The sequence below is a fragment of the Crinia signifera genome, chromosome 5 (assembly GCF_055691185.1).
Source record: "Crinia signifera chromosome 5, ASM5569118v1, whole genome shotgun sequence".
NCBI lineage: Eukaryota > Metazoa > Chordata > Amphibia > Anura > Myobatrachidae > Crinia > Crinia signifera.
Window position 1 is genome coordinate 260,691,320 of NC_139221.1, and position 144,179 is coordinate 260,835,498.

The following is a 144,179-nucleotide window of genomic DNA, read 5'->3' on the forward strand; positions in this document are numbered from 1 at the left end:
TTAAAATAATCCTACCCTATTCTATTGATGGTTACTGTATCAAATTGAGGTATGGTAGAGGTGTCAATAATTTGAGGCAATTCTTTTACCAGATGACTGGTCAGGCTTAGTGGGTCTCTGTCAAAAGGTTTGTCTTTTCCTGGCAACAGCCTTACTGTAGCACTTGTACTGGGTTGATGCTCCTGCTCTTCTATCAACTGATCCATATTGACTAACAGCACTTCTAGTAAGTAACAGTGGAACCTACATTACCAGTGCCTGAACCTGTCCTGTTATGAACACACATGTCAAGAGTTTGATGTAGAAAAGTTCACCACATGCAAAGGCTGACATGAGTTTTTCATGTTTTTTTTGTATCAATGTTGAGAGCTGAGCATGTGGACCCCTAGTAATAAAACACGCACAATTTAGTTTTCACATTTGGAGTCAACATGGATGGTAAAGCAAAAAATAGTACAAAAAAATTGGGAAAAACTTGTTGACTTTTTCAAGTGTCAACATTTTTAATGTCAAACCTTTGCATGTGTCGCTCTTTTGTCAATGTCAAACTATTGGCTGTAGAACAATTGGTATTGACCTATTGACTGGCATTGTCCGTGAGTCATTCAGATCCATCACACTGTAGCCCACAAAGCCCTTCACTAATGACACTTATGGGCCCCACACACAGCAGGGTAGTTAATGCTTTGGCCACGGGACCCCATCAAGCGTGTCCCCTGGCTATGGCATTACACCCCCTGCTAGTGGAGCCTGGTGCTGGTCCCCAAAATCTGGGGGACCCCACTCACTTTGTTCTCCAAATTTTGGGAACCAGGACCACTCAAAAAGCCTGGGGCTGGTCATGCCTGGGGGGGGGACCCCATGCCATTTATTTATTTTTATTATAGAAAATTATTGTCTGTATGACTGAGAGGACGAGACACTGGAACCCGGACTTGGTAAGTATTTTTTTTATGTCAGTTCCCACTGTACCAGCAACGTTTAAAAGTGCATATGGGGGTGGGGGTTTCTGGGGGAACCACTAGCCACCATGATTTAATTTTTTTTTTTGTTTTTTTGGGGGGGGGGGGGGGGGGGGGGGGGCACTAGCCACAATGATTAAACTTGTTTTTTTTTTTGGGGGGGGGGGGGGGGGGAGGGGGGTACTAGGGGGAGGTGAAAGAACACTTATTAAAGAAGACATTATTTATGTGGTAGATGTCTATACCATATAACATTATTTTTGTGATGAATTGCAGTGTTTTACTTCACTTTCTGTGACAGTTGTGACAGATTTCAAATCTGTATGTGGCTCATTATCTGAAAGAGTGAAATCTCTTGTGCTGAATCTCCCGTTATGAATCTCTGACACAAATATCTGCGTATGTAGGGCCCTTTACAGTCTGACATAGTCACAGACTGGTTCTGCAGGTCCAAACGAAACAGGGTTTATGCCAGTCACACAGGGAGGTACAGTATCAATTAAGTTTCGGTGGACCCTTATATTTTTGGTTATTGTGTGGGATTCACATTAGGCCAGTAAGGGTGTGCTACCATAAGACATTAGATCTAGAACAAAAAGGAGAGAGAAAGCACAGAATGTCTGGGTTGGTGCAAATAGAAAATGAATGTTCAAGAATGTCTAAAAAGTTTGCGAAAATAAAAACACACAAACATACATAAACACATGACTGGTGATTTAAAAAAAGGATATAATCCTTAAGCAGTGTGCCCGTTCTGCAGGTCACAGCCTAAGTTCTCTGAGGAGGAAGATGATGATGACACTGACAAAGTAGCCCACAGCTCTTAATCTTCAAAAAGCTCTACAGTAGTTCACTGATGATGATCTTGACACTGAGTCTGACACTGTAGCTCACAGCCCTTAGTCATAGTCACTGCAGGCCATCCTGTGAAATGGTGTCTGAATCACAATTGAGGTACTTTTATGTAATCCAAAACATTTAAGATCCAACACTGAGAGGATAATGTTTTGCCTCATTTACTCGGAATCAGGAAGTTTGGGTATGTTCAGTTTTCCAAAAAACAAAGCCACAAATCTGTAACTAAATTGCCTCAGAAGCATAGATGGGCAATAGACATGGGCAACAAATGACACTTTGGGGGTGTGAAATTGAGGGTTTGCAGGTGATACCACATGCCAAATGCACTAAGGGCCTTATTCAGATTTCATCTGTACTGCGCGCATTCGCACGCAGTACCATGTTGTCGCCGGGTGCAAGCACCCATGGCAGCGAGGGGGGGGTGGGCGGAGATGGGCTGGAAGCGCCGGGCTGCTCCATTACCATATGGGAACGCCCAGCGTTCCATGGGCGTTTCCATGAGAACGCTGGGCGTTCTCATGGTAATGAGGCAGTGACGCGGGTGTGTGGGCCGGGTAGCTGACATCACCGGATGTCAGCTGCCCACCTATATCACGCCAGCGTGCACGCTAAACTAAGTAACTCAAAAGTCACTTATATAAGCGTGCACGCTAAACATCATTCGATGGTCACCGACCATCGAATGATGTGGGCGGACACCCCAGCAAAGCGAATGGATGTTTATGCAAAACATCCATTCGCTGCTGTGCGGGAGAAGCCGCACTTTGCTGGGGCGGCGGAGGGGCATGCGTTCGCCGGGCGGGGTTTGGTGGACTCGCAAGGCTGCGAATTCGCAGCCTTGCAAATCAACCTGAATAACTCCCTAAGCTTCAAAAACTGATAAAATGGAGAGTGATAAACAGCCAGGCAATCAGCTCCTACCTGCCATGTCACAGGCTGTGTTTGAAAATGTCAGACAGAAGCTGATTGGCTGTCTGTTTATCACTCTCCATTTTATCACTTTTTAAGCTTAGTGCATCTGGCCCCACATCTGCTATCATCTCACCATCCTAATTAATTTGGTGATTGCATTGAACAGGGTATAAAGCTGGGTACACATATGTACAATCGTCGGGCCGTTCTTCCGATCTGCGGACGAACGGCCGTTCGATTGTATATATGTGTACGCTGTCCCGATCCCTTCGTTGCGATCGATAAACGGCCAAAAACGCTCTTGGCCGTCCACGGTCGGTCGGTCGCAGGTTCTTTGCTGCTTAATATTCTTCCAACAGGACGGCTCCATATCGAAAGAAAAGTGACATGTGTACGCACGTTCGATCGATATGCAGCCCGTTCCTGCGATCATTCCTCCCAAAAGCAGCACGCCCATGTGGGTGTTGACTAGCTGCGTCATCCCTCCATCAGCGCAGCATGTAAACAACAGGAAGTCTTCTCCCCCGTACTTTCCGCGCCATGCTGTTAAAGAATATTCGTTGTATGTGCATTCCTTTTGAAATAAATAATCGTTGTGTGTGCATTCCTGACAGATATAGTTATAGAAGATAGATAGATAGATAGATAGATAGATAGATAGATAGATAGATAGATATGTGATGTTCATTGTTCTGCATAAACACTTAACATTTATTAAGAAATACTGACAAAAAATACTGTGAACACTTTGTTTATTTGGGTGGTCGGACCTGAACAGAGTATCACATACAGGTGCTTGCGTTAAGGTGTAGCAGGAACGCCCACCCACCCAAAAAACATAAAAACACATTTGAACATGGTGGTGTATGTAGTGGAAAGCGGGCCCACGGCAGCAACGCATCACATGGGAACATCCCGGCCTGCTCACATGTGATGCATTGCTGCCGTGGGACTGCTTGCCATGACATAAGTGCCACGTGTGAAGGTTTAGCAGGAAAGCCCACCCACCCAAAAAACATAAAAACACATTTGAACATGGTGGTGTATGTAGTGGAAAGCGGTCCCACGGCAGCAACGCATCACATGGGAACATCCCGGCCTGCTCACATGTGATGCATTGCTGCCGTGGGACTGCTTGCCATGACATAAGTGCCACGTGTGAAGGTTTAGCAGGAAAGCCCACCCACCCAAAAAACATAAAAACACATTTGAACATGGTGGTGTATGTAGTGGAAAGCGGTCCCACGGCAGCAACGCATCACATGGGAACATCCCGGCCTGCTCACATGTGATGCATTGCTGCCGTGGGACTGCTTGCCATGACATAAGTGCCACGTGTGAAGGTTTAGCAGGAAAGCCCACCCACCCAAAAAACATAAAAACACATTTGAACATGGTGGTGTATGTAGTGGAAAGCGGTCCCACGGCAGCAACGCATCACATGGGAACATCCCGGCCTGCTCACATGTGATGCATTGCTGCCGTGGGACTGCTTGCCATGACATAAGTGCCACGTGTGAAGGTTTAGCAGGAAAGCCCACCCACCCAAAAAACATAAAAACACATTTGAACATGGTGGTGTATGTAGTGGAAAGCGGTCCCACGGCAGCAACGCATCACATGGGAACATCCCGGCCTGCTCACATGGGATGCGTTGCTGCCGTGAGACTGCTTGCCACGACATGCACCATGCTTCTGGCCTCCAAATAAACAAGAAGGAGAAAAAAAGTTAAATAAAGTACACAAACTATTTTTTGACTTTACAATGCAAACCGTTGTAAATTTTCTCATATAAAGAGTGTACTACTGCTACGCCTTTTTGGATTTTTGAAATTTTTTGGGCTACGGTATGGACTTTTCCGCTCAGTTCTTGTAGACATTTATGGACTTGTGTCATGTTTTCTTGCATTGTGCTTTCGTCGCTGGACGTGTCAGGTGATGGTGTGTTCTTCTCCCCCTCTGCACTGACATCTGAAATCTCGATGATATCTATAATAAGTACAGATAAAGAAAGGTTTACCTTTCCACAAATGATACGTCACTATCCCATAAAGATGATTTGCAGTATACACTCACCATCTACACTGCTGGTGATCGCAATCACTTGGTGGCCCTCTGCGGTCCCTTCCATCGGCTGCGCAGCCTGGATATCATCTATAGTGACAAGGTAAAGTGACATATTACTACCCCTTGTTGTGTGTATAAAACATGTGTTGTTCTGTTGGTGTGCTGGTACAAAACCTTACCTGTTGTACTCTCCTTCTTTATTTTTAGGTTGGAGGCCCTGTCTCTGCCTTCCTCATGTCTTCTCCTGGGATGGATTTCCTCTGAGTAAAAACAAGCAACATGTCAGCAAAACACACAAAATGTAATGGATCATGACAGTATATTAATAAAGCTACCTAGGGCATTGGACTCACTTCTTTTAATAATTCCACGAATTTTCTTTAGCTTGGCCTGCTCTTTGTGCTTCTGGTCCGACCACCGTTTTTGGAGCTGGTATTTGGACCTTCTTTTCCCAAACTTCTCCTTTATATCCTTGCATACACGCTGCATAATAATTTCTTTTCTATAATTTGTCTTGGGGTATGTTTTTCTCGAACAATCGTAGTCCCTTCTATCCAGCATTTTGACCATCAGTTCCACCTCTGCAGATGACATGGCGGATGCGCGCGTCACTTTTTTCTCCTTGTTGTCAGCGATTTCTTTATCTGTTGTTATCAGTGCTGAATTGGAAAACAAAGGTTCTGTAGGTTCTGTACTGGCCTCCCCCATATGCGGTGGCGCCAGACCCTCCGACATGGCTCCTCGATGTCCCGTGTCTGTGTGACGCGAAGCACGTGAGTGGGGCGGAGATTCGTGTGCTCATCCAATCACTGTGTTTCAAGCCACGTTCAGCACGAAAGAATATTCCGTCGTTGCTGTTGGATTGATCGGAGCAGCGCAGCGAATTTTCCGGACTGTATCGACATTTATTTCGGTGAGTATTAAAACAAAATGTGTAGTTTTCTATGACAGGGACTTCAATCTGTGGGCCATGGGTATGCTGGGGCTTGTAGTGACCGTGTATCCTATGTCCCACAGAGTTTCAACTCCTGTACTATAGCTACAGTATATCTAGTGGCCCACAGACTGAACACCTGTACATTAAATGGTTTATGGTGTGCTTTGTGTATCAAGAAAATAATATGCCTTTTTATTTTATTTTTTGGAACAGAAATTCAACCATGGCAGAAAAAAATGTCGAGTTCATGAAGGACTTCATTGAGGCCTACAGGGATCAAAATTGTCTCTGGAACACAAAATCCAGAGACCATTCCAATCGGCAGAAGAGGCTATCTGCTCTGGAGGAGCTGGTGAGGGAGAGCCAGACCTACTACCCCACAGCCAATGTAGAGTGGGTCCGGACTCGGATTGCCAATATGAGGACCGTCTTTAAAAAAGAACTGAATAAGGTTGAGTCCTCAAAGCGGTCTGGGGCAGGGGCAGACCAAGTCTATGTGCCCAGGCTGTGGTACTACGACCTGCTGGCCTTCACGGTGGACCAGGAGCTGCCCAGGGATTCGGTGGGCAACACTTCAAGGAACCAGCCTGCCCCCTCCACCTCCGCGTGCAACCAAGAGGTTTCTGATGAAACCATTTGCGGCACAGTAAGTAGACGGATTTTTTTTAAAAAAAATTTTTCAAACCAGATAAATATAACAGCAAGTACAGTATAAAAATTGTGAACATGTAAAATTAAAAGGGGGGGTATCGCCCCCTGCAGCTGACCTCTCTGTTGGGCACAACAGAGAGGTCAGTTGCAGGGGGCGATACCCCACCCTTTTGGTTATACATCGTCAATTTGACCTTCTCTGTGGCCCTAATTCTGGTTCTTCTCAGTGGTGGAGCTATACTCTTATCCGCCTGAGAACACAGTGATCAATATTCAGTATTTGGAATATTTTTGTATTTGGAACTTTTGGTTGCCATTGGTAATCCCTGGTATCTACACTGTTGTAGTCTTTCTGGCGCGGATTATTGTAATATTTTTTTGTTGTCTAAAATTAACGAAATAATATCATTCTGCCAATCCACAGCGCCAACACCAATAAAATACTGCATGTATTCATCCCTGTTAATTTAGCTCGCATAGATGCATTTCTGGTGTTTAAATTAGTATTTGGTATGTCTGGTATCTAAATAATTAGTTTCCAGAGATGCCAGTCATAACGCCTCTTCAACTAGCTCACTTTCATCCATGGCAGCAACATGGTGGTGTGTGGGCTGCGTTCTTCTGCGTAGATATAAAAATATATGGAAGTGTTAAAAATCGATAGTGATACATCATCTTGTTTTGTTACAGCCATCGCTATTTGAGGAGGAATCTTCGGCATCGCTGGAGGTGGCATCACAGCTGCCTTCACCGACCCTCTGCTCCACCCCCACACCAACCGCCACGACCAGCGCTGCTGAACCTCAAACAAGCGCTCAACCTCCAGCAGAAGCGCCATCACGAAGAGGGCGCAAAAGGCCAAGGCAGACTCCAGATGCTGCGGACGTGGCAACCACCAAGATCCTGGAGTCTGCCAACAGATTGATGAGCATGGATGAGGATGATGCGGACCGGGTGGGGAGTGTATTAGCTGACAATTTGCGAAAGTTGGACCCGGCTACAAGGGTGGAGGTAGAGCGCATATTTTATGAGACGCTGTACCGGGCCCGTGTGGGGACTCTGTCCCGGCACACACGTCTCACCGATGAGACCCCTCTGCCTAGGGTTGAATTTCAACCCATCAGCCCAGCTCCTATACCCCAACAAGCGGTATTTCACCCGGTGCAATATCCCCAGTATCAACATTTACAGCCACCAACTGGGCAAAGGCAGCACCAACCGGCAACGTTGGCTAATACGCTCCCACCAGGTCCACCTGGTGGCCCCTTCCAGAGTTTATTGGAAAGTCCATCTCCCTCCCAACCACCGATGGATACAGGGGATTATGGGGTGGGACAAGTTTACCACCATATGTAAATATTTTATATAGTTTATTTAAGTGCATTATTGTTTTAAATATTTTTATGTTTAAGTATTTCTTTATTATTTATTTACTTGTTATTTATGTTATATTTTTTATAAGTTTATAAGTTAATAATTTATATAAAAATTAAAAATTCTGTAATCTAGTTGGTGTCCGTGTGAAAATATCATTTACCATGCAGGGTGACTATAGGGCACAGATATACATATGGGGTACATGCATGTTGTTTCAATATTTACCTTCATGTATTGCTCCTGGAGACTGTACAAAAGTACCAGGAGAAATTGGCATAGAAATAGGTGTGGTGGAGCAACTACTTGCTAGTACATAAACACCAGTACTGGGTAGAGTCTGCACTCCAGGTGCCGCGGCATTGTGCCCTCCAGGAATGCCTGGCACCTGAGTACTACCACTCACTTGCCGTGATTCGGCCTCCACCTCCCCCTCCTTGCTGCAATAAGACGCAGAGGACAACTTGTGCGGAACTGTGAGTATACAAATTTTATTGGCAAAATATTGATTAGTACACACCAAAAAACAATATATTTACAATGACAAAAACGTACATTTTTAAGCAATCATGTCATTCTGCCACTCCACAGCCCCAACACCATTGAAATAATCCAAGTACTCGTCTCTTGACAACTTTGCTTGCGTTGATGCATTTCTGGTGTTTAAATTATTTGCCAAAGCTGTCAGACCAATAGGCTCGTCAACAACTTGGCTGTCGTCCACTGTAGCCCCCAGTTGTTGTGTGTGCACCGCTTTTCTGCGCATGTAGTTGTGCAGCACACAGCAGGCCAGCACCACTTTGTCAATCTTATCTAGGCGCAGATTGATGGCACTGTGAAAAATTCTGAATTTATTACTCAGAATCCCAAACGCATTTTCAACCACTCGCCTGGCACGTGACAGGCGATAGTTAAAAATGCGCCGTTCCCTGTTCAGTGCCCTTTGTGGGTAGGGTTTAAGGACATTAGGGTGCAATGCAAAGGCCTCATCCGCCACAAAAACAAAGTTCAAACCGTGCTCATTTTCAGTCCGCTCTGGCAGATTCAGTTCATTTTTTTTCAGTTGGTCGTGGAAAAAGGTATACTCCAGGGCTCCTCCATCTGAAACTCTACCATTTTTCCCAATGTCCACAAATACAAACTCGTATCGAGCATTAGCGATGGCCATTAGAACAATGCTGAAGAACCCCTTATAGTTATAATAAAAAGAGCCACTCTTTGCAGGGGGCATGATTCTGACGTGTTTGCCATCGATAGCTCCACCACAATTAGGGAAATTCCAAAGATCACGGAAATCACGTGCAATATTTTGCCACTCCTCCTTGGTCGATGGAAACTGCAATATAAAAGTATATGCGTATTAATAATCTGTTGGGTTGATTTTAGACCCATCAGCCCTCCCCCATTGCAGCCTCAAAGCTATTACCCGCCTTATCAAAATGACCCCCCACCCACTGGTGTAAAAGATTACATTAACAGGCATTGTAAAGATATACATATAGGGTACAGGTATGTGCACAGCTATACATATGGGGGACATGTATGTAATTTCCATATTTACCTTCATGTATTTGTCCTGTAGAACTTGGACGATGGCATCACAGGTGTCTGGTATTATCAACCCCAGCGCTTGAGATGATATTGCGGTGGTGAATCTCAGGTCGGCAAGGGTCCTGCCTGTTGCCAGGTAACGCAGCGTTGCCACCAGTCTCTGCTCTGCAGAAATAGGCCTCCTGAAATAGGTGTCCTCTCTCTCTATTAAAGGGGTAACCAGTGTCAGCAGCTCCATGAAGGTAGCGTCATCCATACGGAGATAATTCCTGAAATCATCAGGATTGTTCTCCCGTATCTCCTGTAGCAATGGCATGTGGGAGAAGGTGTCTCTCCTCAGAAGCCAGTCTCTGGTCCAGCAGCTCCGATTCTTGGTCCTTTTTCTTTTTTTAATAGCCCGCAATCTAATGGCCATAGCAGCCAAAATGCACGCACGAGCCTTCCTTCTCCTCAAGCTCATAATTAAAAAGGCCCAAATGCACCGATAGACGAACGAACGTACGTACGTATATCCAGTACAGCTAGCAATGATCTGAATAGTCACGGCTCTATTCACTGTACTACACGAACGATTCTTTGTTCCGTGATCACGCCTCGTTTTGGTATGCTCTTTTAATCCAGCCCATTATGATAATGTTGTGTACATTTTTATCGTGCGAATAGCCAGAACGGGAGAGTGTGTACGGTGGTACAATCTTTTTCTTGCGATTGTTTGGACGGGAGTACATCGGACGTCGCCAGTAAAATTGTACATATGTGTACGCGCAGATCGGTCGTATGTTTCGGACGGCCGAACGTGTATTCGGTCGATCGAACGGTCGCAAGAAAAATGAAATTGTACATATGTGTACCCAGCTTTACTGAACTTCAGATTCCACATTACTACTGTTGAAGATAGTATTACTTTGGGTTGGGTTTGTTTTACGACATCCATAGTAAGAATGTTGAGACGGCCGTAATGTAGTAATGGGGCATTAGTTTCATTTTCCTGGTAGTAATCCCTTTTTTTTTTCATTTTCATGTACAGTACAATACTTTTATATTAGCTGACAAAACAAAAACTTTTCCAGTTTAAGTGTATAGTTTCACTTGCTGTCGATAAATCACACAGTGCTTTGCACAATAAAACATCTTTGAAGTAGAATTTAATCTCTGTTACAATCTTGGTTAAAGTTTCTTTTAGAGAAACTCCTGTCACTATTTGACTTGACTTCTATTCTCCCCAAGGATTTATTTTCACAGTAGCATCCACATTAACAAAATTAATGTGACTAAGCATGGCCCACAGGCGGGTTGCTAAATATTAATGTAAATATGACAATTTATTACCTTCCTAGACGTGTGTGGGCAGAGCCTATTATTTAGTGACCTGCATTGCCCTCCCATAAAGATCAGAATAAATCAAATATAATTACTATATGAGGAAGTTTGGACAAGGAGATGTTCTAGTAATTAATGACAAATAACATAATGCACAATTACTATTTTATGCTTATTTTTTCCGCCTTACAAATCTAGATTTGCCTTGGGATAAGACTGAAGAACTTGGCGCAGAACAACAGTAACTTGTACTGTACTGTAATAATAATTGCTTTGATTGTGACAGACTACATTCATTATGATTTCTCATCATATTGATTCAAAGTGGAACAGTATATATATATATATATATATATATATATATATATATATATATATATATATAAAGAATGACTAGCAGGACAAGACCCCACCCCATGCTGAAATCATAACACAGTGACGAAATGCGTTGGGGCGTGGCCAAGCAGTGATGTGAATTGCTGTACGGTATCCAGTGTCCTGACCTCAAAGTGCTAAGGCTGTGCGACTTGAGATCGCTGACGGAGGGATATGGGTTCCTGCTGACTACCAATGCTGGCAAGCTGTTTATCCTATGCTTATATGTATGTGAGCTTTTTTCGCTATATAAATATATTTTAATATTACTGCTCATTGTGCGCTTTTTTTCATACTTTCTTTGCACATACATTTGAAAGCCGTTGGAATGGCTCAAGAGAAAGTGCTGCACCATATTTGATGACTATCTTTGGGTCTATTTATGGATTAGGGCGGCCAGACCCTGTCTTTATATATATATATATATATATATATATATATATATATATATATATATATATATATGTATACAGTATATAGCGTGGGGGTGACGGTGGCACTCTGGACAAATGAAACTCAGCAGACAGATATCTGATGTTTTTAGGCCCAGCGGCCTCTTTATCAAGGTGCTTGAGAGTAAGCACCTTTATAAAGAGGCCACTGAGCCTAGAAACATCGGATATCTGTCTGCTGAGTTTCATTTATTCAAAGTGCCGCCGTCACCCACACACTCTATACAGGCAGCTGTAAGGCTGCACACTACGGAGGGCACCGACTTATTCAAGTTCCTTGCAGCAGTTTTGGAGTGCCGCCCCAAGATAGATATATATATATATATATATATATATATATATATATATATATATATATATATATATATACTAGCTGACCCGCCCGGCGTTGCCCGGGAAACCCTTGGGGTTTCTTTATTTCCAAAATTGCTGAAAAATGTCATCTTACAATATGCTGTGCCAAAGACCTAAGATTGTAATTTGTTATAGATTCCACCATAATGTTAGAATGTGTTTGCATTGATACTCAATGACGCCAATGAAATCAGGTGTGGTGTTGTTGTTTGAAACACAACGCTCCTGAGTTGATAACTTGTATGTGTTGATGAATTCCACATCCACTCCTGAGATTTAGCACCTACTGTATGACATATCCTCCAACATCTGAGGGTCAGAAATCGGTACAAAATCAGAAAGGGACATGTCCAAAACCTCAATTTCTATACTTTCAAATTTTACAGTTTCTAGGGTGTGTAATTACAGGCGCTGAGTGCGAAGGGACCGGGGTGGGCGTTACTTACCCCGCCATAATTAATTAAAAATTCACTGCTCCCTGCCACTGCCACTCCCCTCACCGAACCTGCAGCAGTCTCTGAGGTCTGGGGATCTGTAAAGCACATGCACCGGGCATCTCTACCAAACAGTGGGGCAGCCCCTGAGTGTGGGAGCAGGTCCACGGGCCTGGCCACATGATGTCATGACGCAACGCACGCTACCCGCACCACTGTAATGTCCCACTGGGAATGAGTGCAACTGGCCAAATTCTTCCCTACACCCGCCGAGCCAATCCACTGATCCAGCCATCACAATCATCAATGGGTGCATTGATAAGGTTTGAGTGTAAGAAGTTGAAGAATAAGACTGAGAAAAAGAATTGCCATGTTACAAAGTGTACAATTTACTCAATAAATCGTGAAAAAAATGTAAGTGTACATAGAAGTACAATCAAGAAATGAAAGTAGGATTAAAAAATAAGTTCTGATTCAAACTGATAATTGTTTGGATGGGGTGGGTTGTGAAACAAATCTATAGGTGGGGGTATGGATATCGTGGGCATAATTGGTGTTTGTTACACCTACATGGGGCCCTCAATTGATGGGATTTTCACTACAGTGTCACGGTCACATTGTCACCATAGGGGGATTCCCAATTGGGGTCCAGGTGGTCTTTTAGGGACCCTTTACAATCCTGTAGGTCTCTTCTCCTTGAGCTTACGGTCTCCCTTAATGATAGTCAATCACTGAGGGAGACCATAGGCTCCAGGAGAAGAGACCAACGGAATTGTAAAGGGGTCCCTAAAAGACCACCTGAACCCCAATTGGAAATCCCCCTACGGTGACACTGTAGTGAAAATTTCTCATCATCTGGGTACCCCCTGTAGGTGTACCAAACACCAATTATGCCCAAAATATCCATACCCCCTCCACCTATAGATTTGTTTCGCAACCCACCGCCATCCAAACAATTATCAGTTTGAATCATAATTTATTTTTTAATCCTACTTTCATTTCTTGATTGTACTTCTATGTACACATATTGTTTTCATGAATTGTACACTATAACATGACAAATCTTCATCTCAGTCTTATTCTTCAACTTCTTACACTCATAACATTCAAACAAATGCATGCAGCGCTCATGCCCATCGACCAAACATTATCTATGAACCAAAAGAGTCTGGGAAACCCTTAAGGAAGAGCAGTGCCTGATATCCAACTGACTAACAGGGTGAGTGCAGTGTACCCACTTTGTATTGATCAATGGGTGCATTGGCCGGGACAAAGATTTCTCAGTGCAACTGGAGGACTGGAGAGACGGATATGGGGAACAAAGTAGAAATGGGACATTAGGTACAGTTTTTATTTGCCGGTACAGACTGTTAAATAAACGGCAAATTATTTTTTATGTGTTCTGTGTGTTTGTGTGTGTTGTACTGTTTTTGTTTGTGTGATGTAATGTATGTGGTTTTGTGTGTTATATTGTATGTATCTGTATGTATCTGTCCAATGCGTAAGTGTGTGAGGTGTGCTATGTATATACAGTATGTGTGTGTTGTGTCTTTGTGTATCTGTGCAAAGTTTAAATGTGTGTTTTGTACTGTTTTTTGGGTGTGTGTTGTAGTGAATGTGGGTGTGTGTTGTGCTGTTAGAGGTATGTTATGTGTGTGTATCTGTGCAATGTTTAAGTGTGTGTTCTGTGTATTGTACTGTTTTGGGGTGTGTGTTGTAGTGAATGTTGGTGTGTGTTGTACTGTGAGTTGTGTGTTATGTGTGTGTGTTGTGTGTATATCTGCCGAATGTGTAAGTTTGTGAGGTGCGCTACGTATATATGTGTGTGTAGTGTGCTGTGCATATCCTGGCAATGTTTAAGTGTGTGTGTTCTCAGTGGCGTAGCTTGGTTTGGGGCGCCCCCCCCGCCGTTAATGGGGGGGCGCCTCCCCCCTCCCGGCCGGCCTCCCCACCCCCGCCGTTAATGAAGGGGCGCCTCCCCCCCTCCCCACCCCGGCCGCCGGTGCCACCCCCCCCCCCCCATCACCACAAACAGTTTCAGAGAACTGTCTGCTTTATGGGGCGGCCATAGAATTGATTGAAGCCAGGAGTTGTGTGTTTGTTGTACTGTTTTTGGATGTGTGTTGTAGTGTGTATGGATTTGTATTGTACTGCATGCGGTGTGTTTCCAGCGATTTCAGCCCCTATCTCCCCCGTGTGTACACAGCTTAAGTGTGTGAGGTGCTCTACGTATAAATGTGTGTGTTGTGTGCTATGTGTGCGTATGTGGTGTACTGTGTGTGTGCGTGTACAATGTGTACGTGTGTGTGTGTTATGTGTGGTCTATGTATATCCTCAATTATTTCCTAATTGTTTAAAGCCTTCACCATAATGTTAGAATGTGTCTGTCATACTCAATGACAGCAATGAAATCATGTGTGGAGTTGTTCCTTCGTCCACGGTTTCCCAGATCGATCGTCGATCTTTTCCCCCAGATCATCAATGAAGGAAAATTAAAACTTGGTGTTTTTTAAAATTCTAAGTGAAATTTCCCAAAAACGGCTTCGAGCTGCACACCACCGGGTCCAGAGGTATCTTGTTGCAAAATTTGGTGTCTCTGAGTGCCACGGTGTGTCCGCAATGCGACGGACACGCACACACACACGCACACAGACTCTTCAATTTATTATATAGAAGATATAGGCTGTGTTACAAGGACAAGCAGATGCACTCCAGCGGACTTTGAAAAAATTATTTTACTCAAGTGGAACACAACTTTTCGGGGTTACAAACACCCCTTCTTCAAGGTGTACAATACATATATACTGTATATCCATGTATTCCCCGGAGCTCTGGGCCTTATTCTAGTTCACAAAAAAGAAATTTGGAATCAGACTTATCCGGCGCTTGAAATCTTGATTGCACCTGGATCTCTCCGGTGATCATTTACATAAAAATGAGAAAAGATGTGCAATAGTGAAGTACGTTTTTTAAAGTACCTTCAATTTAATATATTTCTCATTAAAACATGATTAAAAAACACATAAAATCTCAATACACAAAACAATTCAATTAGCACCGTTTTAAAGTGCATAAGTGGAGTCCAATTTGAGAAAGTACTGAGAATTACCGGGTATGTGGGAACTGATACACGGAACAGTCCCAAAACAGCTTAATAGTGCAGTCCTGTGGAGTGAATCTGCTAGGCTCCAGGTCCTGTCACGATCTCCCGAATGTCAGCCTCTCTCTTCAGTCCATATGCATATAACACCAACGCGTTTCTTCCTCTTAGCGGAGGACTTTTTCAAGGTGTGCTTGTCATGGGCATACAGTCTGTTTAAATACCTAATCCTTCCCGCGCCCCAGCCGGACTCTAATTAATTCAGCAGGTGACTACAAGTCCCATAGTCCTTTGCTGGGACGCGGGCTTCCTGTCGCCGCCTGATGACGGCATCCAGGGTAACCGTGGCAACCACTGACTCACAGACACAGCAGAGGTCCGGTGCCGATACGTCATTTCCGCTTTGTCACTTCCGCGTCAAACGCAACTCATAGAATGGAGGAAAAAGACTTCATATACCAGCAGCCTCTGCGTACGCTGCCGTCCTCCATCTTTATTATGTATGGTTGCTAGGCACTGTTATGTTGTGTGCCACACGTGATAGCCTTACGGATTTCCTCTGTTTAGGATCTGTATATAAATAGATGCAGATTAATACAGTGTCTAAAATCGGCATAAATAATCAACATATATAAAAACAACCTATAAAATTAACATGTGGTGCATTTTATAAACACCACATAGAAATCCTTACATATACATAATAAAAGATATACCCCTATTAAAAAGATTAGAGAAACCATTTAAAATCAGAGTTTAGACCTCCGGGCATTAATGTATTGAGGTCATAAATCATCTGCATTTCTGCACGTGCTAACTGTTTTGCTAACCCCTTTTGTCGCCAATTTTCTTTAATATGTTTGAGTCCACAAAAAGTTAAAATGTCCTTCGTGCTGCAGTTATGGTGCACCCTAAAGTGCTCTGATAGCGCATGAGTTTTAAAACCATTTCTTATATTTCTGAGGTGTTCCCCAATTCGCACCTTCAGTGGCCTTGATGTTCTGCCTATATACCACAGATTGCACTTACATTGTATTGCATAAACCACACTGCTGCTATTGCACGTAACAAAATTGTCTATCTTTACAGTTTTTTCATTGATAGTTATTTCAGTGGTTTTGGACATTTTTCCGGGTATCCCCCTACATCCCAGACAGAGTCCACATCTAAAAAACCCTTTAGACTTTATAGTGGTCATGGACTTGCCTGGAGGAACTGCACTTTTTACCAGTTGTGTTCTGATAGTTGGGGCTCTTTTATATATACATTTAGGCCGTTCCGGTATAAGTTTCCCTATTACCGGATCCTTTTGTAGTATAGTCCAATGTTTTTGGAGTGTCCATTCTAGGGACTTATACTGACTATTAAAAGTTGTAATAAAAGCCCATTGAAATGCAGATGTATTATCCTCTTTTGCCTTTTCGGATGGTTTGAGGAGTACTGATCTGTCCAGCTCGGCAACTTTACTGCTGACACAGTGAATTTTGTCTCCAACATATCCAGAGGATTTAAACTTACTGCTCATCACTGCTGCTTGGTTTGTATAGACACTTTTTTCCGTGTAGTTTCTTCTTAAGCGCCTAAATTGGCCCTCTGGTATAGAACCAAGCCAATTTGGGTGATGGCAGCTGGTGGCCTGGATGTACGCGCTCGAATCAGTTGGTTTACTGTAGTTTCGAGTGTGTATTGTATTGTTTTCTATATATATGGAGATGTCGAGAAAGTTGACTTCCTCACAGCTTTTTTCATAAGAAAATTCTATGTTCCACATATTAGTATTGAGATATGTAAAAAAAGAATTTAAAAGCTCTTCTCCCCCCTTCCAAATAAAAAAGACATCGTCGATGTAGCGTTTCCATAGCACCAGGTTCGCCCCCAGGGGACAATGGTTCCAAATATTTTCTTCCTCCCATTGCCCCATAAATATATTGGCGTAACTGGGGGCGAACCTGGTGCCCATCGCGGTGCCCACATTTTGTAAGTCTGGGATGTAGGGGGATACCCGGAAAAATGTCCAAAACCACTGAAATAACTATCAATGAAAAAACTGTAAAGATAGACAATTTTGTTACGTGCAATAGCAGCAGTGTGGTTTATGCAATACAATGTAAGTGCAATCTGTGGTATATAGGCAGAACATCAAGGCCACTGAAGGTGCGAATTGGGGAACACCTCAGAAATATAAGAAATGGTTTTAAAACTCATGCGCTATCAGAGCACTTTAGAGTGCACCATAACTGCAGCACGAAGGACATTTTAACTTTTTGTGGACTCAAACATATTAAAGAAAATTGGCGACAAAAGGGGTTAGCAAAACAGTTAGCACGTGCAGAAATGTAGATGATTTATGACCTCAATACATTAATGCCCGGAGGTCTAAACTCTGATTTTGAAATTAAATGGTTTCTCTAATCTTTTTAATAGGGGTATATCTTTTATTATGTATACGTAAGGATTTTTATGTGGTGTTTATAAAATGCACCACATGTTAATTTTATAGGTTGTTTTTATATATGTTGATTATTTATGCCGATTTTAGACACTGTATTAATCTGCATCTATTTATATACAGATCCTAAACAGAGGAAATCCGTAAGGCTATCACGTGTGGCACACAACATAACAGTGCCTAGCAACCATACATAATAAAGATGGAGGACGGCAGCATACGCAGAGGCTGCTGGTATATGAAGTCTTTTTCCTCCATTCTATGAGTTGCGTTTGACGCGGAAGTGACAAAGCGGAAATGACGTATCTGCACCGGACCTCTGCTGTGTCTGTGAGTCAGTGGTTGCCACGGTTACCCTGGATGCCGTCATCAGGCGGCGACAGGAAGCCCGCGTCCCAGCAAAGGACTATGGGACTTGTAGTCACCTGCTGAATTAATTAGAGTCCGGCTGGATCGCGGGAAGGATTAGGTATTTAAACAGACTGTATGCCCATGACAAGCACACCTTGAAAAAGTCCTCCGCTAAGAGGAAGAAACGCGTTGGTGTTATATGCATATGGACTGAAGAGAGAGGCTGACATTCGGGAGATCGTGACAGGACCTGGAGCCTAGCAGATTCACTCCACAGGACTGCACTATTAAGCTGTTTTGGGACTGTTCCGTGTATCAGTTCCCACATACCCGGTAATTCTCAGTACTTTCTCAAATTGGACTCCACTTATGCACTTTAAAACGGTGCTAATTGAATTGTTTTGTGTATTGAGATTTTATGTGTTTTTTAATCATGTTTTAATGAGAAATATATTAAATTGAAGGTACTTTAACCCCTTCCCGACAATTGACGTACATTTACGTCATGGTCGGGAAGTACTTCCCGACACATGGCGTAAATGTACGTCATGGCATTTAACTGTCACCGCGTCTATAGACGCGGTGACAGTTTCAACATGTCTGCTGTCCCTGACAGCAGACATGTCCGTGCATGCCCAGGGGGGGCTGCGATGCCGCCCCCCCGTCGGCGATCGCTGTGATTGGCTGTTCAGTGTGAACAGCCAATTACAGCGTTTTCTGTGTCACCGGCAAATAACATTCGCCGGTGACACGCGATCGGAGGTGATTGGTGCTGTAAAGTACAGCACCAATCACCGCGGGGTGTAAGGGTGACACTGGTGTCACCCCACCTCACCCCGCCCGCCCCCAAAGGCCGTGATTGGTCCGTCGGACCGACGGACCAATCACAGCCATGGAGGGGGGTTTAAACTAACGGTGACTGCACTGCAGACGCCATTCCGGTCTGGAATTGCGTGCAGTGCGGTCACCGTGCCAATCTGCCGCGATATACTGACCAGAACCTTGCAAAATACTTACCTGATCCTTGCAAATATCTTGGCTGCTTCATCTGTGCTTGTAGTGTGCTGGATGCTTCCTGGATCCTGTTACTTGTGACTTCCTGTGAACTTGTGCTGCTGCAGTGTAATAGCGTTAGTTAGATAGAGAGAGATAGAGAGAGATAGTGTCAGAGAGTGCTGTATTTTGTGCTGCTGCAGTGTGATATAGTTATAGAGAGAGAGATAGAGAGAGATAGAGAGAGATAGAGAGAGATAGAGAGAGATAGAGAGAGATAGAGAGAGAGAGAGAGAGAGAGAGATAGAGAGGCCTAGTGACAGAGAGTGCTATATTTTGTGCTGCTGCAGTGTGATAGTTATAGATAGAGAGAGAGAGATAGAGAGAGATAGAGAGAGAGAGATAGAGATAGTGACAGATTGTGCTATATATTTTTTATATAACTGACTGCTGCCCCCCCTTTTGTGCTGATCAGTATAAATTAACTGATCAGCAACTTTTTGGGGGCGCAGGGTATTTTTATATATATATATATACCTGTCACTGCTGCTGCTGCAGTGTCATAGAGTGTTAGATAGTGAGAGATAGAGAGATAGAGAGAGATAGTGACAGAGAGTGATAGAGAGTGCTAAATTTTGTGTCTGCTGCCCCCGCCTTTTGTGCTGATCACTATATCTGAGGTGATCAGCAACTTTTTAGGGGTGCAGAGGTTTTTTGTTTTTTTTATATATATACCTGCCAGTTGCACTGTCAGTTGCACCTGCTGCCCCTCACTGGTAATCAGTGTCGCATCACTGATCACCTTTTTTTTTTTTTGTGTGTGCTGTGGGGTCTTTTTTTAATTTTTTTTTTTACACACACTGTGATTTTGTGGGTGTCCTGTGGCCGCTGTGCGCGGATCAGTGACGTACATCACTGATCATCTTTTTCGGGACAGGGTTAATCTATTTTTTTTTTTTTTTGATCAAATTCCTGTTGCATTTCAGCGCTGTTCAGTGACGGACGTTACTGACCAACATCTGTGCTCAATTTTTGGCGCAGGACCTTTTTTTTTTTTTTTTTAACCCCTTCAATTTTTTTTTTTTAACCCCTTCAATTTTTTTTTTAACCCCTCCATTTTTTTTTTTTGTATAAAGTATTTTTTTTTTCTGCACACTACATACACACTACACACTACATACCCCCCGGGTTGAAATAAAGTTTGTACCCCCCCCCCCCTACACTATACACGTGTTGAAACATTTCACTACCAGTAACACAAAAATAAAAATGGCATCCCAAATGTCATCCCAAATGTCATCCCAGTCATCCAGAAGAATGTATTCAGCGGAGGAGGCATATGCCCTGCTTGCTTCTGACTCTGACACAGCCAGTGATGCAAGCGGGGAATTTGAAGGATTCGCCTTAAGCTCCTCTTCCTCCTCTGGTGATGAGGGACCCCCTCAAAGACGCCCCCGTAGAGCAGCTGAGACCCCCCCCCCCAATAATTGATCTCGTATGGACCCCACCACCAGACAATTTTGAGCCCCAGGTTCCTGAGTTTTTGGCCATGCCAGGAATCCAATTTGATTCCACAGGTCTCAGAGAAATTGACTTTTTCAAATTATTTTTCTCTGATGATTTTATAAATTTAATGGTGGACCAAACTAATTTATATGCCCAGCAGTTTATTGCTCAAAACCCCACGTCATCATTTGCTAGGTGGACCCCTGTAGATGCAGTAGAGATGATGACGTTTTGGGGTCTGGTGTTTCATATGGGCATAGTAAAAAAGCCAGAAATTAGGCAATATTGGAGTACAGATGTTCTGTACAGCACCCCATTTTACCGTATGGCCATGCCCCGGGCTCGATTTGAGACGATCCTTAAATTTTTGCATTACAACGATAATGCACAGTGCCCACCCAGAGATGATCCCACCTTTGACCGGCTATTCAAAGTCAGGCCGGTCATTGATCATTTCAGTGCCAAATTTGAAGACATGTACATCCCAGATAAATTCATTTGCATAGACGAGTCCCTTATACATTTTAAAGGAAGGGTTAAATTCCGCCAGTACCTTCCCAGTAAGAGGGCAAGGTATGGCATAAAAATGTATAAGTTGTGTGAAAGCACCTCAGGGTACACCCACAGGTTTAGGGTATATGAAGGGAAGGATTCAAGAATTGAACCGCCAGAATGCCCCCCCTCCCTCGTAGGTGTTAGTGGAAAAATTGTCTGGGATTTAGTGCACCCCTTCCTGGATAAAGGTTATCACCTCTATGTGGATAACTTTTACACCAGCATCCCCCTGTTTAAGGCCCTTGGTTCAAGAGGTACAGCAGCTTGCGGTACTGTGCGCAAGAACCAAAGAGGCCTCCCAAAAACGCACATTGCCCAAGTAATGAGAAGGGGTGAAAGCAGGGGAATATGCACCGAAAATATGTTGTTGGTCAAATATAAGGACAAGAGGGATGTCCTTATACTGACAACAATTCACGGAGACAGTACCACCTCCGTCCCTGTACGAGGTACCAGTACCCACACCTCCAAACCTAATTGTATCCTGGATTACAATAGGTACATGGGCGGAGTGGATCTTTCAGATCAGGTACTGAAGCCGTACAGTGCCCTGCGGAAAACAAAAATCTGGTACAAGAAGCTGGCCGTGTATATCATCCAGATGGCACTGTATAACGCTTACGTGCTATTCCGTTCTACCGGCCAGAGGGGGACATTTATGCACTTTCAAGAGGAAGTCATTAAGGGCCTAATATTTGGGAACCAGCAGGCTGAGGGCCCCAGTACTTCTAGTACTGGCCCCCGTATTGTACCAGGGCAGCATTTTCCTGATGAAATCCCCTCCACTGGAAAAAAGGGCAGGACACAAAAAAGGTGCAAAGTTTGCTATAAAAAGGGAATAAGAAAGCAAACTATTTTCCAGTGTGACACTTGCCCCGACAAACCCGGCCTATGTATAAAGGAGTGTTTTAAAATATACCACACATCCATGGATTATTAGGTTCATAATTTCACCGTGCTTCGGGGGTCTTGCTAATGCCACATACCACCCACCATTCATTCCACCATAATCTGAGCCGCAAAATCCAAAAATCACTCCTTCCCTTCTGAGTCCTGCCATGCACCCAACTGGTATTTTTTGGTCACATGTGAGGCATTGCCGTACTCGGGAGAAATTGGGGCACAGATTTTGGGGTGCTTTTTCTCCTTCATACCTTCTGAAAATGAAAAATTTTGAGCCAGAACTGCATTTTTGTGTAAAAAAATGTAATTTTTCATTTTCACTGCCCACTTGTATCAAAATTGGTGAAACCCCTGGGGGTTTGAAATGTACACTATACCCCTAGATGAATTCCCTGAGGGGTGTAGTTTGCAAAATGGGGTCACTTGTGGGGGGGTTCCACTGTATTGGTGCTTTGGGGGTCTTGCTAATGCAACATAGCACCCACCATCATTCCACCAGAATTTGTGCTGCAAAATCCAAATATCACTCCTTCCCTTCTGAGTCCTGCAACTTTTTGGTCACACATGAGGCATTGCCGTACTCGGGAGAAATTGGGGCACAGATTTTGGGGTGCTTTGTCTCCTTCATTCCTTCTGAAATTGAAAAATTTTGAGCCAGAACTGCATTTTTGTGTAAAAAAATGTAATTTTTCATTTTCACTGCCCACTTGTATCAAAATTGGTGAAACCCCTGGGGGTTTGAAATGTACACTATACCCCTAGATGAATTCCCTGAGGGGTGTACTTTGCAAAATGGGGTGACTTGTGGGGGGGTTCCACTGTATTGGTGCAACATAGCACCCACCATTCATTCCACCAGAATCTGTGCTGCAAAATCCCAAAATCACTCCTTCCCTTCTGAGTCCTGCCATGCACCCAACTGGTATTTTTTGGTCACATGTGAGGCATTGCCGTACTCGGGAGAAATTGGGGCACATATTTTGGGGTGCTTTTTCTCCTTCATACCTTCTGAAAATGAAAAATTTTGAGCCAGAACTGCATTTTTGTGTCAAAAAATGTAATTTTTCATTTTCACTGCCCACTTGTATCAAAATTGGTGAAACCCCTGGGGGTTTGAAATGTACACTATACCCCTAGATGAATTCCCTGAGGGGTGTACTTTGCAAAATGGGGTGACTTGTGGGGGGGTTCCACTGTATTGGTGCAACATAGCACCCACCATTCATTCCACCAGAATCTGTGCTGCAAAATCCAAAAATCACTCCTTCCCTTCTGAGTCCTGCCATGCACCCAACTGGTATTTTTTGGTCACATGTGAGGCATTGCCGTACTCGGGAGAAATTGGGGCACAGATTTTGGGGTGCTTTTTCTCCTTCATACCTTCTGAAAATGAAAAATTTTGAGCCAGAACTGCATTTTTGTGTAAAAAAATGTAATTTTTCATTTTCACTGCCCACTTGTATCAAAATTGGTGAAACCCCTGGGGGTTTGAAATGTACACTATACCCCTAGATGAATTCCCTGAGGGGTGTAGTTTGCAAAATGGGGTCACTTGTGGGGGGGTTCCACTGTATTGGTGCTTGGGGGGTCTTGCTAATGCGACATAGCACCCACCAAAATTCCACCAGAATCTGAGCCGCAAAATCCAAAAATCACTCCTTCCGTTCTGAGTCCTGCCATGCACCCAACTGGTATTTTTTGGTCACATGTGAGGCATTGCCGTACTCGGGAGAAATTGGGGCACATATTTTGGGGTGCTTTTTCTCCTTCATACCTTCTGAAAATGAAAAATTTTGAGCCAGAACTGCATTTTTGTGTCAAAAAATGTAATTTTTCATTTTCACTGCCCACTTGTATCAAAATTGGTGAAACCCCTGGGGGTTTGAAATGTACACTATACCCCTAGATGAATTCCCTGAGGGGTGTACTTTGCAAAATGGGGTGACTTGTGGGGGGGTTCCACTGTATTGGTGCAACATAGCACCCACCATTCATTCCACCAGAATCTGTGCTGCAAAATCCCAAAATCACTCCTTCCCTTCTGAGTCCTGCCATGCACCCAACTGGTATTTTTTGGTCACATGTGAGGCATTGCCGTACTCGGGAGAAATTGGGGCACATATTTTGGGGTGCTTTTTCTCCTTCATACCTTCTGAAAATGAAAAATTTTGAGCCAGAACTGCATTTTTGTGTCAAAAAATGTAATTTTTCATTTTCACTGCCCACTTGTATCAAAATTGGTGAAACCCCTGGGGGTTTGAAATGTACACTATACCCCTAGATGAATTCCCTGAGGGGTGTACTTTGCAAAATGGGGTGACTTGTGGGGGGGTTCCACTGTATTGGTGCAACATAGCACCCACCATTCATTCCACCAGAATCTGTGCTGCAAAATCCAAAAATCACTCCTTCCCTTCTGAGTCCTGCCATGCACCCAACTGGTATTTTTTGGTCACATGTGAGGCATTGCCGTACTCGGGAGAAATTGGGGCACAGATTTTGGGGTGCTTTTTCTCCTTCATACCTTCTGAAAATGAAAAATTTTGAGCCAGAACTGCATTTTTGTGTAAAAAAATGTAATTTTTCATTTTCACTGCCCACTTGTATCAAAATTGGTGAAACCCCTGGGGGTTTGAAATGTACACTATACCCCTAGATGAATTCCCTGAGGGGTGTAGTTTGCAAAATGGGGTCACTTGTGGGGGGGTTCCACTGTATTGGTGCTTGGGGGGTCTTGCTAATGCGACATAGCACCCACCAAAATTCCACCAGAATCTGAGCCGCAAAATCCAAAAATCACTCCTTCCGTTCTGAGTCCTGCCATGCACCCAACTGGTATTTTTTGGTCACATGTGAGGCATTGCCGTACTCGGGAGAAATTGGGGCACATATTTTGGGGTGCTTTTTCTCCTTCATACCTTCTGAAAATGAAAAATTTTGAGCCAGAACTGCATTTTTGTGTCAAAAAATGTAATTTTTCATTTTCACTGCCCACTTGTATCAAAATTGGTGAAACCCCTGGGGGTTTGAAATGTACACTATACCCCTAGATGAATTCCCTGAGGGGTGTACTTTGCAAAATGGGGTGACTTGTGGGGGGGTTCCACTGTATTGGTGCAACATAGCACCCACCATTCATTCCACCAGAATCTGTGCTGCAAAATCCAAAAATCACTCCTTCCCTTCTGAGTCCTGCCATGCACCCAACTGGTATTTTTTGGTCACATGTGAGGCATTGCCGTACTCGGGAGAAATTGGGGCACAGATTTTGGGGTGCTTTTTCTCCTTCATACCTTCTGAAAATGAAAAATTTTGAGCCAGAACTGCATTTTTGTGTAAAAAAATGTAATTTTTCATTTTCACTGCCCACTTGTATCAAAATTGGTGAAACCCCTGGGGGTTTGAAATGTACACTATACCCCTAGATGAATTCCCTGAGGGGTGTAGTTTGCAAAATGGGGTCACTTGTGGGGGGGTTCCACTGTATTGGTGCTTTGGGGGTCTTGCTAATGCGACATAGCACCCACCAAAATTCCACCAGAATCTGAGCTGCAAAATCCAAAAATCACTCCTTCCCTTCTGAGTCCTGCCATGCACCCAAATGGTATTTTTTGGTCACATGTGAGGCATTGCCGTACTCGGGAGAAATTGGGGCACAGATTTTGGGGTGCTTTGTCTCCTTCATACCTTCTGAAAATGACAAATTTGGAGCCAGAACTGCATTTTTGTGTAAAAAAAATAATTTTTCATTTTCACTGCCCAGTTGTACCACAATTGGTGAAACCCCTGGGGGTTTGAAATGTACACTATACCCCTAGATGAATTCCCTGAGGGGTGTAGTTTGCAAAATGGGGTCACTTGTGGGGGGGTTCCTAACTTTTAGCATCTTATGGTGCCTAGAAACCTACATGGTGCCTAAAAAATAATCTCATAAAAAGGAGGCTCCAAAATCAAGTAGGTGCTCCTTCTATTATGAAGCCTGTGGTTTGGTCACCGTGCACACTAGGGCCACATATAGGATATTTATGAAAACAAAAGAATTGGGGGAATCAATTTTCAGTCACATTTCTCTAGTAAAATGTACTGTGTTCCTTAGAAAAATGTATTAAAATTGCAAATCTGCAAAAAAAAAGAAATTTTGAAATTTCACCTACACCTTGTTTTAATTCCTGTGAAACACCTAAAGGGTTAACAAACTTCCAAAATGCTGTTTTGAATACTGTGAGGGGTGCAGTTTTTGAAATGGCATCATTTATGGGGGTGTCTCACATACAAGTCCCTCAAAGTCACATCAGAACTGAACTGGTCCCTAAAAAAATCAGTGTTTGAAATTTTCTTGAAAATTTGAGAATTTGCTATTCATATTGTAAGCCTCCTAGTGTCCCAAAAAATTAAAAGGAAGTTGAAATAATGATGTCAACATAAAGTAGACATATGGTCTATGTTAGTTATTAACTATTTTGAGTGGTATGATTATTTGTCTCACAAGCAGAAAATTTAACATTTTGCAAATTGCTAAATTTTCCATTTTTTTACGACATTTTGGTATTTTTCACAAAAAAACACAGACTGCATCGACCCAAATTTACCACTAACTTGAAGTACAATGTGTCACGAAAAAACAATCTCAAAATCACTGGGATAAGTAAAAGCAAAAAAAAGTTATCCCCACTTAAGTGAGACATGTCAGATTTAAAAAAAAAGGGCTCTGTCAGGAACGCAAAAACTGGCTCTGTCAGGAAGGGGTTAAAAAACGTACTTCACTATTGCACATCTTTTCTCATTTTTATGTAAATGATCACCGGAGAGATCCAGGTGCAATCAAGATTTCAAGCGCCGGATAAGTCTGATTCCAAATTTCTTTTTTGTGGTGTTGGTGAAGGTTTAGAGGGACCTTATTGTGGAGTATTAGGCCAGCTGGCTGCTTGATGCGCGATATATCAATCTATTAACCCATCCAAGTACCTTATTCTAGTTCACTCTTTAAAGCAAATTCCTTCTTAGCTGGACAAAACCATGTGCACTGCAGGGGGGCAGATGTAACATGTGCAGAGAGATAAGTAATATTTATCAAGTGGATTCTACCAAATATATGTATCAGCGGATTGGTTGCCATGGGTAACTTCTCCACTCTTTCACTGCTCCATGAATAGAACCCTTGTAGCTCTTAGCAACCATTTCTACCTATCAGTTCTTTTGTAGCAAGACAAAAAATAACATTTGCGGCAGGGGTATATTGGATACTTGCCAAATACCACAACTTTCTTAACCCTATTAGGTTCCTTCCAATACTGCCAAATATAGTGTGTTGTCAGAGACACTTTAAAAGAGGAAGGGGCATGTGTGTAGGTTCTGATTGGACCCCCTCCTCTCTAGTTGTGCAGTATACTCTGCCATTTTGCCAGAGTCTACAAGAGCAAGGGCAGGTAGATGCCCATACATTCCTTACCGTAGACACCTCTATGCGCATGAACAAATCACTGAAAAATGTGTGCATGATATAGCTGTGTGCATAATATTTGAAGGGCATAATTTTAAAGGACGGCTTCATTTAAACATAACTGCAGCATTATACCAGAGTTCTACCGAAGTGAATCAGAAGGAGAAAATAATAACCACAACTCTGAAAACCAAAGGACTACTTTGAGTGAGTTTACTTTATCCTCACACCATACAACACCTGCCTGCTTAATCTGGATATTCTTCCATAATAACATCACCTTTTTGACATCAGCAAGAACATTCACTGTAACCATTAATGCTTGTATTTGCGCTGTCGGTCTTGAAAATGCACAGCTGTACCTTTAATGCCTCCACCTGTCCTGCACTTCCACTGTCAGTAGATGTCTCCCAAGGTTCTGTTCTTGGTCCTCTTCTTCTCTTCTCTCTGGGTAAGCTCACTGTTATGCTGATGATTCTCCACTCTACCTCTCCTTTCCTGATCTCGCTCCCTCGTTCCTCACATATTTCCAATTATCTCTCTGCTATCTATTCTTGGATGATCCTGTGCTTTCTTAGACTTAAAACGTCTAGGACTGAACTGATCATCTTCCCACCGTCCCCCATAAAATCCAACCATCTTTCATCCTAGCTGTCTATTTATGCTCACTGCTACCCCTTCTGTGTCACTCCTGTCTGTCTTATCCTTCCCTTTAGAATGTAAGATCTCACGAGCGGGGCCCTCTCACCTCGTGTACTTTTATTTAGAATATATACATCTCTGCCACCCTGATTATTTCTTCAGTGTCCTGTCCCCTTATGTAACTATCCTTATATACCATGTACTTGTTCTAAATTGTCTTGTACTGTCATTCGTTATTTGTTTTTTGCTCATTTATGTATTGTTAGGCGCTGCGAAAACCTTGTGGCGCCATATAAATAAACGATAATAATAATATTAATAATTAAATGGGTGCAGGGTGTGAGGGATATGGGGTCCCCCTGGAATATATGCACCTCACACTTTGTACCCATTATAGATATGCCAGTGTGTGTTGTAGGTTTAATTATCTCAGTGTATATGCATCTAAGATATAATATTAGTCCTAAACTGCGTATAAATAATTGAATTTTGAGTCAATATCTCATACACATCATCTAGTGGCATCTCTACAAATGTCTCTTTCCCAATCTAAGACCTTTACCATAACTAAAAGATTCCGAGCAGTAAATTAAAATTGTTTTTTTGGGGGGGAAAATATTGCAACCATTTTAAATAATCATACATTTAAATAATAATAAATAAAATGTCCTAGAGAAACAAAAAACATTTTTTATAAATGCCTACATACAGTATTAATCATATACAAATAAACCATTTTCTCCATAACCCGTTCCTACTTTTCTTTACTCCCCTCGTCCCTTTATCCTCCTCTGGGCCCTTTATTTACATGCTTTAATCACTCACCCATTCTTTTGCCCTTCACCACCATGTAACCCCTCCATTCATCCGCATTCTCTCACCAATTCATCCCCAAACAGCCTCCTTTTCTTCAAGGACCAACCAACATTAATAGAGAAATGAAAAGAGCATACGTATTGCCCAAAGGACATATGCAAACCATTTCCAACAAAACCTAAATATCAGAATGAAAGATGAAAAGATAGTTGGTCCCTTAACCTGGAGAAGGGGACGTTACCCACCACCCACTTGTATATGGTTGATAGATATACAGTTTACATAGACAGTCAGTAGATTGACAACAAAATGTAATAGGTTGACAGTGTCAACATATGATGGTCTCTGAGAAAATGGTTTGATGGTTATTTTCCTGGTGAATTTTCTACTGTGTTCCTGGTGATTTCTACAATGCTTCCACTGCCAACGATGGACAAGTGAGTATAAAGATCATGGGTGCAGTGTGTGTATGTGTGGGGCCCTCTGGACTAGTAGTAGACCATAGTAGATATGCCACAGAAAATAACCTATTTCATCTTGGGCTTCTCTTGTATAGGTATTGGAGAGAATCCAGGTAGTGTACTGTAATAAGTAAATAATACCATACTACCACTTCCGCAGACAGAAGCAGCTTCCAAGCACAATAAAAACAATTGTAATTTTTCTGAAGATGCACAGATGCATGTATGCAATAATAAATCAAACCACAACCAGAGATTTAGTCGCTAAAACAGATACACACCAAAACTATTTTTTTTGTTAGGTCGGGTCTGTTGTATTTTTAATATTTTAGCTACAGCTGTTCTGATTTAATTAAGATAATTCATAGAGATACATTGAATTGTGTACAATCTTGAACATGAATAAAAAAAATAGAACATACAGTATAGAGAGTACTGTAAATAAATAACTAGATATAGTATCAGTATCTTTAAGTCTGATACTTTTGTCAATAAAAGTAAAAGGGGGTAAATTTACTAAAGCTTCTAAAAATGAAAAGATGTTGCCCATAGCAACCGATTCTGTCTGTCATGCTATAGACATGCTTTGGGCAACATGCCCACTTTTCATTTTTAGAAGCTTTAGTAAAGGGGTACAGGTGTCAACATTTTTACAAAAATGTGTAAAATTGAAGGCAACCTTTTCATGTGTTGACCTTTTCTGTGTCAACATTTTGCTTGTGTCATCCTTTTGTCCATGTCAACCTTGGACATGTTGACCTTTCGAAAATGTGCATGTTGAACTTTTGGTGTCGACCTAGACACTGTAGACCTTTCAATCCCTGCCTCCTCCTTCCCTAGTGTCTCCTGTTAAATGTAGTCCATAGTCTCTATTAGAAGGTGTAATGTCCAGCAGGCTTATAATAGTAGCATCAATACCCAATAAGGCGCCGATGTAGCAGAAATAACCAAGAGAATGCCCGCTTGTAAGGTCCATTAGGATGCCCAATAGAAGTAATGACTAGTGTAATGTAAAGCAGTAATCCAACTAGTCCGCAACCTCCACTACTTTGTAGTAAAGTAATGAGTAGTAAGAATGCCTAGTGATCGTCATTGTACATAAGTCACCACTTTCTGCTATCACATCTCCCTCTGGTATCTTCCATGTCAGATTAATGCAGTGCTCCTCCAGAGCTCCCTAGTAGATACAAGCACTTAGGCACACATACACACATGTATAGTTGGACGTAATTTGCACCAAAAACATGGGCACAATTTGCTCATAAAAATAATTGACATTTTGTGCATATTGCAGAACTGGACAGATCTCAAGATGCATCTGCAATAGACCTTATCAATGGATTGCCACTTTCCTGTATTCCCAAAAGAACACCAGAGTCTGGAACACGACAATTATCAGCATCTATGATTGAGGTAATAGATTCGTACTAAATGGACCATCTGGAAGGAGTGTGTAGAAACCTGGACTATAATAAGTACTGTATGTTCTGGACATTTGAAGCCAGAAAATGATCAAGGATCATGGTCGAATTTGAAGCCAAAAGTTCTGCTCACTTGAGAGCTAGAAGATTATCAGAGAATGAGGTCATTTTGAAAGGTGCAGTAGATTGGTTGTCAATAGGAGGCATAACAGGAAGAGCTAGACACTGGTTTAGGGACAAACAAATCTGCCAAGGATTATGAATATAAAATCAATAAGGTAACTAGATACAACAGCCGCACTACTAATAGTAATAGTTCCAGAGGGAAGAATCAGGACACACTGAGCCATACAAAATTATTGTCTGCCGCGGCTGTTTTAACATCACTGTTTACCTCGATTTCTCAACAAGTTTCCAAAAATTAAAATAGGATCAGAGCTAATTTCCACAACATCTCTGCCCTTAAACAGCAAGTTGCCACATTGATTTCTACTCAAACATTATTAGCGAAGCTTGATGACCTTGAGAACAGATCCATACAGAATAAGTTGAGGATTGTCGGCCTTAAGGAAACAATAAAAGGCCCCAAGCTGTCTCCAGATTCCTTAAGTCTATACTTCCACCGCTTAGGTCCGTCCGTCCATCCCCCCCCCGCAAGATTCAAATGCATCACATCCTCGAGCTGTTATATTTAAATGCTTGAATCTCCACCATAAAGAGATTATCTGGTCTGCTGCCAAACAAAAAGGTACGATACAATGGGATGGACAAGGTCTCCTTTTTTTCCCAAGGCTTTTCATCGGGGGTATCTGTGGCCCGATGAGACATGTCTCCAATTTGTGCCCAACAGATTAAAAATGGTAGGGGGAATTGGCTCTAAATTGCACACCCTCAGTAATGAAAGGTGCCATCTGCTGAGAATAAAATGGGTTGCACAGAGAGAGAGGGTGCAAATGCACTATGCTATCATTACATTATAATATATAATAAGAGGTTGTTGGTATATCATTGGCCAGTGATATTGGCCTGCCCAGATTAAACCTGGTATCAAGTTCTCATTGTTGTATCCTGCCAAACTTTTTACGCTCCCAGAGGCCGTAAGGAGGCCCTAAGGCTCTAAGGAGTTTAATGCAGTGGCGGATGTCCAAGGTTTTTTCCAGGATCTCCTTCAAGCCTCAGATCCACATTGACATCCACAAAAATAATGACTGATTCTGGTTCACTGGTTCACTTGGGAATCTATTAGGTTCTCATTTCATACACTACCTGGTGCAGTTTGTGTAGATGGACAAGATTTATCTTAGTCTCAAGTGCATTTACTTTCTGATCTGTTTTTTTACTTACTACATTTATACGGTTCTTATATTTGCTGTCCCTCACTGAGCACCATGTATTCATATATTTACTATTTAAGTTTTATGCTTACACATTTTAAAAAATTGACATGTTTGATTTTTTTTTTTAAGTGGGAACTGCCCAGGTGTTTATTCAAACATTTTTCCAAGCCTCGGTCACTTATTTTATAGATCATAATAATTGAAGTCTGGCTCTATTACAGGTTTTCTCTCGTTCAATTCACTTCAGGGTATTAATTATACAGAGGTATCTAATTAACTTGGATTTATGTTGTTTTTATTATTTATTGTCTTTATTTGGGTGTATTGTTGACCATTATAATATGAATTTTATCGTTTATTAATTTTTTTATGTTTCCAGGGAATTTACTCATTGCTATATGCTATAGTCAATAGACTTGTTATATTTCTAGATTGTTTAGTAATGTGATCACCGAACAATTTTATTCTATTCTGTCTTTATTCATATTTCTTCCCTTATTCTTCTCTCTATCCTTTTATCTCTCTTTTATGGAATAATCTATATTTTTTATATGTTCTTTAGTATCAAGCTGTGCATATTTAGTATTTTTTATGTCGCACTACTGTCTTGGCAATGTATCTTTTCCTGGCTAATGATTTTGTCACTGATTACTACTGGGTTACTTTCTCAGATGGTATTAGACACACCAAATCCACCCAAAGCTTTGATTGTTTTTATCACACTTTGATTTTGCAAATGGAATATCCGTAGCATTCACCTCACGATTAACTCTGGGAGTGCCAGCATCTCTGTGAGAGATGAGCAAAATATCTGCTAAAATGCCAGTGTCGCTCACATTTGCTATATAAATTAAAATAAAAAATGTTATGTAAAAAAAGATTAGATTCCCTATATAAGGTAAAAAGGACAGGTCATTATAATGAATACAAATATTTGCTTTGCAATTTTCACACCTATTTTGACAAATTCCCTTGGCACTAAAAGGGTTAAAGGAACATGTATTTTTACATATTTGCATAAATTGATGGTCAATGTTACGTTCGAGCGACACGCGCATCCATTGCCGCTAATGGGGAGCACAAGCATCTCAGACGCACACTACATTCACCGGCGGGCCTTGGTGAATGGCGTGTCAAGGCCCTTGGTGAATGACGTGTCAAGGCCCACTGGATGAGCATGACCCAATCTGTATATTAGATGTAGACCTTAATTTGGTCACCTCTTCTAGACAGATAGGAAATCTAATTCTGCCATACCACGTAAACAGTTTAGGATTGGAATAAATTATCTAGTCTCCCAACTGAATTTATTGGATACATGAAGATCCAAACACCCAGTACACTCTATTACTACTGTGGCTATTGAACCCATTTCTGTCTCTGGCCATGCGCCAGTATGGATGGATATCCAAGGCAAATTTATGTTGGACCCTTGCTCTCAATGGCAGTTCCCTGTGAAACCTGCTTCTTTACAGAAATTTAAATCAATGCTGGAGGCACCGTGGGTTGATTTCACATTCAAAAAGTCTCATATGAATGATCCTGGCCTATTTTGGCAGACGGCTAAGTCTGTTTTGCATGAAAACATTGGGCCTGATTCTGGTTGGCACGCAAAGCAGAGGTAGTTCACTGCTTACCAAGCCTTGTAACGCTGCTCGCTGAGCATGCAAATGCCTGTCCCCCCCTCCGCCCACTGAATATACACGCTGCACTGCCAATGAATGATTTGCATATACATCCATTAGCCGAGCTTCGCGAATCTATTTATGGGACAATTCGAGCAACAACATGTGTGGGAGGCGGAGCTCGGTGAGAACCTGGTCCTCTATGGAAGATACATTGATGATTTATTTTTTATTTGGGATGGGGATTATGATTCAGTTATTAAATTCACAAATAGTTTAAATAATAATTCTCACGGTTTAAGGTTCACTAGTAATTTTCACAAACAAAACGTTAATTTTCTGGATATCGCTCTCAGAGCAGAGGATGGTGTAGTCCATACTGAGACTTATATTAAGAATGTTGACCAGAACAGATATCTGAATTATCAGAGCAACCAATATAATAAATGGAAGACCAACATACCAAAAAGTCAGTTTATGCGTATAAAACGCAACTGTTCAACAGATTTGGCATTCAGGAGACAGAGTGAGAACATCCGTCAGTCTTTCCTTGAGCAGGGCTAACCCCCCCTGTTGCTGGAGGAATCTCTGGCATTGGTGGGGGATATGGATAGAGAAAAACTTTTGGGTATTGATGATACCATACAAGAGACTAACAAGAAAAACTCTATAAAAAGAAAATAAAAAGGTGCTAATAAAGAGAGAAAAACAACACTTGTAACACAATTTAATACCAAAGCAACAGAGATCAAAAAGATAATTAAGAAAAATGTATACCTTTTGAAATCAGACGAAATCTTAAATAAAGAAATAGATTTTGATAACACTGTTGTGTTTAGAAGAGCTTGTAATTTGAAATAAAAACTGGCGCCTAGATTTTTCATAAAAGATAAAACAACTACGGTAAAATCAACTTGGCTTCCATCCAAACCTGAGGGATATCATAGATGTGGGGAAGGGGGAGTAGGGGGTAGGTGTTTGTCCTGTACAAAAGTGGATAAAAAGTACAGTCGTTTCACTTCATATGTATCGGGTGAATCATTTTCCATTAAGACATTCATCAATTGCAAAACTAAGTATATCATTTATCTCCTAACTTGCGGATGCGGTCTGCAATACGTAGGCCGCACAATTAGGAATCTACACGTCAGATTCATGGAGCATAAGAGAAATATCGAGAAAATGAGTAGAAACAACAGTCTTTATAGACATATGGCTGGATGTCAGCGAGGAGAAACTAATGGAATTAGAATTATAGGAATCGAACATGTTCAAAGTAAGTTAAGAGGAGCAGAAAGGTATGTACGTTTGTGCAGAAGAGAGGCGTACTGGATCTTCTGCCTAAAGACCTTGAGTCCTCTAGGGCTGAATGACAGTATAGAGCTTAATGGTTTATAAGAAAGAGGGGTATAATTTTGGTTATTATGAATTATTATTAGGGAGGTGGGTGGAATTAGTCCCCACCATTACCACTTTATATGATTAAAAATAGGGGGGGGAGAGGGTTAGGGGGGAGGGGGAAAAAAAAGGGGGGGCGAGGGGGGGAGGGCGGAGGGGGGAGGAAGGGTGGGTGGGCCAACAAAGGGTGGGGGGAGGAAGAGACTGTTATAATAAAGGTATTATTAATTATTGATTACCCCGATAATAGATCAAATTTTTTGCATAAACTTGCTATGCAATATATACATAGCTGGATATACGGATTGCTATATACTCTATGTGGATCAATTATTATATGTATTGTTTTTAATGTTTACTTTATGATCACTATGTCTAAATACAATCAATGTGATTAATTTTTATATTCTATGTGTAAAGATACTAATAAGTTCTCAATGTATGTTCTATATGTGTGTGTATGTCTTTAAGTGTTGCAGCAAAACTCTGAATTGAATGCAGTTTATAAAGAGGCGTTTTTTGCAATATATATTTTCTAAAAAGGCTGGAGCATTATATTGGGGCACACCATAAGGTGAAAATACACATAACCTGAGAGGCGACTACATTATGCTAATGAGCAGGACTTAAAAAGCAGCTGGAGGCGATCGGCTGTGAGCATATGCAATCCCAAATTGAGGCTTGGAACACATGTGTCAAAATGGCCGCCGGGACCTATAAATACATCTATTTGATATCGAGGCTTGGAACTCAAAACCCGGAAGTGCGGGTATAATGAGGGCGCGAACGGGAGCGCTATAAAACGCACACCATTGCTGGGCTCAAACTGAGGAAGCCGCCGAGTGTGTTTACAGGCGGAGAAACGCATATTTTAGAGTGAGCCCCACAGTACCTGATCCTGCAATCTTGCTAATACAGCCATCAGCGCTTCACGTGGATTACAAATACCCAAACTGGGTGCCTGGGAGCAGGAACAAACCTCCCATTGGAAGTTTATCCGGATATTCATCTGGTAATTGGAGAGACTGATCCTGTCCTTTCATCCCACAAGCGTCAGACCCATACCAGGGTCCTAAATCCAAGTGCAGGACTGGTAAATATAAATGCCTCTTAGCCTCAAGTACTGAGAATTGCAGATACAGCCTCAAAGCAAATGTTTATGCAAAGCTGCAACCCAGTGGCGTAAGTTTGCCCGAGGCGGCCGGAGGCAAGAGGATTGTTGGCGCCCCCCAACCTCCCCCCACTTTAATAAATATATATTACTGTATATACACACACACAACTTCTAGGGTGTGTATAAAACACAGACAAGCATATAATGATCAACGTTTCAGTGTTTACTCGCACTATTTTCAAGATCTTGTCGTGGAGTGCCGCATCCTGTAAGTTGTGTGTATGCTGGACATTTTTCTGTAGCCTGTCCTTAGTGGGCAAACAGAGAGTGGGAGGGTGGGATGGCAGTGGCTGCCAGCCATGTGGACTAAACAGTACCCCTTCCATCTCACCTTGTGGGGTAGCAAGAACCAGGGGTGCCAAGAGGAGGGCTTTGGTTAAAAAATAAATACATTTTAAAAATTAAATAACTTAAAAAAATTAAATAAATGTAAAATTTTGAGAAAGGGGTGTGGCCATCGGGAGGGGGCATAGTTACGGGGGTCTGTGAAAAATGTATGTCGGCAATGGGAAGAACAGGAGGGAGGGAGGTAGTCTGCATGGCATGCACAGAGAGGGCAGGTTACTGCTGCAACAACTGTCTCTCCCCAGCTCCGCACACAGCACCCTCAGCAGCGTGTGCTGACCTGGGGCAGAGGCTGTGCTGCGGTAGCAGCCTGACCTACTGTATCTCACTGAATGCCCGGCTCGCTGCAGTGGGAGAGCTGTGCCCTCCACCAGACCCGGCCAGGCGAAAAGTAGCCGCTCCCCCGCTCGGCGCCAATGGCAGGGACCTGTGTGGGTGTGTGGTACTAGGTGAGCACATACAGTACCTCCTACTTTTGCAGGACTCTGCCTCCTCCACATTGCTGGCTTCCCTGCTGCTACATGGGGTCTGCAGGGCAGGCTGACATGGCTGGAGATGAGTCCTCAGTCTCTCCCCTTGTGTAACAGCAGGTGCTGCTGTCAGCATCAGGACAGGGCTCAGGTCGCGTGCCCACGAAGCAGCCGTCTCCCCCCCTGTGCACGCCAGTTGAAATGTAGATGCCGGACAGGAGGGGAGGGTACGCACTGCGTTGCTGCTGAAACGAGCCACATATGAATGTGGCTCATTTACAGCAGCAACAAGGACATGTAATGGGGGACATGTAATGGGGGGCAATGGAGTCAGTGCCCCCTTCTGGCCAGGAGCCCGGCGGCAAATGACTCCATTGCCTCCCAGAGTTCCGCCACTGCTGCAACCTCTATATGTTATGTGTTGTATGTCTTGTCTGTCTATGTTAATATTGTGCACAATTCTTTAATGAAATGGTATATTATATGTGATATTTTAACAAATATTTTCATTTTTATATAAATTCTAATGTGTTTGAATTACTGAGCAGGACTGCGCTTCTTAAAGCAACATACACCTTGGTGTCGGTTGCTTATCTCTATTTCATTCACAGGTTAACGTGCGGGCCCGAAATCATTAGATGGTCGCCGAATGATTTCTACAGTGCTCGCAAATCTCTGCTGACTTAGACTTGCGGCATCTTGCTTTGAGCACTGAAGTCACCTTCCCACCCCCATAAGGCAGGTATCCACCCGCATTCGCATGGTGACGCCCCCTTTTGTTTCTATTTGCCAATAAAACTACTAGGATATCATATAATATTTTAAAAGGTGTAAAAAATAAGCATTCTAATATTACAGCCCTTTCAGATGATAACGGTCACTCACACTTTCAAGGGTATAAGATCACTGATATCTTTTACAGTTATTTATGTACTCACAGGGGCCTCCTGCCAGTGACCAGAAATGTTTGTTCTGGCAAGGGATTCAGTTGCCTCTAATCGAATCTTCCCATGCTGACCACCTGTTAGGTAAATTTACCACTTCTGAGGTGGGAACGAGCTATTGAACTACTTAAACCACTTAAAACCCCAGGCCCAGATGGTTATGGTGGAGAGTTTTATACACTTCTTACCCCTCTTGTTTTAAAACCACTTAACAACCTACTTAACTCATTACTTGATGTTCACCTTTAACCTTCCCATTTTAATTCGGCGATAATCAAAGATTTATTGAAACATCACAGGGATCCTCTTTTGTCTTCTTCCTACAGACCTATTTCATTGTTGACTATAAATTATTCACTGATCTCCTGGCTGAAAGGCTCAAAACTATTTTACCATAGATTATCCAACCAGATCTTATGGGGTTTATCTGGGGCCAGAGCTCTGTAATCAATATTTGAAGGGTGCTAGGTGTGCTCCAATCTCTTTCTGACTCTCGCTTAGGTGATCTGTGTTTCCTTTTATCATTAGATGTAGAAAAGGCCTTAGATATGGTGTTATGGGATCACCTGTTCAAGACCTTACATTGTTTCGGCTTTCCTCAACAATTTATTTTGATTTTAAAATCTCTTTATACAACAATGTAACCAATAAATACCTCTCAACTTCTTTCTGCATCCAGAAGGGGACGAGACAATGCTGCCTCCTATCTACCCTTCTACTAAGCCTAGAATGTCATGGACCTACCAAAGGCTAAGGGAGATCCCAGTATGCTCAATATCAGAGTATTTGCTAAATCAGCTTTATTTAGGTATATCACCGTTTGGTGGCTCCATACGGAACTTTACACCAATAGGGCCCTGGAGGAAGCAGTTTTTTACCCATATGCTCCAGCAGCGTTATTGCATACTCCTATCACAACTTATCTCTTACATCCTATTCTGGGACAATTATATTGTGTTGATATATGTAAATAAAACATTACAGCAAGATCCTTACTCTTCACCCTAATATGCCCTTATGGGCAAACCCAGGGCTGCCATCAGGGATTTGCTATGGGGAAGTCCGGGCGCTATGACAGAGAGTAGGGCCTGGGCTGCTCTATCTCCACATGGCTGCCAGCACCCCCCTTCGCTACAGCCAGGTAGGAGCAAATGCAACATCTAGAATCATGCCGTTTGTGTTGATCTGCTAGGTTATGCATCAGTCTTCTTCATCTCAAAGCTCTCCTTTTTACCTTCCCTTTACAAATAACTATATGAAGGGCAAATACAGAACACACAGATATATTTCCAACTATTAATACACAATTCTGTTATACAGAGCATATGTATGGAAACATAATTCCTTTTTTATTAGAAATAGTCTAAAGGTGGCCATACATCAGAAAGATATTGTACCCAATCATACAATCTCAACTGATTGTAAGATGGATTGTATGCAGATTGTGTGCACATCTTATGTACATAATCATACAATCAATCAGCAGATGGATTGTATGACTGATTGTAAGATGGATTGTATGTAGATTGTGTGCACATCTTGTGTACACAAACATGCAGTAGATGGATTGTATGATTGATTGTATGATCGATTGTGTGTAGATTGTGTGTCCCAAAACCACCAAGGACTGCCGGGGATTTCAAGGGAAATTGTACACAATCATGAGCGCAATCGATCTTAAGATCGATCTTTCTGATGTATGGCCAGCTTAAGGAGCCTGTTTCTTTGATTAAGGAGCACCCTGTGTTGTCAGATATGGAAATAGTAACTGGAGAACAGCAGGGGTGTACAGGTGCTCTGTCCAGAAATCCCAGCTGCTGCTACATGGACATATTTTTCTATAAATATTTGGAGGAATAAAACAGATTTAATATGACTGTTTTTGATGTGACTGTAGTCTGAGTTACATTTGGAGAATTCGTTTCAACTTTAAAAAGTGTTCTTTCTGTCTAAACATTATTTCCAGGATATTAGATAGTAAAACATTTAAAGAGCACAAGAAGACATGTACATTAGGATGACAGATGTCTGGACGCAGTGCGCTTCAATAAATATGAATGCCTTTCAGCAACCTAGAGTGTTGATTTCAGTGCTTTCTGCAGTTATATTATCGCACAGGATGGATAATACAGATTTATTACAAAAGAAATAGACAATTTCAACAATTTGTAAAATAACAACTATTTTAGATGAAGACACACATTATACAAAGCTACATAGAAAAACTGTAGAAGCTTAATTACAGTAGAACATGGTGACATAAGCAACAGGAAGTGCATCACGTGACCAGTCAGGCAAGATGGCCACAAAAGCTGTTTTTGAGTTCTGTGTATTCCAAATAAGTAACATGGATTCCATTACAGTGGTGCAGTGGCATTTTATAGTATGAATCAGCAAATCACCACCAAGTAGACAACCCAGTTATAATTGGCGCAGGAAATGTGACACAATTGGATGTTTGTGCAAATGTAAATCACAGGGCGACCACTTGAATCTTATGAATAAATGGTGAGCGACTGTGCCATTTGTCAGCACAGCCCATTCAAGTGCAACTTCTGAAGTTAAAGTTAACAGTACACTGGCACTACAAAGTCAGACAGCTCCTCAACTAAACACTTCCACAGCACTAGATTAGCTGCACAACATGCACCAACAAGTGTCTTCTACACTGGCCACCACAAAGTCCAATTTATCAACCTGTAACTTTTTCTATAGGGATATGTCAAGGAGAGGGTCTTCATTCCTACCATTTATGTTTATCTTATCTCCTGAAAAAACAAATCAAGGCACCTACTGCTGGAATTGATGCTTGGTAAGATTTTAACTACAGTGTCCATGTCTTTCTATTTTCATTAACGTTGTTTTTGAGGATGGAGAGGGGAAATCTGGTCTGGAGGCTTAAACAAACAGGCTGAGATTAGAATATCTTTAGTTTCATTTTATTAAACAGCATAAGTGCACCAATTTTGGCAGTAGACCTAATAAGGGCCATCTTAACAAATAGGCACATTGGGCTGCAATTCTAGAAGTCTTCAAGCAGGTGCGGTGGTGGTTTCATAATCAGAGTGGCAAGGCAGCTATATCTTCCTAATTCCCAGCCTAAGGCTGATAGTATACTGTTTTATGGATGGCTGGCGCTATTTGCCAATCATAGTGGGTTATTCTGGTTCACTCGCAAAGGCAAATTCACTCTCCAACGGACAAAACTATATGCATTGCAGGTGGGGCTGATGTAACATGTGCAGAGAGAGTTAGATTTGGGTGGGAGGTGACCTTCAAACTGATATCTATATTGCAGTGTAAAAATAAAGCAGCCAGTATTTACCCTGCACAAAAACAATATAACACCCATATCTAACTCTCTCTGCACCTGCAGTGCATATGGTTTTGTCTACTAGAGAGTGAATTTGCCTTTGCGAGTGAACCAGAATAACCCCCACAGTGCTAACAGCCATTCATTGGCCCTTATTCTGATTCGAGCGGTACGGCCCGCGTGCGGCCGTACCGCCGATGTTTTCCGTCTGCACATGCGCAGAGGTCAATCTGCGCATGTGCAGGCGAATTCGCCGCACATAAATTTACTACGCCGCAAAGGGGGCGTATAGGGGAGTGAGGGGCTTCATGCCCTCATTTCCCTATGTATACGCCCCGCGTTTCATGGGCGTTCCCATGCAAACGCGGGGCGTATGCATGCTAATCAGGGTATGACGCCCCTGATGGGGGCGGAAAGCTGACATCGCCGGATGTCAGCTCTCCGCCCAAATACAAGCTTTCACACGGACGATTGTCCGTGTGCTATAAGCTTGCGTGAGCGGGGGGAGCGTGCGGCCCTGCCTTCGATGGTCGTCGACCATCGAATGCAGGGGGCAGCTCCCACCATGGTGGAGGCGTACGCCCCACCATTTTCGTGCGGATCGCCAGCCGTCCGTGTACGGACGGCCGTGGCGATCCGTAGTGTGGGCGGGGATTGGTTTGTGCGGCCGGAGCACCGTGTGCGGCTCTGGCCGCACCAACCAGAATAAGGGCCATTGTAAGGAAGCAATTGTTGAGGCAGTACAGTGCAAGAGAGGTATATTATGACTTTTTTTTTATTGCTTCCTATGAATGGACGTGTAGGAGCCCCAATGCTTTGCCTTTGTCCATAGCCTACAATGCTGTAAAGATGCCTTGGATGTAATATGATCTCTGGTTATCAATATAAGAATAGAGCAGATAGAAGGGATAGAGGAGAAGACACTTAACTACATCATTGTACAGATTGCACGAGGACCAAATTTAGTAAACGCAGCCATTGGCAATTTCTCAGTTTTCCTTATGAGTTAGCCAGTTAGTATATAGGGCATATAATATATATTTTACTTACTACTCCTTGTAATACTCTATATAAATACAGTAACTTAGGGGTTTATTCTAGTTCATTCTTTCTGACAAAATCCTTCTTAGATGGACAAAACCATGTGCACTGCAGGGGGGCAGATGTAACATGTGCAGAGATAATTAGATTTGGGTGAGTTTTTTTGTTTCTGTGCAGGGAAAATACTGACTGCATGATTTTACACTGCAATATACTGTAGATCTCACTTTGAAGAAAAACCCCACCCAAATCTAATTCTCTCTGCACAAGTTACATCTGCCCCACCCGCAGTGCACATGGTTTTGTCCATCTAAGAAGGATTTTGTCAGAAAGAATTAACTAGAATACCCCCTTAGTCTGAGCTAGGCTGCTCCTGTCCATTTCCAGTGAACACACCTACTGTAATTCTTGAATACAATTTACATTTTTGGCTTCACAGAGTGAACGATGTCCACAGCTAGAACAATAGATAGAGTAAGTATTGCACATATATATATTCAGATTAACTGTGATCATGAATATCCAGGTAACCTAGCGCTTCATGACACATAATTAGGGTTCAATTGTAATGCATTCCTCCCAACTGTCCCACTTTCAGCAGGACAGTCTTATTTTTGGGGGACTGACTCTTTAGAACCACGAATGCTGAGTAAGCACTGAGTGAGCATAAACCCCTGATGGTTCCCCAGGTTACGCTGGAAGGTCAGCTGATATGTTAATAGGATGGGCACAAGGCCTATCAGAGCTGTGGGAGGAGTATAGACAGGGAAGAAAAGGAACATACTCACAGGAAGTTCTTCCTCTGTCTGAAAAAGCTGCTGCAGGATCAGGCAAGGCTGCTCTGCAGCAATCAAAATTCCGTTTGTCTTTAAAACGTTTTCTTCTCATCTATAATACTGCTCTGTCTCTTCTTTCCCCTCTTAATAGATCTGTCCCTCTTTTCCACCTGTCCCTCTCTGTCAACTGCATTATGGCCTACAGGCCGCGCTGAGCTACCCGCCCGCCCGCCTTGCTGAGGCGGGGGCGGATTGGGAGGCTGTGGGGCCTAGCGGCGCGGTCCCTGGTGGTTCCAGTGGGGACCGGAGGGGATCGCGGCGGGGTCCTGCGGCTCCTGTGCCGCCCGCGCGTCATGGCGCGATGGTCGCGGCGCCGGCTGATGACGCGGCCGGGCGCCGGACCTCGCGTAGTGCTTGCGGAGGCCGCGGCGCGTGCGGCGGTGCTCGCGGCAGCCAAGGGGGGTCGGGCAGGGGTAGCGCCCGTGCAGCAAACACCCGTGCGAGAGGGCTAGGCCCCCGCACGCCGGGCAAAACCGCCAGGCCTGGATCGCGGCCTTCTGCCCGGTCCAGCGCCAGCGGCGCTCAGTTACAGGCCCCACAGATCACCCCCACGCAGGCTCAGGGCACAGTTAGGCGCCCCCACAGTACTCGCCCCTCATCCATCCCCATCCTGGCCTCTAGAGTGCCACAGAGGGGTCTCCCTTCAAGGGCCCCCTCTCCCACCGTTAGTAGACCGGGTAGGGGCCGTGGGCGAGCCAGGGGAGGAGGTCAGGGGCCGAATAGGGCCCAGATGGTCCAGCAGCCCCCGCTGACACCCCTAAGGGCCTGAGCATACTGCTGTGCAAAATCTTCTGCTGGGATCTGAGTAGGGTTTCCTCAGCAGCCATGTTATTCAGCTCTCATGCAGTACATAGGTGGCAGTACATAGTTGCTCCACAGGGGGCAATGCTGAGCTCAGACATGGTCTAGACTCTGTGGACCTACATTGTACTGTTGACTCATGAGTCATGTGAATAGTTCAGTAGTTCAGTTAGTTCCCTTCCTACAGCTCCCAAAACTAATCCCTGACTCATACAGCCATAGCGAGACTGTACAGTGCCTCTGGGCTGCCATGTGGGAACCGCCGTGCTCAGGCACACGTAGGGTGTGTATGGAGCTGAACTATAGTAGGCACTGCCATGCTGCCTTCCTATTAGGTCACGAGCTACACTCCCAATCATGTTTAGGATGTTATATACTGTAGCTCTGTTTACTCCACAGGACAAAGAGGGATATGTATGAACCTCCATGAGACATAAAGTGGAGCAGTTTCCCCTGGCAACCGATCGGCTTAGGTCACATTTGGGCTGTGGAAGATAAATGTCAGAAACTGACGGGATATTTTGCAAACTCTTTACTTTATCTCTCGCTAAAGTCAGTTACATTGGGGGAAAGGGACAGGTTAAATTCTGTATTTTAAAAGCAAAAATAGTGACAGTATATTACTCTGAATTTGGGTATTTTAATGGCATATTATGGAATTGAAAATAATAACCAAAATGGGACAAGTTTGGTAGAGCTAAACAAAGAATGGGTCACTATAGTGCGCTTTCGCACTGCCTAAACGCTTTACAAAGCTGTATTTAAGGCGGTATTCAAGCCAGGTCTGAGCCTTGACATTGCAGTAGATGGCCGCTTTGAATGCCATTTGAATACTATTCACATCAATCAACCCGTTTGATCCCCTCAACACGTTTCAAGGCAGTAGGTAGGGGACGGGTCTGTAGTCTGATGTTTGTTTTGCTAAATACCGTCTCGAGCCATTCTCACTGCATAACAGATGGCCCTAAAACGTGTAGGACCGTTTTGGAATATCGGGGATCTTTCACCGGTAAATCAGCTGGCACTTTCTGCTTGCCTTAAACGTGTTTAAATTGTGAAACAACGGCAATATACCGTTCAGTGCAGTGTGAAGGGGGTATAAGGGTGCTGTATATTTTACTCCTTCTAAAATAGGTTTAATAAATCAGATTATTTCCCATCTGGTCATCCTAACAAGAATATACTCCTCCAATGCGCTAATATTAGAAATCCCTGCTCTGCGCGTAATTGGTTAGTCTGGTTCATCTAGTTATAATCACGCCTCTCAGTCTCTGATGGAATAATGAGACGGACAGACTGCCGTATGTAGGCTCGAGTGGAGGTCGTCCAATATAAGCCTAAGCACCTGGGTCTACATTAAATACTGGGAAGGTTATTGACTCAAGTGGGACCCTCACTTGAGTATAGGCCGGGACGGGCATTTTTCAACATAAAAATGTTATCGAGATGTGAGCTTATACTCGAGTATGTAGATATATGGTAGTCTTCTGAGCTAATCGTTGGGCGAACTAGATCATAATAAAATAGTCACGAAAATTAACTAGATTTCCCATCACTAAGGGGTAGGCCGCGGCAATGGCGCCAGGACCTCCTGGCAGCCTGGGGGGTTGGGCAGAGTAGTGCCTATGGCGCATCGACCCCGGGGCGCGGCAGGGCCGCTTGGATGATGCCACTGCCCAGTCCCCGCCATTGGGGAGGTGCGGCATCTTGGCGCGATGGTTAACGCCATGAGGCAGGCCTCAAACCCCTTAAGGGGCACCACCATATTATATAATGGGGCCGTTAGAGGTAAGGGGCGGTGTACTCCTGCCACGAGCGCGGCACGCCCCTCTGGCGTTCCCGGCATTACAGATGGTGTAATGGTTAGCATCACTGCCTCACAGCACTGATGGCATTGGTTTGGTTCCCACCATGGCTCCAGCTGTGAGATGTTTGTATATTCTCCCTTTAGACCGGCCTGCGGGGTGACGAGTGACAGGGAGGTATGTCTGGTAGTGCAGGCTACTGGGGACGGCCACCCCTCCTATTGTGGGACCCCAATCACTCCTGTCCATCCCCGGGGACATGTGTTAATGGCGATTAAATATGACCAGAGAGACAATAAGTGAAAAGCGTTGGTTACGTAATAAGTCCGCAACCAACGTACCCTTTATACCTAGCTACGTGCGAACAAAGCGTAGCGCAGCGTAGCGTACCTTTTATTGTATTATGTATACCAAGAACCAATACCTTAATCAGAGATTCCTTCGCAGTACTTTGTCTCTAATCTGCGAATATACCTTATCGGACTGTGTCCGCAATATACCTTATCGCTATTATGCGAATAAACAGACAACGACCACTGTATAGAAATATGGAGATAAGAGCTCCGTAAAAGGTTGTATTTAAGTCCCTAAAGGACAAAAGGGGGTTACAGAAATAAGAATAAACAGGTATAACAAGTAACACAATATACTAACAATGAATACTAAACAGACTCTGCTAAGGGGAAAGAAAACAGATACAAGACACAATCAGCCAACAATACTTTAAGAATAAATACCGTGAAATGCAACCGTTTACCGTGGTCATCTAGTATGCGAAGCGCAGTCCGGTCAGAGCTCACTATCGTTCAGGAATGAGCGATAGTCCGGTAGGAAGGTCCAGGGAAGGTAGTTGTGCCGAAGAGAGCCTGGCTGCTCTGGGTCGCCTATCTTATAGGGTCAGAAAGGGGAGGTCAAAGGCCATTCTCATTGGTCAGAGATCATATGTCCGGTCCACTGTGATTGGAGGTTAGACGCTGTACCTGGTCTGACCAGGTGCAGGGGAGTGAACTTTAAGAGTCCTTTGTTTGGTGGTTTCGGCGTCAGCAGGGATAAGAACTGGTTTCATCTAGTTTCCTTTGTTAACTACTTTCAACAGAAACTGTCTCTGAGTTATGGATTATGTCCATAACTATCGGGCAGTGTACATTGTGAAATACTCGCAATGACCGGAATACTTCGCATAATGAGCTGAACGGAACGGTACTAAACATGATACAGACAGATGTATGCGGGGCTAACTAAGCTATGTGTGGCGTTCTAAACCTTTAACTACATTTTATAGTGTCAGTATGTATTTATGAATTTATGTGTGATAGTATGGCTACTCTTCTGGTCCACTTTGTCACACATACTCGGGTATGGAAACTTTATTTGCGCAACTCTGCGAACCAAAATGGCGGCCATACTATCCTAAAATGGCGTGTGTGTAACTCGACTTCCACAGTCCACCCTTTAACAGTAAATATAAAACTGTTACAATACAAAAACATTTCACACGACAATACAGAAATTCATAATCCTAACAAAGAAATTGGGATCCATGAAATAAACATATAAGGGGAGTAAACCATCTGCTCTCGGCCGATCCAGGATCATGGATAAACGATGGGCCGCATTTATCGAACAATCTACTCAGGGTCACGAAGGATAATGTACAATTTTGGGATTAAAATAAAAACAGGGGTGGTTACAACATATACACGTTTTTCAGATATGGCATCCTTTGGTAGGTATTGTTTGTGACAACAGACCCTTGAACTCTTTGTTGTCTCTCTTTTTGGTATGCTTTTGAGTATGATGGTATTATCACTATCAAACATCCGGTCCTGGGTAATGTATCAAGTTTATAGATTCTACCTTGACCAAAACTGGGATGGGTAACACACTCTCAGAACTCTGTATCGTCCGTCCAATGCCTGGCAGCAGTGCGGCGGCGGTATCCTTGAATTTGAAGATAACGGATAGTGGGGGGGGGAGACAAGAATAGGACCCACAACAATAGAGAAAACTGAGAAAGGAAAAAATTTGGTTAGTGATCCTTCCAACCTGTTACCAATGGGGTGTGTCACAGTCCCTTTTTGTAGCTTGTACAGGTTGCTTGACCTTAGCTGCTCTCCAGTCCTCCCGAAATGGTGCCTCTTAGCGATTTCTTTCTTTCGCCCTCGAGTGTAAGGACCTTTTGGTTTTCTGTTCCTTTGGCAGTAGGACGAACGTACCCGAATCTCTCTCTCTGCGACTTTGTTATTGAGGTAGTGCTGGTCAACAAGATCTGGGGTGGTCCTTTCCAAAGGTCTATCAAGCAACCTGTATATGGCAAAGCAAGGGAAACAACAACAACATCCCCTGGTTCATGGTTATGACAGTTCACAACAGGTGTCAACAAAGTCCTTTTGCTGCAGTTTTCCAGGTGTGGATACATCACTTGCATTTGTGGTCTAGGATCTCCTTGTGGGATTACCATAACCTGTGGCTGCCCGCCAAGCAATGTTTCGATGGGGACCAATGAGGTGGAGTTCTGGGAGTGATTCTACTACTACAAAAGAGATTACGGGGTGTACCATCAGTCCCTGAAGGTTCATACATGACTTAAACCTTTTATATATATATTTGCATACTCAAGGGTGCTTCTGGGCTGCCATATCTATACACACAAACGTCAACATATATATATATATATATAAAAATAAATAAATAACTTAAATGCTTCTAGAGTGGACTGTACAAAGCCAATTTTGTATTACCTGCAGAGGATCCTGCTGGAGGAGGGATGTGGAGATGGCTCTGTGGGAACAGCCGTTGCAGTTTGTTTCCCCCAGACAAGTAAGGCATGATTCTGTCGTCTTACCTGTCTGTGGGCACACCAGTAACTTTGGACTAATTTTTCCACATACCTTCCCTGTCAAGACAAGTCAGGCCATGGGCTATCTCTGTCCTGACGGTTTGGCATGTTCTTAGAGTCACTGGTTTACCTTGTCCATCTTTCTATTCCTGTCCACATCCCTTCGGCTTCCAGACTGCTTCTCCTGCAGGGGACACAAATCTTGTATTACTATGTGAATATACTGACATTTATAGGGGGAACACAAACATTATCCGCAGAGCGCATGGCTCACCCAGCTGCCTTGCCAGCATGTTCATCATCAAGTGACACTGAATCCTCATTGAAGATGTGGTTTTTACACTTGATAACAGCCACTCTGTCCGGCAGCTGTGTGACTGTCAAGAATCTTTTAAACTTACAACGCTTGCGCCACTGGAGTTCCAGCTACTGAAACAAAACATCTGAGGCGCCATAGGGCCTAAGATCTTTTGTATTACCCCAACAAACATACTTGGAGTCGGCATGAATATTGGCTGTTTTTCTCTCAGTTCGCAGTACTATTAATGTGACTGCTGCTGCTGAGTGAGACGTCCAATGGGTTCAGCCTCTACTATGCCTTTTCCATCTATTACGGTATAGCCAGTGTACAATTTTCCCTCTCGGTGTTGTGGAAAGAACGGAAAAAAAAATGAATTACCTCTTCCAATGGGTTGTTACCACCCTTTGGGGGCATGCTGCAAAAGGTCTGATTCAAACATGTCATGCAATCATATTCGTCTCGGCTCCCACTAAATTCCACCATTCCAGCAACCTCAGCACCACTCCACCCTTTGTGCCTTTGGCGGGCACACCTGGTAAGAGTGTTGCTGGGTTTACAATATTACCCATTTTACATGGTAACATCAATGCAAGTTCCCATTTAGTGAACTTGGCTGATGAATATTTTTTTTTTTTTTTCACATGTTTAGGCAGAATTTTTAGGAGTGTCCAGACTATATGAGGAGCATAAACAGTTAAAACACACCCCAACACCACATTCTCAGTTTTGTTTACCAGTAGTGCTATGGCGACTACACTGTGTAGACAAGTATGAATGTGCTTAAGTAATAGGGTTTAATTGCACACTGCAGTACGACATTGGTCAGGCTGGCATCACCAGGTTTCTTACGTCACTATATCTGTCGCCCCCTCAGCAGGTCTAATATTCTAAATCACATGGTCTCTTGTGTCAGTTTTACCCATGACAAAAGCTGTAATCAGGCCTGTTTCTCCTTCTTTATTGTCCACATCTGTCTGTGAAGACATGGATATTGTGATTGCACCTATTTATGTGTAAATGCGTTTTACAACCCTTTTCATTCTTTGTAGAAGGGGAATGCTTTGTGCATTACTTGGACTGCTTTTCACAAGATGGTGGCTGTGGTTGCCCTGGGTAACATTAGGAGTAATGCTTAAAGTTATTGGGACTTTGTTCAAGATTTACTGAAAAATATCTATATTGTGACTACTCGCTTTACAGGGTACCGCATATTCACAATGGTATTTCTCTGCTGGGAGTGCGACAGATTTTTCGAACTATTTTTCTATGATTTGTGGGTTTATGGTTACTAATGTGTCCCAGATTTCCCTCCCCCTCCCCCCCTTGTTCAGGCGCAACCGCAATCCGTCCTGAGATACCTTATGTCCTGCCTCAGGAGGATACACCAGAGGTTGTCTATCGCCAACTGCTGGTGCTGTGGATGAGGAAAGGACATAACAATAGATCATTAACCCATTGTATTGGTATTTACCCATTTGTGGGCCGTAAGGACAGTGTGCGATCTTGCAAAACCCGGGGGAGGGGCTTGGTGGCTTTCTGAGGTTTCTGGAACAGAAAAGTAGGGAAAGGAGAAAAAAATTGGAAAAAGAGAGAGAAAAACTCAAAAAGGGTAGAAAATTTTAATGACAGTAATGTGTACATTTATTTTCAACCGAAAATTTTTCTTTTATTTTGATGACACCAGGATTTAGCACTATGGGGGAATTGGCTCTCAACTATTTGGTTCTTACCCTTTTCAACTCCTGTTCTGATTTGTAAAGCCCTCCCTTTCTTTCTGTTTCCCAGTGTGGTTGTGACTATGGGCTGTGTCTAGGGGTATTTAGCTAAAAGTTCTCCTTTGGGAACCTTGTTATTTCACTGGGTATTTTTCCCTCTCAACCTCAGATTTCGAATGGTGAGGCTGTACTTTGGGGCGCTATACTTTCTGTTTTTAACAGGGTTTCTATTGAAGCTATGGTTGCCATTGATCCTGTGTCCTTCCCATCTTTAGTTCAAAGGGAACTCGGTATTTGTGCTGTAATTTCAGCTACCCTAGATGGATTTGACTCTATAACAGTGGAATACAACATTAGCCTCTGAGGACTGTCCAGCATATCTTGCACTTGTTGTGTAAGATTTCTAGGAGTGTCCAGAAATACCCCATTAGGGGTGCAATAGATGACACATCCCATTTTACATAGTAAATCTCTACTCAGGAGGTTAGTCGGGGCCGCTGCAGCCAACAGAAAAGAGTGTTTGGTATGCAGAGGCCCGATTGTAACCTTCGCTGGTTTCGTCAGTGGGTAATGTTGTATTTTTCCTGTTACCCCAATTGCTGCTACTAATTGCTTGGCACAACCTAGATCAGGAGGGAATGTTGTTAACGGGTTTGTCAGTGAAACCCAAGTGAAGAGGAGTGTTGAGAACAGATCTGGCCGCCCCTGTATCAACCAAAAAGGTTTGCCTTACTCCAGCTATATCAACCTTCACCTGAGGTTCCTCTCTAAGGTGTTGAGTTAATCTAACTGGCTGTAGGATACAGGTATGACCTGTTTCCTATTGTCTGACCTGGGTTGCCCTTAGCACAGTGTCAGCCATCAGATGGGGAGGAGGCATGTTGCGTGACCTGTCTGTCTCCTCTCATTGTCTAGGGGCTGGGTATCTCCGTGTCTCACCTTTGTGAGATTCCCATTCTCGCTTATGTGTCTGATAATTCCTGTGGTTTCCTAACCTACAATGAGCTGCAATGTGACCTTCCCCATTGCAGTTGTAACAGATAATTGGTTTTCTACCTGTGTCCCTGGTGTTTCGTTGGTATGCAGTTTTGTTTGGGGCATTAGTAAGGGCTTGGATGTTAATCATCATCAGTTTGTCAGTTTTCAGTTCCCTGTGCTTTGATATGTTTTTGTCATGGGCTACGGCAGATTCCCGTAGGGCATCTACTGTCATTCCTCGCCAATTTGGGAACGATGTTTGGACCCTGTTCTTCAATTTCTCTCTCAGCCCCTCCACTAACACAGAGACAACCATCTCCCTCAGGTGTGGGTTACCCTTAAGATCGGCGACACCAGTGTGTTTTGATACCGTCATCAAACACCGGTTGAAATATTCGCTAGCTGATTCACTATCTTTTTGTTTGATAGTGAATATCTTGCTATATTCCACTGCTGCAGGAAAATACACTCCCAACTGCAAGTTGATTAGGCGTATATTTTCCTGGTTGATCTCATCAATTATCTCCTTGTCCACCTTCAATCCACTATCCTGAATGAATTTCGGGATATCGATGTGAGTGGGGAGACAGGCCCTCAACATGATTCTCCAATCCTTGTTGGTGGGCTCATCAGAGTTTCCCAGATCCCTTACAAATTTCTGACATAATGTCAGATCTTTCCTAGGATCAGGGAAATCTAAAATGATGGACCGCAGCTCTAACCGTGTCCATGGGTTTAGCATGGTCATCTTTCTGGTAGGTATCACACCCTCTCTGTCTGCCTTACCATAGGGAACTTCCAGTGTGCGCATAGGATATGTTTGTACCACATCCGCATTACTGGGACCTGCTTGGGAGTCGTCTGTGTCCGTGCTGTGTAGTGCCTTCTTACCTGGGTCCAAGACTATGCTGTTGGCATCAGCCGTCTCCTCTTCCTGTGCTAGAGCCTCAACAGCGGGTTGAGCTTTTCCCTTAATCATATTAATTGCATGGGAGACGGCCAGTGCCAACAGCTGCTCGTTTTCCTCTCGGGTTTCCTTATAAGGGGATAAGACAGGGTACAAGTTAGCAACAGGTAAATTACTACTCAGGTCTCGCTTATTAGTCATTAACCCCTTCGGCACATATGGGGGTGGGGGAGCGGTTGCGGCTACGGTTGCATTTTTATTGTGGCTGATTGTATCTGGCACTGCCAAACATTTGATTCCCCATTGTTCCTGCCCTTCCTTCTGCCACAATTTAAGAATTTCCATGTGCTTCACTCTCTTCTTACGACTGGAGAGTAGACATATTTCATCCTTTACTGCAGATAAGATTTCTGGATCAAAGCTACCAACACTGGGAAATTCTAACTTGCTGCCTTGTGTCATTCTTCTCCATTTATTTTGATAAACAACTGCGAGTTCACCGTGCTTCCTGCACATAATGAAAGCCGCCGACCCTTTGGGTCGACTAGATTCCTCCCTAACTGACTCGGTATCCCTGTGTGAACCGTTATTACCCATAATGACAGGAATAAACGTTCACAGCTAGCAGAAACCGGAGGGCCGTTTATCAGTGAGTCACTCCCAAATCACTCCTTCTCCACAAAATGGCACTATTCCGCAATCAAGCGTGAAGCCCACTATGCGAGGTAATGTACTCAATCACCAAGTCTTTCAACTAGTAGCGAACTGCTAGCCAACTTGCAAGGTGCGGCAGTTTTTCCAGGGCACAGCAAAACTTGTTTTTCCTGTACCCCCAAAAACTGGTATTTCTAAAGTAGCTGATCGGATCACTGGGTTCCGATTTAGCCTCTTGTACCCTCCCAGTGGATCAAAATAGGTAGTTCCACGGAAGGGGCAGTTCCTATGGGCACGTCGTCACGTGAACCCGGTCTTAACTGGTCTGTCTACACTGCGCTTGAGTCGTGTCGTCACACACCCGTTCGCCTCAGTTATTTTTCACACTGGGCGCTGGTTACACCTTGGTCTTATGCATATATTTGAAATATTTCTGTACAGAAAATCTTCCCAAGTTGGTAGCTTTTCACTGGATACTTATGCAGGTATAAATCCCTTATAACACTCTATAGGAATCTATTAAAATAATGCTTGAGTTGCTTGTTTAAAAAAAAAAATGAACAAAAAGAAAAAACTTATTTTCTTTTATTAATCACCGCCTCATTCGCAGTATATTGCTATACTGTTTAAATAAAGCTAGTGGTTAAATACTGTTCACCTTTGAGTTCCTTTGTGTGCTGCATGTGCAGTACCAATGAACAGCCACGTGTGTACATGCGCTGTTCACAGGCCGCCGATGAATCGGCCACCCACGTGTTCTACAGTGTATTTGCAAGGCTGTGCTCGGGTTTCGCTATACGCAGTAATTGCGCCTAAATGTGGAATAAATCCCTTAACTCCGTCCGAAAGTTACGTATCAAGATGCGAAATAAATCCCGCACTTAATCCGTAAATCACGTACAAAGATGCGAAAATTTCCCGATATGGGCCCGTGCGCGCGCACCTTGCTTAATACACAATAGACGCTTTACGTTACTGCAAAAGGCCCAGGGCTTGTCGCCACGTGGCGGAGCCTCTGGTTTTGCAGTAACTAACAATAAAAGTTATAGTTTTGCACAGAGGGGATCCTCTATGTACTATAATAAACACAGACTCCACGTGTGCGAATCTTATCGCACGTGGTACATATACTGTAATAAACAAGCAACCCAAGACACTATACCCCGTTAAACTACTTGTGGCAGGCAGAAGTACAGTTTACTAAACACTTGGGTATGATATACTTTAAAACACGTGGCTTTCACTTATTGTACTCCGGGTTCAGCGCTAGCACTTCCCGAACCCCGCACCGCCGCGGACTCGGCCTATCCAGCAATGGAAACAAATAGTCGGGTCGCACGCCTGGTACTGAGTTCTGGAATGTGGAGCGCACGGACGATGCCCCCAATTGTTAATGGCGATTAAATATGACCAGAGAGACAATAAGTGAAAAGCGTTGGTTACGTAATAAGTCCGCAACCAACGTACCCTTTATACCTAGCTACGTGCGAACAAAGCGTAGCGCAGCGTAGCGTACCTTTTATTGTATTATGTATACCAAGAACCAATACCTTAATCAGAGATTCCTTCGCAGTACTTTGTCTCTAATCTGCGAATATACCTTATCGGACTGTGTCCGCAATATACCTTATCGCTATTATGCGAATAAACAGACAACGACCACTGTATAGAAATATGGAGATAAGAGCTCCGTAAAAGGTTGTATTTAAGTCCCTAAAGGACAAAAGGGGGTTACAGAAATAAGAATAAACAGGTATAACAAGTAACACAATATACTAACAATGAATACTAAACAGACTCTGCTAAGGGGAAAGAAAACAGATACAAGACACAATCAGCCAACAATACTTTAAGAATAAATACCGTGAAATGCAACCGTTTACCGTGGTCATCTAGTATGCGAAGCGCAGTCCGGTCAGAGCTCACTATCGTTCAGGAATGAGCGATAGTCCGGTAGGAAGGTCCAGGGAAGGTAGTTGTGCCGAAGAGAGCCTGGCTGCTCTGGGTCGCCTATCTTATAGGGTCAGAAAGGGGAGGTCAAAGGCCATTCTCATTGGTCAGAGATCATATGTCCGGTCCACTGTGATTGGAGGTTAGACGCTGTACCTGGTCTGACCAGGTGCAGGGGAGTGAACTTTAAGAGTCCTTTGTTTGGTGGTTTCGGCGTCAGCAGGGATAAGAACTGGTTTCATCTAGTTTCCTTTGTTAACTACTTTCAACAGAAACTGTCTCTGAGTTATGGATTATGTCCATAACTATCGGGCAGTGTACATTGTGAAATACTCGCAATGACCGGAATACTTCGCATAATGAGCTGAACGGAACGGTACTAAACATGATACAGACAGATGTATGCGGGGCTAACTAAGCTATGTGTGGCGTTCTAAAACTTTAACTACATTTTATAGTGTCAGTATGTATTTATGAATTTATGTGTGATAGTATGGCTACTCTTCTGGTCCACTTTGTCACACATACTCGGGTATGGAAACTTTATTTGCGCAACTCTGCGAACCAAAATGGCGGCCATACTATCCTAAAATGGCGTGTGTGTAACTCGACTTCCACACATGCCTCCTGCAGGACCGGCCAGGCGACGATGGCTGCGGAGGACCAGGCTGGTCCCTCAGTGCAGCGCTAAAGGGGGTCTTGGGTAGTTCCCGAAAATAATTCCCCTCTGTGGGCTGATGCGGTGTAGGGCCCCTGCCACCTACTCCCTGTAAGGGAGTACAGCAGTTTATGGCCCTTTCTGAATTCCTGCATGGACCGCATGTCTGGGTTTTTCCCCTACTGGGGCTCTGCCAGCTCCCAACCCGGTATTTTGCCTACCCCTGATGAGCTGCCTGGGGTTACAGCCTCTTCACGGGTGGCGCCCGTAATTGTGTCCCCAACATGTGCAGTGGCACAGGAGCTCAGGCCGTTCGCCACTTAGGCCTCACAGGGCGGGCCAGCTCCCCCTCTGGTGGTTGTTCCCGGAACTCGGCCATCGGGACCCCTGGCATGTCCACAGAGGTGAGCCTCATGTCGGAGGCAGGCACTTCAGATGCTTGGACTGGATGGAGGAGCTAGTTATGAGGGCTATCATGCCCGGGACACTGGGGTGCCATCAGGAAGGATGGCACAAGGGGGAACAGTTTAGGCTGTCTGCCCCTCATGCAGGTAAGACACCTGGTGCAGCTAGGGTGGCCGTTGTATGGAGTTGGTACTCCTTGGGGCGTTGTTGCCTCAGTACGCCGGATGCTGGCAGGGGTGCCTTTCTTTTGTCTCGGCTTGGTAGGGCGGACCCGTCCCGGTCCTTTCTGGTGCCCAGGGCGTTGCGTGGATGGCTGCGCGCCTCGCCGGCACTCCCAGACTGCGGGCGACCAATTGAATTGCCGTTGCTCCCAGCCTTGCTGGGTGCCCTGAGGGACATTTTGCGGGCCTGACTATGAGGTCCTGTTCCGAATGGCGTATACAGCGGCGTATCATGGTGCCTTCAGGTTTGGGAGCTGGTGGCGCCGTCAATAGCGAATACCCTCACCATTGACCGTGGATGACCTGGTGGTCCATGTGGATTCGGTGCTATGTCACCTGCGCCGTTCCAAGACTAGCCTGGCTGGAAGGGGGCGGTGGCTGTCTTTGCTCCCATGTGCGGTGGAAGGGGTGTGCCCCGTGGCGTTGGTTACGGCCTTCGCGCAGGTGCACCCAGACCTACCTGGTGCATGGCTGATGCATGATGAGGGGTCACCGCTCACCGAGTATCAGTTTTGCCACGTATTGGGACGGGCGCTGGAGGCCACGGGTCTCGGTCCAAAGGAATTTGGGTCGCATTCCTTTCGGATTGGGGCTGCTACCTCGGCGGCTGCGGAGGGCTGCTCCGATTCAGAGATTCAGTCCCTGGGTCGATGGCGCTCGGCAGCATTCCGAGGTACATTCGGCCAGCCTTATCTGTCACTTTCACCATGGTCGACTGGACGCATAAGCGCTCGTCAACTTCCAGTGGGGGCCTTGAGGTGTGTTTTCACATCCGTCTGGGGGCACAATTCGGCTATAATCACAATCTGGCATGGCGTACTTGTTAGTTTACCCCAGACGGTGTGTTTTGTGCCTCAAGAGCTGGTCGGCCACGGTTTTTCTCATTCCTCTCTCTAACAAGTGTGGTGAACGCTTGGTATGCAAGATTGTCGACAGCCTTCTAACCTCTTATAAATATTTCAGGTCGACAGGACGTAAAGTCCATTTGGATGATTGGACATTCTTTTGTCTATTGGGTAGCATCTGATGTACGCGTGTTTAGTCGAGCTGGGGAGGTTAGGTGGCTGGGTGAGAGAGGTATGCTGTGGAAAGGGCTGCAGGCTGGGCTGATTCGAGCCCTGAGAGATTTTGGGGTCCCGAGGGTCATTAATTTCCACCTGGGTGGTAATGACTTAGGGCGGACGACTGCTCTCGAGCTACGCTCAGTGATTGTGCGGGACCCCTATTTATTTCTTTGTATTTGCCTGCATGTAAGTTGGTGTGGTCCTCCATTACATCAAGGATAGTGTGGAGAAATGCGGTATCCTGCCCCCGCCTGGAGCGTTCACGGAAGATGGTGAACGCTGCAGTGAGAAGTATCTGCTGACCAATGGCGGGGGTGTTATTCGCCATGACGCCATCAGCTTTCAGCGGAGTGCGCTGTATAGGAGCGATGGCGTTCATCTGAGCCCGGAGGGCGTGGCTCTGTTTTTGGGCGATGTTTTTAGTTGGTTAGATACACAGTGCTGAGCGTTTTTCCTACTTGGTGGCGGTGCTGCGGCTTAGGGCCTAGCTTTGGCGGTAAAGAACGGTCATCCTTGTAAGATCTTCATGTGTGTGTGTAGATAGTGGGGTGTCGCTCTCTCCTGACATCGATGGTCATCGGCCATGCTCCCGCCCAGGGTGGTGGTCACCACTAGCACGAGTGGATGACCGGGGAGAGCGATCACCAGCGATGGTGTGTATGGTAACATCTTTAACCCCACTTTCCTATAATGACCGTTCTTTGGTGCCGCCACCATTATATATATATATAGTTAGTTTAATTGTCAAAATAAATTGACATTCATTTTGAAACGCCAGCACTTGTGTCCGTGTCTTTTTTATTAGATAAGTTAGTGTTAAGGTTTAGGTTAATTTTATGGTGAGATGGAAGGTGTGGACCTGGGGATACCTGATGGGGAGTTTAAGAACCACGAATGCTGAGTAAGCACTGAGTGAGCATAAACCCCTGATGGTTCCCCAGGTTACGCTGGAAGGTCAGCTGATATGTTAATAGGATGGGCACAAGGCCTATCAGAGCTGTGGGAGGAGTATAGACAGGGAAGAAAAGGAACATACTCACAGGAAGTTCTTCCTCTGTCTGAAAAAGCCCCGCCCACCCTTCCCTATTTCTTTTCTCTTCGGCGGCGGTAAAGAACGGTCATCCTTGTAAGATCTTCATGTGTGTGTGTAGATAGTGGGGTGTCGCTCTCTCCTGACATCGATGGTCATCGGCCATGCTCCCGCCCGGGGTGGTGGTCACCACTAGCACGAGTGGATGACCGGGGAGAGCGATCACCAGCGATGGTGTGTATGGTAACATCTTTAACCCCACTTTCCTATAATGACCGTTCTTTGGTGCCGCCACCATTATATATATATATATAGTTAGTTTAATTGTCAAAATAAATTGACATTCATTTTGAAACGCCAGCACTTGTGTCCGTGTCTTTTTTATTAGATAAGTTAGTGTTAAGGTTTAGGTTAATTTTATGGTGAGATGGAAGGTGTGGACCTGGGGATACCTGATGGGGAGTTTATGGAAAATAAAAATGCTTTAAAAAAATAAGTGTTAATAGATTTATAAATCCATAAAATGCAAAGAGAAATATATATCAAACCCATATATGTCACCATCCTTTGCATCAATTCTTCCTGGTACACTTACACACATTTTTTTAAGGAACTCAACAGGGAGGTTGCTCCAAACATCTTGGAGAACTAACCACAGATCTTCTTGCATCACGTGTCCAGTCTGGGCTGAACTTCAGACTCCTGTCTGTCTGTCTTTATCCCATGACCGTAGTGACGTGGGGGGGATCAGGTAGGCAAATTAGCAGCATCCGGACTCTGGAGACCATAATGTGAGTGACAGCCGGTGTGCATGAGGCGGTGAGGGCGTGGTGATGGTTGTGGGCAATGTGCATTAGGGCTGTGGCTGTGTACACCTGGCACACCCTTTGGCATGCTTATGGGGTGGCTTCATACATGCAGCCCTAAATGGCACACCTCCCAAAAGAACTGCCTGTCATGTGGATAATGGGCAGGTAGAACATCCAATAGGTCACTGCCAGTCAAAGTAAAGCCAGTGCAGTCTCACGGACTGACTTCATTGACACTGGACAAAGTCATAACTCCCAACATGACCCTCTCCAGGAGGGACACATTGCTATGTTTCTGGACATCCCTCTCATTTATGATTACCATCACCTGTGCTGAACCACCTTTCTTATCAATGAACCTGTTTAAACAGGTGATGGTAATCATAAATGAGGGAAGTCCAGGAGCAGAGCATTGTGTCCCTCCTGGAGAGCGAGAGGGTCATGTTGGGAGGTATGAACAAGGTGGCGGATATTACTGGGGGATCTAAAAGTTAAATCCGCCATAGGTTTAATATTTAAAGGTAGAGGGTCCTTAAAGGTAGAGGGTCCTGAGCGTCATAATAATAAAAAAAATATAAAAATAATAACCAAACATGGCTATATATATATATGTGTTCTGTGTATATAAACCAACATGTATCTATCTTGCTAACTTGTGTTTATTTGAATAAAGAACATACTGTTTTAGTTAATCGCCACTGTATCTTGGGTTCTACTGGGAGCATTAAGGATAGTAGTAGATTTTGCAAAAGGAAAACATCAATTTGCTATTTGATTAAGTAGAAGTGAGTAAAAAAATGTTTTGTGCTTATTTGGAACCAAAAAACGCAGTAAAAAAGCAGGAGCCCCACAGTCTCACTTTTAACAAGGACCAGCTGAGACGTCCAGGCAAGCCACATATAAACCATTTTATGTCTGCCAAATCATTTCCTGGCCCCCCAAAAAAAACCCTCTTGTTTCCTCTCATGCAGGCCAAATATGGCAAGGCACCAAGGGATTTCTAAATGGAATCAATTGCACTTGTTACCAAACTGAGTTCTCTTTTATTCTTATGTTACCAAGGAATAGATGCTCAGCTGCAAGCAATTACAACGAAGAGTTACTGAGTAATGGTTTCCAGACTGCCCTGTGATGGGAAATTAATTGAAAGAGACAATTTAAGAGTTTAAACCATGTAAATGCATTTCTTACCCTGTCAAAGAGTGACGGTTCTCAATGCACAGGGTTATAATGTTAAGAGATGATTAAGACATAATAGAGGCTATTTACTTTGCTTTTCTGAAAATTAGTTTTAATGAATCAAAGGTAACAACATTAATTTTGCATGCTAAGTAAGCTCAATGTGTACAGCACCTGTTTATGTCATGCATAAAAAAACAATAGGACTTATATATTTGCAGCGATTATGAACTCATGCAAAGCTAACTAGGAATGTTTAGAGAATGGAATAGATGAGTCAGGGAATGAGCTGTGTAAATTATGTATATGTTTCTTGTTTTTGAAAAATGAGCATAAAGATTTATGGAATCTTTATATTTTAATTGGCTAGTAGGGTGCATGTTATGGATTGCATTTTTTAAGCATGTGGTCAGCAGAAGCGTTGCCAGGCGGATTTTCCACAAGTCAGCCTAGGCACCGGCCTATGGGCCCATACACACCTGAAGATTATCTTTCCAATCTGGCTGGTTGGAATGAAAATCTGGAAATTTCTGGGAACAAATTAAAATCGACCCAGAAATCACAGTCGATCCCAAGGGGCCCCATAACGATATCCTGGCCATCCAAAACTTTCCCATGACATCACATCCACCTGCCCACACAAGTCCCTTGGATGTTCTTTGATAAGATAAAAAAAATTGTAAAGTAAAGTGGCAGTCAGTGTACTTTAAATGTGGCACAGGTATCAAGCGTACTTCCAAAAGTCCTAAAGCCTGATTCAGATTTGTATGCAATACCGGTGTTCACGCAGCTGAACATTTATCGGTAGATTGTGCACACACACACACACACCAAGGTACTATATCAATGCCTCTGCAATTAGCTGTGGCTGTCAGGTGCCGGCGGTTTGAAGGAATGATCAAGAAGTGTACTGGGGCAGCCATATGGACAGTGCTGACAACCAGTGACAAGCAGCAATAATGATGTAACTAGAGACGGGGACAGCGCCACCCGCATTATGAATGTGGCACTGGCGCTTCATCAGCTGCCAGTACGCAAGCCCTGGTTTCTGACTGGCTGCTGGTCAGGAAGCACCCATTGGCTCGCGGCTGCTGCTGCATTTGTAACTCCGCAGCCGCTGTAGCTGTCCATGTTTGCTACACTGGCAGCTTGGTACTAGCCACTACGCTGTCACTCGGACCCCATTTCTGTCTGGGCCTGGGACTCAAGTACCCCTAGACCCCCCTAATGGTGGCCCTGTATACTTTGGATATGTAGCATATAGCATGCAGCAGCTACAGGACTATCTACATCCTGTAAATCACCTGCCTATGTTTATATAGAAACCCATGCTAATACAGTAGCTAATATTTCTATTTATAATCAAAGATGTAAATAACTATTTATTATTGTAAGCCATTAGAAGGTCTACTTTGGGTTTCTTAAATAAATAGGACTTTTTATATAACTATAAAAAAATACCTCATAGGAGTAAAAAATAAAATACATCGCCGCCCCTGGCCCGCCGCTGCAGCGATGCTAGCACATATGTACTAACATATGCGAGTAGCACTGCAATGCGGTGACGGGGGTCCCCAGCGATACCTGTGATGTGGTGTGTGGGGGGGTCTCCATCACATCCCTGGCTCAGCGGCTGTCCCAGACGCTTACTCCTCTCCCCCTGCAGCCGGAAGGACCTCCTGCTGTAACACGCTGCTATGGGGCTTATGCGGCGGGCGGCGATAGAAGCCCAAAGGTGGCGATACCCTGCCCGGCGAAGATGGGGCGGCTGGGTCTTAGTACATTTGAAAATGGGGTTTTACCGCATTTTTCCCGCTCAGGGGCAAATAAAATGTGCTATTTAAATTCAGACAAAGAATTATGGAGCATTGTAGTGATCACAATCAGTGACCACACTCATTGTAACTACTGTCCAGTGATGTAGTTTTACTAGTCTCTCACTGGCTGTAGTGATGTCATCCAATATTTAAATAATTGAAGAAATAATTGAAGAAAAGGCTTGAGCAGTGGTTCCAAAACTGTGTGCTGTAGCACCCTGGGGTGCCTCGGAGCACATGCCTGTGTGGTCCAGGAACAATTCGAATGATTTATAGACCATGTAATAGGCATAACCAGTGCTTGTCTGCCAGTCATAAAATATGTGGACAAATGTAATGAAGTCTCATCACATAATTAAACCTGATGACCTATAAACACAATATTTTTATTTCTATATTTCTCAATGCAAACATTTTGTCCTAGCGGTGCCCTGACAAAAAAAATCTGATTCTTCAAAAATGTTTGGGAACCACTGGATTAGAGGGAATATAATAGAAGAATTAATACGTGCTGCCAATGTGGCTCATACAGTACCATGACTGTCATATGTCGGTTGTTCTAGCAAATAATGAGGAAATAGTAAATTAAGCAGTATAAAGCTTCTACTTGCAGAGTTACATTTTTAATATTGTAAATACATGTGCTGAAACGTGTTCAAAATAACCATTTATATTTCATTTCAATAAAATACAATTACAAATCAGTTCAATTTTATTTTGTGGAAGTAGAAAATAGGAAAAAGTTACTTTGTTTAAAAAGATTCCAAGGTATGTTTCTTTCAACAGCTACAGATATGTCATGACAACAATTTATGGCAGGCCTGGGGCTAATTGGGAAAAAAAGTTGGCCTGCGTAGAGGGCTGAGGTAGTTCAAAATCCAGATTTCAATTCAGGTTACGAGTTCTACATCTGCATCTCTAAGGAGGCACAGCCTACTGTGTTGACATAATATAAATATTCCCACAACCTCAAGTGCAAGAGCTGGACTTTGCATTTCTCGCTCCTTGTCACTAATGTAGATATAACCATGATATGAATTTACAAAAACATTACATTGCAGTACACAATGCTGGCGGCTAATGGAAACCATGTGATAGCATAGACAGGTCCTTTCCTGTGTACCTCAAGGACAGAATGTCATGTAATGTTACACTGATCCACTCCTAGAGCCACTGGTGCAGTAGCGTATCTATAATGGCTGCAGGCTGTGCACATGGGCCCTGAGTCATTAGGAGCTATGTGCTGCACACCAAGCACCCACAATAAACTGTACGTGGGTGGGGCATTCTAAAGGCCACCATTGACTTTTTACAGGAGAACTGCAAGACCCAGCATGGAGGGCATTATTGTGCCCGCTGGGTCTAGTAGTTCACCAAAGAATGTGTAAAGAAAGCGTCAAACACACATAGAAGTATCAATTTAATAATACCCCTTTTACACCAAGTATTCTCACTACCTGGTTCTTTCAGCGATGTCCTCTCTTCCTTTCAGACAAAAAAGAATTTGTGAGATAGGTGTACAGTAGGGCGCAAAAGAATATATATAATACTTAGAGGTACAACAAGGTGTAGTCTTCCTTTTTGTTGAATGTGATCTTCTTCAGTGGAGTTTTAGGGTCCGAATTATTTCTTCATTAGCTGGTATTACTCCCAAATACATAAAACAATAAAAGAATATATTTAAACGATGTGTCAAAAGTGTCCGTTTTTGAAATATTTCTTTAAAGAAAAGACAATGTGTGCGTACCAAACTCACGTTTGTATACGCTGGTATAAAGCCTATCAAGGTATCTTTATTGGTGATGTTCAGGAACCGTAAGATTTTATACTTGCAGCAGACGGTGATACTTCCAGGGTGTGCTCGAGGAGGGGAAAAAATAAGACGACACAGGTGCAATGTGTAAGTCTTTTAGTATATCTATATAGAATATCTAGATGTATGTGAGGCGCTAGATTCGCGTACCTCACTCACCAAAAAGTGATATATAAAACATATATAAAGGTTTCTTTTATGGCAAAAAGTGGGCGTACCCCAACTCACGGTGTAAAAGATGTTATTCAAGCATATATGGGTATCTTTGTATTCCCTCTGATTTTGTAGGAGACCGGGGTTTTATTTTGCTTGAAGAAAAAGAAGGCTCTGGCGAGCAGTGCTCGAGAAGAAGAAAAAGTGCAATGTGTAGATCCACTTTATATATTTATAATAAGTGTGTAGAATTATATGTGAGGAGCTCAAATTAGCGTACCTCACTCACCAATAAGTGACAAACAAAACATATATAAAGGTTTCTTTTTAGAAGAAATGGGCGTACCCCAACTCACGGTAATCAAGGTTTTTTTCAAACGTATATGGGTATCTTTTGGCTTCCTCAGGACGTGTGTACAGCTGTCTTTCAATTGATCTCGGAATGAAGTTTAGATATACCAAGGATCAGAATTTATCACAACTATACAATCTTAATAATCAAACGTAGAAACGTTTATATGAGGTGGGCGTACCAAACTCACACTTTGTGTGTTAGGTCGTCCGCTCATAAAGGTTTCTTTTATATTTTCCCGGGGTGAAAGGCTGATGGAATGCTGTCACAGTGTGTTGTCCAGGGACCATATAAAGAGAAAATATATCCCCAATGTAGAGATGACCATAGTACAGGATAGAAGATAGGTCTAAAACAATACCAAGGGTACGTGACGTACCTTACTCACCACTTTTGGTGGTGGCACTAAGCCTGTAGCAGTTTCTTTATAGTTTTCCAACCGCACAGATGTCAATAGGCAAGGTTTTTTTATAAAAGTGAAAAAAGGCTTTAATCTAATAGATCCAAGTAAGACAAAGAAACCCACCATGGGCTCAACACGAATTAAAAACAGTCCAATGAAACACCATACTGGTGTAAAAAAACTATTTAAAAAACAGTTAAAAAAACAAAAACAGAACTAAGTCTGATACATACATCCGGGGGTTCGGTAGGCTGTTCACTCCTCTCCAATATCATCAACGCGTTTCGGTCGAGGACCTTTCTCAAGATGTCTCAGACATCTTGAGAAAGGTCCTCGACCGAAACGCGTTGATGATATTGGAGAGGAGTGAACAGCCTACCGAACCCCCGGATGTATGTATCAGACTTAGTTCTGTTTTTGTTTTTTTAACTGTTTTTTAAATTATTTTTTTACACCAGTATGGTGTTTCATTGGACTGTTTTTAATTCGTGTTGAGCCCATGGTGGGTTTCTTTGTCTTACTTGGATCTATTGGATTAAAGCCTTTTTTCACTTTTATAAAAAACCTTGCCTATTGACATCTGTGCGGTTGGAAAACTATAAAGAAACTGCTACAGGCTTAGTGCCACCACCAAAAGTGGTGAGTAAGGTACGTCACGTACCCTTGGTATTGTTTTAGACCTATCTTCTATCCTGTACTATGGTCATCTCTACATTGGGGATATATTTTCTCTTTATATGGTCCCTGGACAACACACTGTGACAGCATTCCATCAGCCTTTCACCCCGGGAAAATATAAAAGAAACCTTTATGAGCGGACGACCTAACACACAAAGTGTGAGTTTGGTACGCCCACCTCATATAAACGTTTCTACGTTTGATTATTAAGATTGTATAGTTGTGATAAATTCTGATCCTTGGTATATCTAAACTTCATTCCGAGATCAATTGAAAGACAGCTGTACACACGTCCTGAGGAAGCCAAAAGATACCCATATACGTTTGAAAAAAACCTTGATTACCGTGAGTTGGGGTACGCCCATTTCTTCTAAAAAGAAACCTTTATATATGTTTTGTTTGTCACTTATTGGTGAGTGAGGTACGCTAATTTGAGCTCCTCACATATAATTCTACACACTTATTATAAATATATAAAGTGGATCTACACATTGCACTTTTTCTTCTTCTCGAGCACTGCTCGCCAGAGCCTTCTTTTTCTTCAAGCAAAATAAAACCCCGGTCTCCTACAAAATCAGAGGGAATACAAAGATACCCATATATGCTTGAATAACATCTTTTACACCGTGAGTTGGGGTACGCCCACTTTTTGCCATAAAAGAAACCTTTATATATGTTTTATATATCACTTTTTGGTGAGTGAGGTACGCGAATCTAGCGCCTCACATACATCTAGATATTCTATATAGATATACTAAAAGACTTACACATTGCACCTGTGTCGTCTTATTTTTTCCCCTCCTCGAGCACACCCTGGAAGTATCACCGTCTGCTGCAAGTATAAAATCTTACGGTTCCTGAACATCACCAATAAAGATACCTTGATAGGCTTTATACCAGCGTATACAAACGTGAGTTTGGTACGCACACATTGTCTTTTCTTTAAAGAAATATTTCAAAAACGGACACTTTTGACACATCGTTTAAATATATTCTTTTATTGTTTTATGTATTTGGGAGTAATACCAGCTAATGAAGAAATAATTCGGACCCTAAAACTCCACTGAAGAAGATCACATTCAACAAAAAGGAAGACTACACCTTGTTGTACCTCTAAGTATTATATATATTCTTTTGCGCCCTACTGTACACCTATCTCACAAATTCTTTTTTGTCTGTATGGTATTCTAAGTGTGGGTGACACTTACGTGAGTGGGCACATAAGGGCGGCATTGCGCCAGATATCATTTCTGTCACTTCCAGTTGTCTAGTCCTCTCTTCCTTTGCTCACTCGCTTCTGACAGCCGCTACATCCACTACAGTGTAGCAGAGATAGAGAACCGTGATGTCACTGGGTCTTCGTCTCCACTACAGTGTAGTTGCTGTCAGAACCGAGTGAGCAGCGGAAGAGAGGACATTGCTGGAAGGACCAGGTGAGTACGTGTGTGAACTTGGTGTAAAAGGGGTGTTATTAAAATTATACTTTTCTGGGTGTCTGACTCTTTTCTTTGCACATTCTTTTTTATAGGTAAAGTACGAGACCCAGCGGGCACATTAATGCTGGGTCTTGTAGTTCTCATGTAAAAAGGAATGTGTTTTTTCACATTTTTACATACATCAGCCTGGCAACTGCCCTTGGATACTGGGGACAGCCCCAGGCATCAGCCCTGGGCTGTGGACAAGCCTTAAATGGGGAGGTTCTGACCAGCCACGGTGGCCATGGTACGGCTGGGTGACCTTGTATAAAAAGTGTCCCCCGGCTGTGGCATGACACCAGTGGCTGTTGGAGCCCGGTGCTGGTTCCAATATACAAGAGACCCCCAGTTTTTTTGTCCCCCCATATTTTTGGAACCAGGACCAGTCCAAGAGCCTGGTGCTGGTTTCTTAAATATAGGCGACCCTACACATTTTGTCCCCTGTATTTCTGAAACCAGGACCGGTTCAATGATCCTGGGGCTGGTTTGGCTCAGGAGGGTGGACCCCATGCAGTTTTTTTATACATTTTCACTTTAAAACATATTTTTGGGGACAGAATCATGCACATATATCACTGATATGTGTATGGTTCTGTGAAACTCACCAGCCTGAACTTGGTCTATTTCTTTTGTGATTTTTGGTAACATTTACCAAAAATCACACCCTATTACGTTTGCGAGTTATAAGGTTTATAATGGGAAAACATCTGGATGCAAATTGAAGTGTGACAAAAAAAAATCGACAGGTCAAACTTTGCAAATTTTGCCACAAATTACCGCAATTCCCATCCTATCACATGTGCGTATTCAGCCATTTTGACCAAAAATGTCACCCTATTACATTTCACCACATGTGTCTACTTTAAGTTAAACAGCTTTCACACTGCCTAAACGTTTAAAAAAAACCCGGTATTTTAAAACGGTATTTAAAACGGGTCTGAGCCTTGACATTGCAGTAGATTACCGTTTTAAATACCATTTAAATACCATTCAAATCAGTCAACCCGTTTAATCCCTTGAACACGTTTCAAGGCAGAATGCAGGGGACAGCCTATCACAGGTCTGTAATCTGTTGTTTTTACTAAATACCGTTTCAGAGCCATTCTCACTGCATAAAAAACGGCTCTGAAACGTGTAGGCTTTTTTAAACGTTTTGAAATACCGGTTATTTTTAACCGGTAAATCAACTCTGGCACTTTCCCACTGCAGCCTTAAACGTGTTGAAATGTGAAAAAAACGGCAATATACCGTTTTACAAGTGCTGTGTGAAAGGGGTATCATTGTTCCACTTCACTTTCTCTCTCTGTTTTGAGACTATGTGGTCTATTTAATAAATATTCAAATATTCATATTGGACAAAGGAAAATCATCCACAAAATAATAATATTCAGAAGTATATTAAGAACTATTCAGTGGGAGAAAAAAAAATGGTGACATGATTGCAACCCTGCCCCCACACAATAATGCTATCATTCATGGCATTATGTTGCAGTTTACTGATCAATTGTTGTAATTATATTGTAATTATTGTTATTCTAATTTTCAGACTGTGATTATAATAAACATTGATACATTTTTGGCACCTCATTTATACAGTATGTCCGGTCTTAAAAGATATTGTCTACTTTTGGAGGTACCTGCATCCTTATGAAATCCCCTATATGAAATTGGCAAGGAGCCATATACCATTGTGATCGCATAGTACAGAGGGTCTGAATCTATTGAGACCTCTGAGATGGTGATGAAAGAAAATGCACGCTAAAAGCTCTCAGACAAATGACAGACTAGACCCATTGAAGTCCATTATAACCTATATCCCTGCTCCTCTTTCATAATAATAATTTAAAAAAAAACACTTTCCTTTGAAGTCTATTCAATCGTCACAAGCAGGTTGGTGGGTCTGTCTGTAAAGCAGGTAGAATTGCATGCTGTACATTTTGTGACAAAATCTACATCATGGATACATTGCCTATTCTGCTACGTATTTTCTGTTTCTCATTTAATAGTGTTTATTAGTCTTGTTATGACTACCTGCAGTATGATTTTTATCAACATTATCATTTGAAGCTAAATAACCTACCAGTACCGTATAAAGTTCACACAAATAGGGCAATAGATACAGATGGAGCCCCTGATGAGCACTGTCTGAGTTGCACTCCATTAGACTGGGACGCACAAGAGTCTCACACGCACATGCATCCCAGTCGCTGGGTGGCAGAACCCTTCCTGTCTCTGCTTCAGGGAGACAGGCAGGGTTAGGGGGGGTGCGGGGAGGTGGCGAGGACCGGCAATGGTGGACAGCTGGCGGAAGCAGGGAGCTCCGTCACAACTGGGCATGCGAGCGTCTCCTGCGCACACCCCCCCCCCCCTTCCGACGGATGGTGGGGCCTGATGGCTGCAAGAACCAGGCCGGCTCCATCTGTAGAATCAAACGCATGACTTCAGTTCTGCGAGACAGCAATGCTAACCACTGTGGAACTGTACTGTCTAATGGGAACAGTGCTTAATGGGATAATATCATACACTCCCATCAAATGTTGGCTATCAATCAAGGGGTTTGTGAGTATTTATTTATTACTAGTTATTTATATAGCGCACACGTATTCAATAGCGCTTTACAGAGAATATTTTATTCTCACATCAGTCCCTGCCCCAGTGGAGCTTACAATCTATATTCCCTTACACATACTGTATACACGCACACACATTCACTCTTGGATTCATTTTTATTGGAAGCCAATTTACCTACCAGTATATTTTTGGGGATTCTGGGAGGAAACCGGAGTACCCGGAGGAAACCCACGCAAGCATGGGGAGAATATACAAACACCACACAGTTAGGGCCATGGTGGAAATCAAACCCATGACCTCAGTGCTGTGAGGCAGCATTGCTAACCATTATACAGTCTGCGCTGTCCCAATATGAGTATGGAGAGTATGGAGAATAGTGTACATTCTGAGACAACTGTGTACAGAAATGACAATCTGGTAAACTAATGTTAATGGCGATTAAATATGACCAGAGAAACAATAAGTGAACAGCGCAGGTTACGTAATAAGTCCGCAACCAACGTACCCTTTATACCTAACTACGTGCGTACAAAGCGTAGCGCAGCGTAGTGTACCTTTTATTGTATTATGTACACAGAGAACCAGTACCTTAATCAGAGATTCCTTCACAGTATTTTGTCTCTAAACTGCGAATATACCTTATCGGACAGTGTCCGTAATATACCTTGTCGCTATTATGCGAATAAACAGACACAACCACTGTATAGAAATAAGGAGATAAGAACTCCAGTAAAGGTTGTATTTAAGTCCCTAATGGACAAAAGGGGGTTACAGAAATAAGAATAAACAGGTATAACAAGTAATACAATATACTAACAATGAATACTAAACAGACTCTGCTAAGGGGAAAGAAAACAGATACAAGACACAATCAGCCAATCAATAACATAAGAATAAATACCGTTAATGCAACCGTTACCGTTCTCATCATATATGCGAAGTGTAGTCCGGTCAGAGCTCACTATCGTTCAGGGATGAACTATAGTCCGGTGGTCAGGTCAGGGAAAGGTAGATGTGCCGAAGAGACTTTGGCTGCTATGGGTCGCCTATCTTATAGGGTCAGAAAGGGGAGGTCAAAGGCCGTTCTCATTGGTCAGGGGTCGAATGTCAGGTCAGCTGTGATTGGGGGGTAAGCTGATACACCTGGTTTGGCTAGGTCCAGGGGAGTGAACTTTAAGAGTCCTTTGTTCGGTGGTTTCGGCGTCAGCAGTGATAAGAACTGGTTTCATCTGGATTTCTTTGTTACATTCTTTCAACAGAAACTGTCCCTGGGTTATGGATTATGTCCATAACTATTGAGTCGTGTATATTGCGTAATATTCGCAATGACCGGAATACTTCGCACAATGAACAGAACGGAACGATACTAAACACGATACAGACAGATGTATGCAGGGCTAACTAAGCTATGTGTGGCGTTCTAAACCTTTAACTATATTTTACTTAGTGTCAGTATGTATTTATGAATTTATGTGTGATAGTATGGCTACTCTTCTGGTCCACTTTGTCACACATACTCGGGTATGGAAACTTTATTTGCGCAACTCTGCGAACCAAAATGGCGGCCATACTATCGTAAAATGGCGTGTGTGTAACTCGACTTCCATAGTCCACCCTTTAACAGTAAATATAAAACTGTTACAATACAAAACATTTCACACGACAATACAGAAATTCATAATCCTAACAGAGAAATTGGGATACATGAATTAAACATATAAGGGGAGTAAACCATCTGCTCTCGGCCGATCCAGGATCATGGATAAATGATGGGCCGCATTTATCGAACAATCTACTCAGGGTCACGAAGGATAATGTACAGTTTTGGGATTAAAAATAAAAACAGGGGTGGTTACAACATATACACGTTTTTCAGATATGGCATCCTTTGGTAGGTATTGTTTGTGACAACAGACCCTTGAACTCTTTGTTGTCTCTCTTTTTGGTATGCTTTTAAGTATGATGGTATTATCACTATCAAACATCCGGTCCTGGGTAATGTATCAAGTTTATAGATTCTACCTTGACCTAAACTGGGATAGGTAACACACTCTCAGAACTCTGTATCGTCCGTCCAATGCCTGGCAGCAGTGCGGCGGCGGTATCCTTGATTTTGAAGATAGTGGGGGGGAGACAAGAATAGGACCCACAACAATAGAGAAAACTGAGAAAGGAAAAAATTTGGTTAGTGATCCTTCCAACCTGTTACCAATGGGGTGTGTCACAGTCCCTTTTGTAGCTTGTACAGGTTGCTTGACCTTAGCTGCTCTCCAGTCCTCCCGAAATGGTGCCTCTTAGCGATTTCTTTCTTTCGCCCTCGAGTGTAAGGACCTTTTGGTTTTCTGTTCCTTTGGCAGTAGGACGAACGTACCCGAATCTCTCTCTCTGCGACTTTGATATTGAGGTAGTGCTGGTCAACAAGATCTGGGGTGGTCCTTTCCAAAGGTCTATCAAGCAACCTGTATATGGCAAAGCAAGGGAAACAACAACAACATCCCCTGGTTCATGGTTATGACAGTTCACAACAGGTGTCAACAAAGTCCTTTTGCTGCAGTTTTCCAGGTGTGGATACATCACTTGCATTTGTGGTCTAGGATCTCCTTGTGGGATTACCATAACCTGTGGCTGCCCGCCAAGCAATGTTTCGATGGGGACCAATGAGGTGGAGTTCTGAGAGTGATTCTACTACTACAAAAGAGATTATGGGGTGTACCATCAGTCCCTGAAGGTTCATACATGACTTAAACCTTTCATATATATAAATATACTTGCATTACTCAAGGGTGCTTCTGGGCTGCTATATCTATACACACAAACGTCAACACATATATATATATATATAAAAATAAATAAATAAATAAATAAATGCTTCTAGAGTGGACTGTACGAAGCCAATTTTGTATTACCTGCAGAGGATCCTGCTGGAGGAGGGATGTGGAGATGGCTCTGTGGGAACAACCGTTGCAGTTTCTTTCCCCCCAGACAAGTAAGGCATGATCCTGTCGTCTTACCTGTCTGTGGGCACGCCAGAAATTTCGGACTCATTTTTTTTTCACATACCTTCCCTGTCAAGACAAGTCAGGCCATGGGCTATCTCTGTCCTGACAGTTTGGCATGTTCTCAGAGTCACTGGTTTTCCTTGTCCATCTTTCTATTCCTGTCCACATCCCTTCTCCTTCCAGACTGCTTCTCCTGCAGGGGACACAAATCTTGTATTTCTATGTGAATGTACTGACATTTACAGGGGGGACACAAACATTATCCGCAGAGCGCATGGCTCACCCAGCTGCCTTGCCAGCATGTTCATTATCAAGTGACACTGAATCCTCATCGAAGATGTGGCCTTTACACTTGATAACAGCCACTCTGTCCGGCAGCTGTGTGACTGTCAGAAATCTTTTAAACTTACAACGCTTGCGCCACTGGAGTGCCAGCTACTGAAACAAAACATCTGAGGCGCCATAGGGCCTAAGATCTTCTGTATTACCCCAACAAACATACTTGGAGTCGGCATGAATATTGGCTGTTTTTCTCTCAGTTCGCAGTACTATTAATGAGACTGCTGTTGCTGAGTGAGACGTCCAATGGGTTCAGCCTCTACTATGCCTTTTCCATCTATTACGGTATAGCCAGTGTACAATTTTCCCTCTCGGTGTTGTGGAAAGAACGAGAAAAAAAAAAATGAATTACCTCTTCCAATGGGTTGTTACCACCCTTTGGGGGCCTGCTGCAAAAGGTCTGACTCAAACATGTCATGCAATCATATTCGTCTCGGCTCCCACTAAATTCCACCATTCCAGCAACCTCAGCACCAATCCACCCTTTGTGCCTTTGGCGGGCACACCTGGTAAGAGTGTTGCTGGGTTTACAATATTACCCATTTTACTGGTAACATCAATGCCATTTAGTGGACTTGGCTGATGAATATTTTTCACATGTTTAGGCCGAATTTTAGGAGTGTCCAGACTATGGCCCTTATTCTGATCGGTGCGGATATTCCCGCATTCTTACGGTGCGGTCCGCACGCCACGGTGTTCTGCCGCGTGCGGCCATCGTCCGTAGAAACGCCCACGGGTCCTCCGCATTCGGACGGACTCACTCTTTAAGAACAGGGCGTGTTTACGGACGACATACAAACCATGCGTGTGCGGGAGAAACACTCCGATTCTGCACGGTATTACAGAGTATTACAGAGTATGCTCGGGAATACCGCATCCGAACGGGAGCCAAGCGGTGCTACCGCACGTAAGCGGAGTATTTACGCCAAACAACCCACTATTATGTATCTTCTGCAAGACATCACATGACCCACTTATTCAAATACCTATCCTCATAAAAAACTTCTTATTTGGAATTGGAATCAATTAGATGCCAATATATCCTTACAAGCATGCCTAACACATGCATTGCACACATTAACCCTTACAGCAATTGAAGTGCAATGGTTTCAATTAAAGCACTGACAAGCGTCCTATTAGTGAGTAATGAGTAAAGGAGTCGATTCTATTGGGTTCAGGTGTTAATGCTTGTAGTCATTAGGCGTACGTTCGCCTACCGCATGAACGAGTGGTGTCCGCTAAGCAATAGTACACTTGTGGACACCGCACATTTCTGCCCTTTTTGATCGCGTGCATTCGGAGTGCTATCCGAATGTACGCCCCCCAACATAAGTGTACTCCCCCGTATCCGCCCATGTTTCCGCCCCGTTTTGCCCACTTTGAAACTACGCCCATGTGTCATTCCGCATGACGCCCATAATACGCCCATATTTCCCGACTGATTGCGGGGAACAGTTTTGGACGGGATTTGGCCGAACTGGTACGGAGTCAAGGCGTGGCACATGCGCGTTGCTTTCTCCACGCATGCGCAGACGACGAAAACACGCGATCCGAAAGTATGCGGTAAAGTCCGCGTCAATCAGAATAAGGGCCTATATGAGGAGCATAAACAGTTAAAACACACCCCAACACCACATTCTCAGTTTTGTTTACCAGTAGTGCTATGGCAACTACACTGTGTAGACAAGTAGGAAGTGCTCAAATAATAGGGTTTAATTGCACACTGCAGTACGACATTGGTCAGGCTGGCATCACCAGGTTTCTTACGTCACTATATCTGTCGCCCCCTCAGCAGGTCTAATATTCTAAATCACATGGTCTCTTGTGTCAGTTTTACCCATGGCAAAAGGCTGTAATCAGGCCTGTTTCTTCTTCTTTACTATCCACATCTGTCTGTGAAGACATGGGTATTGTGATTACACCTATTTATATGTAAATGCGTTTTACAACCCTTTTCATTCTTTGTAGAAGGGGAATGCTTTGTGCATTACTTGGACTGCTTTTCACAAGATGGTGGCTGTGGTTGCCCTGGGTAACATTAGGAGTAATGCTTAAAGTTACTGGGACTTTGTTCAAGATTTACTGAAAAATATTGTGACTACTCGCTTTATGGGGTATCGCATATTCACAATGGGTATTTTTCTCTGCTGGGAGTGCGACAGATTTTTCGAACTATTTTTCTATGATTTGTGGGTTTATGGTTACTAATGTGTCCCAGATTTCCCTCCCCCTCCCCCCCTTGTTCAGGCGCAACCGCAATCCGTCCTGAGATACCTTATGTCCTGCCTCAGGAGGATACACCAGAAGTTGTCTATCGCCAACTGCTGGTGCTGTGGATGAGGAAAGGACATAACAATAGATCATTAACCCATTGTATTGGTATTTACCCATTTGTGGGCCGTAAGGACAGTGTGCGATCTTGCAAGACCCGGGGGAGGGGCTTGGTGGCTTTCTGAGGTTTCTGGAACAGAAAAGTAGGGAAAGGAGAAAAAAAAATTGGAAAAAGAGAGAGAAAAAACTCAAAAAGGGTAGAAAATATTAATGACAGTAATGTGTACATTTATTTTCAACCGAAAATTTTTCTTTTATTTTGATGACACCAGGATTTAGCACTATGGGGGAATTGGCTCTCAACTATTTGGTTCTTCCCCTTTTCAACTCCTGTTCTGATTTGTAAGCCCTCCCTTTCTTTCTGTTTCCCAGTGTGGTTGTGACTATGGGCTGTGTCTAGGGGTATTTAGCTAAAAGTTCTCTTTTGGGAACCTTGTTATTTCACTGGGTATTTTTCCAGCTCAACCTCAGATTTCGAATGGTGAGGCTGTACTTTGGGGCGCTATACTTTCTGTTTTTAACAGGGTTTCTATTGAAGCTATGGTTGCCATTGATCCTGTGTCCTTCCCATCTTTAGTTCAAAGGGAACTCGGTATTTGTGCTCTAGTTTTTAGCTACCTTAGATGGATTTGACTCTATAACAGTGGAATACAACATTAGCCTCTGAGGACTGTCCAGCATATCTTGCACTTCTTGTGTAAGATTTCTAGGAGTGTCCAGAAATACCCCATTAGGGGTGCAATAGATGACACATCCCATTTTACATAGTAAATCTCTACTCAGGAGGTTAGTCGGGGCCGCTGCAGCCAACAGAAAAGAGTGTTTGGTATGCAGAGGCCCGATTGTAACCTTCGCTGGTTTCGTCAGTGGGTAATGTTGTATTTTTCCTGTTACCCCAATTGCTGCTACTAATTGCTTGGCACAACCTAGATCAGGAGGGAATGTTGTTAACGGGTTTGTCAGTGAAACCCAAGTGAAGAGGAGTGTTGGGAACAGATCTGGCCGCCCCTGTATCAACCAAAAAGGTTTGCCTTACTCCAGCTATATCAACCTTCACCTGAGGTTCCTCTCTAAGGTGTTGAGTTAATCTAACTGGCTGTAGGATACAGGTATGACCTGTTTCCTATTGTCTGACCTGGGTTGCCCTTAGCACAGTGTCAGCCATCAGATGGGGAGGAGGCATGTTGCGTGACCTGTCTGTCTCCTCTCATTGTCTAGGGGCTGGGTATCTCCGTGTCTCACCTTTGTGAGATTCCCATTCTCGCTTATGTGTCTGATAATTCCTGGGGTTTCCTAACCTACAATGAGCTGAGTAGTGACCTTCCCCATTGCAGTTGTAACAGATAATTGGTTTTCTACCTGTGTCCCTGGTGTTTCGTTGGTATGCAGTTTTGTTTGGGGCATTAGTAAGGGCTTGGATGTTAACCATCATCAGTTTGTCAGTTTTCAGTTCCCTGTGCTTTGATATGTTTTTGTCATGGGCTACGGCAGATTCCCGTAGGGCATCTACTGTCATTCCTCGCCAATTTGGGAACGATGTTTGGACCCTGTTCTTCAATTTCTCTCTCAGCCCCTCCACTAACACAGAGACAACCATCTCCCTCAGGTGTGGGTTACCCTTAAGATCGGCGACACCAGTGTGTTTTGATACCGTCATCAAACACCGGTTGAAATATTCGCTAGCTGATTCACTATCTTTTTGTTTGATAGTGAATATCTTGCTATATTCCACTGCTGCAGGAAAATACACTCCCAACTGCAAGTTGATTAGGCGTATATTTTCCTGGTTGATCTCATCATTTATCTCCTTGTCCACCTTCAATCCACTATCCTGAATGAATTTCGGGATATCGATGTGAGTGGGGAGACAGGCCCTCAACATGATTCTCCAATCCTTGTTGGTGGGCTCATCAGAGTTTCCCAGATCCCTTACAAATTTCTGACATAATGTCAGATCTTTCCTAGGATCAGGGAAATCTGAAATGATGGACCGCAGCTCTAACCGTGTCCATGGGTTTAGCATGGTCATCTTTCTGGTAGGTATCACACCCTCTCTGTCTGCCTTACCATAGGGAACTTCCAGTGTGCGCATAGGATATGTTTGTACCACATCCGCATTACTGGGACCTGCTTGGGAGTCGTCTGTGTCCGTGCTGTGTAGTGCCTTCTTACCTGGGTCCAAGACTATGCTGTTGGCATCAGCCGTCTCCTCTTCCTGTGCTAGAGCCTCAACAGCGGGTTGAGCTTTTCCCTTAATCATATTAATTGCATGGGAGACGGCTAGTGCCAACAGCTGCTCGTTTTCCTCTCGGGTTTCCTTATAAGGGGATAAGACAGGGTACAAGTTAGCAACAGGTAAATTACTACTCAGGTCTCGCTTATTAGTCATTAACCCCTTCGGCACATATGGGGGTGGGGGAGCGGTTGCGGCTACGGTTGCATTTTTATTGTGGCTGATTGTATCTGGCACTGCCAAACATTTGATTCCCCATTGTTCCTGCCCTTCCTTCTGCCACAATTTAAGAATTTCCATGTGCTTCACTCTCTTCTTACGACTGGAGAGTAGACATATTTCATCCTTTACTGCAGATAAGATTTCTGGATCAAAGCTACCAACACTGGGAAATTCTAACTTGCTGCCTTGTGTCATTCTTCTCCATTTATTTTTGTAAACAACTGCGAGTTCACCGTGCTTCCTGCACATAATGAAAGCCGCCGACCCTTTGGGTCGACTAGATTCCTCCCTAACTGACTCGGTATCCCTGTGTGAACCGTTATTACCCATAATTACAGGAATAAACGTTCACAGCTAGCAGAAACCGGAGGGCCGTTTATCAGTGAGTCACTCCCAAATCACTCCTTCTCCACAAAATGGCACTATTCCGCAATCAAGCGTGAAGCCCACTATGCGAGGTAATGTACTCAATCACCAAGTCTTTCAACTAGTAGCGAACTGCTAGCCAACTTGCAAGGTGCGGCAGTTTTTCCAGGGCACAGCAAAACTTGTTTTTCCTGTACCCCCAAAAACTGGTATTTCTAAAATAGCTGATCGGATCACTGGGTTCCGATTTAGCCTCTTGTACCCTCCCAGTGGATCAAAATAGGTAGTTCCACGGAAGGGGCAGTTCCTATGGGCACGTCGTCACGTGAACCCGGTCCTAACTGGACTGTCCTACACTGGACTACACTGCGCTTGAGTCGTGTCGTCACACACCCGTTCGCCTCAGTTATTTTTCACACTGGGCGCTGGTTACACCTTGGTCTTATGCATATATATGAAATATTTCTGTACAGAAAAATCTTCCCAGGCTGGTAGCTTTTCACTAGATACTTATGCAGGTATAAATCCCTTATAATACGCTATAGGAATCTATTAAAATAATGCTTGAGTTGCTTGCTTAATGAGAAAATGAACAAAAAGAAAAAACTTATTTTCTCTTTATTTAATCACCACCTTATCCACAGTATATTGCTATACTGTTTAAATAAAGCTAGTGGTTCAATACTGTTCACCTTTGAGTTCCTATGTGTGCTGCATGTGCAGTACCAATGAACAGCCACGTGTGTACATGCGCTGTTCACAGGCCGCCGATGAATCGGCCACCCACGTGTTCTATAATGTATTTGCAAGGTTGCACTCGGGTTTCGCTATACGCAGTAATTGCGCCTAAATGTGGAATAAATCCCTTAACTCCGTCCGAAAGTTACGTATCAAGATGCGAAATAAATCCCGCACTTAATCCGTAAATCACGTACAAAGATGCGAAAATTTCCCGATATGGGCACGTGCGCGCGCACCTTGCGTAATACACAATAGACGCTTTACGTTACTGCAAAAGGCCCAGGGCTTGTCGCCACGTGGCGGAGTCTCTGGTTTTGCAGTAACTAACAATAAAAGTTATAGTTTTGCACAGAGGGGATCCTCTATGTACTATAATAAACACAGACTCCACGTGTGCGAACCTTATCGCACGTGGTACATTACTATAATGAACAAGCAACTCAAAACACTATACCCCGTTAAACTACTTGTGGCAGGCAGAAGTACAGTTTACTAAACACTTAATATATGCTTTAAACACGTGGCTTTCACTTATTGTGCTCCGGGTTCAACGCTAGCACTTCCCGAACCCCGCACCGCCGCGGACCTGGCCTATCCAGCAATGGATACTACTTCCACCCTTTTGCTGGTATAGGTCGGGTCGCACGCCTGGTACTGAGTTCTGGAATGTGGAGCGGACGGACGTGCCCCCAATTGTTAATGGCGATTAAATATGACCAGAGAAACAATAAGTGAACAGCGCAGGTTACGTAATAAGTCCGCAACCAACGTACCCTTTATACCTAACTACGTGCGTACAAAGCGTAGCGCAGCGTAGTGTACCTTTTATTGTATTATGTACACAGAGTACCAGTACCTTAATCAGAGATTCCTTCGCAGTATTTTGTCTCTAAACTGCGAATATACCTTATCGGACAGTGTCCGTAATATACCTTGTCGCTATTATGCGAATAAACAGACACAACCACTGTATAGAAATAAGGAGATAAGAACTCCAGTAAAGGTTGTATTTAAGTCCCTAATGGACAAAAGGGGGTTACAGAAATAAGAATAAACAGGTATAACAAGTAATACAATATACTAACAATGAATACTAAACAGACTCTGCTAAGGGGAAAGAAAACAGATACAAGACACAATCAGCCAATCAATAACATAAGAATAAATACCGTTAATGCAACCGTTACCGTTCTCATCATATATGCGAAGTGTAGTCCGGTCAGAGCTCACTATCGTTCAGGGATGAACTATAGTCCGGTGGTCAGGTCAGGGAAAGGTAGATGTGCCGAAGAGACTTTGGCTGCTATGGGTCGCCTATCTTATAGGGTCAGAAAGGGGAGGTCAAAGGCCGTTCTCATTGGTCAGGGGTCGAATGTCAGGTCAGCTGTGATTGGGGGGTAAGCTGATACACCTGGTTTGGCTAGGTCCAGGGGAGTGAACTTTAAGAGTCCTTTGTTCGGTGGTTTCGGCGTCAGCAGTGATAAGAACTGGTTTCATCTGGATTTCTTTGTTACATTCTTTCAACAGAAACTGTCCCTGGGTTATGGATTATGTCCATAACTATTGAGTCGTGTATATTGCGTAATATTCGCAATGACCGGAATACTTCGCACAATGAACAGAACGGAACGATACTAAACACGATACAGACAGATGTATGCAGGGCTAACTAAGCTATGTGTGGCGTTCTAAACCTTTAACTATATTTTACTTAGTGTCAGTATGTATTTATGAATTTATGTGTGATAGTATGGCTACTCTTCTGGTCCACTTTGTCACACATACTCGGGTATGGAAACTTTATTTGCGCAACTCTGCGAACCAAAATGGCGGCCATACTATCGTAAAATGGCGTGTGTGTAACTCGACTTCCATACTAACCTAGGTGTTTGGGAGGAAGGGGTATTATGTAAGAAGAAGGCAACAGGAATCTCCTAAAGAGGAGAGGTTTGGGGGAATATCTGAGGGTTTGGAGGGTAGCGAAAAGTCTTGCAGAGTGTAGCGAAGGCAATCCACAGAGTAGGCAATGCCAACAAATCTAATCTAACTGGTAATGAGAGCACATATTGATTATGGATGAATAAGGGGTTCAGGTCTTCAACTGATCAAAGGAGTCAGATTTGGCAGATTCTGTATCTCGAGACAAGGGATGATGATTATTTATGGTACGGTACTAAATTAATATGGTTATTTCTTCTCTTAACGGTTGGGGCTGATTACTACCTGCATGTGGCAATATCTCCTTGTGTGGTTTTTTCACAGCAATTTAATGAGCAGCAGTTGTGTTCTGAAATTCTGTGGAATCTTGTTTGACTGAGGCATACTTCACTGTTACAAAGCTAGGTCATGCAGGTGTGACTCCATGGTGACAGCAGCTCTGTGTGTGAGCATTTGCTGTGTGACTTTGTTCATGGAACTTTTCTGTACAGCTTAGAAGTATTTGCCACAAACTCCTTTATACAGTAGAAAGCTTTAGTGACTTCCAGGTGGCTTGTCACCATGATGATATTATCTCTGTGCTATACTGTAGAGTTAGTATTATTTCAATAGAATACACTTTCATTTTCTGTGAACACACTCGCTCCCTCCGACGCTACACTGGGGGGGGTGCCAGGTACTCCGGCGCCACTACACTGGGAGGGTGGTGCTGGGTACTCCGATGCCGCTACACTGAGGGGGTGCCGGGTACTTCGGCGCCACTACACTGGGGGGTGCCGGGTACTCCGGCGCTCACCTGCTTCAGACGCTCCATGAGGGGGTGCCTGGCAATGTGGCGTTCAACGGGAGGGGACGGGAGGGGGAGAGTCGCTCCAGGGGGCGGAGATGGGGGAGAGAGTTGCCGCTAACCTCCATCCCGGGGACCTGCTCCTAACTGCCGCCCTGCAGTGGCCGGCACCCTAGGCAAATGCCTAAGGCTAGCTAGTGGTGGTGCTGGCCCTGACTACATATTTATAATTATTAGCTATGTAGCAGAAACTGTGCATATTATGTTCTGCTTTACATTAATACCATACGTGAAAATCAGGTGGCACTCCTGGCTACCTGAAAACATTGGCAAGTCTCCCGAATCCATACTCCACTGCCCACATCCCCCTGCACTTGCCTGCGACCCCCTGCAGCCAACTGTGAAAACTGGCAGTTTGAGGCTGGTAGTGATGTGATTTGCGCTGTTTCATGTCATCACAACCCCACCCTCTGTTTCACTAATCTGGGCATTGTGTAGTGGGGGTCAGGGCTGCGATGATGCATTTGGGCCTCTACACAAACACCCTACTGACAATTCTGTTACAAGCTAAATAATATATTATTTATTTATTAACAGTTTCTTATATAGCGCAGCATATTCTGTTGCGCTTTACATAGGGGAGTATACTGGAGTGATTTGGGATTTGGAGCACCTGGAGGAATTGCATACAGTGTAGGTAGAACGTACAAGCCCCAAACAGGTATACCCTTAGTCAGCATTAAATTCACTATCTTGTAATGAGGTAGATGTATTAAGCCTGGTGAAGAGATAAAGTAGAAGGTGATAACACACCAGCCAATCAGCTGTTTGAAAAATGACAGTTAGGAGTTGATTGGCTGGTGTGTTATCACCTTCCACCTTATCTATTCACCTGGTTTAATAGAGCTGTCCCTATCTTAGCAATGCTAATTAACATGCCACTATGCTTACATTTTTATTAAGAAATCTGATATTTAGGTGATGTGGCCACGCAAGGATCAGACACTTTAGTTCCAAAGCATTGCAGATAATTGTGGAATCAGTCTACACCTTGCCCTTTCAGCACCTGCAGGCTGACAAAGTACACCTCATTAAACATATCTCATTTGTAAAAGAAGTGTGCTCCTCCTGCCATGCTGGTTTGAGGAATGACTTAAATCAAACTGAGGTTCAATGGTTGCTTAACCCTTCCCATCCTGACACCTCCATGAGCAATGCAATAGTCATTTCCCCGAGGTCCTCAGAAATCCATTCACTCTGGCATCCTTAGAACCGATATATCGTCCCATGCTTTGTCAACATGTTAAAATGAAAGGCAAGAACAATTATTGTGCAGAGTCTCTTTCCAATATTAGGACATTTACAGTATTAAGATCAAATCAGATTTTAACAATAAATTAAGATCATTAACCATTCTGAATAGTTGATAAAGTAAAGATATGTACGTACCTATATAATTATCGGGCCGATCAGCTGATCATTGCATAAGTGTCTATGCAGGAGCGTTAGCCAAAAAGTATGGTATTTTATGACCCTTGACCCTAAAGAAGATGACAGTCACTATTTTCACTCCATATGGTCGATGTTGCATTGGTTGACAGGGTCAAAGGGTCCGCACAGCCATAAGGTTATAATGTTCACACATGGGTGGTGCCATCTACCATTTTGAGCTACATAACCCCAATTAATGTAACTCGTTCCCTTACCATGCTTGCTACAAGATTACAATTTCCTATCATTGCCCTCGTGGATGAAAAAGTTTAAAATAATGTTAAAAACTTGTTTCGACAATATGTGTTTTGACCATTGTTATGGTAGCCGTTTGAGCCATTTGAGCCTGTTGATCTTTTGTACCCATTGACCTTAAGCACTGCCGACTACATGTCAACAAATTTACCATATCGACCTTTTACCAGCCTAATGGAGGCTGACCACATGGGGTCGACCTGTTCACTGTCAACCTAATTAATGTAGACCTATTACCAGATACCAGCTAATAAACAGCTTACGGTTCTCTTTCATACGGTCAGATCGGGAAGTCACATATTTTGAGCAGTTCTATACAGAGGCAGAACTCTGGGAGGCAATGGAGTCATCTGCCGCCGGGCTCCTGCTCCCAAGGGGGCACCTCTCCTCCCCTGTGAGTTTAAATTCATTAATTGAAAGCCATTAATATAGCATCTGTGGCTGAGTTCTGAAATATATGTTCTCTCTCTCTCTCTCTCTCTCTATTTATCTATATATAGATATATAGATCTATATTTCATAAGATACATTTTATATATATTTTATATAACATTGTGTGTGTGTATATGGGAGGGGGGGCAACAATATACATCTTGCCTCCGGGCAACTGGGACGAACTTATGCCACTGGTTCTCTATATATGATATATCTGAACTTCTGATCCATTGAAGAAGATACACACTGATTGGATTATTGATCTGAGGATTTTTGCATGTAACTGGTCTGCAGAGGGATTGGCCTAGTGTGTATCAGGTGTCACTGTGCACACAATATAATCTATTTCTCCTGGCCTGCATATACTAAGCTATAAATACGTATTCCCAAATAGGAATTATTTTATTAGCGGTTTACATCATGTACTTTAGACTGCATGAAATTCTAAAAATATTCCTGAAAGTATATAAAAGACAGGGTAGCAATATAATCCATTACTGTGCGTACCTTAAAATGTTTCCAAATTATGGTGCCTACATATCAGGTATATATATATATATATATATATATATATATATATATATATATATATATATATATGCACAGCCACAGAGTACTCTGGGGTAGATGTATCGTTCCTGGTTTTTCGATCCTTACCAGCCCCGTTCCGCTTCGCCACTTTATAACCTGTATGTATTAATGTTTAAGTATTCCTTATGGGAGTGCATTATCCGTAACCGATGGGGATACGCATTCTCCCATAACGTCTGTGCGCTCCTCCTTGTTTTGAATTACTGCATCGTTTTTCATGTCTACCGCTGTGCCAATGGCGCATGTGCAGTTGTTTTCAATGTTCAGCGCAGCTTGCTGGTCTTCGGCATTTTCAAATTAAAACAGCGCATGCGCCTGCTAATGCTCACATGGGATGATGTATACCTGGCGCATGCGCTGTTTTCATTTGAAGACGCCAAAGACCAGCAAGAAGGCAGAGAATTAGAAGACTGGAGACCCGCAGCGCAAGAAAAAAGCTGGCGATCCACGACGGGGCTCCATAAGGAACGAAGCACTACATTGCGGCATAATACATCAGGTAAGAGCCCGGCACTCTATTTAAAATAAAGCAGCGCCAATATCCCTCCTGCCCCGTAATACCGCCGCTGTAGTACCCGCATCGCGGCTGTCATACATCAGGGGAAGCTCTATCCCCTGCCATAATCAGGGGATCGCCGCTTCATACATCTACCCCTCTGTTTTAAGAATATAAAGTGTAAACGCAAGAATAAGAAAATATAATAACATTTCTGTCTTTATATATAAAAAAAAAAACTTTCCTTTAAACTTAGCAATGTAATACTATTCAGAGCATCGTTTTATAGGGGAAATATTCATGTACTGTAAGGATTAATTATAATCAGATTTCATAATACATGTGACATAATCTTCGACACGTGTGTGTGGAGAAGGCTTTGTGCTTTCATTATGTGAACTATGTCCAAGGTTAGTTAACAGTACAAAACTGTGTATGTGCTTTGTTTCACATGAATTACATTTCCATTCTGTGATGTTGAACAGGTAAAATATTTCTGGGGCAAAGTACTAACAGCTGTCTAAGATAAGAAAATCACTATACACAGAAAATACATTTATGTAGACTTTTTTGGTGACAACACTAAGGCGTAGATATATAAAGCAGTGATAAGGGAGGAGAAGTTAACAAGAGAAGTGGCCCATGGCAACCAATCAGCACTGAAGTAACATCTATAACATGCATAATATAAAATTATACAGAGCAGTTGATTGGTTACTATGGGCCACTTCTCCTCTGGCTCCCTTTTTCTACCTTATAACTTATCACTTATTCAATATCTTTTTCAATTATCGTTCCCCTTTAAGATGGGCACTTAGGAGGTTATTCTGGTTGGTGCGTACATTTCCGAAATCTTTCGGAGCGGTCCGCACGCCACGCTGTGCGGACATCGTCCGAAGAAACGCCCACCGGACCTCCGCATACGGACGGACTCACACTAGAAGAACAGGGCGTGTTTACGGACGACATCCAAACCTTGCATGTGCAGTGGACACACACATATTCTGCACGGTCTTACAGCGTTTGCACGGTCTTACAGCGTCAGAACGGACGGGAACGTGCCCGTACGCACCGATGCGGTGTATTTTCTCAAAAATCACCACTCTTATCTGAACTCCGAAATCGGTCACATGACACACTTATGCAATTAGGTAACCTCATTAAAAAGTGTTTGTTTGGAATTGGTATCAATTAAATCCTAATACATACTTAAACACATTACTACCACATCCATTACACACATTAACTCTTACATCATGTGAAGTGATATTTTAATCATTGTCACCCCTTTATGTAGCTTTTATGTATGCATATGATATCAGAATTGCACGTCAAATGCAATATTCTACAATGTGCTAATTATTAGTAACACATAATAAAGCAAACTTAACAACAGTTATTAACAGAGTGTGTGTGTATTTTCTTGTTTGGATAATGTAAATAGATCTACAATTATCGTACCTTTGTGTCTTGCAAGGATGTATACACTACAATAACATACATCTATATACAGTATGTACCTTTCGGATCAGAAAATGATTCTAAACAATTTACAAATATACTGTTTATTTTGTAAAAAACACACATACAACTTCAAACTGTGATAAACTTTTTATTATAAACAATAATATTTAAATAATTTAATCTAAAAAACAAAAAAAAATAATAAAAGAAGATCTGTAAGATCTTGGAGGTCTGCAAGGACCAGCTGCAGATGATGGCGCAGTCTGAGGAGGGCCCCACGTACACCCTCCTCTGCTTGGGTAGGCTCATCTGTGGGCATGTTAAAGGGGGTAAAATTAGTAATGATATTCATGAATACATTTAACATAGTCATACATAAATGTAATAAATGCAAGGTGACAGGTGTGTGTGTATATATCCATATATATATATATATATATATATATATATATATATAACAAAGGAAAAATAAGTGCGCAATCAATTGAAAAACCTGGAGGCTGTGGGTAATATCACAATTATCCACACAATGAGGACAGAAGAATAAAGTCCCAAATTTTCAGTATATTTGCACCAAAGGAATTTCTGTTGTCCTGGCAGCTCCCAAGCACCTGAATTTCACAGGTGTAGAAATACTAAAAGAAGAGAGGAGAGCGCGCCATAGTGCAATATCATAAAACTTTTATTTTTAAGAACATAATTTTTCTTCAAGAAAAGGCTGGTATATAATAACGTACCACAGTAAGCGGTATATCACCGCAAGATAATCGCGTAGAACGTGTTATACTCAACACAAATGTAGGAGAGGTTACACTCGGGCTTATCAGCTTCCAAACACGGCTGGTGGACAGACTGCAACGCCAGGCCACGCCCCAATGCGTTTCGTAGTCACGTACTTCGTGACTACGAAACGCGTTGGGGCGTGGCCTGGCGTTGCAGTCTGTCCACCAGCCGTGTTTGGAAGCTGATAAGCCCGAGTGTAACCTCTCCTACATTTGTGTTGAGTATAACACGTTCTACGCGATTATCTTGCGGTGATATACCGCTTACTGTGGTACGTTATTATATACCAGCCTTTTCTTGAAGAAAAATTATGTTCTTAAAAATAAAAGTTTTATGATATTGCACTATGGAGCGCTCTCCTCTCTTCTTTTAGTATATATATATATATATATATATATATATATATATATATATGTATATAGAGACATATATAACTATATATATGACACATACATCTATACATACATGCATACATACTAAATGGAAAGCCTGTTTTTTTCCCTCTACCCTTTACTCTGTAGAACACCTCACAGTCATAGTGCTCCTTCTGAATCCAAACCCACCCTTGACTAAGCTATGAGAAGCATGTAATGAGCTCCACCAATAACAACTCATCAAAAACCGCTCAGTGTCTGTTCTATGATGCAACGTGGCATGGGACTTAGTCAACTCTCAGGAATGAGTGTGCTGTACTTGAAGTGTTGGTGCTATACTTTTGTTGTGAAGCCACCTGATGTGTTCCTAATGATTCTGCTGTGGCTATGTATGTAAATAATACATTGTTTTATTTTTATTTATTTTTTTACATTCCTGGTATGGTACCTTTAATTTGTTGCATGTTTCAAAAAACATGCTTTTTCAATTTTGTGTTTGACCCTAGTGTAATAAATTTATATTTTTATCCCCAAATGTGTGGTTTTATTGGTAAATGTACAAGTGACATGTATATTTATATTAGTGATAGGAAGTTCTGTCCATTGCTTGCAGTGTAAATGTGTGTCAAAAATGCAGCATATATTTGTGTGTTTAGTAATGGTCCATTTAAGCTGCAATGGTTCCAATTGAAGCAATGACAAGAGTGTAATTAATGAGTAATGAGTAAAGAGTGGATTGTATTGTGTTCAGCTGACATTGGTTGAGGTGCGCCCGTACTGATTGGGCGTTCCGAATGCCTAGCGCATGACCGAGTGGTGTCCGCAAAGCAATACTTGTGTATGAACACCGCATGTTTCCTGCCTTTTTGTTCGTGTGCATTCCGTGTGCTGTCCGAATGTACGCGTACCAGAATTAGTGCACTCCCTCGTGTACGCCCATGTTTACGCCCAGTTTAGTCCACTTTGAAACTACGCCCCTGTGTACTTCCGAATGACGCCCATAATATGCCCATATCTCCCGAGTGAATGCGGTGCCCATTTCTGTACGGTATTAGTGCGAACAAGTACGGAGACCTTGCGTGGCACATGCGCATAGCGTTGCCCGCGCATGCGCAGACGGCTAAGAAACGCCATCCGAAAGAGTTTGGGAAAGTACGCACAGACCAGAATAAGGCCCTTAATGTGTACTTTCATAAAGAAGGCAGTGAATATTCCAACTACATCTGAAAAATTATTCATTACTTACAGAGAGCAGTTTGAGGTTTTTCACAGAGTGTTTAAGGAAATGTATCCATCTTGATCTATTAGTCCACTATAGAGGACTTAAGAGATTTATATAAAAACCACACCCCTGATGAAGTCTTGTTGTGAGACTAAAAACGTTGGATACTTGTATTCTTCTGTGAATTGAGAAACTACAAAGCACTGTTGAGAAAATCGCTTTAATTTACTTGACATACATTTTAATACGTCACTTCTTACAGAGAGCAGATTGAGTTTTTCACAAACCGTTTAAGGAAATTTATCCATCTGGATCTTTTAGTCCCCTATAGAAGACTTAAGAGATTTATATAAAACCACACCGCTGATGAAGTCTCGTTGTGAGAAGAAACGCATTGGGTACTTGTATTCCTCTGTGAATTGAGAAACTACAACAAAGAACTGTTGAGAAAATTGCTTTTATTTACTTGACATAAATTTTAAGAAATGCAACACATGCAAAAAATAGCTAGTATTTTTATATATATATATATTAGTATAAATTAGAGATGTGTGGGCTCAGTTTTACCCAGATCTACTTGGTTCTCACAGTGGGATCTAATTGGCTATCCAAAACATGTGACAACCGATAGCCAATCGGAAAAAAACAGAGCTTGCGATAAAATGACGATACGAACCGATTAAATCCGAACTTGCACATCTCTAATATAAATACACATGCATACACACCATAACACTCAGATGATATACATGAGACAACAGAAGTAAAACATTACTGTGATTTTTATATGACAAAACAATGGATAACAGAGTCTACATTCTTATACATTTCATTAAATAACAGCATTGCAAGGAACTGTGAAATAAAAAAAAGAATCCAAAATGTATATATATGTTGGTATGCACAGCAGATTGTCAAATTGTCAAGGGAGAATGGAAGTTTTAAGTCATAATTTCATCTACAATTTCACACATCATGGATGTTTGAAAGTTAAGACATGTATTTATTTATTGAAGCTTTCTGACCAGAGCTAGCCAAATTAAGACACAAACATTGTTTTCAACAGGGACTGTGGAAGTGGCAGGCTGCAAGTAACATGATTAGTAATAATAAACAAGGCTATTTTACCAGAGTATCCTAAGTACACTATTAGCTAGACAAAACAGAGGAAGACAGACAAAATACAAGCTGTTACTAAACGCCTGTGGCATGGATTTGTCAGTCAAGATTTGGTTGTTAGTTCAAAGAAATCCCTTCCTTTTGAACGACCTGAACATTCATCAGCTTGATGTGAATAGCAGAATTCAGGAAACATAGCTTAAAATGATATGTTCCTTTATTAGTGCACATGGAACGCTCTGACCCAACTGTTAGAATCTAGTAGTTTTAAAGGTATAAAAGAATATTCAAACTAGGGGGCGCCACATAGTGCAATAAATTATACAATTATTTTATGTAAACATTCTACAGTTACATTACATACCAAGTACATTTTTGTTCAAATCATGGGTGATCAAATCAAATCAAATTTAATAGGATGAGAGATTCAGAAAGTGAGAGATTTGGTAAGAAAACTCCAGTTTTTTTAAAAGCAGCAATCATGTACATGGCAACATCAAACTTGTTGATTGGCACTTTAAAATATCTCTCACTTTCTAAATCGCTCATCCTATTAAATTTCCCCCCCCCCCCCCCCCCCCCCCCATATTGCAATAACTGAACAGGTATAGTACACATTCTGCAAACCCTTTGATGAAGTCGTGGATGATAAAACGCGTAGGATGGTATGTATATATATATATATATATATATATATATATATATATGCATACAGATATGGATGTTTGCTCAGATATTCTGAATAGCTGTATTTGGGACATGTACAGCTCCAGGTTATTGTTACAGGATTTGAATTAATTTATCCAGTATGCATTTTATCTGCTAAAATAATATTGTTTCATCTTTAATGCACTATGTAATACCCCTTTTATTTATTATATTTCATAGATTCTGTCTGGCCTGGATTTATGTATGGGTAATTAAAGGGGAGGACCTGGTACAGAGGATATCTAGTGCAACAAAAACAATAAGAAAATACACCCTAAGGCAAAGACTTTAATCTTGGATGTGTTGTTTCTTATAAATGTGAAATACTGATAAAGCAAGCGCACCAACAGTTTTTTTTATGTGTGTGTATGTATTATTATAACTATTATTATAATTTTATTTATAAGGCGCCACAAGTGTTTCGCAGCGCCGTACAAAGGAACAATACAGGGAGACAAAGCTTGGCATAACATTGAATAAATAACAAAAATACAGTACAAATAAATAGCGCCACAGATACATACATACTATGTATCTATCATAGTATGTATGTATGTATGTATGTATATACAGTATTAGGTAAATAAGCCCTAAAAGATATAGATAGATGGATAAATAGAACTTTGTGTTTGTGTGTGTGTGTATTGTGTATATATAATATATATATATATATATATATATATATATATATATATAAATAAAAGAAAACACAACCTGCACTCTCACCCAAAAGGAGCCAAATGCTGGGGTGCCATTCAGGAGCATAGGTGTAGCCCTATGTTCCAATAATACAGTGTAGGTGATCCCCAATGGGGAAAGAATAGCACTCACCAGACTTAGTAGATATCCGACAAATTCAAAGTGGTTTATTCGGTCAAGTTTCTGTTCCCTTTTGTGACTTTGAATACCCTTTTGTTGGAATATACTGCAAGCCACGAGAAACGTCGACAACAGCAGAAACTTGACTGAATAAACCACTTTGAATTTGTCGGATATCTACTAAGTCTGGTGAGTGGTATTCTTTCTCCATTGGGGATCAGCTACACTGTGTATATATATATATATATATATATATATATATATATATACAGACGGAGAAGGTGCGGCACTCAGCAATAATGCAGAAATAAATCAAGGAGCCATGGTGGTGGACAACGTTTCAGTTGTATTAAACAACTTTTTTCAAGTCTTACATGAATACAAACAGTGAAAAACATACCTTTATAGAAGACATGCAATACCAAAGTGAACAGTGCTGGACGGCGCCGGGCAGGACACAGCGTCAGTCCGGGAGCCGCCACTAGTGATGACGTCATTGCGCAGCCGCGTCATGCACGTCAGTTCAGTGTACCCTGTCACCATGGAAACTGGTGGGGGAACAGAGCGAGAGGACACATATAAGCGATATAACTAAAAGTAAATGCAAAAAACTGTACAACATCATATAATAAGCAACTAAAGGCAAAGATGTTGTGCAAGACATATCCATATAACAGAAAAACAGATGGCAGGGGGTAAGGAGTTAGCGGAAACAAGCATATGATAGCATCTCATTATGCCCTTTAGGTGCAATTACATCTAATTTGTGAATCCACTTAGCCTCGCATTGGATTAATTTAAGAGCGCGATTGCCACCTCTGATAGACAGAGGAATGGTGTCAATAATGCGATACCTTAGTGAAGACAAGGGGTGCTTCGCAGTGGCAAAATGGCGAGCCACTGGTTGTTCACTGGTGCCAGTGGTTAAGGCTTTGCGGATGGCAGAGCGGTGAGCTGCCATGCGATCTTTAAATTTGCATTCGGTTTTCCCTACATAGGATAAACCGCAGGGACACAAAATTTGATAAACCACAAACGTGGTATCACAATTGACATGGTGCTTAATTAAAATGCTCTTTCCTGTGTGGGGGTGAGGGAAGAATTTACCTGCCAACATGAATTGGCAGGTTACACACCCACAACGGGTGCAGCCCGAAGGCGTGGAACTCGAGAAGGATTCTGTCACTTGCGTTTTTTTGATTTTTGAGAGATCAGTTTTAACCAGCCAATCCTTTAAATTCCTCCCACGGGAGTAACATGGCATGAGGGAGGTATCGGAAAATGGCAGTTGGGGGTCGGATTTAATGACCGGCCAATGCTTTTTGGTAATGGAATTAATGGTGGGGGAAGCAACATTATATTTGTTAACCCATGGCAATTTGGATGGTTTGGGTGATAAGAGATCTTTTTTCTTCAACAAAGAATTTTGATCAAATGACAGAGCTTTCTCTTTGGCCTTGACAAGATCTGAGTACAAATAGCCCCGTGATTTAAATCTGTCAATCAGCTCGTCTATCTGCAGTGCAGCAGTATCGCGGTTGCTATTGATGCGCAAGATGCGGATCATTTGCGAATATGGCAGACCGCGTTTGAGGCCAGACGGATGACAGCTGGAGGATAACAGGGGGACATTTCTATCGGTAGCTTTCTTGAAAAGGGTGGTACTGAGTCTGTTGTTAATAAGCGAAACAGTAACGTCTAGGAAGTTCATGGTTTCCTGACTGGCTGAGAAAGTGAATTTAATTGGGCAGGAGGAAGCATTGTGGGTGGCTATATATAGCCAAAATATATATATATATTTTTTTAAACATAAAGCTGTATTGAGTATCAGCATACCAACAGAATCAAACACATATATATATATATATATATATATATATATATATATACTGTATATATTTATATATATATGGAAAAGAAGATAAAGGCTGCGCTAGTCCTATATATCAGGCAATTTCATCCCAACGGTAATGGTGTGTACACACAGGTATAATCAGCATGGGAATTTGACCATGTAGTCAAAATCGCATCGGGATCGCATGCAGATCGTATGCAGATCGTATGCAGATCACACAGGTTTTTTACCTTGCGATCATGATGCCCGCTCACGTGACAGCACACATCCAAACCCAGATAGACAGGGCAGCATTGACTATATAGTGCAAATCGAATGTAGATAGTATGAATTGTATGTAAATAGTACAGAGATAGCAAAGATTGCATAGCACTCGAATCTTAAGTCGAATAGAAAGGGAATCTCACTGTGTGTACACAGCATTAGTATGGTGCTGCTTTAACTCAAAGTAGCCGATCCCGCGGCTCCACAATGGGTATGCAAAAAAATGAGAAAGCACACATTGAGCTAATATATAGTACAATTTTATACGTAATAAAAAGCTCACATACAGGTCAAATTTAATAATCACAGCTTGCCAGCATGATATGGCAATATGCAGGAAAGGTCTTCTCTCACATTGGACTGTAGCTGCACAGCTCCCAGCACAGCGTTAATAGGATCCTTCCAACTTCGTATACGTCACACATCACAGGTCACTCTCGGACCCCCCTGACGAAGTCCGAGAGTGATGAAACGCATAGGGCGTGTTCATCTGTGACGTGTGATGTGTGCGAAGTTGGGAAGAATCCTATTAACGCTGTGCTGGGAGCTGTGCAGCTACAGTCCAATGTGAGAGAAGACCTTTCCTGCATATTGCCATATCATGCTGGTAAGCTGTGATTATTAAATTTTACCTCTATTTGAGCTTTTTATTACGTATAAAATTGTACTATATATTAGCTCATTGTGTGCTTTCTCATTATTTGCGTGTATATATATATATATACATACACAAACACACACACACAATACTTGCCAAACCTCCCAGAAGCTGCGGGATGCTCCCAATTTTTTGGGTAGTCCCCCATAGCCCCGGATGACCATGTGTCTCTCCCGCAGGAAGCTGGCAGGATTGTAGATTACTTTATTATATACAGGGCTATTTTTCAGTAGGCTCCAGCAGGAACTGAGGCCCTTATCACTCTTTCTGACAAAATATTTCTTAAGGTGCGTACACACGGGGCAATATGATCGCTGGCAATATATTGCTAGCAATATATTGCTCAGCAATCATATTACCCAGTGTCCCGTTTTCATCTGCGACCAGAGATGGTCGCAGATGAAAATTTAAACACTGCTGGGTGAAGAGGCAGGGGATGTCGCTGGTCGGAGGACCATTCAGGGGCTGAAAACAGGAGCGCGCACCCGGCGATTTATCGCTGGTGCACACTCCAATCACTGGCAATATGGTCGCTCAGCGACCATATTCCCAGCGATTTCAGCCCCTATCGCCCCCGTGTGTACACAGCATTAGATGGACAAAACCATGTGCACTGCAGGTGAGGCAGGTGTTACTTGTGCAGAGATAATTAGTTTTGGGTGGGGTTTTACACCTGCCTCACCTGCAGTGCACATGGTTTTGTCCATCTAAGAAATATTTTGTCAGAAAGAGTGAACTAGAATAAGGGCCTCTGTTCCTGCTGGAGCCTGCTGAAAAATAGCCCTGATTTTTTATATATATATATATATATATATATATATATATATAAAGAAATAACCCTTTCACAGCGCTGAAATGGTAGGCCGCACCTCTACAAGTCCCCCCTGTTAGTGGGGGAAAGAGAATGGAAAATGCAATAAAGATATAGAGTGCGCATTTGTGTGTGTCACCACCACCACCATAAAGCAGGTGTATATTTGACACTTTTTCGTAATTTATACAATTTATTAAAAATAGGTAAAACAATTTTTCAGCAATATTTCATTCTTATGTAGTCATATTTTCATCATTCCAATGACCCAACGCGTTTCGTCGCTAGGACTTCATCAGGGGTACAAAAAATTACTCAATAGAAATAAGCTTTCAGCTTAAAAAAGGAGACTGGTTCTTCATTAGATCTTGAACCGGTTATGGTCATTTAAAAATCCACCGTGATGTTGAATGGGGCAAAATGAGTTGATGTATGGAGAGGAAAATTCATCTGTCCTCTCACAGTAATGTGTCTCTCCTATCGCACCACTCCAATGCCTGCATAAGTATATATATATATATATATATATATATATATATATTACTCACCAGCAATAGAGGTAGCAGTGGGAAGGGGCAGGGCTAAATGGTTCATTTCATGTAGCTCCACCCCATCACCGTGCATCCATGAATTGAGGGTGTTTCCTAATCAAGAGACCATTCTACTCCACCCCCTGAAGTGCTCTGCAGTGACAACTCTCTGGGAGACCTACAAAGTAGCTAATTATCACACATACATGCGCACACACACACGTATACTTTTATTTCGGGATTGATATGAAATCCCGGCGTTCAAAATCTCAACGCCGGAATCCCGACCGCCGAAATCCCAACAATGGGGGGACGTGGATCGCCCACCACTTGCAGGCTCGCTAAGAAGCAGGCCCGGTGCCTCGCTACGCTCGGCACACTAATTTATTCTCCCTCCATGGGTGTCGTGGACACCCACGGAGGGAGAAAGTGTCTGGATTTCGGCGTCGGGATTTTGAACGCCGGGATTTCGACCGCCGGGATTTGAACTGCATCCCTTTATTTCTTCCTGTACAGGTAGGAAAATAAACCTAGATGGATAGAGGCATTCAGTAGTATACATATATTTATTTATTATTTATTTATTACCAGTTTCTTATATAGTGCACACATATTCTGCAGCGCTTTACAGAGCATATTTGAACATTTACATCAGTCCCTGCCCCAGTGGAGCTTACAATCTATATTCCCTACCACATGTACACGCACACAGACATTCTAGGGTAAATTTGTTGGGAGCCAATTAGGGAGCCTACCAGTATATTTTTGGAATGTGGGTGGAAACCGTAGTACCCAGAGAAAACCCACATAAGCACGGGGAGAATATACAAACTCTGCACAGTTAGAGCCATGGTGGGAATCGAACCCATGACCTCAGTGCTGTGAGGCAGTAATGCTAACCATTACACTGTCCATGCTGCCCTATATTTCTCTGCATGATCATAGCCAAGCAGCAACCGATTGCTTTCCAGTATTGATGTAGGCAAATTCCGTACAATGCCACGTATTAACATTTTAGAGCTTGAACAATACAATAAAAAATTCTGTTTACAATTACAATCTGCTCAGTATGCCTGCTAGAAAATCTCTCTGGGTTGCTTGGTTTTCAATGTTTATTAGTTTGACTTTTCAAAAGTCAAACTACACTTTGAAATGTAGCATGTCATTATGTAATTTGTAGTTACACAACCCAGGTCCATTTGGAAGGAATCTGAGACAGAACAGAGCTCCTCTGGTTAACAGTGTACTTACCTAGACTGTGTTGTTTCTGCAAATCTGCATTATCAGCCAGCATAAACATTAAACCATCCAGAACACTACCCAGCGCAAAGTCAAGACATGCAAAAATTAACACACCAAAAGAAAGAAAACATTTTTCGCCTTTTTTTTAGATGCAAATACCCAGAAGTAGGATATTCTTCCTACAAGTAAAATGCCTGGACAATGACATATTATCTTTCCAGTTAACACGTACAGTGTAGTGAAAAAAATTAGAAAATAAAAATAAATCCCCCCCTCCCCCCCGCACACTTGTAACATTAACACATTGTAACGCCTAAGTATGACGTGAAGTGGTTATTTTAACGTGTGACTATAATGCTTACATCTAATGAAATACACTGGTAACTAGTTAAAAGGTTTGCTGAGGATCTTTGGACGACTTCCCAGTGTATCAGAGAGACTGAAGCAATGTTTGTGTTTAGGGAAAACAATATGTGTGGATTGAGCACAGAACTTTCTGTGCTGTGGACAATAGGTCTCTCTTGTTCTTTTCAAATGTCATCATTTTTTTGGCTACGGCTGTGTACTAGAAACACAATGGAAACTTCTATCCCCACATGAAAATAGAGCAACTCAAGAGGATTTTTTTTTATCTTATTTGCCATTTCTCTTATTATTTCTGGCTTGCTAATGTACATTTCTTTCCTATTCCATCCTGCTAGGTCTGAGAATTGAGACATTTTCCAAATATTAACCTTGAATTTAATTTTGTATATAATTTAATGGCAAGAATGTTAAAAGTATGTCTTTAGAATGCTAGACTTGCTCCTACAAGAACCTCACATACATAAGCTCAGTGCGAAGAGCCTGATTCAGGTTGGCTTGCTAGGCAGCATAGATCCGCTGCCTAGCGAGCACCTTAACGCCGGTCTGCCAAGTGGCCTCCCCCCCTGATGCCCGAATCCTTTCTCTAGCATGCGAGGGTAGGTGTTTGCTAACACATCGCCTCGCATGTGGTGAATAGCAGGAGAAATCATTCGATGGTCGTTCAACATCGAATGATTTCTCCTGCCTTCATTAATAAAAGCCACTCTAAACTGACTTTTATTACAGCCGCTATTTGACAAAAAGGGGGGCGTGTGCTGACATTATGTGACATCAGGTGCCCGCCCCTTGCAGGCATTGGCCTAGATGCATTCCCAGGGGGAACCCCAGCATTTTCATGGGCGTTCATGGTGAGTGTGATACTCCCTAAAGGCATTTGCACAGGGGGTCTGCACATTCAGATGTGCTGACCCCCCACTATCAGACACAGGGCCGAATTCGGACCCTACTGAAAGGGGCTGAATCGGCCCCAAAGTCTGTCTGTCTGCCTGCTCCACCCTGTTGATAATCAGAGCTACAGAAGATTTGTAGGGGGATGCTCTATTTAACATGGGATGTTGCTATGGGTAACCAATCAGATACTATCTATTATCTTCTAGCAGGTGCTAAATAAATAAAAAGTAGATTCTGAATGGTTGCCCATAGCAACCTCCCATGTGAAACAGAACTCCCATCTTAGTAAATGACCCCCATAGTATGAATCGTTCTCCGGTCTCCATTACACTGTCTCTTAGGTTGTCAGCCTCCTGGCTATATTCACTAAAGGTCAATGGTCATCGATTGTTATCGGCTTGAAATCTTTGGAAATCCCTCTAAATTGATCTTGTGCTTCACATTTACAAGCATTTAAAAAGGAATATAATAAATCATCTGTTAGTAAATGTGTTTCAGTCCTAAAAACCAACATTGATTAAGAACAATTTCCATCTATTTAAATCTATAAAAATTGATGGAAATCAACCTGATGCTGCTGAATGTGACATGTGAATGTGACATACTGTAGGTGTCAAGAGAGAATTAGGACAATGCAAGATGAGACATTATTAGAGTAGCGGCATGAGGCCTGAGAGGAAGCCCAGGTTACTCACTTGCCCACACTATGGGGTAAATTTACTAAGAAGCAGTTTTACTAGTGCTTTGAAGCATCAGACCACTGAATTTACTGATCAGCGTTTTTCATGAGGTTGTGTATACTATCGGTGATGTCTGACTTTTTACTGCAGTTTTGCTGGAGTTTTATACTGCAAAACAAGCTCTGGCTGTGATAGGGTAAGTAGGGTGATAACTTCTCTCCAAGTGTTGGCAATTTTCGGACAGGAACACCAGATATGTATACAGTAAATGTACCCTCCGCCACGCAACCCCTCCAGCGAGGCACATAATACCAGGGATATAGAACTTTATATACATTTTCCTTAATCTTCAGACATATTGAGCTGGAGGCAGCATTGCCCCAAATTTCAGCCCATTCTTCAGAATCTATAGAGCGCCCTAGGTCGTGCTCCCATGCTAGCTCATGCGAATCTCTTGTAGAACCCGAGTCCTCCCCCAAGAGTGTATAAATAATAGATATTAGTCCTCTAGTGGATGTTTGTTTCCAGCAGAAATATTCAAAAGAAGTTAAGGGTCTACCAGCGAGGACTGGTGTAATCTTTGAGTGAAAATGCAGCATTTGCAGATATCGAAAGAAATCGGTGGTTCTGATTGCCGTTCCATCATGAATGTCCAAAAATTGAGGAAAATTGATATCCCTGGCTATATTGTTAAGATAATAAATATTCTCTAGTATCCATGTAGTAAAGTCTGGGTTATGAAACAAAGGGATCAGTAATGATGAGTTTGGAGTAAACTAAATCTTTTGTTAACAAAATCCCAGATAGCTAGTGAATGAGAGACCACTGGGTGGGAAAGTGTTGCACAAGGACGCTCACTCCTGAGGAGCCATAACAGAGAAAACTTTGTAGCCTAACCCATCTCCTCTGCCTTAACAATCACCTAGACCTTCCCTGCACCCCCGTGATTGCACCAATGAACGCATCAGGATAACTGTGCAGCATAATAATACTTTCTAAAGTCAGGAATACATAAACCGCCCAGTCTAGAAGGACGTTGAAGCAGTTTAACTGTAATCCGTTGGTGCTTTTTGTCCCATATAAACTGGGTGGTTTGGTATTGTAGGAATTTAAAACCATAAGGAGGGATATATATTGGAAGGGTTTGAAATAAGTAAAGGAGACGAGGGAGGACATTCATTTTATTGGAGTTCATTCTACCTATCTAAGAAATGAAAATGTAAGTTAGCCTGAAACAATTGCTGAAAATCAAGGTCCTCTGTCTTCTCTACATAAATTTAATAAGCTGAGTGTTGAGAATAAAGTAATATTTCAAAGAGAAGAGAGGGAAGGGATCGGGCCGGTTCCGTGATGGATATTAAAACATTGTAAGCATACAATGCAATTTTATGTCTAGAAGGGCCTGTATGAATACCATGGATAGTTTTAGTGTTGTGTATTCTTGCCGCTAGAGGCTCCATAATGACTGCAAAAATGAGTGGGGAGAGGGGACAATCCTGACAGGTACCATTAGCAATTCCAAAGATAACAGAGACAGCACCATTGACAGAGACCCGCGCCATAGGGGTATGATATAGTGCTTGAATGCCATCTAAAAGATGGCATTCATCAAAACCCATTCTCTCAAGGACAGCGAAAGCAAAGGGCAAAGATATACTGTATGGTCGAAGGCCTTTGCTGCATACAGTTGGGTTTTATAAAGGAAATGTATTGTATTGTATGCACTATATGGGTTTTTGCCATCAGCCTTTAATTCCAGAAAACTGATCCTTGGTCTGGTAACTTGAGAAACTGCTTTGCATTTACTAGCAATGGCTTGAAGTACAAGGCTGTATTGCACTTCCTATAGAATTACCTCTGAAACCAACCTTCCTGTCAAGAACACAGCCAGCATTCTCTGGCTGAGCTACAGGTGGCACAAAGGTCAAATTTGATTGTTAGCTCCTGCAGAGATTTCATATGTACAGGAGCCCCCCAAGTCATTTTGCGTTACTGCTGAGAATAATGCTTGTCATTGTTTAGGAACTTTGAAATAACTATGAAAATCTTATTTGCTGTTATTAAATTTCAGTGTGAAAACAGAACAGGATTGCTTTCAGTTTATTTATTTCACTGCTGCAGAACCTACTTTTCACCTTTTTACAAGAACAGCCTTGCTGTGATAACTGACAAGTCGTGCAGTATATGTCAGCTTAGCTCAGCAATAACAGGCAGTAAACTGGGAGGTTTTCGATTCGCTGCACTGACAAATTTGAAAATGAACACGATGCAGATATAGTAGTAGAGAAATTAGCGAAGCCATAGTGAAAAAGGTGAACTATGATTGATGAAACGTTGAATGTATGCCAATTTCCGCATATCATTGTGGATATATTCATACTGTACCTTCCACCAAAAACAGGTGAACACATTATGATCAAAGCCGGATCAGTACACCTGCACATGGAGATGGAGCAGAGATCTCACATAGGGGGGATGCTCTAACATCCGCGCCCCCTTACCGCCGCCCATCGCCGGCTACCACAAACATAATTATCGCATATGCTGTAACATATGCCATAATTATCACAAAAGACAGCTCTTGCATTAAGAGCTATCTTTTGCGCTGACCCGGCGATGAGCGGCGGGTCCCGGCGGCTTCCCCCTCCCTCTCTTACCCGACTGGCCGGCTGCTGCCTGCTGCTGCTGCAGGGGGGGGGGGGGGGGCTGGCTCTCCTCCTCCCTGCACCCGGAAGAGGATGTAACGTGCAGGGACGAGGAGGTCACAGGTCCGGGTAGCACAGCTCTGTGCTGCCCGGATACAGGTGAGGGTAGGTCGGTGCGGGGCGGCGGTGGGTTTGCGTTAGGCTTCTTTGGGCATCACCAGATTTTTCTGGCGATGCCCCCTGCCGCGGTAACCCGGCGGGGGATGCTTAGAGCATCCCAAAATGCAGTAAAAACACAGATAACAGAGTTTTTACCACATTTTTAGTTTAGAGAATCTCCCCCATAGGGGGACAGATGTTTTGTTTGTTTATTTCTACAAATGTGCATGTACCGGGTGTGTGTGGCCACGGCAAACAGAGTGTTTGCCAGGCACATGCTCCTAAGACTACAAGGGCGTGGGGCGGTGGACCGGGGGATTTGCCTATGGGAACGCCCAGCTGGGTGTTTCCATGCAAATCGCCCTGTGACGCGGGTGCAGGGGGGGCAGACAGCTGACATCACTGGATGTTAGCTGCCTGCCCTGTTCCTGTCGAGGGTGCGTGCATATCTAAGGGACCTGAGTGTCACTTAGATATGCGTGTACCTTCCAAATGCGTGTGCCTTCCAAATGTGTCGCCCTATAGCCTGTGAATGGATGTTTTGTCAAAACATCCAATCGCAGTCGACCCTGACCCACTGAACCCAGAGCTGGATAAAGGCTTTGGGGGGCCCGGGGTATTTAAGAGAGGGGAGATAAAGTAGAAATTTGGCACTAAAAAGTGGGGGTCAGGGTTAGGCTGCAGGGGGCAGGATTAGGGTTAGGCTATGCGGGGGCAGTGGCGTATCTATAATGGGTGCAATGTGCATGGTGCACATGGCTCCTGAGTCCCAGGGGGGCCAAATTGGAGTCTAGCGGCAGTGGCAGAAGCGTTGCATTAATCACTGAAAATATGGCGTGGTGGAGTCTGAGCGCTCTAGTGTTCAGACTCTACAATGCAGCAGAGGTTCATGCATGCACAGTAATCAGACGCTACTGCTTCATGGGAGGGAGTAAGTGCCTAACTTCGGGTTATATTTACCCAGCCTCTGATGGTCCCGAGTAGGAACCTTCCCAGCCTCAATGACTTGGAGCCTAGCAGGGTGCATCCGGAGGCACTGCATTTTTTCACCTTTGGCTCCACCACCAGGCTTGGGTAAGGGAAAATCCCTGGAACTTTTTATCCATATTGCTTGATATATTTTTATTGTTATTTTAACGTATTGTGTCCACAAGTCCAATCGGACACATTGTCATTTAATAATTAAAAAAAATATATATTTGAACTTGGAGAGCACCTGTGGTACCTGCAATATTTATTTTCTGTCACAAATTTCCTTGGTTGTGAGGGACACCCACCAGGATACCAGGGCAGATCAACCAAGTGGAGCGCTCAAGGGAGGGTGACACAGACTATCTATCCATTTGTACCACCATGTAGGTGTACATATTGCCTTTCTTTGGATGGATATGCATGCATTTGTTAATGGCACTGGAGCAGTTGTGGTTTTTTAGTTGAGTGCCGGCAAATCTGATAGAATTCTGTCTGCTAGAGGTTTTTAGTATTCTGTCTGCTAGAGGTTTTCATATTTAGATCCCCTTCAGACATTGAGTCTACTCAGGATATCCACCCTGCCTATATTTGAGTCCTACCTGACACAGTTTTTCAATCATGGCAAAGAACCTCCATCGTACTATATGCCGAATATTTTATATCGATGTGACAGATCATCTTGAGGCTTATGCGTACAATATCATCCAATAGATCTACATGACACTCCACCTCGCTGTAGGTACAGTATATCGTTGGACATTTTGAAAAGTTTGTCATAAGGATCTTTGTGCATCATGTTTCTGATACATTACTTATATGTCTAAGCCCCTGATGAAGTATTTTCAAAGACGAAACGCGTAGGGTTATAAACATTGTATATATATATTTAATGTCTTCAGCCAGTCTTGAATTAGCACCTGTACCGATAAGTATGGATCATTGTGCATAGTGCATAATACATTATTTCTTTCTTATGTGAAAAAGGGTGTGCTGGCTCCCTCTCTTGCTAGGTATCGGTGGGCAGCTGAATGACGTCACATCCGGGTGACCCGTGTTCTCATCGGGAAGCAGGAAGTTGATGGAGATGTACATTCTCCTGGCTTGTGATCTACTTAAATGGCGAATGTTGTTTTATTTTTGTATAAGGTGTCCTTGGTAAAAGCGACACATGCGCTGAAACATTGAGAAAGTAAGATGTCTATTTGAGTTTTTTATACAAGTCCTGAGTGCCGCCACCATAGACTGCAATATGTGTTATTATAAACAACTATAAAGAAGTTGAATTTAAGTTGACGTTAGGCAGGAGCATATCTACCATAGGTACATGGAATGCAGCTGCTATTGGGCTCAAAGCTGAGAGGGGCGCATCTTCCCTGTTACAGTTACACGTGTTATATACATTTTACACCATTGGTAGATACATAGGGGCCCTTATTAACTTCTGCCTTGGAATCTACAATATATCTAGTAATGCCCTAGGCCTATATCTAGTTATGTCCTTGGCATAACTTGTAATGTATCTCAATATCAAGTGAAGACAATATAGTGTGGCATAATATTAATTGAGGGAACTATAATGTGGCATAATGTGAATGACATAGAAACATAGATTTTGATGACAGATAAGAACCGCTTGGTCCATCTAGTTTGCCCCTGTTTAATATTTTAGGCAATCTCAACCTTATTTGAACCATTAGTTTTTTTGTAAGGATATTTATATGCCTATCCCAAGCATGTTTAAATTGCTCTATTTTCTTAGCCTCTACCATCTCTGATGGGAGGCTATTTCACTTATACACTACCCTTTCTGTGACATAATTTTTCTTAAATTTCCCCTGAACCTGCCTCCCTTCAGTTTCAGTGCATGCCTTCAGGTTCTAACACTTTTCTTCCTTTGAAGAATGTCCTGTACCTTGTTGATATCCTTGGTATATGTAAACGTTTTTGTCATGTCCCCCTTTTTCCTACTTTGCTTTAAACTATACATGTTAAGATAGTTTACTCTTTCTAGGTAAGTTCTGTGGTGTAGGCCATGCATCTTTTTAGTTGCCCTCCTCTGTACACTGACCTGGCCAGCCAGTGGCTCTCCAGCTATTGTGAAACTACATGTCCCAGCATGCATTGCCACAGTTTTGCTATTATGGAATGCTAGAACTGTGGCAAAGCATGCTGGAATGTGTAGTTTTCCAACATCTGGAGAGCCACAGGTTGGCCAGGCCTGCTCTTATGTATTTATATCCTTCCTGGCCTCCAGATCTGGACACAGTACTCTAAGGAGGTGATTTTGATAGGTTTGCAAAAGCAAACTCCTTCTTAATGGACAAAACCATGTGCACTGCAGGTGGGGCTGATGTAATATGGGCAGAGAGAAATACATTTGGGTGAGGTATTTTGTTTCTGTGCAGGATACATACTGGCTGCTTTATTTTTACACTGCAATTTAGATTCCAGTTTAAACACACCCCACCCAAATCTAACTATCTCTACACATGTTACATCTGCCCCACTTGGTTTTGTCCATTAAAGAAGAAGCTTGCTTTTGCAAACCAACCAGAATCAACCCCTAGATGAGTCCACACCAGGGACCTATACTGTGGCATTATTGCTACTTTTTTACTGCTGCTAATTCATCTCCATACACAACAAAACCTGCTGCGCTGTATAAGAAACTGTTAATAAATAAATAATAAACCAAGCATCTGACTAGCCTTCCTCATTGCTTTGTTACATTGCTTTCCTGCCTTTAAGTCAATTGGAATAGTAACTCCTATATCTCTTTCCTCCTCAGTAGTCTGCAATATTGTACCCTTTATGCTACATTTAGCCTTTGGGTTTTCGATACCAAAGTGCATGATTTAGCATTTTTAGCACTAAACTGTAGCTGCCACATTCTAGTCTACCTAGATCATCATTTATTTGTTTTACTCTTCCTTGTGTATCTGCCTGTTGCATTTATTTGTGTCATCTGCAAAAATTATTTAGATAATCTGCTATTACCTTGTCTGCCTCACTCTCTGTCTTAAGTCCTCCAATTTTTCCATTTAATTTCTCCATTTCACTTATATACTTAAAAAAGTTTTGTCCCCTTTACTATATCTATGGACAGGGCCATTTTCTCCTCAGCTTCTGCTTTTGCACAACTGATCACCTTCTTAGCCTCCATCCATCGGCCAAGATACATCTCTTTATCAGGATTATTTTGAGTCTGCATTTCCTAAATACCTTCTTTTTGCTTTAACACTAGTTGATACCAGTGAACTACACTGGCTTCCTACAATGTGACTCTGGGTCTATTTACTAAGAGTTCTATTTAAGAAGGGATGTTGCTATGGGCAACCAACCAGAATCTACTACTTATTTAATTTACTCCTAGAAGATAATAGATAGAATCTGATTGGTTGCTATGAGCAACATGCCATCTTCAATAGAACTCCCATATTAATTAATAAACCCCTATGTGTGCACTACGTTGGTTTAGAAAACTAGGGCACTATTATAGGACATACAATTAACAACCTCTTTAACAATAAGCATTGTGACTTTTTTCGTAATAAACACTAATTAATAATGATCTGTCTTTGTTTCCTTAAGAATTCACATTTCAGTTAGACTTGAATTGTATAACTGTAATTAAATTAAGTTGAGATTTTATTTTGAGATAAATCAAGGAGGAGCTGAATACTTTCACATAGTGTCAGTTTCAGAACCAAAACTTAATATAACTGAATAGTTAGTTTATGTGAGCTATAATTGTGTTGGATTTTAATAACTGTAAACAGGCAATTAGATTTCTGCGAAAGCATTTTTGCCCTACTTTTGAAATGTCATCACAACTCAAAATGTGCTACTTCAAATGTAACATTATACAGTACATTGAAAAGCACTATTAAATTGATATATTGTCTCTTTCCCAATCATAATGAACAGCTACATTTAACTATTTACATTGTAATGACTAAAATGACAAAAAGATAATATTTTTTTTTTTAATATTTATACCCATGCAATTTTGCTAGTAAATGCCATGTACAGTAGATGGTAGTATACGTAACTATTTATGTTTTTATGTTTTATGTGTTTTATGTGTTTCTACATTTAAAGAAAGTATAGCTGTCCAAATATAACATATCTTCTTCTGCACAGCTATATAAGTGCTTCTTAAATACAGGAGGTCTACAATGTTTTGTTTATGCATCCGTTACACCTCACCTTTACTCCATAAACTCATTTAACAGTCATCACTAGTACCTCATGCTGGTTGCTGGTGAACTCTGTATCCATCATTCATCACTCTAACATCACTTTAGCCCTGTCTTGTAAAAACAATTACATAGAGGCAGATGCCCCAGAAATAACTGATGTTACTCATTAAGATAAACACTAAATATGTAATTACTGTACTTTAAAATCTCCTCCTATTGGTCGGATTGTCTTTTTATAGAATAGGTCAAGAGTGGCTAGTCTTAGTCCATACTTGTTCAACAGTTTCTATAAAAGTGATACAGTGAATGTGTTCTGACAAGAAGGGCCGGGGTAAGGCTTCTCGGCACCCTAGGCAAAACTAAACCTTCTGCCCTCATCCAACCCAATACTGCCACCATCTCTCACTTTCCAGCCCCTCAAGTTAAATTGCGGAAGTTCCTCAGCTACTTAAATACAGATAGAGCCGTGGTTGTCCATCCCGCCGGCCCGCAAGAGCCTTTCATCGCAGTACGCTGTTCACCGAGATGGAGACACACGAGCGCCTCACACGCTCATGCTTCCTATTGCAGCAAATGGGGCGCATGAGCATCTCACATGCAAGCATGTCACATTTTCAGCAAATGCTGCACCGAAACGGAAAGCTTTTGCACGCCAGTGGCATAAATAAACCTGGCTCCATCTGTATGCACATATTCTCCTGTCAGCATGATATAATAGCTATCAGTGGGTAATCCTGATTGCAATATCACAGGATTCCCAAGAGCAGAAAATGATCTAATATACAGTATGTGGAATGGCCTACACTGCAGATGTGTTATGTGTCATGGGAGTGAGATATGATGGAGTCGTGCGGTGCTCAGGAACTGCAGATGGATCAGAAGATGAAGGGTTAAAATGGTCAGGTTTAATTAATGATTTTGTCATAAATGAAAAACAAACGGGCAGGACTCAAATACTTGAGAGAAAAAATCAATGGTAAACGTAAATAGAGCAAAGTCGTTGTGTAGGGAACTTGGGTGACAGGTTAGCTGGAGACTACAGGTGATGAAGGACACTGAAGAAGGAAAATGGTTTGCTTGACGAAGGTGACTAGCACTTGAGTAGGGGTATCTGGAAAGAAGAATGGAATTAATGACAAGATGATTGGATCCAATGAGAAAGATACTGAAATGCTTGAATTGAATGGAGCTGGACCCAGACCCGGAGCTGGAGGGTACTGACGGAACCAATGGGTACCAGTAGGACTGGAAGAAATGGACCAGACCAGGCTGTGAAGACTCCAATGGGATCAGAGGTCAGCAAAGGATAACTGACAGGTTGAGCTGGCAGCAGGCACTAGAAAAGCCAGGAGTCTTCCCAAACGATCTGTACGGCTCAGAATACTTTTTACACTGATCCAGATCAGCCTAGGCAGATCCCCTATATACCTAGAGGGCAGCTGCCATTGGCTGACAGAGCAGGAAGGCAGGAAAGACCCTGACCTGGCCCAATAGCTCTCTTGCCTTAAACCAAGATGGCGGCACTGGACTCCCATCAAAACATCCTTTGACCTTGAACACTGCCATTTCTAAAAATAGCTTTGTAAATCAAATAATGGTTACCATCTACTGTAATGGACATTACCCTTTCTCTGCAACCTGTTTATAACAGTTAATGGATTTGTGTGATTATATATTTCTCATCTACATATGTCTAATATTAAATACACATAAAAAGAAAAAAACAAAGTAGTTAACACTGGCTAACCCCAACAATTAATAAGCGCATTACTCTTCATCTCCAACATCAGTGAAAATGAAAAATGAATAACAGTGATGAATAATCTTAGGTTTACATGACACACTAAAAGTTGCCAAGTTCCCGGATGCAATTTTCCTCTGTCTCCTTGCCACTCATCCTACCAATGGATATTTTCCTATCCCTTATGAAGATTCCATGCCAATGAAACTGGTCACATCAAAGGAGAAGGGAGTGGATCATGCTGTGATTGGGGACTACAGTGGATCTAGGAAATAATGCATTTAAGGCAAGGGTGGATTGGCCATAGGACTTACAGGGAAGATCCCCAGTGGGCCGGTGTACCTGTGAGGTCCCCTGTCAGCCAGTGAATTTTTTTTAAATGTAGCCCTGCCCTGGGTAGTGGCCCAGTTCCCCATCTGCCTCTCACACAATTAACCTTTGCCGGTGCACAGAGCATAGTACTCAATGCTTCAAATACTCATCTAAGATGGACGCCCATCTATATAAATAATGTGGGTCTGGGCTTATTTGAGGAGCACAGTGGGACCTTGACATACTGTTGAGGGGGACATATCATTCCTTTGCAAACAATTTTTTCAGGGGCTGTACTTTACCTCCCAGATTTGGCCACCAAACCAGCAGTATCACAAAAACCCACCATCTGTCTTGACACCCTTCTGCTAGGACTTTTATTAAGTACAGTGTGAAGTTATGATTATTCATGGACAGATCCATCCAAATGTATATCACTGAATATGAGTAACGGATAAAGGAGGTCATTCTGGTTGACTAGCAAAGGTGCAAATTTCGCAGCTTTGCAAGCCAACTGAACACCGCCAACTGCCCGCACGAACGCCCCCCCCCCCCCCCCCCTGCACGGCGAATATCCCCACATGCATGCGAATGGATGTTTTCCATAAACAGCCATTCGAAGTCTTGCATGCGGGGCCGAAAGCATTAGAAGGTCACCGACCATCAAGTTATTTCTACCGCATTCGCAAATCTAAGTCACTCTCTGGTGACTCAGATTTGTGGTGCTCTTGAATGTGAACAGGGCGGGCAGCTGACATCAACTACCTGCCCCCGGCACCCGCGTCATGGTCGAGTTACCATGGAAACACCCAGCGTTTTCATGGGGACGCCCCCCCCCATCTACTCTGCTCCGTGTGAATGGGCCAGCAACTATACAAGTTGCCTCGTCCATTCGCAAACGGAGCCTGCGCGTGCGCATAAATGCTGATGCGCATGCACAGTAGCAAAGCATCACTCCCCTGTTCAAATGCACAAGGGAGTGTACAGACCAGAATGACCTCCAAAATGACTTGGAGTTTACTCTGGAGAGAGCTACACCCTAAAACTTGCCCACACACAAGACTGCGTAGAATATTTTCTGGTACCCACCCATGTGTTAATGTGTTGTTGCTCTGCAACTTTTTTCTAATGATGTCAGCTTGCAAACTATTTTTCCTCTTAAACAGCACCCAGTATTTAATATAAATTTCTCTAAAACATTAAATTAAATGTTTGTTTAGTCCCTAATTATTTTGGAGTGTGACAGAAGCCAGTACCCATAAAACATATTGACACAAAGGGAGAAAAGGAAGAAAAAAAGAAAAGAGAATTTAAGCTCAGTGCTTATGCCAGAGCAGAATTCTGATGTAATGCACTCAGCACCTGACAGAATGTTGGCCACAGTCAGAGCCCGCTCTGTTCAGATGACAGGATGGCTGGCAATTCTTAACAGTATGAGCAGGATGTACTAATATTTACAGGAAAAGACCGTCTCTGGCTTTACTGAAATAACATCACTTTCCTAGTTTGACTGCTTCTGCATGGCAGACTTTAGCAAACAGCTACCAGGGGAGGAAAAAAGATTGAGCTTTCATCAAACACTAATGTTTGCCTTCAATTTTGCAAAAAAGTCAAAATTATATTAAACAGGCTTAAGAAGGCAAAAGTAAAAAAATAATGACATCATTCTGATGGAATAGTCTGATGAAATACAACATGCAAAACTAGTAAAAGACATGGAAAAGTATAGAAAACATAAACGGGTGAAAGTTTTTAGACTTAATAACTGATTTCTGAATGTGTATTTATAAGGGCTTAACAAGTGAAAGCTGTTAAGTGGTTTATTTAATTCTGCTAAGTTATCATTTAACAAGGTATTTATGGGAAAACCTAGCAAATAAAAAGTAAGTGTGAAAGTAATTTGATGGATGAAGTTGTTATGAGGGGGTAGACGCTGAGCATAAACGGATTTCATGCCATAATGACACAATTTTTGGTTTCTAGTAAAATGTTTAATGGCCCGGTGGGGAAGACAATAAAGGGGCGTGGTTTCATGGTTACAGTATGTGTGAAGGGTGTGGCTTTATGAGAGGGGAGGTGCATGGCTTAGTGTCCCGAACCCTCTTTTCCATCACTTCTGGGATCCAGGAGTTGCAGACTGCCGCCCGGGGATAGCCTTGTCAGCAGTGGGGGAAAAGAGCTTGGTACTGCATGTAACATTACTGCTGATGAGCAGGAGCTGGAACTTTGGTGTCATAGGTCAGACTCAGCTTTACAATATTATATGCAATGTACTGTGATACTGTATACAGTAACCACAATACATAACCATATATATGCACCATGTACAGAAATGCCATTAAGTATCAACACATCGGAAGCACCCTCCAACCCCTGACAAAGGGGACAACTACCATAGGTGCAGGGTATGCAGCAGTTATGGGATTAGAGCTGAGTGGGGCCCATCTTCCCTGGCAAAGTTACTTTTTTTTTTTACATTTGGTGGTACATAGGGCCCCTTATTAAGTTTTGCATTGGGGTCTGCATATATTTAGGTATGCCCTGGACTGGCTCATTGTAATTGGTGTGGTTCAGTAGATCTACAGTTAGGTTGACATATATCACTGTGCTTGGTTACTATTCCCAATTGTCCATGTGGATTGTACATTTTTAAAAAGTTTAAATAAATTGGGAAAAATAAATAAAATCCTGTGTCAACTAACGATTGCACGATCCTTAAGCACTGTCCACCTTTTACCTGCTAACCTTTTGTGCCTGTCCACCTTTTGCATTTCAACTATTTGGAGTTGACTGATGATGGGTTGAGTTGAGTGATGTGCGTTGAGTGATGCCATGGGGTGGTTCTGCTGGGCTGGCCTGGGGGATCCCGTGCCCTGGACCTGTTTCAGAGTAGTATTAGGGACTTGTCCTATTGAGGTAACCTGGACGCGGTGGACAAGCCCATAATAATGGCCATCATTATGCTAAGAACCTCAGAAATGCAATATAGCAATGATATTAAAAGGTCTAGCATATATATTTAGTGTGCATCTGTAAACTCCTCCTCCTGCTTGCTGCACTACAGGTTTCAGCAGGTAGCACCTCATATGTCCAGGGTGTTCAGTTTAGGGACTCTCCCCCTATGTATTTGGTGTTGACTGACTATCTTTTTACTGTAGATCTATTAATGCCCATTTTTTTGTATATTTGTATACTTTTGATAAATCAATAAAGACAGAATAAAAAAAATTAACTGTAAGCATTATAATGTTACAGTATATGAACTAGAGAGACTTTGGGCCAAATGTAATAGGGTGTGAGAATCAGGAATTGAGAAATTTTGGAAGACTTTTCCCTTTTTTTTCTAAAGCGGCAATCAGTTACACTGCAAAACCAAGTTGATTTTGCCATGTGCTTGATTGCCTCTTAAAAAAAAAAGAGAAAACTCGCCCAAAATCTGCCACTTTCTGATTCTCACTCTCTATTATATTTGGCCCTTAATGTCAAAATGTGAATTGAGGGAACTTTGTTGCATAATGTGTATTGGCAGCACTAAACGTGAAATAGGGCACTACTATAGTTCATAAAATGGCCAGTGAGGGCACTTTCTTTTTCAATGGACATAACATTAACTCAAGCACTACTATGGATTAGAAAATTACATTGGCGTTATTATGGGCCATAAAATGAACTACTGCTGCAGTAAGAGGTCTCTCTAAATTCCCCCGGGACATGGTCTACAATGTTATAACTACACCCCTGATCCTGATATTTTTGCACTGGTATGGAAAGGATTTGCTGTTACTGTAACCAATGGGGTAAAGCATCTTTGTGGGATTGCACCATACACACTGTTATGATAAATCTTGATGTTCCTGACTACTAAGCTCAATGGTCCTCAACTCACAAAGTAGGCCACAGTTGCTATTCATTACACTCGAATGGTTATATTAGATCAACTGTATTGTACCATAGATAACTCTCAAATGAGCAAGTTGCTAGCAGGATTTCTGCAGTTTTTTATTGACAGCTTTCACACACCAAGTATAAGGCATTCTCACACCCTAGCAGTCAGGAAAGGTGTCCTTTATGTTTTATTAAACACACAAACAACCATTACTACTGTAGCTACACATTGATGACAGGGTATATTACTAATCTACTACATGCTTTTGTCGTAGCGGTGTTATAAAATATTGTCACTGCAATCTTTCACTGTGAATTTTTGGACCGTAAGTCCACATTTTTCCCAGGGCAATTATAAGAACCTCTATGGGCTTTTATACTGTGACAAGAAGCTAACCAGCTCATGCATGTACATATATTCAGATATATGTTATTTTGGTACTTCCTTATCTTTGCAGCCACCACTTATGATACGGAACTTACAGTGTCCACGCCACCATCTTCTACCTTTAGTAAAGTTTGTCACACCAGTGGTCTGAGTCACAGTGATGAAGACCTCTGGTGGGGACTCGGACCGATATAGAAATCGGGGAGGCTTTAAGAGACCATTGCGCATTCACTAGCGTGACAGTGCACCCAGAGGCAGGAAGGAGGTAAGGTAAAATACAACCAGGTTTTATTAGAGAAACCGATGACAGGAAGGTTGTAATGGCAGGCAGTGAAGTATGCAGGGTAACAATAGCACAATGAAGGACAGATGATATACGATGCAGTGCAGAACAGTGATGAAGTCCTTTGAAAGGCGAAATAGCTAGCACTGTGTGAGAGCAATACTTTACTGAGGCTTGCCTTGTGATGAGATGTGCAACCATGGCTGGAACATCGAATGCCGAAGGAAGGATGGCTGGAACAACGAATGCTGAGGAACGATGGCTAGAACATTGATTGCTGAAGGAACGGAGACTGAAACATTGATTGGAAAAGGAACGATGGCTGGAACAACAAATGATGAGGAACAATGGCTAAAACATCGATTGCTGAAGGAACGATGGCTGGAACATCGAATGCACCGGAGCTAGGGTGAGAACTGCTGAGGTGAAGGCCCAAGGCTGGACACTGGATCTCAGGAGCTGGATCACCTGGATGGTCACAGGAGCTGGATTACCTGGAGTGAATCACACAACAGCAGAGAGAGAGACAACTGCACCAACAGGAGACAATTGACAACTGAAGCACTAGCATCAGTCTGTGGGCTCCCAGCATACTTATACCCACTGGAAGGCCAGGATTGGCCGGGTATGTATGACAGGGAGCTTAGACTGCACAGGATTGGTTCAGACTGACATGTGACTGAAAGGAGCATGGCATCGCCCATGTCATGCTAAGGTGGTAAAGTCTGTTTGTATCCACCATGCTTGTGGTCGTGAGCAATGGCAGCAGACTGGAGGATTGCCGGGCACTGGATACTGTCACTCAGCATGAGGGAGCGAGACGCAGCTCAGCGGCGGACTCAGCAGTGCTGAGGGGACCGGGAGATGACCGCAGGACAGCCGCATAGCGCAGAGGACGCTGGCTGCGTCTGGATCTGAAACACAAGCTCAGCCTGCGCAGACACTTAACAGATAAGAGAGCTTGCTTCAACACTCGGATCGTGACAAAGTTGTAGTGAGCGAAGCGGCTAACATAACTGGCATAAGTGGTGGCCGCGAAGATGAGGAAGTACCGTTATTTTTAATTTAGCTAATAAAGGCAATGCCTAACTGATTTAAGTAGATACCAATAGACTTTCTATAGACTTTCTAAGTTGTTGTTTGTGGTTTTTTTTCCATTGGTTTATACTATACAAATGTATTTCCTTTAATTTTAGCAGTACTTCACACCAATATCCTTTACTGCTTTTTCATTAGTCACTTGTAACTTGTAACTTTATATCATCTGTGTGTACAGCTATGAACGTAATGATCTTGGTTTTGTAGTCAGCCCCAGGATAATTTGAGAACCTAGCAATGTCTTTTTCACACTTGTATCAGTAACTGACACTTACTATTTTCTCCTTCTCAGTTCTTTGTAATATCTTTCAGTATGCCCTTCTAAATAGTGCCCTCATGACCTTGCACTGATCTTAATATAGCTCTTGTCTCCAGCTCATCTGTCCTCTTTAGGACACCTATGACATAAACGTAGAGTTTCAGATAAATTTATTTTGTCTTGTTTTCATTTGTAGACACCCCAAAATCCTTTCTGCAATCATGCTATCACTCACTTGGACACCAAAATGCTAATCCTATATATACTATTCCCCTTTAATGTTAGTGAAATTCACACTTGTCTTATGGGGGTTGGGTGTGAAATCCTGTTAGTTGGGATCCCATCAGAAGACCAACAGTAGACTCCTAATGGACACTATACCAAAGCATCCCAGTAAGTATTCTAACCCTACTCCATCCCTAACTTACCCCTCCTGAGGCCTAATCCTAACTGCCTCACAGACTAACCTTATTCCTCCCCTAGATACTAACCCTAACTACACCATTTATTTCATTGGGATTTTCCCACTGTCAGTCTTCAGTGTCAGTCTTCAGACTGTTGGAATCCAGACTGCGAGGATTTTGACCTTTTCCCATCTTAAGGAATTGATAATTAAATAAATGGATTTCCCACAGTATAATTGTTCTGCTACAATCAGTATTTCACTACCCCGAGTTAGGATATACCTTTGTTATAATTTTTGTGCTCACGATTGTTATTCGCTTATTTATCAATTATAGGGTTGTAGATGAGATAATTGTAATTGACGGCATTTCAATGCTATTCGTGGCATTAAGAAATTATATACATTTTGAATCTATCTAAATTCACATGCAATTAACATTGTAAGCACCCATTAGGGGCTTGTACAATTAAAAATCGTATAGGGGGACCATTTAACAATGAAAAAACCCATTAGGGTGCTTATACAATTTTTAAATCGCATCACATGTGGGCATATGGCATACGATGCCATACGACTGAATATCGTAGGCGCCGTGCTAGGAAACAAGTACCAATGGAACTTGAAAACATGCTAGTTTAGAAGTAAGCTCTATTGCTAATTATTAAGATACCATGTAAAGAATTATTCCTTGACAGACCTCACAGACCGAATGGTAAATGCATATATCATCTGCAAGATTTTTTTATACCACGTGTATTTGCCGGTAGTTTCCCATAATGTAGCTAAGTGGCCAGGCAGGAGGTCCGGAGATGCACTCTCTCATATTAAGTAATACCACACCTCCCAGTAAACAAAGTATAGATTGGAATACTCACTTTAGATATGCTCAGTTACGCATTTCTCCACCTTACACTTTTCAGCGGCTTCCTCAGATTGGTGCCACCCCTAGGCCCTTGCCTCATGGTCGGATATCCAACCTCCGACTAAGGCCTCCATTCGGCAGCAGGGAATGGGATCGCATGCAATACATCACATGACAAAGTACTGCATGTTATGGGGTCAAGGGGTCAGGCCATACACTACTGCAAGAAGTCACAGCATTGTATGGCCAACTTAACTCTCTCCCTCACTCCACTCTCCTCTCCCATCCCCCTCTGCTCTCCTCTCACTCACTCCACACTCCACTTTCCTTCTATCTATCTCTCTATTTCCTTATCTTTCTTTCTCCCCCTTGGCTTCCTTGTGGATTGCCTGTCCTCAACAGCTGGAGAGCCACAGGTTGGCCATCACTGTTCTATGTTGACACTGGCAATAAAATATCTTTATTTTCATCAAATGCTCACATAAAATATAAACAGTTAACGAAATTCAGATTTGAAACAGTACAGCATAGACAAGAACAAAAGGAAGAGAGCAACATCAGAATACAGAACTATGCTTCATTACAACCAATACTGTCACTAATTATTTAAAGTACGAATTGCCTCTGGAAAGAAACTCTCTCTGGTCCTAATAAAATCGAGTGAAAATTATAATAAGGAGAACAACTCTCCACTAGGGTGCAAAGGATCCCTCAAAATACTCTTCACTTTTGAGAGGAGCCGATTCCCATATACGTGTTGGATACGTGGTAAGGCCAACCCAATTATTCTATTTGCCATTGATACCACTCTCTGAAGAGCTTTACGGTCAGTGGCAGAGCAAGAACCAACCATACTAAAACACCGTAAGTGAGAACACTCTCAACAATAATACAAGAATAGAACTTCACCAGAGTTCTCTTGCGAATATAGTTTCCTCAAGAAAAACATATGCTGGTGAGCCTTTTTTATGACAATATTTATATGCATACTACATTAAAGATCTTTTGACATGTTTATGCCAAAAAATTTAAATTACTCAACTGCCACAACTTGTTGGCCGTTCAAAACTAGTGGACAATATGTATCTTGGTGGCACCTCCTAAAAAGACCAGAGTCTTATCTGAAATGAATTGTCTTCCTTGTGAATCCCCAACTCTGTCCTCATGTAAAAACTATTCCTTATGGGCACTGGAATTAATATTTATTAGTGTATTTTCTGTGGTGCTATAACACAACAAAAAGTGAAAAAAAATATTTATCAGAGTAAAATATGATTCACAATGCTATAAATAACATGACAGTAAAACCCACAGTGTTGGCCAATACATCACCTTCTTCCTACACTTTTCATCTTTTTACAAGAATTCATCAGGGGTGCTACTGTGCTACTTTACTTGTATAATTGATCTCAGGTGTGCTACTAGGTAGACAGATAGATAGATAGATAGATAGATAGATAGATAGATAGATAGATATGTTTATAAAACACACATATACATGCCCCTAGAATACTGCATTTGCCCCTAGATGTACTAACAAAAAAATTAAGTATAACCCCTTGTTTTACCCAGATATGGGTCACTGCATCACTCTGCGCTCATTGCAAATGATAGTTATGTTAGTACATATTTGATTAGTATGTGTAGTGAGGTGTACCAGAGAAGGGGGGTTATTCTAGTCCATTCTTTCTGACAAAATCCTTCTTAGATGGACAAAACCATGTGCACTGCGGGTGGGGCAGATGTAACTTGTGCAGAGAGAATTAGATTTGGGTGGGGTTTTTCTTCAAAGTGAGATCTATATTGCAGTGTTAAATCATGCAGTCAGTATTTTCCCTGCACAGAAACAAAATAACTCACCCAAATCTAATTCTCTCTGCACATGTTACATCTGCCCCCCTGCAGTGCACATGGTTTTGTCCATCTAAGAAGGATTTTGTCAGAAAGAATGAACTAGAATAAACCCCAAGGTTACTACATTCCACCCTTAGGTAGATCAATGGGGACACGGTCACTACGTCTACAAGCATTAGGTCGACACCACTAGGTCAACATGCATGAAGGTCAACATGACTGAAGGTCGACCTGCATGAAGGTCAACATGACTGAAGGTTGACATGGGTTAGGTTGATGCGGTTATTAAGTCAACACAAGCATTGGGTCGACATGGGGAAGGCCAACATGTTTTTTTTTTTTACTTTTTTTAAGCAGACATGTGCCGACAGGCAGTATTTCATGCCCTATCATCCACCAGGGTATGGTGGGAGAATAAAATAGTGTGCTGAGCACAGTGAGGAACCGTTCCCAAAGCATGGCTAGCGCAGCAAGTCATGTGAAGGGACACAGTGCTACGTTTCAGTGTCCATGTCAACTGTATCAACATTCGGGCCCAATAAAATGAAAAACCCCATTTCGACCTTTTGACTGTTGACCTTCCCCATGTCGACCTAATGCTTGCGTCGACCTAATGACCCTGTCGACCTAACCCATGTCGACCTTCAGTCATGTCAACCTAGTGCTGTCAACCTAATGCTTGTGGGCCTAGTTGGTGTCTATCCAATGATCCATACCCGATCAATGATATACTGGAAGAGGAAAACTTTGAAGAAGGGTCTTGTGTAGTTGGAGTAATGCTAAAGCATACTGGGCCTTATTCTCGTTCACTATTAGAGGCAAATTCATTTTCAGATAGACAAAACCATGTGCACTGCAGGGGGGGGGGGGGGCAGATATAAGAGAATATAGATTTGGGTGAGTTATTTTGTTTCTGTGCAGGGAAAATACTGACTGCTTTATTTCTGCAATGCAATAAAGCTTTCACTTTGAAGAAAAACCCCACCCAAATCTAATTCTCTCTGCAAATGTTATATCTGCCCTACCTGCAGTGCACATGGTTTTGACCATTTGAGAAGGAATTTGCCTCTAAGAGTAAACCAGAATAAGGCCCACTGTTCGAATACACTTTACAATATACACTTATAGTATAAGCTAGCGTAATGTTAGGGCTACATATAATATATTTAATATGTTGACCACCTATATAATTAAGTTAAGGTTAAGTGTGTATATTTATTATATTTATTTTATTAATCTAGAACATTTTAGTATCTCGCTTGGTGAACGAGGCGACATCCATTTTATAATCAAATCAACTCTTATTTCTCAAGGATACTTGAAAGTTGAGACATTTCACAAACTCCCCTTGAGTGAACAGACGTCAAAAGATTGCAATGTTGTTGTTATCCAATATTTATAAATCATCATTATATCCTGCAGTGCTGTCAAGCAGGAAGACAAACCATACAGATGTAAAAAAATAGAGGAGTATAATAACAATAATAATAATATTAATAATAATAATAACAACAATAATACTTATGACGATGAAGCATTCATGGATATCATATAATACAAACTATGAATAATAATACCCTTATTTACTATGGCATAAACTCTTAAATTGTGAAAAATAAATAAAATCTGTGCATTGTGCTGTGGTTAATCTACTTTTTAAAGCAGGTATTAAAAACTTGAATAAATGTACCAAGAACAGACTCTCGCCACTGCAATCCATTATAAATGCTGCTGCTAGGCTGATCTTCCTCATCGTCTGCTGATCCGCTCTGCCAGTCCCTCCCTCCTGTATCTTACCGTATTCAATATAAAACACTTCTACTTGCATATAAAGCTATTAACCATACTGCACCAGCAAATATCTATTTACTTATCACAAAATATCTCACATCTCGACCACTTCGCACTGCACAAGATCTGCGTCTCTCTTCTGAACGGATCACTAGCTGCCATTCACTATTACAGGACTTTCATCGGGCTGCTCCCATCCTATGGAATGCCCTTCCACACACAATAAGAATCTCCGCTAGCCTCCAAACTTTCAAGTGTTCCCTGAAAACTCATCTCTTCAGGCAAGCCTATCATATTTAAGTTCTACACGCATAACCCTCTGAGGCACTTATGTACTATATAGCTTCCCTTTTGGACTTGTAACTTGGTGGGACTGCTATGCTATTACTGGTGCCTGTCCTTGTGTTTCCCTCCTATATCCCTATAGATTGTAAGCTTGCAGCAGGGCCCTCTAACCTCCAAGTCTGTCTGTTGTTACCCAGTTTGTTTTATCACTGTCTACTATTGTAAAGCGCAACGGAATCTGCTGCACTATATAAGAAACAGTAAATAAATAAATAAATACTAAAAGTAAGATCATGTCATTGTTAAAAATCCATAATATGAAAAAAATTATAATAAATTAATATGCTGCCAAAATTAGATTTTACGATCAACAAAGCAAGGACAATAAAAAAAAAATGTATAGTACAAATAATGCTCAAGTCTATCTATAGCACAAACTTAAAACTTTTGACAGTAGCTTCACTTAAGCAAGATATCTGACTGTCTGTATTATTAAAGGTATGTCACTTTTCTAAGATTCCCAGGTCAGTGAAAAGAGAAATCAGACTTGAACCAGATTAGGTATGAACTAGTTCATCCGTAACAGATCTGAAATCAAATCATCGGCAGAAGAAAGCTTCAATTTTCTTTTCTGTCAAGTTTTCCATCCAGAAAAAAAGATTATGACTACATTTGATGTCTGTATTCATGTTAATAATTTTGATGTTGAATTACCCAACTGATTTGTCATACGTTATTATTCCAGCTATATCAGGCTGAATTATATTAGAAATTTCAGAACCAGCTGGAGTACAAATGATATCTCTCATGAGAAATGATAATTTGACTGCCTTTGTAAATGTCCTAGAGTTAAGGTTAATGCTTCAAAATCCTAAGTATAATATTATTTCATACAATAACACAAGGGATAATCTTTGTTGAGGCTAGAACACAAAGAACATAAAAGTGACCTTATGAATTATTTAAGAAATTTTGCTCAATTACAGTATAGACGACAGACGCAAGAAATAATTATTTAGATTGAGAAACAAAACAGTACATGAGGCACAAATAGGAAAAGAGATTGAGTGGAACAATTTTATTATAATTACAATTACAATTCATTTTTTTAAGCACCAACACATACCATAGTGATTAATAAGTAGCACACATAGAGCATTATAGCAATTACATACTTGTGACAATAACTTGAAAAAATTGCTGACTTTCTCTGTTAGTATATAATGGACCAATACATTTCTCGAGGTATATGGTTGTTAGGTAGCCACCATTCAGGTCGACAAACATTGGGTCAATTACTGAAAACCCTGTCCAAATTCCTAAGGTGGACAGGGTCAAAAGGTCGACCCAAGCATTAGGTCGACATTGGGAAGGATTCTTTAAAGAACAGACATGTACTGACAGGCCGTATTTCATGCCTTACCATCCACTAATGCGTAGAGGGAGAATATAATAGTTTGCCAAGCGTAGCAAGGCACCGTGTGCTAAGTGGGTGCCGGACGGGTTCCCGGCAGTCGGGATCCCGACAGTCATTTACACGACGTTGGGATCCCGACTGTCAAAACGCGACAGCCGGGTGCCCGACGGCCACCCACTATTTTCCATAGTAGGGGTCCACGACCCCCATAGAAGGAGAATAGAATAGGTGGCTCGCATAGCGAGCCACCGTGCATGGCGAGTGCAGCGAGCCCGCAAGGGGCTTTCTTGCGCTCGCCATGCTGTCTGAGTACAGGCAGTCGGGATCCCGACATCTGGCTAATGACTGTCGGGATCCTGACTGTCGGAGTCCCATACCACACCCGCGCTAAGCATGGTGAGCACAGCAAGCCATGTGAGGGGACCCGGTGCATCGGTACAATGTCCATGTCGACTATGTCGACATTTGGTTAAAAAATTGAAAACACATGTCAACTTTAGTTACAGCATTACTTTGGTTTCTGACCATGTATGATCTAAGTTCATGCATGCACAGAGCTACTGGGTAGAAATGGAGGAGGATGTGGAAGGATCTGCCCGAATTCCTCTTCGTATCGTTAGAATTCGGGGCTCTGAGAACATGAGGGCATCTCACCATCTAAGAGCACCATCTCAAAACTATATGACCTGTGTCTGTGGTCCCCTTAGTCTTTGGGCCCTACAGCATTGGCACCCCCTGTGCTCATTATAGCTATGCCCATGCACACAACCATAGACAGATATCCACTGTGCTGAGAACATCAGTATTTTAGTAAAACTGTAGTAGTTGTGCAGATGGCCACTTTCTATTGACAACTGTCTACTTATTAGTTGCAGGCCCTAGAGATGAACAATCAAGTTGATGAAGAGATTTCAATCCAACCTCCTGTGTCCAATTGGAAACACAGCTATGTTGTGTTATGCTTTCACAAAGTGCTAGAATATTATCATAAATCTTTGTTCTAAAAGTTCTTAGAACATAATTTTTGACATTTATTGGCTGCTGTAATTATGGAAAATTGAATCATTTTGGAACCCTTGCAAAGTCTTCTAAAATTGGGAATGTTGTAGTATTACACAGACCCCCTTGTAAATATATGACCTGTCAAACAACATGTTGGAAGGATATGATTTTAGACTGAGAAAGCTTAGGGGAATTTAACTTCTTAAATATGCTATGGATTGGTTTGCCCCCCCTAAATATAGTTTATCATTGCCTTTCTCCAAGAAAGGGTATCAAATGTTTGGTCATAAATCTTAACAACTCAACATGATTCATTTCTTGTTTAATCCACTGAAAATGCTCAGAACGGAGCTCCTGTATCAGTCATCTATAGGAAATGTCTCTTTGTGACATAGATAGCATAGAAAGAGCCCAAAGATAACCACAGATCAATAAGTGAGAGTTTTATTATATCAAAGTATAATGCACTCCAAGCAAAACAGCCATTTATCATTGCTAAATATGGTCAGCTTTCCCTGTTGGGTTTCTTAAGTCTTGTTACTGGTCCCCTGGTGTGTGGGCTATCGTTTTTCTCATTCGATTTATTTTTTATTATAATAAATTATCCCTTGAAACATACAGGTCGGTAACTCATACTTGCATAGACAAAATGTAATTATAAAGTGTGACAATATATATTTGTAGATGCTGTTATAAAATATTGTACTACTGTATCTGTCTGCACATGTTGCACATCTTAGCTTTAGTGAAAATACTTATTATTATTATTATTATTATTATTATCATCCAGAATTCATATAGCACTGTGCTTTAACTATTGATACCAGTTCCTGCCCAATTGTGCATCCCCCACACATGACCCACCCACACTATGGCCCTTATTCTGGTTAACTCACTGGGGAGCGAATTCGCACCCTTGTGAGTCATCCAGAACCCGTCCTGCAAATGGTGGTATGCCCGCCCCCTTCACACAACGCGTTAATTCACCCTGCATGTGAATTGATGTTTTACATAAACACCCATTCGCATCCCAGTGGGAACCTCCCACATCTTTTGATGGTTCCCGACCATCGAATGATGATGAAGGCGCACGCACATGTAAGGGTGGTCCAGACCACTCGTACATATGCGTGAAGAAATCCAGGGAATTGGGCGAGCAGCTGACATCCGGTTATGTCAGTTGTCCACCCCCCGCACATGCGTCACAAATTCATTAGCATTTGTACAGTATGCCCAGCATTTTCATAAGAATAGCCATGAAACGCTGGTCTTTCACATATGCTAATGGACCTGCCCGGCACCCCACACCCCTCTGCAGCCTCTTCTTGAAAGGTAGGGGGCGTGCACTCTGCAAACAGAGTTTTTGCCGAGTTCACACACACAACCGGCATATACACATGCTCAGAATTGCTGCTGCACATGCGCATATGCAAAGCATCTGTCTCCCTTGTGAATTCGCACAAGAGCGAGTCAACCGGAATAAGGGCCTATATGTGGAATGTAATGCTGGCCAGCCTTGGATGTTTTTTTTTTTTTAAGGGTAATCACTGACAAGGCATGGCTTAGTCTTGTAAGTGATTGTACCTTTAAAAAAAGTCAGAGCTTGGATGGCATCCCGCACTTCTGCAGATCTCAGGTGGCATTACATTCAGCCAAATGTCTATTTCCTTTCACCCTAAGGGCAGTATTCAATGAGGCCGATTCGCCATGTTCTACAGCGAATTTGTGCTATTTTCGTGCTGTAAGGCGATGTTTTTACTAAAAAAGTGAATCACCCTATTCAATGACCAGATGGCGAATACATTTCAAGGTTATTATCGCCGTGCCTCGCCGTGTAGCAATCGCTATATTTTTATGGTGAAGTGGAATGTGAACTTTTAAATTAAAGGGGTTTTTTTTAAATGTGGTGTCAAAAATCAGGAATTTTATTATGTGAAGGGGCATGCTATTTTTATTCATGTGCTTACTGCACATGAATATATATTTCATTTCATTTTTTTTTTTAACATTTTTTTATACACATTGACCAGCAGGGGGCCGGGGGCCGAGAGCCACTCATTATATATTCATATATTCACTGCTCCCGATCATTACATATGCACGATCGGGAGCAGTGCTAGCCGGTCCCCTGCTAGCTCTCCCGGGAGGCAGCTTGTGCTGCCTGGGTCCCGGGGTGCCCTCTTCCCCCAACATACATTCTGGGGCAGGCATGGAGACTTCCATCTCCCTACCTGCCACCGTCCCCCAGCTCACTGTGGCGTCCGCCGCAGGGGTTAAGAATCACCGTCAGCGAGCCCCTGTGATGTTGAATACGGGGACAGCAGGAGGACAGCGAGGCTCAAGAACACGGCGACTGTACAGCGAATCCTAAACAGAATTCTCTGCACATCACCATAAAACTCATTGAATACTGCCCTATGTCTTGTCAAAGCCCCACATGCCATTCTGGTAGGTCCTGTCGAGATCTGGAATTTGCAACCTGAATGACAAAAATGGAACCTATCAGTTTTCCCAATTATGTGTCTGATTTTCCAAAGGGATGCAAATATGTAAGCAGACATTCTCATAATATTACAGTTGTGGAGACTGACAGATCTGGAGGGGTTTGCATTGGGATACCAATTGTACAAAGAGGCATTTCCATACTGGGGTGGAATAAATGACTTTGTCTAGTGCAGGTTTATCATCAATTACCCTAAAAAAAATAGAATGTTTGACACATATATGACACCTTCAGGAAGGCAAATATTATTATTAACATTTGGGTACACAACTGTTGTGTAATCAAATAAAAAGTAAGTTCAGCAGTACACAATCTACTGTAACATACATATACTGTAGTTGCCAAGTTCCATGAAGCTTGAACACTGTGATCATTTGGAGCAGTAGATCAACAAATCTGCAGTTGTCTTTGGTATTTATATTGGCATAACACATGCCACATCCACCACAATTACACAGCTGCTTTAGTGTTTCAGCTCTGTGGCAGCAGGATATAATACTAAATGCAAGATAACCAAGCTGCCTTTGGGAATTCACATAATAGAAGGGAAGTAGTCTGAAATTCGATGGTGGCTTAAATGATTCTTACTACAGTACAGAGATGTTTAGATATATGTACACTTGTAGATACAAAAGGTCTCGAGACATCACTCCCAGTTATCAACAAAGTGATGATTCTTCCTGAGGAAGAGAAGCCGGGTACTACACTGTAACATTACAGCGGGCTCCTGTGATAGTGCAGGATATGGCACTGTAGACCAGACAGTCTCCAAGGCAGCCCGCATTTCCGGACCCTCTGACTGTAGACAATGGGTGTATGGGCCATGAGGCCATGACCCCTGCCAAGGAGACCTTACACCATAAACCCTCCCACACTATCAAGTCAATAAATAAATGCCACAGAATGGCCTTCACCGGAGTTGGATGCAAATAGAATAGCATAATGCAACATTTGTGTGACCTATTCCAGGTTGGCCACATGCACAAGTTTGCAGCTTCTCTCTGCTTCACACGCCTGGCTCAGTTGCAGCTGGATAACAATTAGATGTAGCCTCTATCTTAAACTAACAATGGGCAGCACACAAAGGAAACACATTACATTTAACAGCAGGACAGATCAGATAATAATCACCCAAGTGACTTGGAGCATCAAAAAATGAAGCTAAGCAGACACACATAAAACATTATACATTTCTGGAAAATCTAGGCTTCCCCTGCCTATCTGATCATACAGCATTGTTTATGTAAACAAATGTTAAAGTGAATTTAAAAAACAAACCATTGGACTGTGCTGGCATAAATGGGTGTGTCTTTAACATTTGTGACCATTCGACAAATGTCTTGATCATCATCATCATCATTATAGTGTACCTTATACCACCCAATGCCATCTTAACAGCATTGTAGTCCATGGGCAAATCAATGCATTGGTCTCCCTAAACACCTATTCATAAGAACCAATTTAAATAAATCATACCATTCCCCTTCCCATTCGTCGGTCCGACACCATCTCTTCACATGCTTCCACCCAGTGAATGTCTGATTTGTGGATAACTCCAGCCATCCACCAATCAGGATGGTAACAATAATTTACTGTCTGGCTGCATGCTGAGAAGGAGGTAGAATATTTTGCTTCATTGTGTGACCATCAACGCCCCTCCTTAAAGGCCCCTAGGATTATGGGGACCTGATCTGTTGCCCACTGTGATCATACATCAAGATGATCCTGTACACACTCTGTGCACTTATATGCAAAACAAATTATGCTTGACAGAGGTGCCGAGAGAGGAGGGGGTACTAATTACTCAGGCCCAGGTCTGATGGAGGGGCCCAGTGAGCGCCGCACTACCTGGCAGCAGCAGCAGCAGCATCTGCAGCAACTCTCCTCAACCCATCACATGCTGCTCTGTGCTGGACTGAAGTGTGGCCGGGGAGGTGCTTAAAGCCCTATTATTTCTCAATGTTATTTTAAGGTGATTGACATGCCTCCTGCAATTAGACCACACCCCCTGAAAGTATCTGTGCTCTCTACTGCCCTGATGCTTGAAGTATGCTTCAATGAAGACAGACCTTATGAAAAGCCGGATTTGCGCACCACAAGTTGCAGCTGGAAGAAGACGCACTTTGCATTCACTTCTAACTCTGAATAAGGCCCAAGTCATTTTTCAAATAATTGACCCATTTGTTAATAGATGTGTACTTTGATAATACCAGCACAGGTCCAAAATGGTAACTAGTATTTGATATTTCTGTCCCTACAAAATACATATTGATAGCTCTCTGCATACATTTATTGTTGGTAGTGCACATCAAAAGAAAACCTGGTAGACCAAAAACAAACAAAAAAAAGATCAGCGAATCTCTCCAAACAGCAGTGATGTAAAATGAGCCCATCTGAATTTTAACTGCCCTTTAGCCTGAGGGATCTGATCATTCTCAATGCTAGTAGAATTAATGCAATATTCTTCTGAAACATAAAGTCAGTAGTCATCTGTTGATCCATATATTAATGTAACATAAATGACTTCAAAAGATGTTGTGTCTCCCATCCATAAAAAAGTTAACAAGATGCACCAGTGATTTACGCTACATGATGCAATAAGAAAGGTCACGTATGTTTTTCTCGAAAGATCACTGCTTACTTTCAACATGTCAATTACTGGAAAAATAGCCAAAGTTAATTTAAAAGGTTAATTATTTTATTGTATAAACCAAACAATAGCAGTAAGAGCAATTACTGTAGTTTAGATTACCAGACTTTATCACTTGTGCAGATTTGGGCTGCTTTGCTTACTGTATCTTAATGGTAAAGAAATATTGTGCCAGCGCTGGCTGTTTTAAGAAAAACAATACGCGGTTCTAAAGATACAAATTGACAAATTTATTAATAATAACATCATATTAAAAACATACAAACTAAAAGGTGAATCGCTCTAGATGGTGCTGTGTAGCACTGTATTATAGCATCACTTGCACAAGAATAATGGATTGTAAATTAGGCTGTATATTACCATCCCATTCCACCTGGTATTTTTTGGAGCCAGGATATAGTGAGAATGTGTCCGTGGTGTGTCCTATAATTCCAAGGACTCAAGGTTCCCAATTACAATGTCCTCTGGTTGTCGTCTGGAAGGAATTAGGGATAAAGCGGATATCCCAAATGGTAATTGTAATCCAGGAATTCTGAGGATCATCTGGGGATGGATGGACACGTCACTTGTGGGAGGATGGATGCCAATCGTACAGCAGGTTTTAGTGGTGCTCAACCTGCTGTACGATTGGCATCCATCCTCCCACAAGTGACGTGTCCATCCATCCCCAGATGATCCTCAGAATTCCTGGATTACAATTACCATTTGGGATATCCGCTTTATCCCTAATTCCTTCCAGACGACAACCAGAGGACATTGTAATTGGGAATCTTGAGTCCTTGGAATTATAGGACACACCACGGACACATTCTCACTATATCCTGGCTCCAAAAAATACCAGGTGGAATGGGATGGTAATATACAGCCTAATTTACAATCCATTATTCTTGTGCAAGTGATGCTATAACACAGTGCTACACAGCACCATCTAGAGCGATTCCCCTTTTAGCTTGTGTGTTTTTAATATGATGTTATTATTAATAAATTTGTAAATTTGTATCTTTAGAACCGCGTATTGTTTTTCTTAAAACAGCCAGCGCTGGCACAATATTTCTTTATTCTTTCTATACTTGGGCCTGACAAACCCAGTGCCAGCAGCTGTTGATAGCGCGCCACACAGTACCCTTTTTTTTGTATCTTAATGGTGTCTGAATCGGTTTGCCCAGTTCAGAAATTTAGCTGAATTTGAGCAATTATTAGAACAGACTGTTCGCCGGGTGCGCGCACCCAAGACAGCGGGCGGGGGACGGCGGTGGATAGTCACGCCCATGGGAACACCCAGTGTTTAATGGTGTTGGAAATCGCCTCGTGATGTGGGTGCCGCGGGCGGGTGGGTGCTGAGGGTGGGTGCCGTGGGAAGGCAGCTGACATCAGCACCTCCCCGGCCACACTGCAGTCCAGCACAGAGCAGCATGTGATGGGTTGAGGAGAGTTGCTGCCCGCCCACTTCCTACCGAATGACCTTAAGGTGCCCATACACTGCTGCGACGTTTCGCAGCAATGTTCAGACAGCCGATACCCTGCAAGCCACCGGGACCTTCCCAGCAGCAGGGAAGCATGCGATCCGTTGTGATGGATCGCATGCATCCCTGCTTCCCGCCCGTCTCGCCGCCTGGAGGGAGGTCCCAGAATGAGTGGTCGGACGGCCAGCCAGTCCGACCACCTGGTCGGGTCCGACCGCGCATCGGACTCAACTGCATGTCAGGGAGAGACGATTTGGTCCGATTTAATGGGCCGATTGGTCACATCGCTTCAGTGTATGGGCACCTTTAGATGTGCATGGGCCTTCCACATCATTTGATGGTCGGTAACCATCGAATGATGTGGGTGTTCTCCCACCGCCTGCGAATGTTTGTTCATGTAAATCATCCATTCTCAGCCCCTGCGAATGTACGCAGAATGCGAGGGGGGCGAGCATACCGACATTCGGCGGGTGGCGTCTGGTGGACTCTCAAGTCGCGAATCAACCAGAATAACCCCTAAATGGGCTATACCACTCTGCACTTGTAAATGTAATAAGCCTTGAAAAGTGATAAAATGAAGAGTGATAAATCACCAACCGGTCTGCCCCTGTCTTTTTTTCAAATGCAGCCTGTGACATGGCAGTTAGGAGTTGATTGCTTGGTAATTTACCACTCTCCATTTTATCACTTTTCAAGCTTAGTACATCTGGCCCATTAAAACAAAATATTCAAACATTTAATATTTTGTAAGAAACTTACATTTCATTCCTGTCATGTGCGCACATAAAGGGATCCAGCTCTTATTTTAGATGGGCCTGCAATGCACCTATCCTCAATGCAGTGTAACATCCAAAAGATATTTATTAAAGAATATATAAAAGTTCATAGAAACACACAATAAAAGTTAAAATGGCAGTCAGTTTCCATTTCCAAGGGAATGCGGCTGTATTGATCTCTGTGCTGCAGTCATGGAGATCATAAAAGGACAGCTATAGGCTCTCAGGTAAAAATCCTGGATATCCACAACTGTTGTTCTGACAAACGGCTTCAATACTTTTCAGGGAGATCTTTACCCTTAGTCAAGAAGTCTGGAATAATATTGTGAACTTTTTTTTAGTGAAGTGTTGTTGACCCATTTTATTCTATATTTTTATATCAGAACATAGGGATACGGTCATTGGGTCACCACCAAGTAGGTCAACAAGCTTATTTGGTGGTGACCCAATGACCATATCCCTAAAACATGTTGACTTTTTCAATGTCGACCTTACCCATGTCGACCTAATGACCCTGTCGTCCTTACCCATGTTGACCTAATGACCCTGTTGACCTAATGACCCTGTCGAGCAAACGCATGTCGACCTAAATGCATATCGACCTAATGGTGTTGACCTCATGACTGTCAACCACTATACTGGTGACCTAAAGATCCATGTGACAATTTTTGACAAAATATGGTCAAATTTCTGTGGAGAAAAATCCCATCCTATTCTACTATAGCTATCTATCTATATATCAATCTAACATGTATGTTAAAATAAGCTTATCTTACACTTAGTAGACATATTAACAGATATGATTGATAACTGACATTTCAGTAGCACAGCAAAAAAAAAATTATATTCAGTGATTGCTTGCCCAACCAATTGCATCAGAGATAAACAACTCCTCCCACATTGCCTGCACCTCTGTACTTTTAAACAAAAGTGTTATTTTTAAGCTGCTAATTGAATTTGATAATGCAATACTAGCCAGTGCCGTTGCTGTTAGTTTTTAATCAATTATGACTAGAAGTGAGAACATTGTTGAAAGCTGTTCATCAATTTAGTCACTGCACTTGGCTGCAAAATGTTGCGCTTTTTATGGCCGTATGCCACGTCATGTACTCCTAACTTGATCTCAACTGTATAGCACTTGCAATTGTTCTTAGCCCAGCTCTGTTCATATATTAAAGGGTTTTGGGAAATGCTACTCTGTAAATCCATTGAAGAAGGTATGGAATGGAAATGAAAAGAAGAACATGAAAATTGTATTGCTGGGAATTCATACCTTTGTTCCACTGTGAAACTCATTGTAAGTATATTTTAGGGATGAGCGGGTTCGGATCTCAGAGATCCAAAACCGCCAAACTTCTCATTCCGAGGAGGGGTCAGAGTCTGAAAATGCAATTCCATCAACATTGTCTGCTAAGGCCGATGCCCAATGTCATAGAGGGCATGTAAAATCCAAGAATCTAAAATTAATAACCCCACAAAAATTTTAATTATCTGATGAGAAACGTAAAATTGGTAATATGCCATTCACAACACAAAGTGGCAAGGAAAGGCTAAGGCCTTGGCGTATATTTTTGACTGGTGGTTCAGCTTCTCATGCAAATGAAAGGCCCCCTCTCTCTCTCAAAAAAATAAAAAAAATGAAGCTGGCAAATGCACAGGAAATTAACAGATATCACAAATCACCAAGGAGAGTCCAAGTGCGTCGGCGGTTGCGATGTCTAGGCCTGACCTTCCCAACACTGGGCGGGAAGAAGAGGCTCCTTCCACCATTTGCATGCCCTCTGCAAGTGTTGGGAGGAGCACCGCCAGACCAGTTGCTGATATTGACATTGAGAATGTCACTGTAGAAATAACCAGGATGAGGATATTAGTGTAGCTGGCACTGAAGAGGAAATTGACGAGGAGATGTCTGATGGTGATGTAAATAAGGCACAGGTGGAGACAGTTGTTGGCTATGGGATGAAAAAGCCCATGTCATGCCTGGGCAGAAGACCAACAAATTCACCTCTTCGGTTTGGAATTATTTCTATCCCAATCAGGACAACAACTGTCTTGCCACATGTAGCCTGTAAAAAATGTGTTATAAGTAGGGGTAAGGATGCTAGAAACCTAGGAACATCCTCCCTTATATGTCAACTTCAGCACATTCATAATAACTCATTGTCAAGTTCAGAAACTTTGGCTAAGAGCGCAAGCAGTCCAGTGACACCTTTTTTCTGTTGCATCCAAGTGCCTGCAATCCACACCACCAACTCCGGCCTCGCCAAATTCCTCCTTAATTAGGATCAGGAGCAGTCTTGCAGGCCATGTCATAGGCATGAATGAAACCTCTCCCCTTCTGGCTTCCTCCAGAGAATCCTTGAGCACTATGCCTTCTGCCACTGCTGCTGCTGCTGCTGTTGTTGCTGCTGAAAGTGGATTATCATCCCAGATTGGAGGTCAGAAGACCACTTCTACTACTTTAACTACAGCAACTGACTGTCCAACAGACCTTTGTGAAGTACATGAAATAAGCCTTGAAAAGTGATAAAATGAAGTGATAAATCACCAACCGGTCTGCCCCTGTCTTTTTTTTTTAAATGCAGCCTGTGACATGGCAGTTAGGAGTTGATTGCTTGGTAATTTATCACTCTCCATTTTATCACTTTTCAAGCTTAGTAAATCTGCCCCATTAAAACAAAATATTCAAACATTTAATCTTTTGTAAGAAATCTTACATTTCATTCCTGTCATGTGCGCACAAAAAGGTATCCAGCTCTTATTTTAGATGGGCCTGCAATGCACCTATCCTCAATGCAGTGTAACATCCAAAAGATATTTATTAAAGAATATATAAAAGTTCATAGCAACACACAATAAAAGTTAAAATGGCAGTCTGGAGGATCTTCCAATAATTACTGACATGTCTAATGTAACTGCATATGATGCTGTCACTATTAAAAGAATGGTGGAGAATTTATATCGGTGACAGCATCCAAGTAGCCATGTTGGATAGTCCGTATGTATACTGGCAGGAAAAACAGGCAATTTGGAGGCCTTTGCACAAACTGGCTTTATCTTACATAAGCTGTCACCCCCCCTCCATTGTGTAAAGTGAAAGAGTGTTTAATGCACCCGTAACCTTGTCAGCGATTGGTGGAGGAGGTTACTGCCACAAAATGTGGAGAAGATGATGTTCTACTATTGTAAAGCGCAACGGAATCTGCTGCGCTATATAAGAAACTGCAAATAAATAAATAAATAAATAAATGTTCATCAAAATGAATTATAAATTCCTCTAGGAAGGCCTTTAACAGCAATTACCTCCAAACACATCACCTGTGATGGTGGTTTTCAGTAGGGATGAATTAATACTCTGTGAGGAAGAGGATGTATACACCGAAGGGAGTGAGGAATCAGAGAAGGAGCTTTAGGAGGACATCTTGCCTCTGTAAAGCCAGTTTGTGCAAGGATAGATTAATTGCTTATTTTTTGTGGGGGCCCAAACAAATCAATCATTTCAGCCACAGGCGTGTGGCAGACCCTGTCACTGAAATTACTGGTTTGTTAAAGTGTGCATATCCTGTTTATACAAAATAAGGGTGGGTGGAAGGGCCCAAGGACAATTTCATCTTGCACCTCTTTGCTTAGTCTGCCCTATCAGTCCAGGCAGGACCGTTTCTAGACAATTTTGCTTCCAGGGCGAAGAAGAAAAAATGCCCCCCCCCCCCCCAGAAAATGGCAGCGAATAAATTGTGCGCGCCGAAATAGGGGTGGGGCTTAACAAAACAGGCGTGGCTTAATGTTAAAAAGGGGTGTGGTCTAGCAGGAAAACAATCACCTTACATCTCACTTTTGCAACCTGCATGACCAGACATTGGTTACTGCAGGAATTGTCATTGTCCTTCCGCACTTAAGTTGGCGGGCTGAAAATATAAAGGCCCACACAGTGACCTAGTACACCTCACAGATCAAGGCCAAACAATGACAGACTACTTAAATCATTATACACTGTTTATCCATGATGCCAATTACACATTACGCCACACACCATGATGACAATTACATATTATGCCGCACACCATGATGACAATTACATATTACGCCGCACACCATGATGCCAATTACACATTACGCCGCACAGCGTGATGACAAATACATATTAGGCCGCACACCGTGATAACAATTACATATTACGCTGCACACCATGATGACAATTACATATTACGCTGCACACCGTGATGACAATTACATATTACGCTGCACACCGTGATGACAATTACATATTACGCTGAACACCGTGATGACAATTACGCATTATACCGCACACCATGATGCCCATTAGACCCCACACCGTGATGGCAATTACACAATACTCCCCACACACCGTAATGCCCATTACAAATTATGCCCCACACGCCGCTGCCACACAACTGATGCAGATTACTAGTGCCAGATATGCCCCCACAGTGTCAGATATGCCACACATATATGCCTCCATAGTGCGAGGTATGCCCCCCAGCGCCAGATATGCTCCCACAGTGACACACATATATACCCCCACAGTGCCACATATATGCCCCCACAGTGCCACACATATATACCCCCACAGTGCCACATATATGCCCCCACAATGCCAAACATATATGCCCCCACAGTGCCACATATATGCCCCTACAGTGCCACACATATGCCCCCACAGTGCCACATATATGCGCAGTGACAAACATGCTGCCACAGTGCCAGACATATATGCCCCAACAGTGCCTCATATATGCCCCCACAGTGCCACATACATGCCCCCACAGTGCCACACATATGCCCCCCACAGTGCCACACATATGCGCAGTGACAAACATGCCGCCACAGTGCCACACATATATGCCCCCACAGTGCCACATATATGCCCCCACAGTGCCACATATATGCCCCCACAGTGCCACACATATGCCCCCACAGTGCCACATATATGTGCAGTGACAAACATGCCACCACAGTGCCAGAGATATATGCCCCCCCAGTGCCACACATATGTACCCCAACAGTGCTACATATGCCCCCACAGTGCCACATATATGCCAAGTGACAAACATGCCCCCACAGTGCCAGACATATATACCCCAACAGTGTCAGACATATATGCCCCCCAGTGCCAGATATGCCCCCACAGTGCCACACATATATACCCCAACAGTGCCACATATGCCCACAGTGCCACATGTATGCCCCCACAGTGCCACATGTATGCCCCCACAGTGCCACATATATGCCCCCACAGTGCCACTTATATGCCCAGTGACAGACATGCCCCCACAAGGCCTTGAAAAAGCTGTTTGCGAAGCGTGCGACGGCTAGCGGTCTCGCTCTCTGATCCTTATATTTACTAGGATGTATTTTGATTGATGTACTTTTATTACAGGAACCCCCATTAGATGCGCACTGACAGATAGTGTGAGGACAGCCTCACGCGTGTCACTGTGCAGTGGCAGTAACCTCTTTGAGTCACTAGGCACTAGCTCACAGAGGAGGTTTTGTAGGAAATTGCTTCCCACCCCTCTGACATCCACCATTTGTCCCTGGGGCATTATACCACAATACTCCCATTACCCGCATTAAGGGTTTTTTGGAATACCTCCTCCATACAGCTTGGAGAGATTGTTACCAATACGTGAACAAGCCTACATAGTGACTCTGTCATTTGAGGTAGACTGCATCACCTGCTGTGACAGCTCAATATATTGTGCACATGTCATATTTATCTTTTACTATTAAAAACCGACCCTGTACCGACTACACTTTTTTAACGGTATGCAGGACATATCTATATGTGAAATTTTTTGTCTGCCAATAAACTGCTGACACAAAGTGTCGACATTACATCCACTGTATCCACGAACACCTGACCACTAGACTAATCGCACTCCGCAGAGATGAAATTTGATTCATCCCTATGAGTGGTCACCTAATACCACTACTACCAGTCTCCATATTATTCCCGTTTTTCGGGTAATTGAGAGATTTAGAAAGTTTTGTCAATTTTCTGTGACTACTAACGGTGTTCTGAGTTAATTACCATTGATAGTCTACACCTTAGGCTGTCACTCCAAACTGGACCTGCAGGTGACAGGCGCATACTGATTTAGTGCACTGTGATAATCACCAGCCTACTTATATTTGTTTGGAAGTCGACATCCCCACAAGTGACGACCTGCCTTGTCGATATCCATTATATCGACAAGAATTTATATCCACATCCACATTTATATCGACAAGCATTTATATCCACATTTATATCGATATCCACAGCATTTTAGGCAGACTATTACTCGCCATGTATTGACTATATGTCAACCACCTATCTGCCATATAATTGCTGACACACAATATCGACATTACAGTTACTATATTTACCAGCCAATCTCTACATAACTCCCGTTTCTGCGGGTAATTAAGAGACAAAGCATTATTTCTCTGTATACAATTAAGAGATAAAGCTTCTTTGGTCACTCGAGGTGCCTTTGAGTTAACTGTAAATCATCATTGATAGCATACACCTCAGGTTGCCACCCCTAACTAGGCTTACTGGTGACAGGCGCCCGCATATTCAGTGCGCAGGATTAATCACCAGCCTATATATTTGTTTGGGAAGGGACATACCTTAGGTGACGACATTTGTGTCGACATATGCTAGGATCAGATATTGAGGTACACAGGAGTCACCCCCAACTAGGCTTACTGGTGATAGGCGCCTATAGACCTAGCGTACTGTGATTATCACCAGCCTATATATTTGTTTGGGAGGAGACATCCTTTAAACTATGACATCTGTGTCGATCACTTATTGTGGTTAACAGCAGTTCAGGGAGACTCCTACGCACCATTTATTGAAGATTTGTAATACTACCTGTCCAACAATATGTCCTATTTGATTTAGGATTACCAATTAGTGCGCTTCTATTTAGGGACTGTGGCCAACCATTCAGTGATATAACACTGTGGTATTTCACTATATTATAAGGACATTACGACCCCCCATTCCTGTATTTGAATATTTGGTATAGTAATACCGCTTATAGGATCAGAGAGCCACTGTTTTTTAACACAGTGTGTATTTGTTGTATGTGTTTTTTTATATTTCGCTTTCTTAAAATGACAAATAAAAGTTACTTTTTACTCGTGTGAGTTTCAGCAGGTGCATCACACATGGACATACTCTTTCTTCACTATACTGGCTCCTGATTGGCTGCCGGCCCGCGAGTTCTGTCAGTGAGTGACATAGTCAGGGGAAGGAGAGAGTGAGACGCGTGATGCGCTCACCTCCCCTCCGAACGATATCTGCTGTGGCGGGGGCGGGGCACGGCAAGAGGAGGAAGGGGGGAGCTGCCAGGCGCCCCTGCTATTTAACAGAGGCGCACAAGCCGTGCGGCGCCCGGGGCAGCTGCACGGCTTGTCCGCCTCTAGAAACGGCCCTGAGTCCAGGGGTGCTGCTACCTGTCTGCTGTGTACTAACTAGTTGGGGGTTGAAGAGAGACTTGAGTACAATCCGGACTAGTGTGGGATAACCTTGTCAACCAGTAGTCAATGCAGTCAGAAGTCCTGGAGCAAGACTAAAGGGTCAGGGGTGCTGTCCTGTGTACACTGTAGACATAACAATACAGGATTGCTGTTCTGTGTGCTCTTGTTGTAGAGAGGTACTGTCCTGTGTGCTGCTCAATTTTACCTCTGACCGAATCTCACTCTTGGCCATGTTGTACATCTTTTTCAAAAATCATCTTTTTTCAACAGCATCATTTTCAAGAACCATCTTTTTCAAAATTATCTTCCTCTTGCTGCTTCTCAGAATGTGGAAATTCATCAAAAATGGAGGTTGCATGATTTTGAGAACTTGGCAAGCTTTTGCCAGGGGAACCATCTGTCACTGAAATGATAGGTTTATTAAACTTTTTTCTTTGCATTATGTGCTCTTTGAGGACTAGTACTTAAAACTGCCATTCTGTCTTCCATTACAGTGCCAATCCTAAATGGGCCATGTGTTTGTGCTGCCCACTTGTGGCGCTTAGCATAGTCACCCAGCTATCTCGGGGCAAACTTTTGGCCTGAAACAATTATTGTGAGGTGTGAGGAATAGACTGGAAATGAGAGGAAATTAATGTTATTGAGGTGAATAATGTCGTGGGTACAAAAAAAAAAAATCTGAGATTTTTAGCTGTTTTAATGTTTTTTTGTTTTTTTAAATTACAGATTCAAAACCAAAACTTGAAAGGGTAGTTTTGGCCAAACCAATCCAGATCCAAAACATAAAGGGAGATCCACATCCAAAGTCAAAGCAAAAACTCAAAACTTGACTTGTGCACATTTCTCTCTCTCTCTCTCTCTCTCTCTCTCTATCTCTCTTTCACACACACACACAAACACACACACACACACACACAGACCCACACATGAAGAGCAAGTTGCAGAGGAAATTTACATTTTGAGCCCAGATACGTCTAATTCATAAAGAAAATATTTTATGGGTTTCTTATGCCCCTTTTGTATATTTTGTTATACTGAGCTACAATATTTATAGAGCAAGGGTGTAATTTATATTGCACGCTGCTTTGAGAATCTCTGTCCTCTTTTACTGATTAAATTCCATTATCTTCTTCCTGATATACATTAATTTACCACTGTTAGACTGTTTCATCTCCCATCACATAATCGATGATGCTAATTGTTATGTGTTATGGGCCATCTGCTGTGTGGTTTGAAACAGCTCATTTACCTAAATTCCCCTTACTAAGATAGAAAATGCTCTTCAAAAAAAAGTTCAGTCATATTCTTTGTTCATCTTACAATAATTATTCTGCCTTTGATCTGCAAGAACATATTCTTTTCATTTATTTTTGGCATATGAAATGTAAATTATAATTATATATAACTTTCTCCTGGTTCTTACAAACTTATCATGCCATCCTTTTCTGTTTCTGGTTAACATGCCTTTACCTCTCTATGCCGGCTGATGGAACCCAGTCCTTTGTTTGGTGAACTCTCACTTTCTCCCATTTTCCATCTTCTTGATGTAATATTTTTAGGAGCTGTATATATCAAACCCAGTAGAGAAAATGCCCATAGCAAGCAACCAATCAGCTTCTAAAAATCATTTCAGACTGCTAGACCAATAATGTAGATGCTGATTGGATGTATGAGCAACTTCTTTATATCTCTCAAAGATCTAATACATTTTGACTCTGACTTTGTACATTTGTTAGCTTGCCTCAAATAATATGTACAGGTTGAGTATCCCGTATCCAAAATGCTCGGGACCAGGAGAATTTTGGATAACGGATTATTCCGTATTTCGGAATATTTTAATATTTCAATTATGTATTTTGAAGTATCTTGCATTTATGCTGTATAAGCACATCAAACACATGAAATGCACACAAATATATTTTATTACCACATAAAATACACACAAATATATTTTATTACCACATAAAATACACACAAATATATTTTATTTGTTCAAAAAACAAGGTTTCAAAACATGAAACAAAATTTGTGTATATCTCAGATATTGAATTTGAATGTCAAGCAATCATTTTCTTGTACATATATAGTGCTAGTTACATATCATGTCCCCAGCAGTGCTGCTACAAATGTCCACAGTGAGTTTTTAGCAAAAACTATTTTTTTTTTGCACTTTCTGTAATGTCTGGTTTTCGGAATAATTTGGATAACGGATATTCGGATACGGGATACTCAACCTGTATCTGTTTCCTGAATTTATACCGGAACATTGATTTCAAATCACCAAGTAACCACATTTTTTTCAATCAATTAAGGGAATTTTGGGAGAAAATATATATATATATATATATATACAGTCCAAATATCCGGCACTCCCCAGCAGCTTTCAAATATGTTGCTCACCTGGTGCCTTCCTTACAAGACTTTGCAGCCCTCATGTATTCATTCAGGAATAGGCGGCACTCTCGGGTTTCTTAGTGAAAAAATGCAACCTTTATTGCATATCAGAGATCCGACATGTTTTGAGCCATCTGGCCCGTCCTCAGGGATCAAATACATAGTGCTACACACGTGTTAAAATACTCACACACAGAGAGACAATCCCGCCCCACAATTACAATAAAACACACCTCACATGCGGGGGGTCAAGCATCTCCCGTCCTCATCGCCGCAGCACGGATCGCCATAATGCTGACATCATCATCGGGTGCCTTCCGGAGCTCTCCATCCGGCCCTTCCCCTTGACGTCATCGCGCACGTACGTGCTGACAGCTCTGGGACCCGGAAATGTCCCCTTCCCCGCTGCTTGGTGTTACCATAGTAACAAATATAAAACACTGAAAAACAAGAATAAGTGATAAATATCGCCATATTAAGAAGCCAAATCAGGCCATATGTGTGCACATCTAAAAAAATCTTCAAATCTTTAAAAACAGTTACAGATGTTAATATACACTGGTGTTATACACAGTTTTAGCGCACCTGTCAGATCCATTGCTACGCTGTGACCTGACACTTTGCCCTTTTTTTAGGGGGAAGGCTCCTATATCTATTGTACTTCTTATTTTATTATTCCCCATTCTGGGTCTGTACCAACAATTAATAATTATCACAAAAAATGATATAGGCCATGTTGTTCATTCAACCCCTTCGGTGACAAGGTGTCCAGGAGGAAAATCCACCGAGATTCAGCCTGTAGGAGCATTTTACTTCTATTACCACCTCTACTTGGAATTGGTATGTGATCAATTATTTTAGTCCTGATGCTGGCCACACTATGATTTTTTGACAGACAGTGTCTCGCTACCGGTTGATCACTGCTCCCAGTGTTCACTGCCTGTCTAATGGACAGTCTGTGGTTAGCCATGCGTTCTTTAAATTGGCATTCTGTCTTGCCCACGTAGAAAAGACCACATGGACAAGACAGAATGTATACCACGAGTTGTACATGTTACAGGGTGCCTGATGTAAAACTTTTTACCTGTATATGGATGGTTTACAGTTTCTCCTATTAACATTGAGCTGCATGTTGTGCAGCCTATGCACTTAGAGCACCCTGCTGGTCTGGAAAGGAAGTGTGAAGGATTCTCTTTCTTAGTCATCTCAGTGATATCTACCTTCACCAACAAGTTGGCCAAATTTTGCCCTCGTTTGTAGGCGGGCATGATTCTGGTGTTGTTTAAACTTTTTAAATTTTTATCAGTTTTAACAATTGGCCATAATGTTTTAACCTTTTTGGTGACCTGTTCACTACCTCCCGCATATTGTGTAACCCATAGGCTTTTCTTCCCCGGGTCCTTCCTACTCTGTGTTTCTTGCAAGATGGTATCTCGGGGGATGGCTAGAACTTTTTGTTTAGTTCTTTCTAGGTTCTCTTTTTTATACCGCCGTTCTTCAAATTTCACTTGCATGGCCTCAAGATCTTTTACCGTTTGTTCTTCACTGCTAGTAATATGCCTTACTCTCAGCATTTGAGAGTAAGGTAGGCCCTGTTTTAGTGGAGTGGGATGGCAGCTTTCAAATCTAAGGAGTGTGTTCCTGTCTGTTTCTTTGACAAACAATGCTCTCTCAATCTTTTTGTTTTTAACCATTTACATCCAGGAAGTTTACTTCCTGGTGACTCGTTACATAAGTGAATTTAACAGGACTGGAACTATCATTCTTTTGATATTAAATATCCACACTGGCACTTTATACACTGTAGGGCGCATCCTGAGGAAAAGGCTTACATGCCTTGAAACGTCGATGGAGCCTGTATAATGCCACTTGTTGTCACTTTTAATAAATGGTGATTTATTTCTAAAAATTCCGTTGGAGTGCCGCTTTCAGTTTTCCTTCCGGGTCCTTCACAAGACACCGGGGAACAGAATCCTTGTACTAAACCATTGAGGGCACCACGGTTATTATCCCCATTGTCTGGAGTGCCGAGCAACCCCAGGACTATATATATATATATATATATATATATATATATATATATATATGCTGCAACGAATAGGCACTCTGGACACTTTCAACATTCAGTCAAATAGAAAATAAGACACAGCTCACACTAGCTGCAGTTGTCAACGTTTCGGGTTACTACCCTTTATCAAGACATGTCTTGATAAAGGGTAGTAACCCGAAATGTTGACAACTGCAGCTAGTGTGAGCTGTGTCTTATTTTCTATTTGACTGAATGTTGAAAGTGTCCAGAGTGCCTATTCGTTGCAGCATATACCTCCCCCCCAAAGGGACAGAGAGCACCGGACCACAGAGACCTTTAACAAGGAGAGTGCCAGGCTATTATCCATATATATATATATATATATATATATATATATATATATATATATATATATATATATATATATATATATATATATATATATATGTGGTCTAAACACGTCAAATCTTTCTAAGCCTGTGGAAGTGGTGCTCAGATTTGGAAAAACTATACTGTACCTCAGGTACTATTTTTGAAGCCAGAAGGGTTCATAGAAATGGTAAAGTTATGACAAAATATTCATATTGGCATGAATGTTGTTGTTGTTGTAGTGAATACATATTTTTATGTTGAACACAGACTTTTTCTTCTGCCCAGACCTGCAGTCAGTCCATGCTTTTCAGTCCCCATTGAATATCGCAATAGATAACATCTGAGATAAATCTGCCTTCTGAGGGTTTGATGTACATAAAATAGGCAGCAGCGATCCCTAATTCTGCTCTGGCAGACTGTTCACTTTATTTAGGAAATAATTGAGAAGCGCAAGAATGATAATGGCATAGGAAAAAAATGACTTTCTGAACATTAAACACAGGGAAATTTCCCCAGACAAACAATTAATTAGGTGAGCTGGAGAATTTCAGGGTTCAACAGATTGATGCAAAATTGAAGGACTGGTTTTGTAAAGTGGATATATAATTATTATATCCTGACAAATATTATGTATTGAGGTAGAGGATGTTTAGATTTATGAGCTTTGTTTATAATAAATATGTACCTTTTTATTATATATTTTAAATGCTGCTGCAAGGCTGATCTTCCGAGCAAGACGCTCATCGTCTGCTGATCCGCTTTGCCAATCCCTCCATTGGTTGCTTGTATTTTACCGTATTCAATATAAAATACTTCTACTCGTATATATAAAGCTATTAACCATACTGCACCAGCATATATCTCCTTACTGTCACAAAATATCTCCCATCTCGGCCACACCGCTCTGTTCAAGATTTGCTTCTCTCTTCTGCACGGATCACTAGCTCCCATTCACTATTACAGGACTTTCATCCGGCTGCTCCCACCCTATTGAATGCCCTTCCACGCACAATAAGACCCTGAACGCTCACCTCTTCAGGCAAGCCTATCATATTTAAGTACCACACATATAACCCTCTGAGGCACTTATGTATTATATAGCTTCACTTCTGGACCTGCAACTTGGTGGGACTGCTATGCTATTACTGGTGCCTGTCCTTGGGTGGGATGTTCTAACCTCCTCAGCCCTCTAACACCCCCCTTCACCGGCCACTGCATTCTTAATAATTGCATATGCTCTAACATATGCGATTATTAATGCAAGGGACAGCTCTTGTGATAAGAGCTGTCCCTTGCGATGCGGCCACGGCCCTGGAATTCCGGCTCTGAGACCCGGCAGTCTGTCTGCGTATGCGCAGAGCACCGGAGCAGGCCACAGGGCATGCTAGGAGGGATCCATGACGGATCCCTTACACAGCGCTGCGGTAAGAATCCCATAGGCTTCTGCAGGGGATTCTTTCCGCAGCACTGACACTGCGGAGGGGGGTTAGAGAATACAGAAATGTGGGGAAAAAAACGATAACGGGGTTTTTTAACGCATTTCTGGTTTAGAGCATCCCGCCCCTTGTGTTTCCCTCCTATGTCCCTATAGATTGTAAGCTTGCAGCAGGGCCCTCCTACCTCCATGTCTGTCTGTTGTTACCCAGTTTGTTTTATTACTGTCCACAATTGTAAAGCGAAACGGAATCTGCTGCGCTATATATGAAACTGTAAATTAGTAAATAATAAATAATATATGTGCCTTTCACAAATGTTTCAGTAAACATTTTCAGAAACTGCTCAAACATAGCTTTATATGTAATAACCAATGAGTTGCTGGCAACTGTGTCATACTAGTGGTTTAGGGGGTATTCGGAAATGTCCTGACAGGCGGAATACTGGCCCGTTTTCGGTTTCCTCAACTGCAACTCAATAGCCGGAATTCAATGTTCAAACTGTCGAATGTCGGGAAGTCTGAGGATTTTCAAAAATGCGGCATTTTA